This window comes from Choloepus didactylus, chromosome 4, assembly GCF_015220235.1.
Source record: "Choloepus didactylus isolate mChoDid1 chromosome 4, mChoDid1.pri, whole genome shotgun sequence".
NCBI lineage: Eukaryota > Metazoa > Chordata > Mammalia > Pilosa > Megalonychidae > Choloepus > Choloepus didactylus.
In genome coordinates, this window is record NC_051310.1 from 191,183,453 (window position 1) to 191,327,631 (window position 144,179).

At 36.5% G+C, this 144,179-nt stretch overlaps 1 protein-coding gene and 2 pseudogenes across 1 annotated transcript; 2 read left to right on the forward strand and 1 right to left on the reverse strand.

Annotated features, from left to right (window-relative positions):
* Positions 1-4,676: 4,676 nt before the first annotated feature.
* On the forward strand, positions 4,677-12,163 carry LOC119533066 (olfactory receptor 10AG1-like). Its single transcript, XM_037835204.1, has 3 exons — positions 4,677-4,693; positions 10,932-10,971; positions 11,198-12,163. The coding sequence occupies exons 1-3, from the start codon at positions 4,677-4,679 to the stop codon at positions 12,161-12,163; spliced, it is 1,023 nt and encodes a 340-aa protein (XP_037691132.1).
* A 28,543-nt stretch (positions 12,164-40,706) lies between these two features.
* LOC119530827 lies at positions 40,707-112,326 on the forward strand (annotated as a pseudogene).
* On the reverse strand, positions 47,198-48,733 carry LOC119530942 (annotated as a pseudogene).
* Positions 112,327-144,179: the final 31,853 nt, after the last annotated feature.

Sequence of the window (144,179 nt, forward strand, 5' to 3'; positions counted from 1 at the left end):
GCCCTCAGCCTTCTACGGAAGTGATAGCCGTTCGCGCCTAAGATTTGCGCCTAGAGTGCTAGCTTTACTACCTGCCTTCTACCCCAGCAACAGTAGCCACCAATCCTGTGCTAGCCTTACATCTGCCATCCGCCCTAGCAACAGCAGCAGCCAATCCTAGACTGCCACCCGCCTTTGCAGCCACCAATCCTAGGCCGCCACCCGTTCGTACTAGCCACTCCCTCTACCTTAGAGTATATATACCCTGCCTCTTCAATAAAGTTTTGCAGCTTGATCAGAAACCTGTCTTGCTGTCGTTCCTCGCGTCTCTTGTCCCATACCATTCCTCCCTCGCAGGACTCAGAGCTTCCGTTGAACGTCCCACCGGCTGGGACAGTAGTATATGTCTTAGAAGCCAGGAAACTAAAACTAAAAAAAAACAAACTGTATTTTTAACAAATAGTGCTGCAAAAGTGAACATCCATATATAAAAATTTAACCTAAACTTGAATCTCATGCTTTATCCAAAATTAACTCAAATGGATCCTAGATCTAAATATGTGAAAATATATAAATTTAGAAGAAAACATAGGAGAAATATTTGTGGACTTGGGCTAGAAAATGAGTTCTTAGGTAAGCTACCAAAAGCAGAAATTCACAAGAAAATATTGATAAACTCAATTTATCAAAATTAAAATATTTTGCTCTGAAAAACACATTATCCAAAACTCAACAATAGGAAAAGAAACCACCTTTGTAACAAATGAAGAGAAGACTTGAATGGAAACTTTGCCAATGGTGCTCTTCAAAAGACAAATAAGCACATGATAAAATGCTGAACATCAATAGCTATTATTGAATTGAATATTAAATACAAAGTGAAATCATTTTACAAAAGTTTTTTAGTGGCTAAAATTTTTAAAATCACAAAATAGTAGAAATGAAAATTGATGAAAAATAGAACCACTGCATGGTAATAACTTTGAATGCATGATCATTTTGTAGATCAAAGTTTCTAACATATTATCCATCTATCTGTCCATTCAACTTTTTTAAAAACAATTTTATTGTGAAATACAACAGACATACGGAAAAGTAACGTTGCAAAATAAAGTTTAACAGGTAGTGATAGAGAAAATTTCAAAATATAGTATGGGCTACAGTTCCGCAATTTCAGGTCTCTCCTTCTAGCTGTTTTAATACATCAGAAACTAAAAAGGAAATATCTAGATAATGATTCATATACATATTCATTAGGGGCATGCAACTGGTGATGTTCTGGGACAGAAATGTAGCTCCAAGTTTCAGGGATTATCTGGTCTAGGAACAATCTGGAGATTTTAAGTTTCTGGAAAATAAACTTAATAAGTAATACTTTTCTAGAGTCTTAGAGCCCTGGGTTTTCTTTAGGGTTTTCAGGAATAATGTTGGTTGGGGCACTATATACTGTGGCTGTTTGTAATATTTGATTGAAACTTGCATAAAAGTAACCTCTAGAATGACCTCTTTACTCTATTTGGAATCTCTTAGCCACTGAAACCTTATTTCATGTTTCTTTTCCCCCTTTAGCTCAAGAAAGCATTCTTAATCCTGCAATGCCAGGGCTGGGCTCATCCTGGGGAGTCATGTCCCATGTTGCCAGGGAGACTTATATTCCTGAAAGTTATGTCCCATGTAGGTGCAACAGTAATGAGTTTATTTGCAGAGTTTGGATTAGAGAGAGAGTGGCCACATCTGAGCAACAATAAAGGTCTTGGAGGATGACTCTTAGGCATGTTTATAGGTAGGCTTAGTTTCATCCTTACAGAAAAAATAACAGATATACACAGCCACACATAAAAGATAACCCAAAAAACTCCATATCCCTTATCCTCCCCAATTATTTACCCCAGTACTGGTGTGGTACTAGTAACGTATTGCTGTTAAATATAGTCCATAACATGCAATAGGTAATTTTTCCCACATACCATTTTATTATTAACTATTCGTACAAGTGTCATACTTTTGAAGTAGTTCATGCAAGAATTTATTTATATTTGTAGTGTTAATCAGTGAGAAACATAACATTAGACAACCTCTTCCAATCATAGTCACCCTTCAATATGCACTGTTGCTTATGATCCCAGTTAGGAACTACCATCACCTCTATCCATTCCAAAAAACTTAAGATCAAACTCATTAATGAATCAGCACATATTAGGTAACCAGTCCCACTTCTCTAGCTTCTATCTATCTCTCTTCCCCTATATTCTCAATTTTAAGTCTCTAAGATTACATTTCTAGGTTGTTCATAATAGTGAAATTATGCAATATCTATCCTTTTGTTTCTGGCCTATTTCACTCAGCATTATGTTTTTAAAGTTCATCCATATTATGGCATACTTTAGGACCTCTTCCTTCTTACTGCTGAATAATATTCCATTGTGTGTATAGGCCACATTTTGTTTATCCACTTATCTATTGATGGACACTTGGATAGCTTCTGTTTTTTGCAATTTTGAGTAATTCTGCATCATATTCAAGAGTGAAAGACTGAAGGCCTTCCCCCTGAGATTGGGAACAAGACAACGGTGTCCATTTCACCACTTTCATTCAACATTGTGCTAGAAGTTTTAGCTAGAATAATTAGGCAAAAAAAACAAAAAAACAAAAAAAACAAAAACAGAAAAAAGAAAACACATCCAAACTGGAAAGGAAGAAGTAAAACTCTCATTAATTTCAGATGACATGATCTGATACTTGGGAAATCCTGAGAAATCTATGGTAAAGCTACATGAGCTAATAAACAAGTTCAACAACGTAGTGGGATTCAAGATTAATGAGCAAAAATCAGTAATGTTTCTATATACTAGTAATAACAGAGGAGGCAATTAAGAAGAAAAATCCATTCACAACAGCAACTAAAAAAAATCAAATATCTAGGAATAAACTTAACCAAGGATTTGAAGGACCTGTACACAGAAAACTATAAAACATTGCTAAAAGAAACCAAAGAAGACATAAATAGGTGGGAAAACAGTCGTGTTCATGAATAGGATGGCTAGATGTCATTAAGATGTCAAATCTACCCAAAGTCATCTACAGATTCAACAAAAAGTATGTGTATCCTGGTGATTTGGGATGTAATGTCCTGTATATGTCTGTTAAATCTAATTCATTTATCAGATTGTTTAGGTTTTCAGTATCCTTATTGGTCTTCTGTCTGGTTGATCTATCTATAAGAGAGAGTGATGTGTTGAAGTCTCCCACAATTATTGTGGAAACATCAATTGCTTCCGTTAGTTTTGCCAGTGTTTCTCTCATGTATTTTGTGGCACCTTGATTGGGTGCATAGACATTTACGATTGTTATTTCTTCTTGCTGAATTGCCCCTTTTATTAGTATGTAGTGGCCTTCTTTGTCTCTCAAAACATCCCTGCATTTAAAGTCTATTTTATCTGAGATTAATATTGCTACACCTGCTTTCGTTTGGCTGTAGCTTGTATGAAATATTTTTTTCCATCCTTTCACTTTCAGTTTCTTTGTGTCCCTGTGTCTAAGATGAGTCTCTTGTATGCAACATATTGATGGTTCATTTTTTTTGATCCATTCTGCGAATCTATATCTTTTAATTGGGGAGTTTAATCCATTTACATTCAACGTTATAACCGTGAAGGCATTTCTTGAATCAGCCATCTTATCCATTGGTTTATGTTTGTCATATTTTCCCCTCTGTCTATTAATATCCTTTATTGTACCCATACCGAATCTCTTTAGTACTGAACCTTTCTCCAAGTCTCTCTGTCCTTTCTTTGTTTCTCTGTCTGTAGGGCTCCCTTTAGTATCTCCAGTAGGGCAGGTCTCTTGTTAGCAAATTCTCTCAGCATTTGTTTGTCTGTGAAAAATTTAAGCTCTCCCTCTAATTTGAAGGAGAGCTTTGCTGGATAAAATATTCTTGGCTGGAAATTTTTCTCACTCAGAATTTTAAATATATCGTGCCACTGCCTTCCTGCCTCCATGGTGGCTGCTGAGTAGTCACTACTTAGTCTTATGCTGTTTCCTTTGTATGTGGTGAATTGCTTTTCTCTTGCTGCTTTCAGAACTTGCTCCTTCACTTCTGTGTTTGACAGTGTGATCAGTATATGTCTCAGAGTGGGTTTATTTGGATTTATTCTATTTGGGGTTCACTGAGCATTTATGATTTGTGTATTTGTGTTGTTTAGAAGATTTGGGAAGTTTTCCCCAACAATTTCTTTGAATACCCTTCCTAGACCTTTACCCTTTTCTTCCCCTTCTGGGACACCAATGAGTCTTATATTTGGACGTTTCATACTATCTATCATATCCCTGAGGTCCATTTAGATTTTTTCAATTTTTTCCCCATTCTTTCTTTAATGCTTTCATTTTCCATTCTGTCATCTTCGAGGTCACTGATTCATTGTTCAACTTCCTCTATTCTTGTACTATGAGTGTCCAGAATCTTTTTAATTTGGTCAACAGTTTCTTTAATTTGCATAAGAGCATCAATTTTTTTATTTAGTCTTACAATGTCTTCTTTATACTCTTCTAGGGTCTTCTTGATTTCCTTTATCTCCCGTACTATGGTCTCATTGTTCATCTTTAGTTCTTTGAGTAGCTGCTCTAGGTGCTGTGTCTCTTCTGATCTTTTGATTTGGGTGCTTGGGCTTGGGTTATCCATATCGTCTGTTTTTTTTCATATGCTTTATAATTTTCTGTTGTTTTTGGCCTCATGGCATTTGCTGAACTTGATAGGGTTCTTTTAGGATTTGTAGACCAATTGAAGTCCTTATCTCTAATTTATCAGATCTACAGCTTCGTGGAGTACACTTTCTCTAACTAACCAGCAGGTGGCGTCCACGAGCCACCTGTTCTCCACAAGCCAGTTCTCCCCTGCTTAGCCTTTTTGGTGAGTGGGGGAGTGAGTCTTGTGGGGTCCAATTGGTATACCAAGCTTGCGTGTGTATTTGGTGTTGCCTGCCCTGTATATAGGGCGTGTTTCTGGGCAGTCAGGGAGTGGGGGGTGGCCCTAACAATCAAATCTCCCTGGTGATCCTAGAGTTTTAAAGCTGCTGCAATAGTCTAATCCTTCAGTTCAGTCCTGCCACAGTTTGTCTCTGCCACTGACCCACAAGTCCTTGGTATTGGCGTATGGCTCCTGAGACTTGCAAGTGGGCCCCTCTTCCAGGCCGTGCACCCCGGGTCCTCTGTTGAGGGATGACTGTGCTATGTCCCAGGTGAGTGCTGTCCCCCCAGGGCAGTTCTGGACTGCTGGGCTGTGTAGGGAGGCTCCCAGTCTGCTGAAATGATGGCTGAATGGGGCTTTGTTAATTCACACTGCTCCACCTTCCCAACTCTGGGACAATCAGCTGAGGTTGCAGGGAAGGCTAATGTCCATGCCCAGTTTTGTGATGTGTGCCTGTTATTTGAAGCACTTCCGTCACACTGGGTTGTCTGGGGCAGTTCTGGGCTATGGGGCTGGCGATGGGCAGGAGTGTTTCCTGTCCACCAGGATGATGTCTGTGAGCGGACACCCCCCTTTTCTTGGGAAGTTGTGGTGTTTAGTGAATTTTCTCAGCCACTGGATTATTGCGTTTTGTCTCAGAGCTCTCCTAGTTCTGCTCTTGACTTGACCTGCCCAAATTGCAAGTCTTTGAAGCTTTCTGTATTTGGCTTCTTAGAGTAATTGTTTTAGAAAAAGAAAAAAGGATTAAAAAAAAAAAAAAAAAGGGCCCTCCTCAGAGATCTAATGGGTTATTGAAATGCTAAGAGACAAAGCAACCAGGGCCATTAAGGAAAGGTCCACAGGGCAGAGAGATCAGCTTTTCTTTGGGATTTGCATATGCGCCTCAGGGCCTGGGCTCGGGCCTGAGCTCTGCCCTTCCCCTTTCTATGTTCACCAGAACTCCAAAATTCCTCCGCTTTTATTTTGGAGCTTTTTGTGTTGTTTTTTTTCTATGCCTGTCTCCTCTCTGCTGGGCTGGCTGCTCTCAGATTCTCTGGTGTCTGGTCTCCGTCTATCTATGGTTGGAGTTTGGATTAGCAGAATGAGTTTCCGATAAGGGCTGCCACTGCAGTTCTCCCTTCTCCTTTCCGGAGCTGACAGCCCCTCCTCCCACGGGACTGAGCCTGGCAGGGAGGGGCGCAGGTCCCCTGGCCACAAAAACTCACAGATTTCGCTGATCTCAGCAGTTCCACGTTTTCGTGAGTGTTGTATGAAGTATGCCCAAAGTCAGATTGCTCTGTGGTGTCCAGTCCATGCAGTTCCTGGCTTTCTACCTACTTTCCTGGAGGAGTAAGTAAAACATACAGTTCACCAGTCTGCCATCTTGTCCCACCCCCACTGTTTCTTCTTTAGCATTAATTTGATGTGGTCTAGATAACCATCTCACTATTTTGTAAAAATCATAATTAATACATGTAATTATCTATGGACATAGAAAGTTTAAGACACTTCTTAAATTAGTATGAAATAAAAGGAAATACAAAACCTGTTGAAAGAAATAAACAGAATAAGACTTTATATGGCTAAGAGATTTCAAATGGATTTGGGAGTTCATTCTGGGAAATCTATTCTTATGCATGTCTCAGCCAGATATCACAAACTGCCACAGTATTCAAAGCTTCAAAGAGCAGTGTTCCTGAAAACTTTAAGGACATCTGAACACCACTAACCACAAAATAAAGATCTTTATTAACTATCTAAACTGAAGGACAACTGGAGTACCCAAAACCCCACAATAGCATGCAACTTGTGTAATCTTTTCTTTTAAAAACCTTTGCCTGGAAATGCCAAGACAGGACATAATTCAGGTGCTACCTGAATATTTATTCCCTGGATTGCAATTCTAAGACCCTAAATAATTGCCTTATTGCTTGTAGCTTAGTTTATTATATCTTTGCTGACAGAACTCTTGGTTTATGTTTCTCCCCCACCCCTCTGTTTTCAACAGTAGAAATAACCTCAAATAAATGAAAAAGTATGGGCAATTCATTGAAACAAAGAAGAAGCTGAAGAACTAAAAAGAGGAATGACTACAGGACATTGTTAGTACTTGTGTAGAAGTCTAATAGCCTATCTAAACATCAAGTACTTTTGTTTTTATTAGCACACTATTTTTAAGATTCATACTCTTAGGGAAGAATTTCCAACTGACTGAGCCTTGAAAAATTATATACACATTGACTCAGGGAGGAAGTATATCCTTCAAATAAAATGCTACCATGGTTTCCATATTTAGATTTTATTATCAATAGAAGATTCTGAGATCTGAACAAAGGAAATATGCAGATAAACAGTGTAGATGTGGGCAGAACTTCCCTAAAATGTCAATGTCCTTTTTTGTTTTACAAGAGGCAATTTTGGTAGCCTGTGAGTCCCCACATCCTTTGAAAATGGAACTGTTCAATATCATAATAACTGTGTTGAGTGTGTCAATTAATGAAATCAACACACACTCATATTTTATTTGCAAATTTAAAATTTGGTATAATTTTCTTAATTGTTTATCCTTGAATTGACTAAAAGTTTTGTGAGTTCACCACCCTCAAATTATGCAAGTATATCACTATAGTTCAATATGGGGATATTCCCTTTCTCAAATTCTTTTAAAATTAGGACCATCTGCAATTGTAGTGCAATCATTTCTTTATTCTTATAAATACTTGACACATAGAAATTCAACTGGCCATAAAATAAAGGGTAGGAATTTTGAACATGTGGCTTATAAATCTTCCACAGATCATACACTGTTAAAACATAGTTCTCATTTTGCCAGGTCTTATGAGGTATATCTGGAACAATATATCAAAAAAACTACTCTTCAATATGGGGCTGAATCTCTATTGCCAAGAGTCAAAGAGTCAAGTGAAACATATTTGAAGTTGGCATCAAGAGTTATAGGAAGAAAGACTGAGAAAATATATTAGCATTGGTATGGTCAGATATGTTTTTGATTTTTCCAAACTCTTTGAGTGGCAGGGAGAATGGTTTAGTTCAATTAGAAATTAACATGGGAAAGGAGCATGATCCCCAGGGCAGAGACTCCTGCTTAAAGAGAACAATTTGTTGTGACAGCAGAATATATTTTAGAAGATGATAACTCCTGTTTCAATAAAGAAATCATCTAACATTTTAAAAAACCACTTCTTTTCTCATTTTATCTCTGTCTTTAACCTCAATCAATAAAGGAAAGCATGAAATTTCCCTCAATACAAACAGGTAAGCCTGATCTACTTCTGTCTAATACCAAATTTATTTTTGCTTGCATCTGTATTTTTTAAGCACCTGTAAAGAACATTCAATTCTAGAAAATTAAAAACATAAATTATTGATTAAAAAAATTCAAACACTATTTCATATACTTTTTGTAATTCTCTGACTTCCATGATGACAAGATCAAATAAGAACTAAATGAGAAGCAGATTTTATTATAATAGTCCAATGCATCAAATATTTTTACCATTTTCTTCATCATCATAATGGCAAACATTTATAGAGTGACTATATATGTTAATCATGCATTTAAGTGTTCTACATGTATTAAATCTGAGGGGTTTATCTCATTAAATATAAATTATACCTAACTAATGAGCATGAGACAGTTAGCATTATTGAATTGGGTGTATATATTACTGATTTCAAATAAAATCCTTGTATGTTAAGAGTTAAGTCCCATGATAAACAAATCCAAATATATTAGGGAAATAGGACAAGTTTTCATTTTTATCATTAGAGATTTCTCCTCAAGACAAAAAAAGGCTTCACAATTGCATTTGACAACTTATCATTGCCTATTTGCTTTTTATTTCTTGCCTTCAATTTGATTTTATAAACTTGCTTTGAATATAAGCAATATATACATTTCCATGATGATTCAGTAGCTGATAACAAAATCCCTACATCACTGAAAAACATTATTTCAGTGGTGTGACTAGAAAAATAAACATGAAGTGTATGAACAAATAAATGTGTCATCATGTAGCTGAATCACCCAGTGATTTTCTTCTTGAGTTGTATAAATAGCAGTTTCTAAATATTTCCGTAACCCAGTGAATCAGTTCCACATTTTAAGAAGACTTTTCCTTTGACATGATTATGTTCAGAAAGGGAACACAATTTGGATAGGATTAGCATAATTACATTTCTTACTTTATAAGTGTATTATATCAAGAATCTCATTTCATAATCACTTGATTGTTTTATAGATTAAAAAATTGAGGCAGCAAAAACTTGAATGGATTACTGTTTATTCTTGAAAAATTGACTAAAATTCTGTTGCTGTTGCTTTTACTTTCTGTCTTTGACAACACCTAATTTCAGTTTAATTTTTAAATCATAACCCTGCATGGACAGAGGGGAATAATGCAAAGAGGAATCAAAGAATGAGAGAAGAGCTTATGAAAAGAGCAGACACAGTAAAGAGGACAGCAAGTCTGAGGGCAATGGATATATCAAAGGGGGTGTTACATGATAAAAACTAGTAATATGTGGAGTTGATCCAACAAACAATTTTGGTCATCTTCCACATATTAAGCTCTAGATTGAATTATATACGTGAATAAAACATGGTTACAATTTTGGAGGATGTTGTACTGAAAGTTAAGCATGGGTTGTATAGTCTTAGAGACTTGAAATTATATTTTCAATTATATCTTTGAAGTTCTTTGAAGTTCAGGTACAGCATCTTTAACATTCTCTACAATCAAATTTTCATTGGGAGAATTGTATAAGATAATGACTGCAGAAAGTGTATATAACTTATTACTTTAGTATTTAGTCTGAAATATTGTAGATGGTAAATGAAATTATTTGGTTTTATTTTCTCAGTTACAGAAAATCCTCAGGAAGCCCAAAATTTGCATGGAATATCACTCCTGACCCATTTGTGTCTACAGATTTAAACTGATCTCTTGGTCAATATCCACCTTTAACATCCTTAGCAAGTGTTATAGGTCTGTCTCCTCTGTGTAGTGACTCTATTGATTTCAAATTAGTTAACATGTAATATAGAAACAATCTACCATATCCTGGAAAAAGTGATGCAATCTGTTTCTTCTGAAAAGGTGAATGAAAGGACATAACACAAATACATGATTATTACATGCTTTATTCTATTAAGGGATGGAGATTGAGTTTTGGGTTAGAATTGCTTCTCACACATTGAGAATTATTCCAGAAAAGACACAAGTTTGATGCAGTTGTAATTTTCTGAGAAACTGTAAATCAAATTTTATGGAACAAATTTAACATGCATTTCATACAAGATTATATAAAATATTGTAAGTAGCTTATATTTTACATGAAGACATAAGAAAAGTGTATAATAGAGATTGATGGTCACACCCCAACACACTCAAGTTGTGCACATACTCACAAGTTCAAAAATTCTGAATTGAACATATGAGGTCGTCAGAAAAACAGCTACTAATCAGAAAGTGGATGATTTAGGGAAGTCATAGATGAGTTGCATTTGATACTTTTATAGGATAGGTATGTAATTCAGAATGAATATTTACTTATTAAATCTTTAGTTAAAATTGCTTGTTTGAGCATTGATTATAAGTTAACATAATTCTGACCTCTTTAGTTCTCCTGGACAGGAATTATGATGATCTTAGTGTTCTTTTTCCTCTCACTATAAAAGCTGAGTAAAATGTATGACTTCTGACTTTACATATCATCCATTCAAATGCAAACAGTTTATAATGCATACCATGATATTTGGTAGAGTTCTTAGTTATTTTTCATACTAAATTATTCTAATATGCATAAAGATAAAGACTTTGGATATATAAAAGGAAAGCAACCATACCTTTTATTAAAAATATTTGAATGCTTAATCCACAAAACTATCTCCAATGGCTTACAAACTATTTACTTGTGCAATAAAATTAATTTTAATTGATAATATCAGAAATTATATCTGAGTAAAGGGAAGCATGCTAAATGAAAGAATGGTGTACTTTCTACAAATGAACAAAAATTCGTTTCAAGTGTTCAGATAGCAAAAATTAAAATCACATGTCTGTCATCACCAGGAACAAAGAAATATACTAAACCTAAAAGATGAAAAAAAACATTGTTCATTTTCTTATTAACATTTAGAACCACTGACATTTATAGTATTTTGCCTTGTATAGAGTTGGAGCAATAAGAGGGAATTCCATCCTCAGTTTATACATGAGAAAACAAAACCCAAGAAAGCTGAAGTAACTTGTACTTCTGAATGCATCATTCCTGCAGATGAAACATGAAATGAAGAAAGAAGGCAATGTTTCCACAGTGATGCAATTTGTACTCCTGGGATTTTCTGAATTCCCAAATCTCCAAGGGTTTCTCTTTGGTGTGTTCTCCATGGTTTACATAATTATTTTAGTTGGAAATAGTCTCATAATCATAATAATGAGGCTTGACCCTGCATTGCAGAATCCAATGTATTTTTTTCTGGCAAATTTTTCCTCTTTGGAAATCTGTTATGTATCTGTCACTCTACCCAGGATTCTGGTGAACCTCTGGACTCAGGATAGAAGAATTTCTATGTTGAACTGTGCCACCCAAATGTGCTTCCTGCATATGCTGGGATCCACTGAATGTTTTCTCCTGGCTGTGATGGCCTATGACTGTTATGTGGCTATTTGCAACCCTCTGCACTATCCTTTAGTCATGAACCAAAAGATGTGTATACAGCTGGCAATTGGTTCCTGGATCAGTGCAATCCCTCTTGAGATAGGGCAAACCTGTCAAATTTTCTCTCTGCATTTCTGTGATTCTAACCAAATTAACCACTTCTTCTGTGACATCCCCCCCATTCTCATGCTGTCCTGTGGGGACTCTTCTATGCATGAGATATCTGTCTACTTAGAAGCTCTGTTGATTGGTGCAGTCCCTTTTATGTTGATACTTGCCTCCTACAGCAAAATCATATTCACCATTTTGAGGTTACCAACAGCCCAAGGATGGAGCAAAGCCTTCTCTACATGTTCTTCACACCTGATGGTTGTTGTTTTATTTTTTGGAACTGCTACCATCACCTATTTAAGGCCCAAATCCCAGCATTCTGCAGGAGGTGACAAACTGCTCTCTCTTTTCTACACTATTGTGACACCAATGTTTAATCCCATGATATACAGTCTTAGGAACAAGGATGTTATAGCAGTACTAAGAAAATTACTAATTATAAAATAATATTGTTCAGCTTAATTGTTATTTCTTTAACTGATTGTAACACAATTTCAAAGAAATATTTCAAATTTCTACATTATCCCTTTGACAAGATAATCATTTCTGCCTTATGATGTATTTTTAGATATGTAGTCTGAAATATACTGGCTTGAATATATACTCAGCAAATTAATCTACCTTCAATACTACATGTCTAAAAAATAATCTTATCATATATGTAAAATAGCAAGTTGCATCACATTTTTTTTTTCATTAAAATCTATGAAGGGAGCCCAAGATTTTAAGATATTTGACTTAAATGTATTGAGAAGTATATAAGATTAATTCCCCAAATAACTGTTTAAAATTTCACACTTGTTTTCCCTAGCATTCTTTTTTGATTATAAAGCACAGAGTGGCCAGTTTGTGAATAATGAATTTTGTTGAATGAATGATTGAACTACTGAATGGATAAATAAACTGTATACATTTAAATGAATATTACTATGTCTTCTAATTCTTGCAAAAATACAGAGATTTTGGAGCATTGGTAAGTATTGGAAGAATATGTGTTTAGCATACCTTGCCAATATATAAAATTGCTGAAGCCATGTTCCCTAAAGAAGCTTACATGGATTTAGCTCTCACTTATAAGTTCCTGACAGAGCATATCATATAACAGAAAACTCCTGTCCCAACCAATTCATTTTGTACATATTTCCATGTTATTCTTAGCAATTATAGTTCTAAGGTAATACATTTTTGGATTATTTTATCTCTTTCATTACTTCACACCAAACAGATATATCCTCAATCCATATTGGATGAGTGCTACTCTGTATAAAATGTTGACTCTTTTCTTTCCTTCTAAAGTGCCAATTTTACATTATCTCCTTAATAATAGTGATATCTTTGATATAAGGTCTTTAGAAATTCAAAGAAAATGTCCTTGAAAACTCAGAATAATTATCCATGAGATAGTAGTATTAATTGGATATTTCAGAAGCTGTTTTCACCACAGAAGTTTATGGTAACAGAAACAAGATGGATCTTGAGAAGGAAAGATTATCCTGGATTATCTGCATGGGCCTAATCTAATCGCCTGTGTCCTTAAAAGATGAAGTGAAGAGGAAAAAAGAAGTATGTGTCAGAAAGATGCAACAGCAGAAGGAAAAACAAAAGAAAAGAGGTATTTGTTTTTTCCTGTTTCTGATTTAAATATCACTGATTCCTGCTTAATATTGTTCCAATTCTGAAATGCTTGTTTCAGATATATATAGCTCTTATCTAATTTCTCATCTTGGAAACCCAGATTATTGAGAAATCATTTTGAAATATAGTTTTTAATTTTTTCTTTTAAGAAGACCAATTTTTATTGCTCTCCCTTCTTTAATTGAATTTCAAGGATAAGATTTAAAGGGTGGTTTTATGGTACCATCAGGAATACATGCTATGGACTTCGTTCTCTGCTACCTCTGAAAATTACTTCAATCATTAAGTCAATTTATGATTCAAGCTGGTTGTTGGTTCCTCCAAGCAGCAGGAATGAGACAGGTGCCTTTTTCTCTCATGTTTTTTTTTTTTTTTCTTTTTTAACTGGGTTAATTGCAAATTCACCTATATTTGTAAGAGTGTCTTCAAGCATTTTCCTACTTTCTAATGGATTCCTTTACTTACCGTTGAGATTTTACAGTTCTTTACAGAGTCTAGATACTAGTCTTTCATTGTATATGTGGATCAAACATGTTTTCTCCAAGTTAGTAGCTTTTTTTCATCCTCTTTCAAAAATCAAAATGTTTAATCTGTATGAGGTCTGATGTATGAAATTTTCCTTTTAAGAATTGTGTTTTTGGTGTAAAATTTAAATATTGTTTTCCTAATCTCAGATCCTGAAAATGTTTCCTATTCTTTTCTAAAAGTGGATACATTTAAAATTTACATTTAAGAATATAGTGCACTTTGAATAAAGTTTTGTAAAAGGCATGAGATTTAGGTTGATATGGATTTTTTCCTGTAGATTCCTAGCTGCTCCAGCACTGTTTATTGAAATATCTACCGTTTCACTAACAAATTGATTTTTCAGCTCTATCAAAATGAATTGACACATTCTACTATAGTGTCCATGGGTTCATTCTCCAGAACAAATGATATGTTAGGACAGAAAACAAGTGACAATAAATTTAAATACATAAAATAATATAATGAAACTTATCCTACCACAATGGAATGAAACTAGAAACTAATAAAAGAGGGTATAATGGAAAATTGCCCAATATGTGAAAATTAAACAATACATGTTTAAAAACTCAATGGGTCAAATGAGAAATCACAAGATAAATTAAAAAATAACTTAAGGTAAAAGAATATGAAAATACAATATACTAAAATTTATGAGACGCAGCAAAAGTAGTACTGAGAGGGAAACTTATAATTCTAAAGGCTTGCATTGCAAAAGAACAAATACCCCAAATAGAGACCTAATCTCATAACCAGAGGCTCTAGTAAAAGAAAAGTATGATGAACATGAAAGGAGCAGAAGAAATGAAATCATGACTATTACAACAAATATAAATGACAGCAAAAAAGCAATAGAAACAATAAAAGCAAGATTTGGTTCTTTGAAAAGATTAATAAAATTGACAGATATTTAACTCAACTGACCAAAAAAAAAAGATATCAATGACACTAATCAGACATGAAAAGGAAATATCTACCAAACCAACATAAAAAGAAAGGATAATAGGGTTCTCCAGAGACACAGAATACTCAATACACACACACACACACACAAGTGTGTGTGTGTGTGTGTGTGTGTGTATGTAGAGAGGTAGATAGATATAAATTGATTATAAGAATTGGCTCATGCAACCACAGGGATTGCCACATCCAAATTCCATATTGCACTTCTATCTTTGCTGAAGGCAACATCCATTTGTGACTGTAGATGTAATCAACCATATATTCAATCAATTGACTTATTATTTACATCCAAGAAATATTCTGACAGTAACAATCAGGTCAGTGTTTCCTTTAACAAAAATTGGGCACATTACACATGAATTTAATTATCACAGTCCACCTCTTGTCAAATTGGCACCCATACACATCTCCTTAAATCATACTTAATCTCTAAATAAAAATACCAATAGTCATATTTTAGTATATATTTTAGTATATATTTTTATTTAGCATAATCTCTAAACAAAAATACTAATACTGATAATTCAACTGTGTTTTGTACAAACAATGCGCTAACCCTTTCTCCAGAAAAGGATGCAAGTCCTTGGGTAATATATGAACTTAAACATGATATTCTGTAAATATCTTGATACTGTGACACAAAATTAATATTACATGTTATATGATAAGGAGATAAGCTAGGGAGGAAAAAAGGTATATTTTCTATGTATCTATAAAAACACATTCATAAAAAACATGGAGAAATGCTCATAATCATTATATTCCACATTTCTGCAACTAGTGTTCATAGCTCATATTTATAACTACATTCTTCCACTTCCCATTCCATATTCCCTTTACCCTCAGATGGTCATGGTTCTTTGCCTGGTGGGTTGACGCAAACACTCATTCCTGACTAGTCTGGATCATTAGGAGTCCTACATGGATTGAATGCTGTAGTTTTCCACTGACTTTACAGGGCATGGTTGTACTAAGAGATACCCTAGGGGATCTCCTGCATTCCAGGCAAACTCTTCTTTACCTCCATTGTGTAGTTGCAGGGTGATTTCCACTTGATAATCAACATCAATCAAACCCAGCAATTCCCTTCTTTGCCTGTTGATTCAGAGGTAAGAGGAACCCAAAGTGGTTGGGGTGTTAATAATTACCAGTTCAGTGGAATAATTATTGTAACTTCTGGTGGAAGCACTGTTCTTTTTGGAACTAAGACATCTAGAAGAGCTTAAAGTTGTGGGGAAAGGAAACAAAAACTTTTCTAGTGGATCGCTAGGGACAATAGTAAGTGGTGCCACTTCCATTTCCATCCCTTGATTCCTAGATCCATGAATCCTGGCCATTATATTATATACACCACAGGCTAGAAGCCATTTTTGGAGCATACTCAGCCTCCTGAAGAATATTGCTACAGCCCTACAAAGTATTGCTACCCATTAGGTGCTGCAATTGAGTCTTCAAAAGGATATTCCACTGTTCTATCATTCCAGCTGCTCTAGGATCATGGGATGTGGTAACACCAATGAATTTCATGAGCAAGTGCCCATTCCAGCATTTAATTTGCTGTGAAGTGGATCCTGTGATCAGATGCAATGTTGTATTGATTACCTGATGGTGGATAAGGCATTACATAAGTCCACATATCATAGTTCTGTCAGAAACACTGTGTAAAGGAAAGGCAAATCTGAATCATAAGTCTATGTCTGTTTTGGTAAGAATAAAACATTGTCCCTTCCATGATGGAATTGGTACAATGTAATTAACTTTTCACCATGTAGCAGACTGATCAACTTGGGGAATGTTTTCATATCAGGGACTGAGTTTTAGTTTCTGCAGCTGACAGATTGGGCACCCAGCAGTGTCTGTTTTCAGGTTTGCCTTGATGAGTGGAAGTCCTTTTTGCTTAACCCATGCATAACGTCCATCCCTACCAACATGTCCTCTTTGATCATGAGCCCTTGGAGCAAAGACAGTACTTCCAGTGGCCTATAGAGCTTTCCTACCATAATAGCCCTCACTCTATGAGTCCAGGAACAAAAGCAATGTTTTAGTCAGTTGCTGCTTTTGTCTATTGCAATTATGCATTGTAAAACTGGGGAAATAGCTACAGAATGGGTCTTGGAACCACAGTCCATGGTGAGATAGACATAAACTAAAGTTCCATTTTTACTTGTGCCCCATAGGTCCTTACTCTAAGTGATGATCCACAGTGATATTTTGGGTCTACTGGAATTCATGTCAGTTCAGAACCAACATTTAATAATCCCTGAAATTTTAGATAATTTCTTTTTCCTTAATGCACAATCACCCAGGTAAAAGACCATAAATCCCCCTGAGGAAGCCTGGGGGGAAATTAACAGCATAAATATGTGGCAATATAGCAGGGTCTTTCCCCATGTGTACTCAGCTTATTCTGAGTTCTGGGTCTGACAACTGTCTCATGTCTGGGAATTGACTGAAGGCTGTGACTCTCTGTTTTGGTGATTCACATTAAATATTTGTTCACTTGACCTAGAAAATTTCCAGTAAGAGTTTAGTATTTCATCCTACAATCAACTAGCCTATGCCGTAGGTCCCTTCAAGTAAGAATATTCTGATTACTATTATGACTCTGCTGTCCATTACAGTATCCACAAACTCCTTGTCATTGACAATTATGTACTGCCACTTGGCTTCTGCCAGGCCAGGGTATGATCATCACCATTGTGTTTGAGGATGCAAGATCTGTGGCAGTAGTTCCACAGTAACATATGACCTAAAGAGAAAAGTGACCAAGTGTTCTTCAGGCATATTAGAGCTGCTCTCACATAATCCTTACACATTTCTACTGACATTTGTGTCCTCTATATATTCTTGTGGTGTGTGAGTAGGTCTAATGATAAATTCATTCTAATGTTCCAATTTTTCTAAGCCTTTTAGTTTCCCCCATCTGTACCATACCAGGGAAATTCTAGCCCTTCAATAGCAGATGTAACCCATCTTTTGATCCATGCTTCTGCCAATGACCCAAAGAAACTGTTGGGGCCTGTTCCAACCCCTTGAACTGTATCAGTAAATCCAGACTCGCAGCTTAGTGGACCCGTATCAGTAAATTCAGCCTTATTGAACTTTATGTTCCTTCTACCATTATTCCACATCCTTAATATCCATTCACACAAATATTCCCCTAATCTATGTCTATAGAAATTAGATAAATCATTGAGTTCTTTGGAGTGTGGCACACTTCCTCATGGTCACAATTTGACATCACTTTTCAGGGCCTGTTGAAACGTTCAGTCTATTTAAAGTCCTAGAAGAAAAGAAGAGCAGTAGCAGTGCATCATGAGAGGAATTAGTACCTTTTAGGTAAACTGCCTCAGGGTACTCCCTTAAAGTTTCTTCTGGTGAAATAGGGTTAATGTTTTCAAACTCAGGTAAGAAGGCTGTTTTCTCAGGTGAGGAAGTCACAGGTTTATCAGGCACAGCAGGATAAATCTCTTCAGATGGAGACAGAATGTCTTACTCCCCAGGGCACACCATTTCATGTTTACTTGGCAAAGATCCCTCAGCAGAATCTAGGATGTCAAGTCTCCACTCTCACCATTATCAGACATATGCCTCCATTCCAGTACTCAGGAAGTCAATCCTTCCCAATCTTTCTCCTTACATTAGAAACAGAAAATCTGCAAAGTTATGAATTCAATTTATATTTTAATTCAGTGTCTCAATTCCACAGTGAAACTCTGGGTCTGTTTTTCAGAAATCTCAAATATGCAGCTACAAGAAATTATTTTATGGCACATGTAGAAACATTTAGGCCTTCATGGGGCATTTGAGCTGTGAATTTGAAGCTTTGATCTCATCCCTTTCTATAACTACACCCAGGGTATTTAGGAATGAACAGTCAATATCATTATACTTTTAAACTTCACAATACTCTTTTAAAATATCAAATACATCATCTATCAGAGCCTTGCCTCTTACAAATATTTGAGTATGAAAATCCAATGATGATATTTTGCATGTATCTATTGCCAATTCAGGCCACTATCTGTTTCATCTTGATCATTGGAGCCATAGTCATCAGCACATTTTTATTGAATCAAATGAGAAATCTGATCCAAAAACACTCAGAACCAACTCAGAAATCTCATCTAAGATTCTGTTTTTCAGGAACCACAGTACAAAATATATATTAGTCTAGATTCTCTAGAGAAAGGAAACTGACAGTATCTATATCTTTATCTGTATCTATATCTATATATCTATATCTATATATATCTATGTATATAAAGAGATTTATTATAGGTATTGGATTATGACAATGCAGGAATTAGCATGTCCATATTCTGTAGGGCAGACCATAAGGTGGGAAATCCAGTGAAGGTTTCAATGGATTTCCCAGGTGAAGATGGCTGGCTTAAGTAGAGAATTAAATTCTTCTTCTTGACTGCTGAAATCATCAGTTCTCTCTTTAATGCCTTCAACTCATAGGATGAGACTCTCTCATGGCTTAAAGCAACTCTTTTGTTTATCATTGATAAAATCATTCACTGATGCAATCAACTGATTAATGATTTAAATCCATGAAATATCTTCACAGTCACAATCATGACTGCACTTGCTTTATGAACATTTGGACACCATAACCTAGTCAAGTTGACACATGAAATTAGCAATTGCAAGTATATTATAAACAAGTATATTCCAAAAACTTAAATAATCTAGATGAAATGGACAAATACCTAGAAACTCAGAAACTACCTACACTGACTCAAGAAGAAATAAAGAATCTCAACAGTTCTATAATAATTAAAGTGATTGAATCAGTAATCAAAGATCTCCCACCAAAGAAAAACCCAGGACCAGATGGCTCCACTGGCATATATTACCAAATGTTCAAAAAATTATCACCAACCCTGCTCAATTCTCTTTAAAAAATTGAAGAAAAGGAAAATGTTCTCACTTATTCTATGTGCCAACATTACCCTAATACCAAAGACAAAAGAAGCTACTATAAGAAAATCACAGACCAATATCTTTTATGAATATAGATGCAAATATCTTCAACAAAATACAAGCAAGCTGAATAGAACAGTAAATCAAAAGAATCATGGGTCATGATAAAGTGGAATTTATATCAGTTATGCAAGAATGGTTCAATTTAAGGAAGCAATTTAAAGTAATACAACACATTAATAGAATGAAGAAAATTAATATAAGATCATGTCAGTTGGTGTGAAAAAGGCATTTGACAATATCCAGCCCCCTTCTTGATGAAAGAACTTGAAAAATAAGGAATAAAATCAAATTTCCTCAACATGATAGTTGTGTCCCACCCAGCTGTGGGTAATGATCCTGATGAGCTGTTCCCATGGAGGTGTGGCCCCACCCATTCAGGGTGGGCCTTGATCGGTGGAGCTATATAAATGTGCTGACTTGAGGGGAGAAGATGGAGTGCAGCTGTGAGTGATGTTTTGAAGAGGAGCAAGCTTGCTAGAGAGGAGTGTCCTGGGAGAAAGCCGTTTTGAGGCCAGAGCTTTGGAGCAGAAGCCAGCTGCCTTCCTAGCTAACAGAGGTTTTCTGGATGCCATTGGCCATCCTCTGGTGAAAGTACCTGATTGCTGAGGTGTTACCTTGGATGCTTTGTGGCCTTAAGACTGTAACTATGTAGCTAAATAAACCCCCATTTTATAAAAGCCTATCCATCTCTGGTGTTTTGCATTCTGCAGCATTAGCAAACTAGAACAGATTTTGGTACCAGGAGTGGGGTGCTTTTGCTGCTGAGTTTGCAAATACCAAACATGTTGGAACAGCTTTTCAAATGGATAGGGGGAGGATTCTGGAAGAATTGTGAGGAGCTTGATGGACAAGGCCAAAACTGCTTTAAAGAGACTGTTTATGGAAATATGGACTCTAAAGATACTTCTGATGTGGACTTGAGCAGAAATGATGAATGTGTTGTTGCAAACTGGAAGAAAGGTGATCCTTGTTTTAAAGTGGCAGAGAATTTGGCAAAATTGAGTCCTAGTGTCAGACGGAAGGAAGAATTTGAAAGCAACAACCTGGAATATTTAGCTGAGGAGATCTCCAGACTACATGTGGAGGATGTATCCTGGCTTCTCCTTGCAGCTTATAGTAAAATGTGAGCAGAGAGAGATAAACTTAGAACTGAACTCTTGGGTTCAAAGAAACCAGAAGCTGATCACTTGGAAAATTACGAGCTTCCAGGGGGTGGAATCCCTGAAGCTACAGCCCAACGTGAGGATGTAACCAAACATGGAACCCAGCCACCATTTCAGTACAAGCCAAGATTGGAAATGGAATTATCCAGAAAGGATTTATGGAAAGTCCTATTGTCTGATGGCTTTGACCCCTGCATGCTTCATGCAAAGCCAATGGAATTTTTGCAAGATCTTTATAGACAGAACCATTGCCGGTCTGGACTGGAGGAGACAGACAAGGAAAAAATTAAAGGAAAAATCTCTTCAAAGACAGAGCCATGGAGGTTGAGGTCTGGAGTCAGGAGGTCTCGGGCTGGGAGAGCGGAACAGCCCACATGCATGGAAAGGGTGAGTTTGCCCTGGAGGTCGAGGGTGGGCTTTCCGCCTCAATGCTCTGGAAGAGTTTTGCCACCTCAGGTCCCAAAGAGGGTGGAGCACATTTACAGGGAATTGGGGAGAGCCTGGCTGCCACCACACTGTTCTGAAGGGGTTCAGCATGTTCCCCAGAGATGGAAGGGAATCTGGGAGCTGCCCCGATATTTGAGGAGGGTGGGGCCAAGAAGGTGGTCTCCCCAATGTGTGGAAATGTTGGAGCACTCACCTAAGCATTTGGAGAGGAAAGGGCTGCCAGAAAGGCCCTTAGGAAGGGTTAGACTCCCGCTCTCAAGCCCCAAGGATGCAATGTTGTTCTGTAAATGACTCTCAGACTTTGAAATCTAATGGAGTTTGTCCTGTGGGTTTTAGGAACTGTTTTGCTCCTGTTAACCCTGTTTTCCTTACTGTTTCTCCTTATGGCAATGGAAATGTTTATCCTATGAATGTCTCTCCTTTGTATGTTGGGAGCACATAACTTGTTCTAAGTTCACAGATCCACAGCTGAAGAAGGATTATGCCTTGGGACTGGCTGTGCCTATAATTGATTTTGATGGGATTTTGTGCTTGGCTTTTGTTACTGAAATGATTTAAGTTTCTGTGATGTTGTTGTGGGATGGATGTATTTTGTATTAGGAAAGATAATGTCATTTTGGGGTCCAGGGGGTGGAATGTGTCCCACCCAGCTGTGGGTAATGATCCTGATGAGCTGTTCCCATGGAGGTGTGGCCCCACCCATTCAGGGTGGGCCTTGATTGGTGGAGCTATATAAATGTGCTGACTTGAGGGGAGAAGATGGAGTGCAGCTGTGAGTGATGTTTTGAAGAGGAGCAAGCTTGCTAGAGAGGAGTGTCCTGGGAGAAAGCCGTTTTGAGGCCAGAGCTTTGGAGCAGATGCCAGCTGCCTTCCTAGCTAACAGAGGTTTTCCGGACACCATTGGCCATCCTCTGGTGAAGGTACCTGATTGCTGAGGTGTTACCTTGGATGCTTTGTGGCCTTAAGACTGTAACTGTGTAGCTAAATAAACCCCCATTTTATAAAAGCCTATCCATCTCTGGTGTTTTGCATTCTGCAGCATTAGCAAACTAGAACAGTAGTGTATATGAAAAGCTCACAGTTTACATCATCCTCAATGGTGAAAGGTCAAAAGCTTTCACTTTAAGATCAGCAACAGACAAGGATGCCCACTGTGACTACTGTTATTCAGCATTGTACCAGAAATTCTAGACAGAACATTTAGGCAATAAAGGAAATAAAATGTATCCAATTGGAAAGGAAGACGTGAAACTATCCTTGTTTGCAGATTATATGTTCACATATATATACCAAAAAAGCTACTAGAGCTAATGAATAAATTCAGAAAATTTATGGGATATAATGTAAACTTGCAAAAACCATTGGTGATTTTATACAGTACTAACAATCTGAATGGTAAATCAAGAAAAAATTCCCTTTACAACAGTAACTTAAATAATAAAATATCTTGGAATAAATTTAACCAAGAATGGAAAACTACTAGATATTAGTAAAAGAAATCAAAGAAGATCTAAATAAATGGGAAGATACCCCATATTTATAGATTGGAAGCATAAATATTGTTATGATATCAATTCTACCAATGTGATTTACAGATTCAATGCAATACAAATGAAAATTTCAGCAGCTTTCTTTGCAGAAATGTAAAAGCCAATCATCAAATTTATATGGAAGATAAGGAACCCCAAAGAGCTAAAAACATTTTGTAAAAGAACAAATTGAAAGACACACTTCCTTATGTTAAAATTTCTTACAAAACTACAGTGGTCAAAACATCAAGGTACAGGACAAGGGCAGTGAAAGTGAACTGAGATATCAGAAATAAACTTCAACCTACTCAAAGGGAAAGAATAGTTTTCAACAAATGGTGCTGGGAAATCATGAGATACATATTTAAAGGAATGAAATTGACTGCTACCTCACACCATATACAAAAAAATAAAACAACAACAACAAAAAAACTCAAAATTGATTAAAGACCTAAGTATCAGAACCAAAACTATAAAACTCTCAGGTACCCACTCGGGTATGCACACTTTTCCTCGGAAAGCATCATTATGTGGATAACAAATATATCATACCTTCATGGTGTGTACACGGCATCAATCTCTACATGCAATCTATTTTTTTTTGTTCAAAACTACCCTATCCATCACACACACAAAAAAATTCCAAACAAAACAAAGCAAATCAATGAGAAAAACAAATATTCTGGAATAGCTTCACTCCCTCCAATACATTCCCACAAACCAAAAGGAAACCAATGAATGATAGTCACACCTGAGCATTCCCATATCATTAAAATCAGCCTCAGTGTCTTGTCTATTCTTATTGGATTATTGTTCCCCCTTTACTAGCTGCAGGCTCTTTTTAGGTACCCTATATTCTACAACATAAGACACTTATTTTACATTTTCATAGAGTTAACATTAGTGGTAATATACTATACCTCTCCCTTTGTGTCTGGCTTACTTCACTCATCATTGGGTCTTCAAGATTCATCCATGTTGTAATTTGTTTCATGACCTCATTCCTTCTTACTGCTGCATAGTATTCCATTGTGTACGTATACCACATATGTTTATCCACTAATCTGATGAAGGTCATTTAGGTTGTTTCCATCTCTTGGTAATTGTGAACAATGCCACTATGAACATTAGTGTGCAAATATCTGTTTGTGTCACTGCTTTCATATCTTCTGGGTTAATACTGAGAAGCAAAATTTCTAGATTGTAGGGTAACAATATCTTATTTTCTGAGGAACCACCAAACTGTCTTCCAGAGTGGCTGTACCATTATATAGTCCCACAAGCAATGAATAAGAGTTCTAATTTCTCCACATTGACTCCAGCATTTGTAGTTTCCTATTTGTTTAATGGCAGCCATTCTTATTGGTGTGAGATGATACCTCATTTTGATCTTACTTTGCATCTCCCTAATAGCTAGTGAAGATGAAAAATTTTTCATGTGTTGTTTAGCCATCTGTATTTCCTCTTCAGAGAAATGTATTTTCATACCTTTTGCCAATTTTATAATTGGGTTGTTTGTACTCATGTAATTGACTTGTAGGATTTCTATATATATATGTACAAGATATCAGTCTCTTATCAGTAATATGGTTTCCAAATGGTTTTTCCCATTGAGTTGGCTGCCTCTTTACCTTTTTGACAAATTCCTTTGAGGTACAGAAGTTTTAATTCTGAATAGTTTCCATTTATCTATTTTTTCTTTTGTTGCTTGTACTTTAGGTGTAAGTTCTAAAAAGCAACCTCCTAATACTAGGTCTTGAAGATGTTTCCCTACATTATCTTCTAGGAGTTCTATGGTACTGTCTTATGTTGAGATCTTTGATCCATGTTCAGTTAATTTTTGTATAGGGTGTATGTTGGGGTCCTGTTTCATTCTTTTGGATGTTAATATGCATTTCTCCCAGCCCCATATGTTGAAGAGGCTGTTATGTCCCAGTTCAGTGGATTTGGGTACCTTATCAAAAATCAGTCAACCATAGATCTGGGAGTCTATTTTCATATTGTCAATTTGAATCCATTGATTAATAAGTCTATCTTTGTGCCAACATGATGTTTTGACAACTGTGGCTTTATAGAAGTCTTCAAATTCATGCAGTATTTGTCCTCCCACTTCATTTTTCTTTTTTAGAATGTTTTTAGCAATTCAAAGCATTTTTCCTCTCCAAATAAATTGGATGACTAGCTTTTCCAAGTCTGCAATGTAGATTGTAGGAATTTTGATGAGAATTGCATTGAATCTACAGATCAGTTTGAGTAAGATTGACATCTTAATGACATTTGGCCTTCCTATCCATGGAAAGGAATATCTCCCCATCTCTTCAGGACCCCTTTTATTTCTTTTAGTAGAGTTATGTAATTTTCTGTGTAGAGGTCTTTTACATCCTTGGTTAAGTTTATTCCTAGGTACTTAAATGTTTTAGTTGCTATTGAGAATGGAGTATTTTTCTTGAGTGTCCCTTCAGTTATGTCACTTCTACTGTATATGTACATTATTGAATTATGTGCATTAATCTTATATCCTGCCACTTTGTTGAATTTTTTTATTACCTCAAGTAGGCATATCATCAATTTCTCAGGGTTTTCTAAGCATAAGATCATATTATCTGTAAATAATGAGACGTTTGATTCTTCCTGTCCAATTTATGTGCCTTTTATTTCTCAGTCTTACCAAATTGCTCTAGCTAGAACTTCCAGCACAATGTTGAATAATAATAATGGGGACAGTGGGCATCCATGTCTTGGTCCTGATCTTAGAGGGAAGACTTTCAGTCTCTTACCATTGAGTATTATGCTGACTATGGGTTTTTCATACATGCCCTTTATCATATTGCAGAAGTTTCCTTAAATTCCTAGCTTTTGAAGTGTTTTTTAATCAAAAAACAGGTACTGGATTTTGTCAAATGCTTTTTCAGCATCTATTGATATGATCATTTGATTTTTCCCATCTGATTTGTTAATACGTTGTATTACATTGATTGCTTTTCTTATGTTGAACTACCCTTGAATGACTAGGATGAACCCCACTTGGCCAGGGTGTATATTTTTTTAATGTGTCTTTGAATTCAATTTGCAAGTGTTTTGTTGAGAATTTTTGCATCTACAGTCATCGGGTAGATTGGCCTGTAGTTTTCCTACCTTGTAGCATCTTTCTCTGGTTTAGTATTAGAGTGATGTTGGCTTCATAAGATGAGTTATGTAGTGTTCCATTTTCTTCAATTTTTTGAAAGACTTAAAGTGAGAATGGTGTCAGTTCTTTTGGAAAGATTGGTAGAATTCCCTGTGAAGCCATCCAGCCCTGGGGTTTTATTTGTAGGAAGTTTTTAATAATTTATTGGATCTCTTAAATTTTGAATATTTGTTGAGGTCTTCTATTTCTTTTCTATTCAGTCTAGATTGTTTGTGTGTTTCCAGGAAATTATCCATTTCCCCTAAATTATCCAGTTTGTTGGCATTGAGTTGTTCAAAGTATCCTCTTAGGCTTTTTTTTTCCTTAAGACTACATGGTTTTATCTCTCCTGTCATTTATTATTTAATTTATTTGAGTCTTCTCTTTTTTGACTTTGTCAGTATAGCTAAGGGTTTGTTGATCTTGTTGATCTTCTCAAAGAACCAACTTTTGGTTTTATTTATTTTCTCTATTGTTTTTCTCCATATCATTTATTTCTGCTTTAATCCTTGTTACTTCTTTTCTTCTACTTGCTTTATGATTAGTTTGCTGATCATTTTATGGCTTCTTCAGTTGTTCTGTTAGTTCTTTGAATTTATCTCTTTCTTCCTTTTAATGTATGCATTTAGAGCCATAAATTTCCCTCTGAATACCACCTCGGTGTTATCCCACAAGTTTTGATATGTTCTGTTCTCAACCTCATTTTTCTCTAGATATTTAGCAGTTTCTCTCACAATTTGTTCTTTGACCCACTGATTGTTCAGGAGTGTGTTAAGCTCCAGATATTTGTGAGTGTTCTGGATCTTTGCAATTATTAAATTCTAATTGCAGCCCATTGTGACCAGAAAGTGTGTTTTGAATACTTTCAATCTTTTTAAATTTATTGAGGCTTCTTTTATGACCCAGCATGTGATCTATCCTAGATAAAGTTCCATGAGCACTAGAGAAGAATATATATTCTGGTAATTTTGGATGTAATGTTCTATATATGTCTGTTAAATCTAATTTGTTTATCATATTATTTAGGTTCTTAATTTCCATATTGGTCTTCTGTATGGATGATCAATCTATAGGAGACAGTGTCACATTGAAGTCTTCCACAATTATTGTGGAAACAACTATTTCTTCCTTCAGTTTTGCCAATATTTGTCTCATGTACTTTGGAGCACCTTGATTGGGTGCATAAATGTTTAAGATTTTATTTCTTCTTGGTGAATTGTCCCTTTTATTATTATATAGTGTCCTTCTTTGTCTCTTATAACATCCTTGGATTAAAGTATATTTTATCTAAAATTACTATTGCTAACCCTGCTTTCTTTGGCTGTAGCTTGCATAGAATATTTTTTCCACCCTTTCACTTTCAATTTCTTTGTGTCACTAGGTCTTAGATGAGTTTCTTGTAAACAACATATTGATGGTTCATATTTTTAAAACCATTCTACCAATCTGTATCTTTTCACTGGGGAGTTCAATCCATTTACATTCATTGTTATTACTGTGAAAGCAGTTCTTAAATCAGCCATTTTATTGTTTGGTTTTTGTCAGATCTATTTTTCCCTCTCTCTCTTTATTTCCTTTAAGGTAATCTTACTTATTCTCTTCAGTTCTATATCCTTCTCCAGACCTTCTCTCGTTTCTTTTTCTCTCAGGCAGTAGTGCTCCATTTAGTATTTCTTATAGATCTGGTCTCTTGTTAACAAAGTCTCTCAGCATTTGTTTGTGAAAATTTTAATGTCTCCTTAAATTTTGAAGTAGAGCTTTGATGGATAAAGAATTCTTGGCTGGCAATGTTTCTATTTCAGGATTTTAAATATGTCATACAAATTCTCTATGGTGACTGCTGAATAGTCAATACTCTTACTGTTTCTCTTGTATTGATGAATTACTTCTCTCTTGTTTCTTCCAGAACTCTCTCCTCTTCAGCATTCAACAATCTAATCAGAATATTTCTCAGTGTGGGTTTATTTGGATTTATTCTGCTTGGAGTTCATTAGGTATCTTTGATTTGCATATTTACATCATTTAGAAGGGTTGGGAAATTTTCCCCAAGAATGTCTTCAAATACTCTTCCTAGCCCATTTCTCTTTTCTTCCCCTTCTGGGAAACCAATGATTCTTATATTTGTGCACTTCATATTTTCCAGCATTTCCCTGAGTTCCATTTCAATTCTTTTTTCACCATTCATTCTTTTGTGCTTTCACTTTCTGTCACCCTTTCCTTGAGTTTGCTATTTCCTTCCTCTATCTCTTCAAATCTGGTGTTATGTGTCTCAAGAATATTTTTAATTTGATCAAAAATATACTTTATTTCCATATGAGCCACTGTTTTTTATTTACTCATGCAAATTATTCTTTTTGCTCTTCTAGGGTTTTCTTCATGACCTTTATACCCTGAGCCATAATATTGATGTTTGTGAGTACCTCTTTGATTGTTCCAGGTTCTGTGTCTCCTCTGGCTTTTTTCATTTGGGTATTAGGTTATCCATATCTTCTAGTTTCTTCAAATGCTTTGTAATTTTCTGTTGATTTTGACTTTGACATTTGCTTATCTAGATAGGGTTCTTTTAGAATATTCAGGATTGTTAGAACATTTATCTATAATTTTACAGAGCTACAAATTGATGGGGTGCACTTTCCTGACCTACCATCATATGGCAATCCTATGCTCCTTTTACCCTTAAGCCAGTTCTCCTCAACTTCACTTATGCACTGAGTGGGGGTCCAAACCATGTGGAGGTCCAATCAGTTCACCAATTTTCCATGTGCAACGGGGACTGTCAGTCCTGTGGTTGGGGTGTGTGCCCTGTGGAGCCCCATGACCCAGCAATTGGCCACTCCTGGGGCTGCAGGTGGAGCACTCCAGGGCCACAAATCTCCACATCTCATGCTCCAGCTCAAATGCTCCACTGTTCACCAATGCCATGTGCTCATGAGTCCTTGGGCTTGGAGGAGGGCTCCTTGCACTTCTGAAAAGCACCCTGGCCTCTAGGCTGCACACACCATGGGCCTCTGCTGAGAAAGATGCACACCATCACAAGCCCACCAAATCCCAAATCCTCCCAAGGAATTCAGCATCTAATCTAAGCCAAATTTTGGATAGCAGGAAGTCCATCCTGATTCTTTGGTGAGACCTCAATAGGAATGATGACTCAGTGTACCACAAGACCAAAAGCCCAGAAGTTAGCGCTGAGAGTAATGGAAAAGCATTACCAGGATTTGAAATCTGATAATTCCTGCCCAGATTTCAGAATGGTGTGGATCAGAGTATCATTTATACCTTCCACTTTAATATGTTTTAACAGAAGATACTGTCTCTCACTGGCTTTTGTGAATAAGACCATGATTCAGCTCTTTTACTCTTAACAAAAAACCTTTTTCAGCAAAATATGTTTAGATCCCCAGAGAATTGATATCAGAAATACTGATAAAAAATAAATTACCTTTGGGTACAGAACTGATATATGTGCTTTCTCAAATGTTTGGTATAAATCTATGGTTCTTGCTCTTTTATCCTAAAAAGCCAACTTATGTGCCATTAAAGCCAGTCTAACAACCACAGGACCTACTTACTGAGGAAGATGTTCCCAATACCTACATGAATAATTTCACAAATACAACCATGTTCTTTTACATGCATTCTCATGATTTGGGGGAACTAATAATTGAAGGATTCCAAACATGATCATTTCTAAGGACCCCTAGGGAATAATTAGCAACTATTGATATAATGTATGTATTTCCTAAAAAATAATGTGCATTTATAAAAGAAATACTGAAGGTATAATTTGTATAGGAAATTTCAATCTCAGTAAAATTGGGGTCATTTTCATTGACACCTTGATTCCTACAAAAGACCCCACTTATGTGGTGGTTCTTTACAAAAAGTTCAAATATGTAAAAATGTAACTACTAACATTTAAATTATCCCAAAATCATACAGAAGTTAAAAAAATATTACCTATTATCATTGGTACTGGAAATTGGTACATAAATAAATTATTTAGAATTTCACAGAAATGATAAAAATTCCTGTTTCTTTCCCTACTTCTTCCCTTCAGAGAGGGGCTTCATAACCTAACATGCTGATATTTGATTATTCCATTAGAATCTCTGTGCAGAGTCCCAAGCTTCTGAGATTTTTGTTACAAGAAACCATTCTCCTGAGTAACTGCAGCTTCACTCTATAGAAAAATAATTGTTAAATTCCTGGGAACTTGTACCACTCCTAACAGTGACTCTAAATTTCCTTCATAGGGTATCCAAGAGAAAGAGGTGAGGGAAAGATAAAGGGGACCTATCATGTCATTATGCTAAGTAGAAGCCAAACATTCCAGAAAAAGCATAGCTCTTGGGCACATAATTGAGACAATTTTAATGCATCATAGCCAATAGAAAATAATGTGTAATATTTGCATTAATTTTAAGTTTAAGTTTGCAAAGAAGACCATTTTATATGACATTGCTATGCTACATCTGCCTTTAGGTTTCTTGAGATCAACAAACTGCACAAGTTCAGCTTTGGCTTTGCAGACAACTGATTAGGTTTTTGCCCTGTTTGGAGAGGATGGATACACAATTTATATCCCAAGAACCTTTGAGTTCCTTGCCTCAGTAATCATCACCTTGCTATTTCTACCAATCATGGACTGCTGTATCTTGATCCTTACCCAATCTTGATGAAGTGTTTTCTTTGATAGACCCATCTCAACCCACACTCTCCATCTTTAATAAATTCTGACCTTGTCTTCCCTGCTTTAAGATAATTCCAAGGCTCTTTGAGGTGATGTTTTCCCTTAGAAATATGTGGAAACCCATGGCCTGAGCAAAACAGGCCTGCAGATCTTTGGTGCACAGCAGTCTGCATGACTTAGGCAGCTAAATGTTTAACCTATTGTCTTTCTAAGCCAGTAAATAGAAAAAAGGTAAATTGACCTTAAAATGTAACTTTATGCTAGTAGGTGGAAGTGAGAGGCTCTTAGTCTCACCAAAAGAGCAAAATGTAATTTGTTCAAGTGGTATTCTAGTCCTTCCTGTACCACCCCCCAGGTCAAAGTAATCTGTTCCTGCATCTATGTTCCCTCCACCCTTAGGAAGGCCTTTGTCTTAAACCCTTATAAAAGGCTTTCTGCCCTTTTTGCATTGCTCAGTCATCTTTCCTGTGAATGTGATGCCTGCCTGGCCAGAGAGAGCTGTTATGATCTCTCCACAACTTCTCACCCTGTATGTAAGCCCTGAATAAAGGTTCATGTATAAGAAAATGCTCATTGTCTTCTTTGGCCTTTGGACTGGCATGACCCTCTTGGGCTGTGACAAAAAGTAATCAATGAACTCAGAATTGTCTTGTCAACTTTATGTGTTGCTGAACTTGCGGGGTGAGCTATCACAGTATATATTTTAAAATATGAGTTTGATAGAGTAATTCAAGAGAGAATATAATTACTTACAGGTGAGCTGAAGACCTAAAGGTATCCCTGGAGGCATTGACCAACTGTAGCTGTAGGTAAGCACTTGAGAGATGGGTTTCACCAGAGTTTAGGCTGACACTCAGTGCTAGAATGACAAAACTGGAGATATAAGGAGCATCAAATGTCAGATTTCCTTCACAAGACATCTTTTTTCTTTTTAAATTCCAAAGCTTCAGCATGCACTAACCTCATAGCACTAAAAAAAAAAAATTGAAAGGCAAAGTTTAATTGATTCCAATCTTCTGGGCTAAGGATACAATAACATGCTTTTGATTTGAGTTCTGAGAATAAGAGAAGAGTGGAAAATTCAGGAGGGAGTGGTTACTTGTCACAGACAATCTGTAATTACATTTCTTTGAGAATATTTTCTGATCTAAGCACATCTAAAGGCTAAAGGATAAAGATATGGACCCTAGAAGAGGGCTGCAGCTGGGAACAGGAAAAGTAGCACAAGTTTTGGTGATTGTACCAAACTAGAACACCAGTACTGGAGACTTTGTGGGGACTTAATTGCACAGTGATCTTCCTTTCGAAACATTTGCCAAATCCTAATGTAGTTTGGGTGGAAGATTAAATATCTAAGACAAAACTCTATGATGCATGAAGTAAAAATTCTTGCACTCTTTTCATGCTGATGAGACAAAAAGAGACCAAGTTTTAATGTGAGAACTCTGGATGGCCATGTCCTAGGAGTGGGAATGAGCTGTAGGTAAACTTCTTGTTTCCCAAATAAGGGAGAGAGAACACATATGCATCCCTAACTGGGATGAAATTTCTTTTTTAAGAGAAATAATCTGGACAGTCTTTCTTTAAAATTAATATACATCATAAAATAAAAAAAATAAATTATTAACCAATGGAAAACACAGGCCTTATGACCAATAAAAACGTGAAGAAATGTTAGAAGGAAGTGAATGTTTGATTCAGCAAGTGGAGTCAGCAGTGACTTTAAAATTACTATAATATCTAAAGTTCATGATAAAAAAGTATTTGGAACATGACAAAAGGATGAAAATTTCACCCAGGGCTTCAGATACATAGAAATCAATCAAATGGGCATTCTAGAATAAAAACTTTGTTATTCAGAATAAGCAATTTATTGAATGGATTTAACAGCAGATTGATATCAGGGAACAAGGGACTAGTTGGAAAGAGAGGGTCAGAATCATTTAATATTAAGGATCTTGATTTGGAGCTTACAGCTTATGTGTTACATAATGTCATAAGAAAAATCTGTGCTAACATCAGCCAAGTATCTAGAATGCCCACCTTGAACTGGCCTGAAGAAATCAGACATTCCCAGACTCTCATTTTTCATAGTGCAACGGTTTGAGAATGAGTGATCTCAAGGTGCTTTCTTTTTGTCATAGTGTGTATAGAGTTCTTACATCTTCCACACAAAAGATGGCATGAAAATAATTATCTAGCAGCCTTAGAAAGTCTCTGAATCATAAAATTTCCAACTTTCAGTTTTCTTAGAATTTATTGGTGTACTTTGGATCTCCATAATACTGGATAATATTATGGAAAATATTCTGTTTCACATTCTGTAGGTATTTTTTTTCATAATTTTATAATATCTATATTCTGGTTTGCTAATGCTGCTACTAGGCAAAATACAAGAAATGGATTAGCTTTTATAAAGGGGCTATTTTAGTTTAAAAAGCTAAAGTTCTAAGGCCATAGAGGTGTCCAGACTAAGGTATCAAGATGATACTTTAACTGAAGAATGGCTGATGGTGTCCAGAACAACTCTGTCAGCTGGGAAGGCATGTGGCTGGCATCTGCTGGTCATTTGCTCCTGGGTGGTTTTTAAAAATGGCTTTCTCCAAAATATCTCTGGGATTCTGAATTTGATCCTCTCTCTCAGCTCCTGTGCATCATTGTTTATCCTAGGGTGTTTCACTGTAAGCACCTGGGTGTCCTCTCTTAGATTCTCTGGAGAAATTCTGGGCTTCATCTCTTAGCTCAACATCTCCAAACATCAGTCTGTTGGTATCTCCAAACATCAGTCAGTTGGCATATCCAAGCACCCCCAAGCATCAGTATCTGTGTTGGCTCTTGAACTCTCTTAAGTACCCTAGTACTTGATTAGTACTCCAAAACTAATCAAGACCCACCCTGTGTGGGCAGGGTCCACATCACCATGGTAATAAATTAATCAAATATTCACCCACAGTTAATTGAGTCACATCTCTATGGAAACATTTAATCAAATGGTTCCACCCAAATCAAAAGAATAGTAAGTCAGCCCCCACAAGATTGCATTAAAGAACATGGCTTTTGTAGGGGATGTAATAGATTCAAACCAGAATACTCTTTTAAGCCACTGTTCTGTTATTTTGGTAGATTGAAAGCACACTTTTCTGTGCTTATGATACTCCAACACACAGGTCCTGGTAAGCCATCAGCAAGCATAGAGATATGACTTTTGTACTTCTACCTTTCATATCAACATGCCAATAGGTTGAATTGACTTTCAGAGTGACCACTTAAAACACAACTGAAGTAAAATTGAGTTTATGTTTTGGCAAGTATCAAACTGGAAAACACTAAAGGTAACTTCACCATAAATCAGTTTCCACATAAATTAATCCTGTTAAAGAAAGAGAAAACTGGAGTTGCCAGAAACTAGCAAAACATCTTGTAAGAGGAGAGATTCTTCTTTTGGGAATATGGCAGGCTAATGTATTCAAAACTCATAAGGGAAACAAATAAACTTTTTCATAATACCGTTCTAAACCAACTCAAAGGCATCAAAGATATTCTGTCATTGTCAGTTCAAGCACTGAGGAAGGAAATATACTTATCATTTACTATATGTAAACAATACACATAATTGAAATCAGTGTTTAAATGATCATAACTGAAATTGCAACAAATGCCACATCAATAGCATCTACAGACTCAGGCCTGTATCTTAGCATCCAATTAGAAGAAATGTGTATTTTCTGGGGGGAAATACTATCTACTCTTCTTTTACACATGTTTAGCATAAAATTCATTATATATATATATATATTATATATATATATATATATATGAAAGAAAATATGATCCTTAAGAGAAAATAGTACAATAAAATCACAGAAAACTGAGATACTATAATTATCAGACAGGCAGGGAAATAAAACAACTAAAATAAATATGTTTTAAAAATGAGAGAAAAGGTGAATAGAACCCATAAATTAAAGGGAAATTTTAGTGAACAGTTGTAAACTACAAGGAAGAACTGAACATAAATTCCAGAACTGAAAAATATGACACCCAAATTGAAAACTTCTTTGAATAGACTTAATATCATGCTGAATGCAGATGAAGAATAATCAGTAAACTTGTACACCAGTGAATATAAATTATGCAATCCAAAGCACAGGAAAATCAACAATAATATTAAGATTAATAAAACCTTTAAAAAGATTTTATGGTGACTTGGAGTTATATACCCCAGAAAAAAAATGTTCTTAATCTTAATCCATTCCTGTGGATGTGAGCCCAGTGTAAATAGGAACTTTTTATATGGTTACTTCAGTTAATATATGACCCAATTGAGTCAAAATTGTTCTTTATCTTATTACTAAAGGCCTTATAGGGAAGATCATAGAGAGAGAAGAGGGAGGGAGCAACCAGATGCTTGAAGTCAATAGAATCTGGAAGAGAAGGAGAGGGTGCCATGTGCTTTGCCATGTGATGGAAATGTCAAGGGCCAAGCATTGCTGGGAGTCATCCCTAGAATGCCACATTCTTCTGGGAGAAAGCATCACCTTGATGACATCTTGATTTGGGGCTTATGCTAGCCTCAAAACTGTAAGCCAATGAATTTCTGTCATCTAAGTCAACCCTTTTAATGTTATTCATTTTAGCAACCAGAAAATCAAAACAGTTTTCCTAATGAATACCTTGGTTATTATGTGACATATTATATGACATTACAAATGAATAATTTTAACCCTAGAAAGAGAAGAGAACAAGAATGGGCAGAAAATTATTTTAAGAGATAATATATGAGAACAAAATGATAAAATACATCAATACTCAGATTTAAGAATCTGAGTGAGCATAAGGCATAATGATTGCAAAGAAACTCACACCTATGAATATAAGAAAACAAGGAAAGATAAAACACTAAAAAATACAAAAAGAATATGGAAACAAATATAAAAATGACAGTTGATATTTCATCAGAAACAATCAATGCCAAAAGATGTTAGAATGGCCTCTTTAAACAGTAGAAATTAATTTAAATTATCAAGGTGTTATCCTTTATCCAGAAAAAAAGATACATGCTTTATATATTGCAGTATTTTTTATTAATATTTTATTGAGGATTTTGCATTTCTATTTGTAAGATGTCTTAGTATATAGTTTTCTTTTCTTGTGATGCCTGTGTGTGCATTTATTATCGGGGTTATATTGGCTTCATAAAATGAGTTAAGTATTATTCCCTCCAATTCTTTTATTGTTTTGTAAGAGTTTGGGAATTGTTGGTATTAATTCTTATTGAAATGTCTTGTCAAATTTATCAGTGAAGACTTCTGAGTCATGACTTTTCTTTTTGGAGAGTATTTTTTTTTACTAATATATGCCTTAATTTGTACAGTTATATGCAGATTTTCTGATTCTTTTTTATTATGTATTGGTGGTTTATTTCTTCCTAGGAATTTATTCATTTCATCTAGGTTATCAAAGTTGTTGTCATTTATTTGATCATAGTTTCCCCTTAAAATTCCTTCTATTTCTATAAGTTCAGCAGTGATGTCCCCTCTTTTGCTATTATGTTACCATGATGCACCATTTTAACAATTCACTCCATAGCCATGTAATAAAAACCAGAGTTCAATGTCAAGGAGTCTGAAGGATCACAATCAGCAAGCACAAAAACTTTCTACAAACTTCAGGGAAAGTTTTGTTTTGCTGGTGCCTCCATACTGGACTTCTAGCCTCAAAGCTTTGAGCCAATAAATTCCCATTGTTTAAAGCAATACTTTGTGTCAAATGTGTCATAGGTTCCTAGTGAACTTAAACAAAAAGTGAATTTCCTAACTTTCCCTATCTTGATTTCTATTTTATTCCACTGTGGTCAGACAAACTTCCAATGATTTCAATCCCATTTAATCTAGTGTGGTTTGAAGGCTTAGAAGACATCCTGGAAAATGTCCCATGTGTACTTGAGAAGATTATGTATTTTGCTGGTTGGGCAGAGAATTCTAGAGATATATGTTAGGTATAGTTGGTTTATAGTATTGTTTACAACTTATAATTCCTATGATCTTCTGTGTGTTTTCTATCCATTGTTGAAAGTGGTGTATTAAACTCTCAATTAAAATTGCCTTGTTTATTTTATCCTCCAATTATGTTAATTTTTACTTCATGTAATTTTGAGTTCAGTTTCTGCATACATATATATTTGTAAAACCCTGTATCACTATAAAACTTAGTTTTTTGTAATACTGTTTATCAAGTCTGTTTTATCTGACATTTGTATAAATCCATTCAGCTTGTTTCATTATTGTTTGCATAGTATATCTCTCTGCATAATTTTATCTTCATCATTTGTATCTTTGAGTCTAAAATGTTTTTTCCTTGCAGACAAGAGACGGATCATTTATAAAATCCAATCTGATAGTTTCTGCCTGCTGATGGGCTTATTTCATTCATGCAGATTTAATGTTGTTATTGCTACACTTGGATTTACATTGGCTATTTTGTATCTGTCCTCCATATATACCATTTCCCCCCTCTATTCCTCTTTACTATCTCTTTTTGTACTACATTAATATGTTCCAGTGTAACACTTTTTAATATTATAAATATTTTATTATATTTTATTAGTTTTTAAGGGTTATTCTAGGGATTATTCTGCACATACATCTCATAAAAATCTATATTAAATTTATACTAGCTTACTTCCTCTGAATAAAGAAAATTTGTCTCAATATACTGTCATTCCCTTCACCATTTTTGGTACATTTATCGTTACACAGATTATATCTGCTTGTGTTACATTCTAACAAGACATTGCTATAATTCTTATTTTATATAAATTTATGTCCTAAAAATGTTAAAATTAAAAATGAGAGCAAGTATATATTTCTAAAGTTTGCTAAAAATCTGATTAAACATTTATGATTCTCATCAATACTTCTATGGATTCCAGTTAACATCTGGTGTAATCTCTTTTGCTAATACAGCTCTAATGCAAAACACTTCCTTTTTTTTTTCTTTGTGTGAATTCAAATTACTATATGGTGCCACTTGTCTTCAAGCTAAAAAACTCATTTTATAATTTTACGCAAGGCAGATCATCTAGCCAAAATTCCTTTCTTTTTTTCACCTTAAGTGTCACTATATCACCTTCAGTTTTGAAAGATAGGCTTTTGGTTTTGTTTGGGTATTTTTTAGATATAAGTTTCTTGGTTGACAGGGTTTTACTTTGATCATGCCTAACACTGCTTTCTGATCTCCAAGTTTTTTTGTTTGCTTGTTTGTTTGTTTTTTCTTAATGAAAATTCAGTTGTTAATCTCACTAGTCACTGTATTTGTGCATGAGTCTTGCTGTCTTCAACATTTTTATTATTGTATTTTGACATTTTTATTCATTTTATTGAGATATATTCACATACCATGCAGTCATATAAAACAAAGCATACATTCAATTGTTTACAGTACCATTATATAGTGGTTCATTCTTCACCAAAATTAATTTTTGACATTTTGATTAGCACACACACAAAAATAATAAGAATAAAAACTAAAGTGAAAAAGAGCAATTAAAGTAAAAAAGAACACTAGGTGCCTTTTTTGTTTGTTTGTTTTGTTTTGTGTTCTCCTTCCCCCATCTTTGTACTCATCCATCCATAAACTAGACAAAAGGGAGTGTGGTCCATATGGCTTTCCCAATCACATTGTCACCCCTCATAAGCTACATTTTTATTCAATTGTCTTCAAGATTCATGGGTTCTGGGTTGTAGTTTGATAGTTTCAGGTACTTACTGCTAGCTGTTTCCAATTCTTTAGGGGGTACTGTCTTTATTTGATGGAATATAAAATGAAGATAGTTAGTATTTGAATCTGTAAACACACATATTTTACAAAATAATCTCAGTGGTATGTTGTTGACCACATCTGCAAAATGTATATCTTTTGTCTGAGCCATGCAGATAAAAAAAACAAAACTGGAAGTTTAATGATTGCAAATGGGAAATGTGGTTGGGTTTCTTTTAGTTGACACTATTTCCCTAAACTGTGTTTATAAATTTCATGGTGTCTAGCTAGCCCCCAGACGAATCTATGGTTTTGATCATTGCTCTTTTATTGCACTGATATTAAATATTGGTGATTCACATGTGGATTTTGGGTAAAAATGTCACTTCTGTTTTGTAGTAGTTAAATATAGACTTTAATTTGTCATAGAATAAATATTGTCACACTGTAAATCCTTGCTTTTATAGATAACTCAAAAATTAAGTATTGTTTGTCAATCCAACTTTCCCAGACTACATTGATGATGGTTGCAATATGTAAGTGTCATTCAGCTATGTAAAAATCATTAGAGCATTGTTTTGGTGTCTGATGTTGACCAAATGAAGATCTAAAGTCTATTAAATTAGTTATATGACTATTCAGGGTTGATTGCAGGAAATGATATGTGTTTGCTAAATTCTTATCTGTCATAGTAGATAGTCAAAATGTAACATCTGAAATGAAAAATAAATATTTCAGAAATGATTTAGAAACAATTATGTAACCATGAGGAAAACTAAAGGCAGAAGTAGTTAATATGATCTTTTTCCCTTCACATTTGCTCCACGAACATGCAATCTGGGCAAAGGGAATAGGGATGCTGAGAGGTAGAGCTGGGGGCAGTTTCTTTTGATTATAATATATTCCTTACACTTAATTGTTAAACCCCTTGTATGTTTTCCTTTATTAAGGTAGCTTTTAAAAAGGCTATCACTATCTCCTCTGCAGTCCTAATTTATCCCCCCGTGTTTGGCCTTTTCCATGTCTAATTGGGAGGTACAAAAGAAAGGTTATTTTTGTCCATTCAAAGTTATCTGAAAAGAGAAAAGAATTATACAGTAATCTGTCACAGTTTTCTTATTTGTGTTGCTGCTTAACCACTTTTAAGGGTATTACTTGTTTAACCTATTTCTTCTGGATATATATTGGATTTCATATGGCTACATTATGAAATAGGGCTTTCTATATTTTTCTACAAGTTTTTGTGAAAGTAATTATGAATAATTTTAAGCTTGAAAGCAAGTAGGAAGAACAACACAATTGCAATCCATTTACCACCACCCTGAATTCAACAATTATTAAAATCCTCAGTGTGTGTGTCTGACAGAGAGATTATAATGCTAGAACATTTGAAAGGAATTAGCAAACATAATTTAACTTCACTCCCTTAATATTTCAGCACTGATCTCATAAGTCAAAACATTTTGTTAGTAAAACTATATAATTTTCATACCTAAGAAGAAACAAACACAAAATATACTGCCAAAAGTATGAAAGTATAAATGCTTAATTTATTTTTTCTTTATTGTCTCAATTCAAATGAACCATTTTGCCACAAAAGATATTATATTAACATTCACTTTTCTTATCTTCTCTTCTTTCTTCTCTCTCTCTCTCTCTCCCCCATCCTCTCTCTCTCTCCTCTTCAGAATCTAACAAAAACTTCACTCAGATTTATTTAGATAATAAAATCATTTTCAATTATATCATCTTTGGGAAATTTTAAAGATAAGATCTTTTCAAAGATATGGTTATCATTTTGTTACTAACAATGTGTGGGATATATCATTGGCATAGTAAGAATATCATCTTCTAAACAAATTTCCTCAAGTGACAGTAAAACTATTGAGTGTAGCTAACAATAACTGTATCCTACTGATGATGCAAAACACTGGAATAGCTTTTTGGAATATTTGCTCTGTGTATTGATGTCATCAATTTACAAATACAGCAAACACTTTGGAAATGTAGCTATGGATTTATCTTGTTTATTGTATATATATATTCAGTCAAATTTCCCAAAATTTATCAATTCCTGTCATAATTGTTTCCAATATAGGTTTCCTGTTGAGTGGCCTGGATGGACAAAACCAATCAAACAATACTGAATGAGTTCATTCTAATGGGAATCACAGATTACCCTGAGCTGCAGACCCCACTATTTGGGCTTTTCCTCTTTGTTAACATGGCCTCAGTGTTGGGTAAGCTGCACTTGATCATCCTCACCATGTTAGATTCTAGGCTACAAACACCCATGTATGTTTTCCTCAGACATCTGACCTCCACTGATTCTGGCTATTCAACAGCTGTGGGATCACAGTTCTGTTTAATTTTCTAGCAGATCAAAATACAGTCTTATCTAACTAGTATACTACTCAATTCAATTTCTTCTGTAATTTTCTTACTGGTGAAATTTTCATTGTATCAGCAATGACCTATGATATCTATGTGGCCATTTGTAACCTGCTGCTCTACAAAGTCATCATGTCACAAAGAGCATGTTACCCGTTGATGGTGATAATTTATGTCTACAGTGTTTTTGACTCTTTGCTTATCAGAAAAATTCTATCTGCATTTTGTGGCATTTCTGCTGTGATACTCTGCACTTGATATCTTTGCTCTGCTCAAACACACTGAAAACACATATGGAGAATGTTTAAAGTAGGGTCATAAAAAGAAGGTGAGTCACTTACAAGTTCACAGTGTACCAGAGATGACAGGAAACTAGTCTTCCCAGCACCCTGAGTTGCTGATGACTTTCTAGTTTCTCCCCAAGTCCATCAGGTTCCTTATGATTAAACTGATATTACAAGGATAACATGATAAATTATGTTTTTAATCACTAAACCTGACTGAACCCCAGTGCTTTATTCATTATCTCCAAAATATCCATTGTAATTTTATTTTGGCATGCAGAAAGTAATCAATTAAAAGTAGCCTACCATTCTTTCATGATAAGAAGCATTATGGCAGATGAATATTTACCAGAAAATCTGTAGAGAACTGTAAAATAAGTGATAGATAAATACAATGTTATGTTGCTTGGGATGAACCTTTAGAAACCAACTCAGATATTAATAGATGACAACTAACCTTACGAAGATAAGCCTGATCAATTACAGAACCTTACTTTGCAAGTTTAGGACCAGAATTGTTAAGGAAAACAGAGAAGCTTCTGGACCTAATATAGAGTGTGGAAACCCTTTTTCTTTTAGTTTGAAGATAGAATTCTACTGACCTGTCCATTCCAATACACTTATCCTGCCATCCTGCCTGGAAGCAAAAAAAAGCTGAGGAAATAAAAATTCTTTGGAATATTTAAATGTGTGGGAATTGTTTATATGTTTAGGGGCTTAACTTGTGGATGATCATCAGGCTATATAATATCAGATATATATTTTCTACTAGAAAAAAAAGAAAAACAACAAACTTCCACCCTCCTTGCCTGGATGTGTCATAGTAATAGGAGATTGGCCCTGGCATCCTGGGAGCAGAATGAGTGAGGTAAGGGCCCCATAGTTCACTATGTAGATTTTCACTTAGCCTTTGCATATGCAGCTGCATATTTCATCACTGTCCTCCACAGTGATACCAGAAATTACCTAGCACAATTTCTCAAAACAGCAACAACAACCACCCCAATCTTCTGCAGGATAGTGCAGAAGAGGTGTTTCCTAGCTGTGTGGAAAATGACTTGGGGCAATAAAATAATCTGCCTGTAATTCTATGTGTGTTTCACTTCTAAACTCTGTGGAACCTGATGCCCCAAGTTTCTAGCATCTCAGGAACTTTGCTCTTACATCATCTTGTTATTCTCCCTATCCCTCCTCAGATGGTTGTAGCTGTCTCCAGTCTGCTAAGTCATATTCCTAATACTCCTGTCTAAGTTTTGAAAAATGTGTGGAAGTCTTTCATCAACTAGCATTTCCTATCTGTCTTGTTATTTTTGTTGTAGATTAATGCAAAATTTTCTTTTTTTGCACTTATTTTTGTGAATATTTAGAAAAGAAAATAAAAAATTACAAGTATTTCACCATGATTAACTGAAAATTCTAAGAGTGATCATTAAACAGTTAATGGAAAAGAAGTGCTGTGATTATTTCTGGGAGAGTACTGTCCTCAGAGAAGGATGCAACAAGCTGATTTGAATTATGTCATGATTTCTTTATGAAAAGTGATCAAATGTATAAATCAGTAAGATTAATGATGATAATGACAAGCTCTGATAATTGATTATAATGATTAGAAGGAAGCCTTTATGTGATAAATATTCTGAATAGAGAAAATACACAGGAAAACTCTGGAATAACTACCATGACATTTTCAAGGAACTGTTAAAGACCAGCAAGATAGAAAACAATGATCCAGGTAGAGAGTAGCAAGATTGACCTGGCAGAATTACCACATGACCTGGCAATACTACTTATAGGTATTTATCCAAAATAATTGAATGCAGGGACTCAAACAGATATTTGCACATCCTTTTTTTGTAGAAGTATTATTTACAATTTCCAAAATATGAATACAACCCAAGTGTCCATCAGTATATGAATGGAAAAACAAAATGTGCTGTATGCATAAAGTGGAATGTTATTTAGACACAAAAAGAAATGTAGCTCAGAGACATGTGATGACATGGATGAAACTTGAAGACACCATGTTGAATCTGGCCTATTTCCCTCAACAAATAAGCCAGATTCAAAAAGACAACAAATATTGTATGACCTCACTGGTATGAAATGATTAGAATAAGCAAACTTTTAGAGTCAGACTAGTAAACAGTGTATCAGGGGTTGGGGTGGGGTGAGGGGGTGCAGGTAGGGAATGAGAATTAATGTCTAATTGGTCCAGAATTTGTGTTTGGGTGATGGAAAATTTTGGTAAAAGACAGTGGTAATAAGAGCACACAATTACAAATGGAATTATCAGCATTGAGTTACATATTCTAATATGGTTGCAAGAGGAAATTTTAGGTTACAAGAATAAAAATTAATAAAAAATAAAAACATAGTCCTATGCTATGAAGTGAACCTTAATGTGAGCTATAGATTATAGGTAGTAGTAGAATTATCATAATATTGTTCATCAATTTTAACAAAGTTACTATGCTAACGCAATGTTTTCATAATAGGGAAATCTGTGTGTGTTGGGGGGTATATCATACTCTCTCTTTTCCACACAACTTTTCTGTAAACCTATAAATTCTTAAATAAAAAAATTAATATTTAACTTCCCCACCAAAGAAGGAGTAAACTACAGGTACATGCAGCAACTTGGATGCATCCCCAAGACATTTTGCTGAAGGGCAATGGCCAACCAGCAAAGTTAATGTACTGTATGATTCCAATTACATAACAGTTTTGAAATAATAGAAGTATAGAAATGGACACAGATTAGTGGTTGCAGTGGACAGGTAAGTAGGTTTGGTTATAAAAAGAGCAACAGGAGGGATTCTTGTAGTTTGGGGACTGTTCACTACTTGCTGCTGGTGGTGGATTCACAAAACATGTGAATAAATTGTATATAACAAACTGTACTCACATGAGTATGTAAAAGTAAAAGTGAGAAAATATTAGTAAGATTAGTAAGATTGGTAATATTTTATCAATACCAATATCTTGGTTTGATATTATATTATCATTTTGTAAAATATTATCACTGGAGGAAACTAAGTTAAGTGTACATGGGACCTCTCTGAATCTTTACAATTTATTACAACTGCATGTTAGTCCACAATTCTCCAATAAAAATTTCAATGTGAAACAAATATGCACACACTCACATGCACAAAATTCCAAGCACTTGATATTTCTCAGGTTTAGAACATCACCACAAAAATACTAAAAAAAGGCTGATCCTATTTGTAGGAACTTCATCTTAACTATTAGTTTAACAAGTTTTTGGCAGATGATATTGTGCAAAATTTGGAACAATTAGATCTAGATTTCAAAATGTTCACCTAGCTACCTCTCTTTAGATATTTTCTTAACTTAACCTATTCAAAGGACACAGTGAAAGAAATTAGCTAGGATCTTACAGAGGTTAGGAAAGAGGTGTCTTGGAAGCAGGGTATGAAATCTTAAATATATGTATAAATATTTTTCATTTGGTTTCTTAGTGTAATGTTGGACAAGAAAAATACAGTCAAGTAAAAATGTATCTTCTGTTGGGAAAAATGTTTCATTTTATATTCTCTTATTTTTTGGTTATAAAAAATGAGAGAAATGTGAAATTATAAGATCTGAGTGGGATTTGGTATGTTCTAATAGTAAACATTTCCACAGCTACTTGCTTCCCAAAGACTGTTTAAAGATAAAAGATTCTAAAAGACTCAGAATGCTTGGAATTTTCATAGATTTAGCTTCCTCCTACTATAAGCCTTAAAATCATCTCATTATTTGTTAGCCTTTGCTCAGAATTTACCCAATATGATAGTATTGATTAACACACATATATTTTCATCTGTATGTACCTTGTACTTTTCTACTGCAGGCTAAACTGCCGGCTTGGGGAATATTTAGGATATTAGACCAACTATAAAATGGAACTCTAAGACATAAAGTTAGGAAAAGCATGAGTGTTCATTGGGAGAAACATGAAGCAAAAATGCCATCGCTAAATATGGTACTAACAGATCTTGCAAATATCCTCTTTAAGATTTAAATATTTATCATTTCACCAGTTTTCTATACAGTATCTTAATTACTGGGAAATTTTGGAGTGAGGTGATGACATTTTGCCTTCAGTTGACCAAAATATTTCATTTACTTAGGGAGCTCATCTTATTCTCTTCTTATTAGCTAATATCACTGATAGTAATATCAGTGGAATAATAACACAAGCCCTGATATAAAAGGTCATTACTTCATTATGAGGTTATGAGGTGGTGTGCATGGGTGCATATAATATACATAGAGATTAGGTTACCTTTGACATGGAAGTATGCATTTTAAAATTCTCATATAAAACTAAAAAGTCCAAGTTTGAGGAACAGTAGAGAAGTTTCAAATCTTCAGTAATTCCACAAATTCAGAAATGGGGTTAGAATTTCTATTAGGAAGTTTATTTAATCATTCCTGATACCTTAGGTATGTATAAGGTAGGTATCTTGAGTAGAAATATTTTGAAACTTCATTTCTTCCTGCAAACATGATCATAGAAAAAAAAGTGAGACCTTAAATATATGGATGATAAAGCTCCTACTCTACCCTGGAAAAAATTATCACTTAATTTAACATTTTTCTTTTTTCATCACTTATTGTTCTCTAGTTGTCCTTCTGTTTATTCCAGCTGCAAAATCACTCACTTTTCCTTCTTTTTCTTGTGAAGAGCAATGTGGAAATCTCAGGAGGACACTTGAGAGGCTGATGCTGGTTAAGGCCTCCAAATGCAAGGCTCCTCCATCACCATCCACAGGATACTTAGGCTTTTTCAGAGAAAGTCTAGATTGGCAATTAACTGTACAAATTTTATGTAAGCTTGAGGGTCTATCCATATAGAATCCCCAGTGTGGCAGGATCAGATAAAATTTCCAAAGTAATATCTTTTAGGGCCATCTTCTCTACTCCTTGGGTTGGCAAGACATCAATGTGACCCTTTATGTGTCCAGTGCTTATAGACTAGCTCATTTTGATAAATTCTGTAATGGACTAGAAGGAAATCAAGAAAAGGAATTTGGTGGACACATACATATTCACACACAATCATTCATTGTTATTCAAAACACTTGTTTCTGAATAAACTTAGGAACATAAAGTTAAATTACCATGTGACAATGCCTAGATACTGATAGAATTCAGTTGAGTCATCAGAGTGTGTTCAAAGTGATTATGAGGCATGTACAGATTGCTAATTATTTCTTGGTAAGTATATTTTATCTTTCCTGTTTATATAACATAGGCTAAATTGTACAGGAAATATAAAATAGATTCCCCCTATCCCAGTTTGCTAATGCTGTCATTATGCAAAACACCAGAAATGGATTGGCTTTTATAAAGGGGGTTTATTTGGTTTCAAAGTTACAGTCTTAAGCCATAGAAGTGTCCAAGCTAAGGTGTCAACTATAGGATACCTTCATGGAAGAATGGCCAATGGTGTCTGGAAAACCCGTTAGCTGGGAAGGCACAGGCATGTGGCTGACATCTGCTCCAGGGTTCTGATTTCAAGAAGGCTTTCTCCCAGGATGTTTCTCTCTAGGTTTCTGGGAGTATTCTCTTAGTTTCTTCCGGAAAAGCACCAGACTAGCAAAAGTCTACTTTCATTGGCTGTCTCCAAAATGACTGTCTCAGCTGCAGCAGCACTGAGTTACTTCTGTTTGTCAGTTCTTTAATATGGCTCCAATGATTTAATTAACACCCATGGGTGGGGTAATACCTCCATGGAAATTATTCTAATCAAAAATCTTGCCTACACTTGATTGAGTCACATGTCCATGATAACAATCAACAGGTTCCAACCTAATCAACACTAATACATCTGCCCACACAAGATTGCATCAAAGAACATGACATTTTGGAGGACATAATACATCGAAACTGGCACACCCCATAAGTTATTCATCTGCTGAATTTTTCACTTGCTACACCACATTTTCATGACATTTTTCACATCTGCATTCCTCAATGTATAGATCATAGGGCTAAGTAAGGGTGTCCCTATAGAATAAAACACAGTCACCATCTTGTCCACTTGGAATGTGGTTGGTGGTCATGTGTATATGAATATTCATGGCCTAAAACATATGACAACCACAATAAAATGGAATGTACAGGTGGACAGAGCTTTCCACCTTCCTTCTGCACTGTGGTTTCTCAGGCAATATAAAATAACTACATAGGAGATAAGCAATACTATGAAACACACCATGCATATAGCCCCACTATTAGACACAACTAACAATTTCATCACGTAAGTGTCCATGCAGGCAAGTTTCAACAAGGGCTGCAAGTCACAGAAAAAGTGATCAATAGTATTGGAGCCACAGAAGGACAATCTCAAAGCCAGGTAAAGCTGTGCTGAAGAATGGATACAAGATCCCACCCAAGCCACAATCTCCAACACACAACAGACATACGGACTCATGATGTGACAAATGGTCACATAATGATCAAAGGTCATGAGAATGAGCACAAAGATCTCCATGCACCCAGATAAATGGAATGCAAAGACCTGAGTCATGCATTCAATGTAAGAAATTATCTTTTTCTGAACAAGAGAATCCACAATCAACCTGGGGGGGCGGTTGTAGAGTAGCAAGCATCAGCAAAGGACAGATAGAAGAGAAAGAAGTACATGGGACTCCTAAGCCTCTGGCTTGCCTTAATAGTCCAACAATGAGAAAATTTCCCAAAAGAGTTGCAAGATAAAAAATCAAGAAGACCCCAAATATTGCTTTCTGCTTTTCAGCATCCTGTGTCAACCCCAACAGAATAAATTCAGCCACACTTTTATTCATTGCTACTCATAAGCTGTAGATAGAATGCAGTTGACAAAGATTTAATCTGTAAAGAAAAGAATTGACATCTTGGGGAGATCAGTGGGCTAAACTCTGAATTACTTTGTTGTGCTCTACACTCTGTTACTTTTATCTTTGTTGTGTACCAGAATTCCCCAGGAATCTTTGTAAATCTGCAGATGCCCAGGCCTCTTGCATATTTATCTATTAATTCAAGACATCAATGGATTGAACCAAAGCATGTATATTTTGGAACAAAAATAAAATATCTTTCAAAAGTTTTGATTCCTAACAAAATTTTAAAAATGCAGAGCTTGTTCTTTTCTTGCCAAGTGACTTCATGGTTATGAAACTTGGTTGTTATATGAAAAATTGAATGCAAATATCTGCCCTACCCTATTCTCAGTTTCAATAAGAATTTATGACAAAAATTTACACATGCATATATGCCCATACATATACACATGTATAGCAGGTATTATGCAGCTTATCTGCATGCTTTGAAACTTCACACTTTTCCAATCAAATTAAGCACTAATAATGTGAAAAATCTCTCCTGAAGAAAATATTCTTAGTTCAATTTACTCACTTCTGTGCCTAATAGAAAACACTATTTTTTCATCTTGGATGGAATATGTTTTACAAATAACCATTTTGACAACTTTTTACCTATGTTTCAAGATGGCAGTTTCATCAGTGGTCATGATATAACAAATGGCTGGGTAACACATTGACACTGACATCACGGAGGAAATCAAAACTTCTCTTTACTTTGGTTTGGAACCTATCCCATGACTCAACTTAGAGAATACTGAGTCATTCTGCCTTTGAATTTGAACTGGTCCTCAATTTCTAATATTTCTATAATCAAGTTGTGTTTTACTCATACTTATCCCTCTTCACCCTATTTTCTTATAAAATATTGTTTGAAACAAATCTCATTTTTCCACCATATAATTTTGAATATTCTATTTCAAGACTTTGTTCATATACATCATATAATTTTTGCAAATGAAATTATAAAATAATATCATTTTGTATTCTGATTTTCACTTAGAATGATTATAAGCACTCCTTTCATGTTGCTTTAGATATCATGTCTCATTATCAATTTAATGGTATGAAAATGCATATAATTTTATAATCAATAATAGCTGTTCATTGAGACATTTATGTTTTTCTAATTTTCACTCTCATAAATAGCAATTCTACACATAACTTTGGAATTATTGTTGCCTGAATTGCCTGTTTGCATTGTTGTTGAAATATTTTAGGAACTACTTTACATGTTATTGTATCCTTTTATAAACTATATTTTATTAAACAATATTGCATGATTATGATGAAATATTCAAATATGAGATGGGTGTTAAGAAAAATGGAAAGCTCTCTCTCAATTTTTTGAATTGATAATCCTATGTTCTAGATATAACTATTTGTTTCTTGTATAATCTCTATAAATTTTCTATAAGCATTCTGTATATGTGTATATCTTTCTATATTTTTACCTACAAAAATAAGTCCAATGTTTCAATATTGATGTTATGCACAAAACCTGATAGACATGCAAAAAACAGGCTGCTTGTGATGTTATCCTATTGTCTTGTATACATTATGTATGTATATTTATTTCACAAAAATTATTACAGATTTTATACTTTCATACTTTTATTTTTGGAAATATTTCCATTCTGAGAATGATTTATCGTATCAACTCATGTTTGTGAATCCTGTAATTCTACCTAAGATGTATATTAATCCAGCAATATAGTTAAGCATTCAGTTATAGGAGCCAGATTACCTGAGTTCAAATCTGAGCTCCACTATTTATTGACTTGTTATTGGTCAAGTCACATTAGCTAAAATCAGTGTTACTGTGCAGATTAAATGGGAAAAAGAACACCTGGCTCATAAAAACAGTTTGCATGTGTCAGTCTTTGCTTTTTCCATTAGTATGGTATTGCTTTTTCTTTCCACATTTTTATTTCTCTTTACTGTCATTGTTTTTATGTTTTCTACAGTCCCATCTGTCAATTTTCTCATTATTATGTAGTCTACTGTATCATACTATGCAAAATTGTCATATTTGTTTTTTTTTTCATATAACCATGATTGTCTTTTGTTTCATATGTTGAATCAAAATTAGGTGGAGTTATTAGGAATGGGAAAAATGCTCCCCTCTTCTTAGCATCCTAATATGAGTTTCATAATACATTTAGAGAGGATCATTAATTCTGTGAGTCACGGAGTGAGAGGAATTAGAAGAGTAGAAACCATCTGCAAAAGGTATTAAAATTATGTAAGACATAGCCTATAACTTCAGTGGGACAGAGTTAGCTTCCAAACCAGGTTCTCTGAGATGTAAACATTCAAAACTTTGATGAGCATTTGTGAACACAGTGATGGGTGCCTTGAGTCTGAAGTGACACCACCTAAAGTCAACCCACCCCACTGTGATATTTAACAGTGATGTGACATTTAACATGTCTCTTGACACCTTTGTGCTTTATTGTATTCACATGCAAAGCAAGAATAATAAAACATTGTACATTTGAAGGTTAAATAATTTAAAATGTGTGAATCATATGGAAGATGCAGGTACCTAGTTCCTGCAATAAGAGTGGTTACTAGTGAGTTTCCAAGAGCTATTTTAAACTTTTGAAAACATGAATTCAAATTGCCCATGTACCCATAATAAAGCTGCAGAACTATATTAGAAACTAATTTCCTTTGCTGAGTGACTGAAATCACATCAGCACTCTTTATAGCACTAGTCATCTTATGACAGTTAGGAGCTAGGAAGGACTTTTCTGAATGTCTTAAATGAAGAAAAAAGAAAAAAAAAAAGAATAAAAATTGCAGAGCAGTGTGAATACCAAGGGTCAATGATTAGAGGAAAGCAGAAATTTCTTTGTTGTGAAATTCTTGAGGAACAGATATGCAAAAAGCAGAAGAATGAGTGCACTTGACTGAGAAAACTGAATTCAAAAGTTTAATGGAAATAGTACAGGACATGCCATTATCAGGAAGACCAAAATGAAACCTCCAGTTTTGCCAGACTATAGAGTTGTGGTAGAAAAGCTTGGGAAAACAAGTTGTCTTAATAGGCAAAGTCTGTAAAACCAGGTTATGAAGGTTTGATGTTTTTCTATTGACAATGCAGAAAATTTAGAGGCACAGAAATGGGATAACATCTTTTATTAAGATTTCATTGAAACCTAAAAAATAAAAAACAGGCAGAGTGGTTTAATGGAATTTAGCTACCATTTTACTTCATGGAATTTAGTAAAATTTCTCCTTTGAAATTATCTGTAATAAAATGTCTACCTCCACTGTATATCAGACCCCAGTGAGGACATGTTTTTGTTTCCTTGATTTAGAAAGTAAGTGGTTTCTTTGTGGTTTCAACAAAATAAAGAGCAGTACTGCAGTCATTCCAAGTGAGACTCATCAGTTTCTTCAGACTTCACACTCCTTTCCTAAAGCAGGATGAGAAGTGCTCACTCTCAGTCTCCATGAGGTGTCATAACAATATAAGAAGCCCAAGATTTGGATGATGGTTTTATCTCCACCTAATATGACTCTTGAACTTAGTCAAATTAGTTTATAGCTAAGTCTGAATGCATTATTTGAAAAATGAATGGACTCATGAAAAAAATTACTTTTTCCTTCAGCTTCAAGAGTATCATTTTGTTATTCCTAAAACACAGGACATAATAATTCATTTCACACAATTTTTAGTACTTACTAAATTTTAAGTAAAATGTGTCAACTTAGTGGAAGAAAAATAAAACTTTGGGTGAGATACCTATGTTTGTTTTATTGTGAGAATTTTTAACTCATGCATACCAGCAATTTAGGCTGAAATTTCATGGATCTCATTTTCACAAATGACCACTCTGGGTCTTATTTTAGTGGATCTCCACAAGCCTTTTTTGAGATGTCTATTCTAAGTATCTAGAAACAGGAAAGAACAATAGAAATTCGGTGATTCTCTCTTTTCACTCTTTGGCTCCTCTGTTTCCTGCCATCCCTTGAAAACTAAAAGTACAAGAGAATTTAAAATTCAGTGTCTGGGATACTGACCATGACTATCAAATCCTTAATTCCTTGCCATCGACTTCTTTCCACTTTTCCTCCAAATGCTTTTGCTTAAGCATTTACTAGCCAGGACTTAAACTTGTACTCAAGTACACCCATTCTCAATCCCTGAATTTTTCCCACAGTTCAAAGCAGATGAATTCCCTTTCCTATGCTACAGATTCAAATCTTCATTTCTACCTGTAGAAAGAGTACCCAGTTAATACTGTAAATACTCAGAGAAACTTTCCTAGATTTCCCCAAATAACTCTCTTACTACCAGTCAACCACTGTTCAATAACAACAAAAAAAGTTTAATTAAATAATATAATCTCTAATCATATCGTCTCATTTTTGCTTTAGTATCTTTTGTTCATTTGATAGTACAATATATCCTGATGTAACTAAAGCAAGTCAACATTTTTCTCTTTTGTGCACTCCAGGTCATGGTGAGACACAGAGTTTGGCAGAGGGCCATCATAGTGGTTCCAGACCACAGCTCAAGCCCTAAGGCTCCATGGCAATTTCCTTCGAACACCCATGCACACTTCCATGCAAGACATACCATCCAGGGAGAACAAGCTCAAAACCAAAAACCATAAACAGGTAAAGAAGGAAGCCATGGTTGTATTCAGTACCTGGATAAAAATCAACATATTATATGTACATTTGTAAAGTAACAGTGAGGGATAGTCATTAGAGAACTTACTAATAATTCCATTTCCAATAATCAAGATATCATTGAGAGTTCATGGTATGAGATGGCAATGGTGATAGGCAAAATATCACATTTTGATTCTCCTAATCATACTCTTGTATAAGGCAAAGCTCTGAGTGACAGTGTTTTTGACAACTTAACAGAGGCTTGTGGAATTAAGAGGTATGATGATGTTGGTTGGTTGTTCATGGATACGCTGGATAAAGTTATAAGAGAAAGTTATGAATTAAAGGCTTCAAATTTGAAACTTAAATGCTGTATGACAGATGTAAAAATTTCTATGTGTTCCTTGAGAGAAAATATTACTTTCTGTGGCTACAGACTTGAGATCTCTGAAAACCAGACACAGAGTCTCATTGTGCAAGTAGCAGACTTAAAACGAAAACTAAAATCTCAACCTTGAAGCATGTCTGCTTTAAAGTAAGGCATTTGTTGTAAAGAAAGGGATCCTGAAATTTGGGATGGGGACATCTGGGTTCATAATAATACCAGTGGGAACATTGGAATCATGTATTCTGCAGAGTCTTTGCTAGATATACCTGTAATCATCTTCCCTGAGGAAACAGCACCCCCCCACCTCCAGTCAGCCCTGAGGAGACAGCTACCCCACCTCAAGCCTGCCTTGAGAAAACAACATCCTGACCTCCAGTCTGTCCTCAGGAGGCTGCCATTCAACTCCCACCCAAAGGGATTAATGCTCCAGTGCCTGTTAACCTGTAATCACCTCCCCTGAGGAAACAGCCATCACTCCTCTGCCTGGAGAGATTAGTCCTGTTTCACCAGATGAATTTACAATGGAATGTCCTGAGACAATGGGCTTGAAGTATACATCTAATTCTTTTTGTGACCCACCACACCACCACTCTTTTCTTCAAGACCTGTAATAAGAGTAAAGTCCCAACAGGCCCTGTTCTAGTTTGCTAATGCTGCAGAATGCAAAACACCAGAGATGGATAGGCTTTTATAAAATTGGGTTTTTTTTCACTACACAGTTAAAGTCTTAAGGCCACAAAGCATCCAAGGTAACACATCAGCAATCAGGTACCTTCACCAGAGGATGGCCAATGGTGTCCGGAAAATCTCTGCTAGCTAGGAAGGCAGCCAGCATCTGCTCCAAAGCTCTGGCCTCAAAATGGCTTTCACCCAGGATGTTCCTCTCCAGCAAGCTTGCTCCTCCTCAAAACATCACTCACAGCTGCACTCAGTTCCCTCTCTTTGAGTCGGCTCATTTATATAGCTCCACTGATCAAGGCCCACCCTGAATGGGCAGGGCCATGCCTCCATGGGAACATCTCATCAAAATCATCACCCACAGCTGGGTGGGGCACATTCCAAGCAAATCTAACCAGCACCAAAATGTCTGCCCCACAACACTACAAAGACAATGGCATTTGGGGGACACGATACATTCAAACCGGCACAGACCCCAAAGGGTGAGGTTAAAAGTGTGACCCATGAGGAAGTACAGTATACTTGAGAAGAACTGTATGATTTTTTCAACTAATAGAGACAGAAACCAGGGGAATATGTATGGGAATGGATGTTAAGGGTGTGGGATAATGATGGAAGGAATATAAAGTTGAATCAGGCTGAATTTATTGATTTGGGTCCACTAAGCAGAGATTCAATGTTGTAGCTTGAAGTGTTGGAAAGGGTGTTAATAGTTTGGATTTTTGGCTGAAACATAGATCAAAATGTGGCTGACATTACCTGAGGCCAATATGCCAGAACTCACATGGTGTAATGCAGGGGGGGACATCCAAAGGCTTAGAGAGATTGGAATGTTAGAGTGAATTTATCATGGAAGACCTGCTCAACCAACCCAGGAATATCCAACAGACTTGCCTTTCACAAGGACTGTGAGGAATAAATTTTTGAGACTAGTTCCTTCATCCCTGAAGAGCTCTGTAGTTGCCCTTCTCTGTAGGGCAGATATTACAGTGAGATCAGCTGTCACTGATCTGGAATCCTTAAACACAATGGGGATAATTGGATCCTGAGTTTGCAGAAGGCACATGGAAGCAGTTAATCACAAAAGACAAGGTGGACATGCCTACCATAATGGACAGCAGGCTCAAGGCAGCAGTCAAAATAATCTGACTCACAGACACTTATGACATTGGCAAGTAGATCATGCAGTACCTAGAAGTAAAATAGATTGGAAATCTGCTAAATCCTCATTTTATCTGTATAAGCAAAATTATTTGAGGTCAAGTGAGCAAAAGTCTAACTTTAATTGTAAAATCAGAGAGTCATGGCCCCTTAATTCCTGCATTGAGACTATTTTCAGACCCAGAGCCCCTTGAATGAGGGGAAGGGTGGGTACATTTGGGGAAGGACCCTATTACACTGCCAAAAATCTATACTATTTTTGTTCCTCCCAGCCTTCTCCAAAGTGACCTATGGTCTTTTACCAGGGCAACTACATTAGGGAAAAGAAAATGATCAGATATTTTGTGGATTATTAAACACTGGCCCAGAAGTGACATTAATTACAGGAGACACAAAACAGCACTCTGGTACATCAGTCAGAGTAATTGCTTGTGGAGATCAGTTTACTGATGGAATTTTAGCTCAGGCCCTTCTCACAGTGAGTCCAGTTGATCCCCAGACACACTCTGTGGTTATTTCCTGAGTTTCAGAATGCATAATTGGAGTAGACATACTCAGCAACTGGCAGAATTCCCACTTGGTTCACTGACTCATGGATTGAGGGCTACTGTGGTAGGAAATGCCAAGTGGAAGCCACTAGAACTGCTCCTACCTAGCAAAATATTATGCTAGAAGCAATACTGGATTCCTGGAGGGATTGCAGAAATTAATGCCACTCTTAAGGACTTGAAGTATGCAGGGGTGGTAACTCACATCATATCCCCATTCAACTCTCTTATTTGGCCTGTGCAGAAAACAGTTGAGTCTTGGAAGATTACAGGGGAATATCATAAGCTTAACCAGGTGGTAACACCAATTGCAGCTGCTCTTCTAGATGTGGTATTGCTTCACCAATTCAATGTATCCCCTGGTACCTTGTGAGCAGCTATTGATCTAGGAAATCTTTTTTTTTCTCAATAGCTGTTAGTAGGGACCACCAGAAGTAATTTACATTCTGCTAACAAGTCCAGCCATTTACCTTCACTGTCCAAAGTCAGCGGTGTATCAACTCTCAATCCCTATGTCATGATATTGTCTACAGTGAAATTGATTTTTTTCTCCCTCGCACAAGACATCACATTGTTCCATTATATTGATGATGTCATGTAGATTGGACCAAGTGAGCAAGAAGTAGCAACTACTCAGATTTGTTGGTAAGGCATTTGCATGTCAGAGGATGGGACATAAATCCAACAAAAATAGAGTCCTTCCACCTTAGTAAAATTTTTAGGTGTCCAGTGATCTGGGGCATGTTGAGATATCCCTTCTAAAGTGAAGGATAAGATGGCCCATCCTATGAGCAGAAAAGGTGCATAATGCATAGTTCACCTCTTTAGATTTTGGAGGACAACATATTCCTCATTTGGTGTGCTACTCTGACTCATTTACCAAGTTACCAGAAAAATTTCTAGTTTTGAATGGGGACCAGAAAAAAAGGAGGCTCTGTGACAGGTCCAGGATGCTGTGCAAGATGCTCTACCACTTAGACAATATGATCCAACTGATGCAATATTTCTGGCACTGTCAGTGGCAAATAAAGATGTTATTTGGAGACTTTGGCAGGTTCCTGTGGAAGAATCACAATGCAGGCCCGTAGGATTTTGGAGCAAAGATTTACCATCCTCTGCAGGTAACTAATCTCCTTTTGAGAAACAACTTTTGTCTTGCTATTGGGCCTTAGTAGAGAAGAACACTTAACCATGGGTCACCAAGTTACCATGAGACCTATGTTACCTATCATAAGCTGGTTGTTTTCTGACCCAAAAAGCCATAAAGTTGTATGTTCACAGCAGCAATCCATCATAAATGGAAATGGTGTATATGAGACAGGGCTTGAGAGTGTCATGAAGGCACAGGTAAGTTAAATGAAAAAGTGGCCCAAATTCCCATGGCCTCTTCTCCTGCCACACTACCTTTTCTTTGTCAGCCCACAGCTATGTTCTCTTGGGAAGTTCCTTACAATCAGTTGACTGAGGAAGAGAAAACTTGGGCCAGGTTTTACAGATGGTCTGCACAATATGCAGATACCACTTGAAAGTGGACAGCTGCAGCACTGAATCCCCCTCCTGGGATGTTGCTAAAGGATAGCAGTGAGGGGAAATCCTCCCAGTGGGCAGAAATTTGAGCAGTGCAATTGGTTATTCATTTATCTTAGAAGGAAAACTGGCCAGAGGTGCATTCATATACTGATTCATGGGCTATTGCTAATCATTTGGTAAGATGATCAGGGACTTGGAAGGAACATGATTGGAAAATTGGTGAGAAAAAAATCTGAGGTAGAGTTATGTGGCTAGACCTTTCTGAGTGGGCAAAAACCATGAAGATGTTTGTGTCCTATGTGAATTCTCACCACAGGGTGAATTCAGCAGAGGAAGATTTTAATAATCAACAGGGTAATATGACCCATTCTGTGGATACCAGTCAGCCTCTTTCCTCAGCCACTCCTATCACTACCCAATGGGCAGATAAATAATGTGGTCATCATGGTAGGGATGGAGGTTATGCATGGGCTCAGCAACATGGACTTCCACTCACCAAGGCTGATCTGGCCACCACCCCTGCTGAGTGCCAAATCTGAGAGCAACAGAGACCCACACTCAGTCCCTGATGTGGCAAAATTTCCTGAGGTCTTCAGCCTCCTACCTGGTGCCAGGTTGATTGCATTGTACCACTTCCATCATGGAAGAGGCAGCAATTTGTTCTCACTGGAATAGACACTTACTCCAGATATGGATTTGACTTCCCTGCACACATTGGTTCTGCCAAAACTTCCATCTGGACTTATGGAATGCCTTTTCCACTGTCATGGTATTCCACACATTGTTTCTGCTTAAGGATCACACTTCATAACAAATGAAGTGAGGGAATAGGCACATGCCCAAGGAATACTCTAACAATGTTCCCCATCATCCAAATGCAGCTGGGTAGATAGAATGGTGAGATGGCCTTTTGAAGACTCAATTACAGTGCTAACTAGGCTGCAATACCTTGCAGGGCTAGGAGAGTGTTCTCTAAGAGGCTGTGTATGCTTTGAACCAGCATCCACTCTATGGTGCTGTTTATCCCATATCCATAATTAATGGGCCCTGCAATCAAGGGAAGGAAATTGAAGTGGCACCATTCACCATTACTTCTGGTAATCCACTAGGAACATTTTTGCTTCCTGTACCTGCAACACTAAGCTCTGCTTGTCTACAAATCTTAGTTTCAAAAGGAGGATTGCTCCCAACAGGAGACACAACAGTAATTCCATTGAAGTGGAAGATTGCCTCTTGGTTAGTTTGGGCTTCTCATGACTTAGAATCATCAAGCAAAGAAGGGGCTTACTGTAATGGCTGGGATGATTCATTCTGAATATCAGGCAGAAATAGGACTGTAACTACACAATGGAGGTAAAGAAGAGATTTCCTGGAATACAAGAGATTGGGTACAGTGTCTCTTAATACTACCATGCCCTGTGAGTAAAGTCAATGAAAAACTGCCACAACCCAATTCAGGCAGGACTAACAGTGGCCCAAAGACTTCAGGAATGAAGATTTTGGTCCTCCACCAGGCAAAGATCCACAGCCAGCTAAAGTGTTTGCTGAGGGTAAAGGGAACATGAAATGGATAGTGATGAAGTTATTGATAAATATGAACTATGACCACATGACATATTACAGAAATGAGGACTATGATGGCATGAGTATTCTCTCCTTGTTTTGTTATGATATGTTTTTATTTACCCATAAAGCAAATACCTATTTTTCTTCTCTATCTTATCCCTTTATCATATGAAATAAGCTGTATTGTTCATTTCATAGTATTTAAATTACAGGAAATCAAGCTTAAGAGTCAATGTTACCCAAGGACTTGCACCTTATTCTGGAGAGATTTAGTGTGTTTCTGGTTGTACACAGGACAGCTGAGTATTGTTTAATACATATGCCTGTTATTGTTTTCTATTTAGAGATTAATTATAGTTTAAGGTGATCTGCATTGTTTCCAAGTTGACAAGGGGTGAACTGCAATGGTTAGGCTTATGTATTGTCCGGCGCTGCCCCGCTCGGTCCCCGGTTCCCGGCCGGCGAGGGGAAACAGGGAAGGAGAGAGAGAGATGCAGACTGCGCGAACTAACCTGGTCATGAATCACGACTCGAACCACACGGCAGTTGTGAAAGCAAGCCCTTTACTACAGCTAGATGAACATTCTGTGTTACTGGTTCCCACACGGGGCACGGCGCCTCGTGGGAGAGCAGCCTCGATGTGGCCGTCAGGCACGGCTCCTTGTGGGCTGTCTCACCCTACCCCGTCCGGGTAAGACCTTTTATACACAATTAACAACCAATAAGCTTCTAGGCTAGTATCGCGTATACAGGATTTCGATTGGTAGGAGCGGGTGGCGGATACATGCGTCACTATGCGGAAACAGGATGCAGGCGCCATCTTGGCTCACTCGATGGGCGGGGGGTAACTCTAGAGCAGGCTGCAGCGCATACGCTAGGCCCGATTCGGGAGGCGGCTTTCCACATCTCCCCCTTTCTTATTTATTTTTGACCCAGTGTCTCCAGTGATGAGCGTGCTCCCGTGAACCCAAATGGTTCACAACCTCTTTGGTGCTTTGGGGAGTCTGGACTAGGCCTCAGCCATCCAGCGGCGGAGCCTCTAGCACCAACCAGAATGCTCACGTCATATGGAGACCGGAGAGTCCGTAAGCTGGAAGCAACGTGACTCTCCCTGCAGTGCTTTGCCTGGCAACTGGGGAACAACGACGGGGGCAGGAACAGCAGTAACCAGAGTTGGGGGTGTCACTAGGTGTCTCTGTGCAATGGCTAGGGTCCAGTCTGGCCACAACTAGGACTCTGCCCTAGAGACCCACCTGAGACAAAATTATGACTACTGGTGTCGCCTTTTACACCCGAGAAACAGCCATGCGATTCGCTACAAATTTTGCTCCAAAGCGCCCCACCTGAGGCGACCAGGAAGGGGTATGGTTAATAAATCGGTCACTATCGGGGGTAACAGAGGTGGGAGTCATAGCCATCATAGTGGTAACACGCAATTGCTGCTGCGCTTGAAACAGGCGTTCTAGCAAACATTTAACAACGACTAATCCCACCAATAATCCCACTGCAATGAGGATCCAATTAGTTAAATTGGGCCAAGAGAACCAGGAAGAAACACTGTGCAATAGTTTCTGTAGAACCTCGCCTAACCCGGAGAGATCGACTTTAACGGGTTTTAACTTGATCCCCCCAATTGTGTCTAAACTAGATTCCACCTGTTGGGAGAGATTAACAAATTCAGGAAAATATGACCTTTTCAGCCAATCAGAGACTCTGGAAATGCTTCCGGTCACGTTGGCCCTGACAGGAGTGACACAGAGTTTAACCGTAAGCCACCGGGTGTCACATGTTTGCTGAAGCACTCTCCAGAGTCCATCTATTTCCAGTCCAAGTTCATCTATCTCCGCTTGGAGTTTCTGAATGGCCTGGAAATTTAAGTTCAGCATCTGATTGTGGCGGCGTAGCACGTCTCGGGTAAGGTTGACCAAGCCATTTACCGTTTCCATCGTTATGGCGAGCTGCCGATCTGTCCATGCTTGTAGCACAGCCTGCCCGATCGTTGGGACAAACAAAGAGGAAGCTACACTGGCAGCATTCGATAGCCATTCTTTTATGCCTCTTGGACGCCTAGACTTAGAGAAGGGGATATTGTTAAGTGAAACAACTTGAGAAACAGGGCCAACCCAGTCGGTTGCCTTGATGGGGAGCCAGACATTGCAGACTGTAGGAGCAAGCCCTGGAAGGAAAAGGCACCTTTGAGTCTCCTTTTTACTCAAGATCCCTTCACAAGACTGGCGGCTCTTCCCTGTAACGTTAAGAAATTCAAGCAAGACTCCCTTACTTAACTCGCCATTACCAGTTTCACAAGTAGCATTCGCCGCAACTGTGGTGTTGACAACCTTGACAGAGAGGTTAGCAAAAGAGAGGATCAGTGTGTCATTGGTGAGGGGGAAGGACTCGTTGAAGCTTGTGGAGGAAATATAGTTCCACTAAAAAGAAAAAGGCAGATTAGAAGGATTGCTATAGGAGAGCAAAGAACAGAGTCACCGATCCTCTTTTTGGGCAACCGCGGGGTGGTCAGTCCTACTATTATCGTCTTGTCGGTCGTCGCCATCATCAGCAGGGTCGGAGGCTTGGTCTAATGGTTCAGGTTGTATATTCGTTGGCGTTTCTGACAGCTGTTCCTTGGCTTCTTCAGGTGATGTCACGGTTCTCACCAGTCTTTCCGGAACCCACACTGGTTGACGTCCTGGTTCCTGGGGAAAAACACAAACAGAGCCTCTGGCCCAGCTGAGCACCGGGTCAGGGCCTTTATACTCGGGCGGGGGGTACGGCAAAGGTTGCCCCTCCCCTGACCGACCCATCGGGGTTTCCGGGTCTGGCAGCAAAGGATAATTACATTTACTGGGCATGGCCACTAGAGGGAGCTCTCAGCGAGGTCCTTTGGTGGGACCGCCCAAGGCGTCAGTTGGGAGCTGGGGTGTCCCTGGGGGTGCAGCGGTAGACATTGGCAGGGCGGAAGGCCGCACGGGTGTGGCGGGAGGCTCCTCCCACTCAATTAGCGGGGATGCTTCCGCCTTCTCGTCAGTATCGCTATCTGACTCTGAGTCAGAGTCACTGGACTCCGGCGGTTTGCCCTTACAGGAGCCGTCCGCTGACGAAACTGACTGGGTTTCTTGGAGCGCGCACCGTGCTTCTTGCAAGACAGAGGACGGGCTTAGGCCGGTAGCCGATTCTAGTTCAAGGACCGCACGGACGGTCTCCCATATGGGTACTAGAATCGGGTCCATACACACGCCCGTCTGGCGCGCTCGGTCTATGTCGCGACCGAGCTTCATCCAAGAGGGTAGGCTAAGGCTGCCGGTGCAGGCAAACCAAGGGGCAAAAGTATCAACATCATCAAGAAAACGCTGAAGGGAGCTTTTCCTGACCGAGATACCCCGTTGTTTCAAAAGGTTCTTTAAGGGAGCTAAGAGAGGTGAACTTCCGGACTGCCCCATGATTGCAGTCGGCACTATACTTCAGTCACTCGGAGAGCTCTTCCGAGTCCCCCGGGGTCACCTGAAAACCCACGGGCCCTAACTATCATGTAATAAGACGCACTCACCTTCTCGCGTTGATCAGGCGCAGGAAGTCCGCCGTAAGCTCGACGCGCAGCGCTGCTCTCCTCACAGAGGGACCGTCGAGAGCGAGGCAGGAGGAGGAGCTTCCCCGTACGGGCCACCACTTGTCCGGCGCTGCCCCGCTCGGTCCCCGGTTCCCGGCCGGCGAGGGGAAACAGGGAAGGAGAGAGAGAGATGCAGACTGCGCGAACTAACCTGGTCATGAATCACGACTCGAACCACACGGCAGTTGTGAAAGCAAGCCCTTTACTACAGCTAGATGAACATTCTGTGTTACTGGTTCCCACACGGGGCACGGCGCCTCGTGGGAGAGCAGCCTCGATGTGGCCGTCAGGCACGGCTCCTTGTGGGCTGTCTCACCCTACCCCGTCCGGGTAAGACCTTTTATACACAATTAACAACCAATAAGCTTCTAGGCTAGTATCGCGTATACAGGATTTCGATTGGTAGGAGCGGGTGGCGGATACATGCGTCACTATGCGGAAACAGGATGCAGGCGCCATCTTGGCTCACTCGATGGGCGGGGGTAACTCTAGAGCAGGCTGCAGCGCATACGCTAGGCCCGATTCGGGAGGCGGCTTTCCACAATGTATCAACTTGTTCAGGTGGTGATGCTCAGGTGTCTAGTGAAGCAAACACTGGTGTAATCATTACTGAAAGGATATTTATGACTGGCTAATAAACCTGAGGACTGGTTTATTAAATCATTAGTCAATTGACTGCTCCTGTGGCTGATTACATTAATGAAGGATGTGTCTTCTGCAATGAGAATTCAATCAGTTATATTTAGTCGAATCAGTTGAAGATATTTAATGAAGAAGAGAGAGAACCTTCATTTCTTCAGCTAGCAAGTTTCTCCTGGGGATGTCATTGAACTCCATTGTTGTTGCCAGTTCACTGCCTGCTCTACAGAATTTGAACTTATGCATCTTGCTCTATGGAATTTGGACTCATGCATCCTACCCTACAGTATATGGACTTATGCATACCCACAGTTTCATGAGACACTTTTATAAAATCTTGTAATTGCAGATATCTCTTGTTGGTTCTCTTTCCATAACATACACGTACTAATACAGATGCCCAGTCATAGAGTTGCTCCTGATTTCTAACAGCATCCATTTGAATAGCAAAACTTGTCTTCCTTTTGCCATCTCATTAATTACCAACCAGAGCCTAATTCCTATAATAGACTCTTTCTAAAACTGTCTTACATAAAACTGCACATTTTCCCATGTTTGTGTTCTTCCTCACTGAAATAAGAAAGAAAATGCCATCATTCATCCACAACTGTTTCTGGATGGCTATGACTAATGAGCATTTACAATGACTAGGTTAAAATAGAGCAGAGGCTAGACAATATTCATGAATACATGAGGAATTGTGTCATACTGTAAGTGTCACTAGTAGAATGGAATTTATTAGTGGCCAATGAGATTCTAGAAATAGACCTTTTACAAAGTGAACACACACAACCTGAGAAATAAAAAAATTTCCATTAACAGTAGCATCAGTAGTGTCAATAAAGATGAGGAATGAATTAGTGAACTTTATCATAATCCAGCAGGAATTAACCAAACAGGAAAAATAAGTAAAAGAAAAAAATAGTTTGGAAAGTGTTTCCAAGAGCTGTGGTACAATTTCAAACAGTATATTATACATATAGTTAGAGTATTCCAACAGGAACAGAAAGGGACTTCATAAGAAGAAATATTTAAGGTGATTATGCCAGTTTGAATGTATTATGTCCCCCAGAAAAAGCCATATTCCTTGATGCAATCTTGTGGGGCAGACAGAATAGTGGGGATTAAGTTGGAATGTTTGAATTAGGTTGTTTGCATCGAGATGTGCCCCACACAACTGTAGATGATAACTGATGGGATATTTCCATGGAGGCGTGGCCCCACCAATTCGGAGTGGGCCTTGATCAGTGGAGCCATATAAATGAGCTGGCTCAAGGAGAGGAAAGGGAGTGCAGCTGTGAGTGATGTTTTGAAGTGGAGCAAGCTTGCTAGAGAGGAACGTCCTGGGAGAAAGCCATTTTGAAACCAGAACTTTGGAGCAGACGCCAGCCACGTGCCTTCCCAGCTAACAGAAATTTTCCAGACACCATTTGCCATCCTCCAGTGAAGGTACCTGATTACTGATGTGTTACCTTGGACACTTTATGGTCTTAAGACTGTAACTGTATAGCCAAATAAACCCCTCTTTTATAAAAGCCAATCCATCTCTGGTGTTTTGCATTCCTCAGCATTAGCAAACTAGAACAGTGATAATGACCAAAAAATTCTGAAAATGAGGACAGACCTCATAACTAATGTCATAAATACTAAAGGACACCAGGAACAGTAAATGCAAATAGGAAATAAACTTAACAAATAAAACAGTTCTGGAGTCTTTGGTCTCATACCTGGAAAACAAAGATAAGTAGTAAATTATGAAGGCAGTCCGAGGATAGTATATATCATGCGCAGAGAATTGTACCAGATATAATAAAAAATGATCCAAGCCAGAATAAAGTGGAGAGAAATATTTAAAATACTGGACAATAATAACTGTCTTTTTAGTATTCAGTACCCACTGAAACAGCTTTCAAATATGAAAACAGATTAAAGCCTTTCTCTGAAAAATTAACAGACACATATATGGAAATAATTTATAGCCAGCAGACTTGTGTCTCAAAAATGTTCCAGGCTGAAAAGGTATTATAATGAAGCTTGGGTCTACTCAAAGATATAATAGTGGAAGAATATAAAACTGAAGGTAAATATATAAAGTATTGGATTTTTAAATGTTTTAATTGCTTTAAAACTCACTGACTAAGGGAAAATAGTGTTTATGCATTATAGGGCTTCAGTCATCTATAAAATCAAATCTTATGAAAAAATATTGCAAAGATTGGGAAAGATAAACTGGATCTCTACTACACAAAGGCAAATAATCCCTAGAGAAATGACTGAAAATCAAAAAGGCAAAATTGACAAATTGGAATGAAAGAAGTTATAACACTATATAGTTACCCACAAATATTAAACAGATAGCAATAAAATGTTATAAATATTCTTCTCATCTTAAATTTCCTAATTTAGATGAAATGTACAGTTCCTCAAAGATGCTCACACATCAAAAATGGGCAACCTGGACAGATCTATATCTGTATATTAAATTGAATTTTTCCATAAAAATCTTCCACATGTCCACTTATTTGTGCCTTTAGGACCTGCTCAAGCCCTATCTCATATTTACAAATTCTGTTATGACAGAGTGCTGCTGTGCACAACCAACTTTATGACTTGGCAGATCAGACAACACCCAGCTCATGAAAGGCAACTCAGATCTCATGGTAACTTGGCGGCTCATAGTTAAATGTTCAGTCTCAAATAACTTCCAGTAGCAGGCCAGAATCTGTTTCTCAAAAAGAGAGTAGCTATCTGCACAACATGGCAATGTTTTACTCCAAAATCCTAAGATCTTGCATTGTGATTCTCTTATAGTGGCTTGCCAAAGGCTCCAGACAGCATGTGTATTTGCCACTGAAACTACCACCATTTTTGATTCTGCTGGATCACGTAGGCCAAGTGGCACAGCATCTTGCACAGCAGCCTGGACCTGTCACAGAGCCTCCACTTCTGGTCCCCACTCAAAATTAGCAGTTTTTCTGTTCACTAGGTAAATGGGTTGGAATAATAATCACACAACCATTAAGTGTTTTTGGCTCTGTAATTGTACCAGGATTATTTGAATCCAGAGATCATGCTCGTAACACTATTCCTATCTAAAGTTAATTTTGAAAAAACACAGAAAAAATTAGATTTGTAATTGACAATGATATAGAATTTTATGCTTTACTGTTCTTTTGAATCCAATATTATTTAATAGAAATGACAGATCAGAAATTTAAAATATAAGTGACATTACTGAGAGTGTTTATATTATAGAACAGAAATTACTATTAATTTTCAGAAAAGGTTTATTTAAATTGGAATTTCCTCCAAAAATTATATTTAAATATATGCACCTTGTTTGATAACTCTGATTCCGTCAATTCTTTGTTTCTATTTCTATAAAACCTGGCATTACTCAGGTAAGGCCTGCATGTTATGTATGTGCATATGCATAATTTTCTAATAATACCCCAATCTTCTATTAGATAAACTAAAATATTCTAACTTTAAGAATAATACTTACTATGAGCCATAGTTGGTGAAAAACTACTTCTAGCATTATCTGTCTAGAAATCTGCCAAACTCAAGTTTTCTCAGAAGTAAAATATGAAATCTGTTTAAGCACCCTGAAATTTCAGGGATATAAAAATTGGTCATCCATCAGCATAACTTATGTTAAAATTTTTGTGCATGAATTTCTGTTTTATTTTGAGAAAAAAAATATATCAGTCTAAATATTTTGTTCAGGTCCTGGCCAAATAGAAATATACTAAAAGTATACCAGGGAGCTACTGTGCACACAAGCAGAGCAGAATATAACTTGCCTTTTACCCTGATAATGCCACAACACCTCTTATATTGAGTATTGCTGAAATTGCAATATTTGATCATCTCTCTGCCCAATTTCCAATGTAGATTACTTGGCATGATTCCTAGTATAATTTTAAGGACTAATGCAACCATGTTAGGTTTGTAATATAGAGGTGCCTTTCCAACAGAAACCACATAAAGTTGAGCAACATATTTTGTTTTTTGTTTTTTTTCTGATGAGCTAATTTATGATTGGTTCAAACATAAGGTATTTCTGAGATATACTGAATTAATCTGTGGCTGAAAGGCTATGTCCTTAACTATCAGGGATAACATAGGACATTTTTATATTTAAACTGTGACACTGTCATGGTAGTAAACATTGTTTATTGTACAAAAAATAGAATAAAACAAAATTCAAATAAGAAAATGAAATGTTGTTAATCTTTGGATGTATTTTTTTCCAAACATTTTCCTTTGTGCATATGATCTATGTTTTTAGGGATACTTATATATTACATAATTATTATCACACTGTATTTTCAACATTCTAATTTTATTAATAAATACTTATAATACCATTTCCTTTATGTTACATGAGAGTTTTAAAACCAGAATTTCATACATTTTGGATTGGCTGGTGCAGTATAACTAACTTCATTCTAGGAATGTACCACAGCTGATGAATTTTGTGACACCAGAAGGGAAAGTTATGAAATGGAGTTCCATCATTTGGTTTTGGCAGTGTCACCCAATTCATCTATACAGCAGATGTGCTGTTGTAGTAACCAAAATAATGTTTGTGCAACTTGTCTCATAATTTTAGTGTACAGTCTTCATTGTAATTAAAGAAACATGAGGGGAGAAAGTAAAAATCAACACTGAGGTGAGTAAGCATTTTATAATTGGCTTAATTGCAAAAACCTCACTTCCTCTCTATGTAACCAGGTGAACTGTCATGAATCTTACATTAATGATTGATAAAAAGTCTGTAGCTTTATAAGAAACTTGTACAAGAGAAACTATTTATACTCCAGAATTTTAGGAGAGAATTTAATGGGATGGATCAAAGTTTTAAAAATATTGTATAATTGATGAATTTTGGAATTATAATTATTTTCTTCATCAAAAATTCAGTAATAGTGAAAAAAATTTCCATGGAGATGAAAAACTGCATCAATTTATTTCACAATAGGTGTCCTTAGGGTTTAAACCAAAGTAGAAAGTGATGGAGACTTTCTTTGTCTATTTCACCTCAAGAAGTCATGCCTAACCCCTTGCAAAATCACCATGTGGGAGTTTTCTGTCATAGTATTGAAATAAAATTTTATATTTATTAGTTGCTCATTCAAATAATGTTAATAAAAGTTGACAAAAGGATAGATCTTAAAACTAAACTTATGACTAATTTGTTTTGCTGAATCTTTATTGGTGAGATTTCACTATGTCATTTCTAACATAGAATAATTTGGGGAGGATTAAGAGGAAGAAAAAGAAAGGAAATGTAGACTTTGTCTTATATTTCAAGAAAATTAAAACTTTATCCCTTGCAATCATTTAATGTCATTATTTTTTTAAAAAATATGTCCATATAGTTGATTTTATTTTTTTATGTTTTGAAACTGCAGAGGATTGTATAATTTTCTGAAAAATTAGCTCCACTGTTATTTTATGCTCTCCTTCTTATCTCTGGAATACACAAGTCTACTTTTTCTGTTAGTACTATTTTGTACAGAAGTATTTATGTGCTTATATTTATAGGTATGTATTTGTACAGCCTTTTACTATTCTCCTATTTCTTACAGACATATATTTGGATCTTATGATTTAATAGATTCAATTATTGTCCATATTAATTGGAGTGTTTTGTTTCCCTACATTGAAAATAAATATTTATGTGTTACTTTCAATTTATTTTGTATATTTTTGAAACTTTGAATCTATTTCCTGGTTTCTTTTTGATTAGTTGAACATTTAACATTAAATTTTATTGTTTCTGTTGGAATTTTTTAATCATATCTCATTCCATTATTTTGCTAGTATTTTTGTGAGGAATAAAATTCACATACTTAAAATACTTTATTTTGCATTATCATGATTGCTTCCAGACAATCAAGAATTCAGCTAAAGACACTCAAGTTTCTGTATGTCCACAGAATCTTTTATGACTAGCAAAAACTGGCAGTGACACCTTTTTCAAATTCCAAAAACAGACAAAAAGTTTCCAGTAACTGAATGAGTGTTGAATAAAAAATAAAAAAGTGCAACTTAAAACTGATATCAAAAGCTGGCCCATTTCCCACCCCTCCCCTGTGCTCTCATTGTGAGTTCCTGGCTCTGTTTTATAGTGAACAAAGAGTTAACTTATGTTGTCCAGTGGGGTGCATGGAGGCTTCAATCTATCCAAGGACAGCTAGAAACCCAGGTCCAGGACACTTATCTCTTTCCCTCCCCAAGCACTTGCCCTTCAGAGAGAAAGAGCTTGAAGACAGTAAAAGCAGTGTAATAAATAATCAAAAAAGCAGCCTCAGGCAAAAGATTCCTGTATTTAAGACATACAATAGAGCACCCTGAAGGGGAGAAAATCTTTTTCATAGGAATGGTTTCAACATTAAATTATACCAAATATTTCAAAATATCAACACAGCCCAAATTTCTCCAAAAAATTATATCAGAGTGGACACTTCTCAAATCATTCTATGAGGTGATCATCAGTCTAAATATTAAAATTAGCTAAGGATACTACATTATAATTATTGACAAATAGGCCTTATGAGTATAAAAACAAAAAAACTCAGTGGAATATTACGAATAAAATCCACCAACATTCTTAAAATTATACACTATGATCAAGTGAGAATTATCTCAGGTAGGAAATTGTGGTTCAATGGTCAAGAATCATTGGCAACCAGACAAACCAGATAAACTTGATGTGGCATATGTATAAGGTGGAATATTTTCAATCCTGAAATGGAATGAACTTCTGATACGTGCTTCAGAGTACAATAACTTGAACACATCTTATTGTGTGAAATCAGCCAGGCCCAAAAAAGGACAAAGATTTTATGATTTCACTAATATGAAATAAATAAGATAAGCAAATTTATAGAGTCAGAAACTGGAATGCTGGTAACCAAAGCTGAAGTGGGGGTAGGTAATGGAAAATTAACACTTAAGTGGTAGAGTTTCTCTTAGGGATAAAAGAAAACTTTGGTAATGAATGATAAGGTAATACAACATTGTCTATATAATTCTCACAATGGATTTATTTGTATTATAGTGGTTAAAATTGAAAAATCTAGGTAGTATATATTTCACAGAAAAAAACATTAAAAAGTTTGGAACTGTACAATACAAAGAATGAACCCTATGTTATCTATGGATGACAATTAACATCATATTTATAGTAACACTTCAACAATGTAACACAAAGATGACACTGATGCAAAGGTTAAAAATAGTGTTTGGGAGGGGGTATATGGGATGTCTGTAAATTCTCCATGATTTTTTATTTTAAATCTACATCTCTAATAAAAAAGAAAAAAATTGTCATACCTCTTCATACAAAATATAAGGACCCTATACATTTCTAATTTCATTTGCTCCTAGTAATTCAGCCATTGTTTCTATATATTTCATTGTATATATGCAAGAATTACACACCTGAAAATACATTATTATTTTTATTGTGCACAGTTGACTTTTACAGAAATTTCATGTATTTCCCATTACTTTCATGCATCATTTCTTTTTGTAGATTCAATTTTTCCTCTGATATAATTTTCCTCATGCTGGACAACTCTCTTAGTTGTTTCAACTGAAAATCTTTTGGCAACAAATGTCCTGAGATTTTATTTATCTTCAATATCTCTATATCACACTTGGGTTTCATAAACATTTTCATTAGATATAGAATTCTTTTCCATTTTGCCTTTTCACACCTTGTAGCTTTTTTTCCTTCTAGACTTAATGCTTCTTATGAGAATCCATTTATAATTGATATATTCCACAGTCCCCACAACCCCGAGTCCCCCCATTCTTCCTCAATCCTGTCATGTTTCATGTTCACCCTGACCCACTCTGGCTACTTTGAAATGTTTCTTTCTATCTTTCATTTTAGGTAGCCTGAGTGTTATATATTTCTGTGAAGGAGGAAGAAAGTGGTGTGTTTATGTATTGGATTTAGCTTTTATGGGATGTTCAGAATTTCTTAGATCTGTAAGTTAATATTTTTCTACAAAATTAATAAAATTTCAATGACTTTTATACAATATTTTTGACCCATGTAGGTTCTATTCTTGTTTGTTTAAACAGTGTTGTTAATTTTTTTGTTTCTCCCTTAGCTTCTCAGTTTTAAAGACTTATTGATCTGGTTTCAAGATTACTGATGCATTATTTGATATCCTCTGAACTGCTGTTGCATCCAACTGTCAAATTTTTTGTTATCATATAGCTTGCTACAAATTTTATCTATTTCATGATTATTTTAGTCTGCTTTTTTTTCAGCTGTGATTTCATATATATATACTCATTAGGATCATCTATTCCCTAAGTTGTTAAAGATGCTTAAAACTGCTTTAAATTCCTCAGCAGCAAATTAAAACTTTAAGTTCACTTTATAATCTTTTCCATAATTTTTTTTCATTCATATTGTTCATGTCATTAATATGGTGCTATGATGATATGCCATGTTAGAATCTGAAAAGCAATATTTAGAAAAAATGTAAGAAAGACTAGAGATTGAGACGTTTGGGGGAAAGAGCATAACCAAGTAACAGGAAATACTGTGGTCGGGGGGGGGCTCAAAATAAAGTTTACATTTGATCAAAGACTTGAAGGGGGAAGAGTAAGTCATATTTATTCATGATAGCAAAGGGATCCAAGAAGGGTCACACTAGTACAAAGCCCATGTGCAGATGGTGAGCTGCATACTTTGAGGAACAATGAGGAGACCCATCTTACTAAAGTGATAGTCTATGTTGTGAGGTGGGAGTAGAATCAACCAAGTCCATATACACAGATGGTGATAACTGATATGAAGGAAAATTAAGTGGAGGGTGGCCATGGAGATAGTTGGCTTGTTCCCCTAAATAATAATTGATAGAAAATTCTAGAAGTATGAGGCCACATTTGAGCAAACTGAAAAACTGAAGTAGACAGTCATGCAAATATCTATTCAAAACATGGTAGCAAAAGACTACTGCCTTAAGACATAGAATAGAGAACATGAATGGAATAAATTCTAATTTATAGAGATATAGGAGGTATTCTGATTCCAGGGAAGTTTCTAAGACTCCAAAATAATCCCAGTATAAAACATAGATTCAGAAAAGAAGAGAACCCACACTTTGGCTTCAGGCTGATTTTCATGGTAACAGAGCTAAACAATGAAGGAGAGCACGTACCAACACAGGGCATCTTTTAAAGGCAGAAAAAGTTGTTTTATATATCAATACTTTTTAAAAATTGTTAGCTCCTTACACTCAATGACAAATTTATCAAGAAACTAGCTGGATGTAAATCTAAGAAACAGACAGCTCAGCAACCAACTCCCACAGTTAAAACATTAAAATATTTAAAAAGGCAGAAAGAAGCAAGAGGACTATTCAAGGGAATAGTGCAGAAAACTTTTCTAATTTAATGAAAGACATGAATGTATATTCAAAATGATAAGGAACATCAAATAGGATAAACTTGAAGACAACCATGCTCAGGCAGTAGTCAAAACTGTAGAAGGCATAAATGAAAGCAAATTGAAACTTACAAAAGAAAAGCAGTATGTTATATAAAAGGCAGTCCCACTAAATTAATTGCTGATTTCTTAGCAAAAAAATGCAGGCATGAAGGCAGTGGGAAGAAATATTGAACAGTTGAAGGGTTGAAAGAAAACAATTTAAATGTGAATTTCCATCCAGTAAGACTGTATTAAAAATGAAAGAGAGATTAAGATAAATAAAATAAATACATACAATAAATAAAACAAATAAAAGCTGAGGGAGATGATTACTGATAGACCTTTCCTGCAAACAATGCTAGAGGGAGTTCTCCAGACTGAAAGGAAAGGACAGTTGACAGTGTATTGAGCATCATAAAGGAATAAAGATTTCTGTAAAGGAAACCACATAGATAAATATAAACACTGGCAATATATTGTTCTGTATTTTGTTATATAACTCCAATTTTTATTTGTACAGATTCTAAGAATCATGTGCTTAAAAATTACAATTCTTTGGTTTAATGCATTTAATTTGTTTAGATGTAATTTGTAACAATTACAACAACTAAGCAGAGGGACGGTGTGGTAAAGGAACACTATTGGTATATGTTATTAAAGTTAAAATGCTATCAAATTATATGAGATTGTTATAGATTTAGGATGTTGTATTTAAGCCCAAGAGTAAACACAAATAATGTATGTGAAATATAAACAGAAAGAACTGCAAAGGGATTCAAAAAAAAAAATGACAACACACACACAAAAAAATCATACAGATGTAAAAATAGACTACGAATTGAGGAAAAAAGGTATAAAACTGACAAAGTGCAATAGCAAAAATGGCAGAAGTAAGTTCTGCATTATCAGTAACTACTTTAAAGGGAAATGGACTAAACTCTCCATCAAAAGGCAGACAGTGGACAATGGTTAAAATTATATGCTTTTAACAGTTGATTCAATGTAAATTTAAAGACACAAGTTGGTTGCAAATTAAAGGATAGAAAAAAATTCTATGCAAATAGTAATCCAACTAGAGCAGAAAAAGCTACACTAATGTGAGACAAAATACTCTTCACATCCAAAACTCTTAAAAGGGTCAAATAAGTACACTATAATAATGATGAACTGGTCCATTCACCAAGAAGATATAACAGTTATAAATATATATGCAATGAAAGAGCAGAAACCCACAATAATGAACCACATATTGAAACTTTTTAAATGAGCACTAGATCATTCTATGAACTAGTAATAAACTTCAATTCACAACATTGAAGAATGGGTAGAACATCTAGATAGAAGATTGATAAGGAATTGGAAGACTTGAGTGATTCTAAAACCAATTAGACCTAACAGACCTATGTAGAACACTTCACACACAAGAGCTGAATATACATTCTTCTCTAGTACACAAGGGTCAATCTTCAAAATAAACAATATGCTAGTTCAGAAAACAAGAAAATAAATTTTACAAGATTGAAATCATACAATGAAACTTCTCTGACAACACTGAAATTATTCTAGGAATCTGTAACAGATGTATAACTGGAAAATTCATTACGTGGAAATTGAAAATTATATTTTTTAACAGCCAGTTGGTCAAAGAAGAAATCACAAAGTAATTGAGAAATATTTTGAGGAGAATGAAGAAAAGTAAACTTATCCAAAATTATTGATACAGCAAAGACAGTGGTGAGAGAGCAATTTATAGACCTGAATTCTTACAACAAGAAAAGGAGGAAAATCTCTAATATTAGACCTAACCTCACAACTTGAGGTACTCCAAGTAGAAGTGCATGATAAATCCAAATAGAGAAGTTGTAAGGAAAAAAACAAAAATTATGCTGGAGATAAATGAAATCAAGAATAAAAACACAATAGAGAGGATCAAAGAAATCAAAAGTTGTTTCTTTGTAAAATCAGTAAAATCCACATTAGTTTAGCTAGTCTAACAAAGACTAAAAGATACAGGACAGAAATAACTAAAATCAGAAATAAAAACTGTGATATTACCATAAACCAAATAATAATAAAAGGGTGTATAAGAGGATACTATGAACAATTTTATTCCAGAAAAATAGATAAACTGGATGAAATGGACAAATTCCTAGAAACATGCAAAGTAACTACATTGACTCAAGAATAAACAGAAGTTCTCAACAGACCTATAAAAACTAAAGATATCAAAAAAAACAATCAAACTCCAAACAAGAAAATAACAGGATCAGATGGGTTCACTTATCTTTACCAAACATTCCCAAAACACCAATGTGGCTCATATTCCTCCTAAAAATTGAATCAGTGGGAATACTTCCTAATTTATTCTATGTGATGAGCAACACCCTAATACCAAAAGAAGAAAAAGATAACCAATAATTTTAAGGACAAATATCCCTTATGAATTTCAAAGAAAAAACTTCAACAAAGCACTAATAATACAACAGTGTATTAAAAGAATTATAAATCATCATCAATTCAGACTTACCCCAATTATGCTATGGAGGTTTAACATAAGAAAATCAATTAATTTAATAAACCACATAAGTAAAATGAAGCAAAAAGAAACAAACAAATATCCAAAAATGGCCATGCAAGTTGATGCAGAAGAGTCATTTTGCAAATCCAGCATGTTTCTTGTAAAAACAATCATAAAACTACTAAGAGTAGGAAATTAATTCAAAATGATAAAACTCATATATGCAGAATCCCCAGCTAACATCATAATCAGGAACAAGACAAGGATGCCCACTATCACCAACTTTATGGTGCCAGTACTTGACAGAGTATTTAGGCAAAAAAGAGCAATAAATGCATCCAGATGGCAAAGGAAAAATAAAAAACTTTCCCTGTTTGCTGATGATAATCATTTATATAGAAAATTCACAACAAAGCTAAGAGCTAATAACTAATTTGAAAAAATGGAGGGTACATTACAAACACAAAAATTGCTGCTGTAATGAAGATTTTTTATAGAAATTGGGAATAAAATTCCATCTATTATGATTAAATTTATCCAAGGTTATAAAGGATTTATGTACAGAAAATTGCAAAACTTTGCTTAAACTACTCAAAAAAGAAGAAAAAAGACCAAAATAAATATAAGGACATTCCATGTACAGGGATTTGAACACTAATATTCTTAAGTTGCCAATTCTACCAAAAACAATTACCAATTCAATGCAATCCTAATCAAATTCCAAGAGACAATTCTGAAGAAATGGAAAAGCCAATCAAAAAATTTGTATGTGAGGGTAAAAACCCAAATAGCCAAAACCATCTCAAAAAATGAGAAGGATGATGGAGCACTAACACTTCCCAATTTTAAAATTTATTGCACATCCACAGTAGTCAAAATATCATGAGACTGGGACAAGGGCAGACATAGAGAACAATGGAATTGAACTGGGAGCTCAGAAATGAACTTTCATGTCTATGGCCAATTGATTATTGAAAAGGGTGCCAAGTCCACTCAATGGATAAAGAATTGTCTCCAAAACAAATGGTGTTGGGAAAACTGGATAGCTTTATGAAAAAAAAATGAATGTAAATGCTTACTCTCACCATATACAAATCAATATGGATAAAATACCAAAATATAAGAATCAAAACAACAAAATCTGTTGATGGTTGAATTATGCACCCCATAAAGCATTTTCTTAACATTTAATCCATTCCTTTGAATGTGTGTCAATTTTAAATAGAACCTTTTGATATTATATTTAGTTAAAGTGTGGCCAACTGAGTAAATTTAAGCTGTAATCTTGATTACTCTAGTTTTCATAAGTACAAAGAAATTCAAATGCAGAGAGAAAGGCACAGAAGAAGATGGAAATCAGTGTGAAAGGAGAATAACATCATAATGCACATTGCCATATGACAGAAAAGCCAAGGATGAAGGATTACTGAAATCCTGACCCAGAAACCAGAGCCACTGGGAGAAAGAATCAACTTTCTGTCAACTTGGTTTTGGACCTCTATTAGCCTTAAAACTGTGAACTATTTAATTACCATTGCTTAAGCCAAGCCATTGCATACTATTTGCTTTATGAGTCAGGAAATTTAAACAAACTCCCAGAGGGAAAATTAGGGAAGGATCTGTAGGATATTGTATTAGGGCATATTTCTTTAGCATTTTCACCAAAAGCCAAGAACAGAAGAAAATAAACAGATAAATGGGACTTCATCACAATTAAAAACTTTTTTGCATTAAATTACTTTAACAGAAAAATGTAAAGAAAAACTGCACAATAGTAGACAACTTTTGGAAATTATATATCACATAAATGTTCATTTTCCAGAATATATAAAGAAATCCTACAATTTGACAACAAAAATAAAAACCCAATTAAAAATGGGAAAAAATTGAATAGATATTTCTCCAAAGAAAATACAAAATTGTCCATAAGCACGTGAATAGATGCAAAACATCAATACCAGCAGGGAAGTGCAAATTTAAAGTTCAAGATACCATTTCATACCCACTAGAATGCCTATATAAAAAGCAGAAAATAGCAAGTGTTGGTGATGATGTGGAGTAATGGGAAAACTTATTCATTGTGAGAATGTAAAATGATGCTGGTGGAGTTGTGGAAAAGAGATTATATGTTCCTCAGAAGGTTTGGTATGGAATTGCCATATCACCTGGCAATCACACATCTAGGTATAGAACCTAAATAATTGAAATCAGGGACTCAAACACATATTTGCAAAGCAATGTTCATAGTGGCAGTATTCACAATTGCCAAAAGATGGAAGCAACTTAAATGCCCATCAGCAGATAAGCAAAATGTGGTATATACATAAAAAGAATATTATTCCAATTAAGTTCTCATTTTGAGTGAAATAAGCAAGATGAAAAAGGACAACTGTTGTATGATGTCACAGATGATAAATAGAATGCGCAGTCATAGAATACAGGTTTCCAAGGTCATGGGTGGGGGTAGAAAATGGGGAGTTAATACTTAATTGAAATAGTGTTTCTGTTTAAGGTAATGGGAAAGTGTTACCAATGAATGATGGTGATGGTAGCACAGAAAGGTGAATATTAACATCACTGAATTCATATTTGCAAGTGTTTAAAACATAAAATTTGGTATATGTATGTTACAAATTATTTTTTTAAAACCATCAGACTTTAAAACACCACAGTATACTGTAATATAATTTATGGACAACAGATAAAACACTTAACAGTTTATAATGAAATTATTTCAACACTTGTAATAAAAGTATCACACTGATGAAAGATAAGAATGGGGTAATTGTGGGGAGTATATGAGATCTCCATACTTTCTGCATGACTTTTAATGTAAAAATGCAAGTTCTCTAATAAAAAAGTAGCAGATATTATTATAGCTATTCATAAAAATCCAAGAACCCTAAAAATTTCTAATGTTATTTGCTCCTTGTCATTTCAGTCATTGTTTCCATACATTTTATTTCTATCTGTATTACAATCCTGGAAATAAACTTTTACTTTTGGTGTACATAGTTGTCTTTTACAAAAATTTCACATATTTCCCACTGCTTGCTCTCTTCATTTCTTTTTGTAGATTCAGTTTTTCCTCTGATACCATTTTCTTTAGGCTGGGTAACTTCTGTTAGCTTTTCTGGTACTACAGAACTTTTGGCAAGAAATGTTCTGAACTTTCCTTTATCTTGAATGTCTGCACATCACACTTGAGTTTCATGACTATTTTCACTAGAGAATTATTTTTCTTTTTACCTTCTCACATTTTTCTTCCAGTATTATTGTTTCTTTTGGGAAGACAGCCACCCCACCCCTTCCCCCTCCCTCATCTTGGCAAGATACGTTTTCTCCCAGTCCCATCCTGGCTGCTTTGAAGTATTTCTCTGAATGTTTCATTTTCTGTAGCTTGATTATTATATGCTTCTATGTGTTTCTGTGTGGGTGAGTGTCATATATAATTTATCTTATTTGGGACGTTCAGAAATTTTTAGATCTAAAAGTTGATGTTTTTCTCCAAATTTTATAAAATTTGGGTCCCCAAATTAACTTCCCAAAATTAACTTCTTTCATAAGAGATGGGAAATTTTCCTTGATTATTTCCTCTGTTATTGCTTCTGCCCTTTTTCCCTTCTTTTCTACTTCTGGGACACCAATGACATGTACATTCTTACATGTCATTCTGTCCTTAAGTTCCCAGAGATGGTGCTCATATTTTTCCATTCTTTTCACTATCTCTTCTTTTGTGTGCAGGCTTTCAGGTGCCTTGTTCTCCAGTTTCTGAGTGTTTTCTTCTGCCTCTTGAGATCTGCTATTGTGTGTTTCCATTGTGTCTTTCAACTCTTGCAGTTTACCCTTCATTTCCATACATTCTGCCAGTTGGTTTTTTGAACTTTCAATTCCTACCTTATGTATGCCCAAGTACCAGAAGTGGATGCACATCACGCTGGCCCTGGACAATGAGATAGCACCTATCACAAGCTGCTGGAGGATGAGGAGAGCCAGCTGGAATCTGGGATGCAGAATGTGAGTATTCATAGGAAGACTTCCAGTGGCTACTAATGTCCACTGAGACCTGTCTTCAGGGGCCTCTCAGGCTCCAGCAACAACTACTCCTTCAGCTCTAGCAGGAGCCACACCAGCTCCATCAAGGCCATGGTTGTGAGTGAGACCCATGATGGGAAGCTGGTGTCTTAGCTGTCCAATGTCCTGCCCAAGTGAACTGCCAGTGCAGCCCCTCCCAGGCCACCAAACTGCCATGCTGCCCCAGAGCCTGGGGACAAGGAGCTGTACAGGAGGGCATAGGGAACAGGAGACCTGGGGTACCCTGTCTTGCCCATGTCCCCAACTAGAAGCCAGTTTTGTCTTTTCCAAAATAAAGCCTCTGCCAACTGACCTTGAAAATAAATAAATAAATAAAAACTGTTATCATTCTGGTTTAAATGTACTGATGCTGTGTTCAATAGCCTCCAATCTGCTATTGAGTCCTTCTGGCAGATTTGTCCTTATATATTTTTAGTTTCCCTTTCTGGAATTTCTATGTAGTTCATTTTTATTTTAGTCTCCTTTTTTTTCTGCTGTGATTTTTCATATATTTCTCTTTTGGATCATCTTTTCAAGTCACTAAATATATGTTTAAAACTCTTTTACAGTCCTTGGCTGCTAATTCAACTTTGGTTTTATGTTGTAACCTGTTTCTATTAACATCTGATTCATTAATATTTTTCACATTTTCTTGTTTTATGTTTGGTAATTAAAAAATATAAGCTGTACTTTGAAAGTGATGCATTGTAGAGAGCCTGGATTACAATGCCTTTTGATGAAGGGTACTGAGTTTTGCTCTGGCTGGCAATCAATAACAATGATTTTTCAACTTCTCATGCTCTATATTATTCTTTGTTATATGTGATCTATTTCATTTCCCCCTCTGTCTTAGGGGATGGTATTTGTTTCAGGTTATTATCCTTATTTGAATGCCAATAGTTTTTATGTTATTTTTTCTTGTCTTAACTTCATGCCTGGGTTAATGAAATATATCCATCATACTGGCTGGACCATAAATCCAGCTTCTCCCAACACTCTGTGAAGTCTGGTTTGAATGTTCTGGTATCAGTACTGTCACAACCTCTCTTGGACTATTGATTCTCCACCTGCACCTATACAGCTCAGCCTTCAGCTAAGGACCTACAGCAAATCTCATTACTGATATTTGGGGCATTTACATACATATACATACATACATACATATATATATATATATATACATATATACATACACACACACACACACACACACACACACATATATATATATAATTGAGATTGTTCACATACCATACAACTACCCAAAGATCCAAAGTATACTATCAATTGCCCATGGTACCATCATACAGTTGGGATCCATCAACACAATTATTTTTTTCAATTTTTTGAACATTTTCATTACTCCAGAAAACAAATAAAGACAATAAAAGGAAACTCAAATCCTCCCATATCCCTAACCATGCTCCCCTCCATTATTGATTCATAGTTTTGGTATAGTACATTTGTTACTGCTGATGAAAAAATGTTAACATACTACTACCTGTAGTATGTGGTTTGCAATAGGGACATATTTTTTCCTATATGCCTCTCTATCATTAACTTCTAGTTATAATGTCATACATTTGTTCTAGTTCATGAGAGACTTCTAATATTTGGATAGTTAATTACAGAGACTGTCCACCACAAGATTTACTGTTTTATACATTCCCATCTTTTAATCTCCAACTTTCCTTCTGGTGACATATGCAACTCTGAGCTTACCCCTTCCACCACTTTCACAACTTTCAGCACTGTTAGTTGTTTGCATAACATACTACCATCACCCCTGTTCATTTCCAAAACATTTAAGTTCACCATAGTTGAACTTTCTGCTCATACTAAGCAACTACTCCCCATTCTTTAGCCTCATTCTATATCTTGGTAACTTATACTTCATGCCTATGAGTTTATATATGATAATTAGTTCATATCAGTGATACCCTGCAATATTTGTCTCTATATGTCTGTCTTATTTCATACAATATAGTGCCCTCAGGTTTTCTTCATCAACCCATATCTTTTAAGATGGTTTTGTTTGCACACCATACATTCTGTCCTAAGTAAACAATCATTGGTTCCCTATGTAGTCTTGTATTTATGTATTCACCACCATCACCACTATCTATGTATGGATATCTCCATTTTTTTCCACAAAGAAGGAGGAGGAGTCAAAGAAGGCATACAGACAAAAGAAAAAGAGAGAGAGAAAAAAAAAAAAAAAACACAAAACTTGACAGATATAAAGCAACAAAAGGAAAGATAGCATTAACCTAAAGTTGAATAAAGAGTCAGCCATCACCGATGCTGGGAATCCCATACCCTTCCTCTATTCCTTACCCCCCGTATGCATTTAGCTTTGGAAAATTGCCTTTGTCATATTAAAGGAAGCATAATACAATGTTTCCATAAATTATAGTCTCTAGTTGGCATTGATTGTATTTTCCGCCAATCCCACTCTATTTTTAACACCTTGCAATGTTGACATTTATTTGTTCTACCTCATGTAAAAACATATTTGTACATTTTATTACAGTTGTTATGCACCCTAGGTTTCCCTGAGTTACACAGTCCCAGTCTTTATCCTTCATATTTTGTTCTTGTGTCCCACATGATCCCAACCTTCCTCTTTCAACCATACTCACAGTCATCTTTGTTCAGTGTACTTACATTGCTCTGGTACTATCTCCCAAAATTGTTTTCCCAACCTCTCTCTCCTATCTTTTCCTTTCTGTCTGCAGTGCTTCCTTTAATGTCTCCAGTAGAGCAGGTATCTTGTTCACAAAATCTTTCATTGTCTGTTTGTCAGAGAATATTTTAAGCTCTCTCTCATATTTGCAGGATAGTTTTGCTGCATGTAGTATTCTTGGTTGGTGGTTTTCCTCTGTCAGTATCTTAAATATATCACCCCACTTCCTCCTTGCATCCATGGTTTCTATTGAGAAATCTGTACATAGTCTTATCAAGTTTCCTCTGTATGTGATGGCTCACTTTTCTCTTGCTGCTTTCAGGATTCTCTTTTTACTTTGACATTTGGTAATCTGATTATGGAGTGTCTTGGCGTGGGCCTATTCAGATCTATTCTGTTTGGGGTACACTGCACTTCTTGCATCAGTAATTTCATGTCTTTCATAAGAGATGGGAAATTTTCTTTGATTATTTCCTCTATTATTGCTTCTGCCCTTTTTCCCTTCTCTTCTACTTCTGGGAAACCAATGACATGTACATTCTTACATTTCATTCTGTCCTTAAGTTCCCAGAGATGGTGCTCATACTTTTCCATTCTTTTCACTATCTCTTCTTTTGTGTGTAGGCTTTCAGGTGCCTTGTTCTCCAGTTTCTGAGTGTTTTCTTCTGCCTCTTGAGATCTGCTATTGTGTGTTTCCATTGTGTCTTTCAACTCTTGCAGTTTGCCCTTCATTTCCTTACATTCTGCCAGTTGGTTTTTTGAACTTTCAATTTCTACCTTATGTATGCCCATTGTTTTCATTATACAATTCATCTCTTTCACCTTATCTTCCCTAAACTTTTTGAATTGACTTATTGTTAGTTGTTTTAATTTCTGTATCTCAGTTGAAGTGTAAGTTTGTTTCTCTGACTGGGCCGTAATTTTATTTTTCTTAGTTTAGGTTGTAGTTTTCTGTTGTCTAGGCATGGTTTCCCTTTTTACCCCAATCAGGTTTTCCTAGACCAGAATGGGCTCATGTCCCAAAAGGAAGAATTATTCAGTATCTGGTTTCCCTGAGGGTGTGTCTTAGAAAATTGATACACCCCATGATGCCTCAGGTCACTCTGTTTTTCTGCCACCATGTGGTTCCTGTCAGCCTGTAACTCCAGCATGGTGTAAGGAGGTGTGCTCCATGACTATTTTCTCCCAGGCTCAGGGGTCTGCTTCTGAATAGAAGGCAGATAGTAGAGCTTGGCCCCACCCCTTTCCTCTTAGGGAAGATAAACCCCTTTGGAAAAGGTCATTAGCATTTGAATAGACTCTGTGCAATCTCCACCTTGACTGGGTCAAAGCACTGAGGACAGAAAATGGCTGAGGTTTTCTCCACTGAGCCAAAACAGGGGCAGAATGCCCCCTTCAGTCCATGGCCACCTTCTGGTTCTCCAAGGACAGTTATCACCTAAAGCTTCTGTCTGCTTGTTGGGGATTTGTAGCTCAGAGCAAGCAGTCCACATTTGTTAATTAAAATGCCAGTTGGAGTTCAGCTAAGGTATATTTGCTTGCTGTGAGAGTGCTGCTCTCTAGTACCACAAGGTTTGCAGCTCAGGCTGTTGGGAGAGGTGGCTCCTGGTTCAGATCTGAAGTTTTTACATATAGATTTTATGTAGCAATCTTGGGCATTCCTCCCAAGTCAGGTTGGTGTATGATGAATGGATAGTCACATTTGTTCCCCCACTGTTATTCCAGATTATTTACTAGTTGTTCCTTTTTGCTTATTAGTTGTTCTAGGGGAACTAGCTAGCTTTCACTTCTCTCTATGCTGCCATCTTAGATTGCCCTGAGGCACTTACTTTTGATACATGTTTTCTCTATTCCAACTTCATCAATGGTAGAAATGTCAGTCTCTGCCCCTTCAGCTATGCAAGCCTTTGTGCTGTTTTTCACTCTGTAAATCCCCAAATCTACAGGCCATATAGAAAGGGAGGGTAAATATGAGTTCTTTCTCATTTATTTCCTTTATCTCATGGATAATTGATCTCTTCTGTCTGTATCCAAAGTCTGAAAATGGTTTTCATTTGCAATTTTATTTTTAGGCAGGGTAATTCTGGTACCATTTACACTTTCATGGCAGAAGCCAAATTCTGTTGAAAGATTTTAAATACCTTCTGATATAAATACTGATACAGTTTGAAACACTGTCTCATTATTTTTTATTCCCTATACTTTAATCATTCTCATTTTTACTTTCATGGATTATTCTCACTTTTTTGGCTTATTAAAGAGTGGCTTCTTATCTTTTCTTTTTGATAAATGTTATTCAATTTTATTTGCTTTTAATTCATTGATATTCTGGTTTTATCATTTTTATTTCTCCCACTTTTTTAGGTTAAATTCATTGGTTATATCCTGCCATGCAGAGATTATTGTAATTATTTTTACCAATTCAAAAATACAGGAAGTTAATATTTACATTATTCATCTAATTACCATTTTATCTTTTATGCAGTACTATGCATTATTCATAGTTTATAAAAATATATAAAATATTCTAGAGGTAAATATTTTAATTGCTATTGGATCAAAATAACTTAATTTTGCATTTTTATTTTTATTTATTTATAATTTTCAAATTGACATTTCTTTCAGTTTTCATATTTTGAATATTAATATAAAATATACAATATTTTTGTCAGAGAATGTAGCACTTTTGGTTTAAACTTTGAAAATTTATTGAAATTTATGGAGTAATTATAAAAAATTTTGGTAAACTAATCATAGATGTAGTTGCAAGAAGTAAGTTGCAAGTGTCCTGCAAATTTAAGAGTTTGAATATTATTCATAGTTACTACATTTATTGGTGGTGGTTTACTGCTGGATTAAACAGTGCATGTGTTTTGTTCATTATGCCACTTTATTTAATTCATTTACTCAGTAAGTATTTCATACTGAATACCTACAATGTACCATATACTGTGTTCAGAGTAAAATAAACAATAAAATTTCTTTCTTCACTTGGGCCCTACACTCTGGGAGTTACAAAGAAATATACAGAAGGAAGTTGTGCTGCTTTGTATATTTTATGTTCCACAAAAAGGCCACATTTTTTAATCCAATCTTGTGAGGACAGACCTATTAGTTCTGTTGATTCAAGAGGAAACATTTGATTAAATTAGTTCCATGGGGGTGTGGAACCCACCCATTCATGGTGAGTCTTAAATCACTGGAGTCCTATGAGAGAGCTCACAGATAAAAGGTACTCAGAGCTACTAAGGGAGACATTTTGGAGAAAGTCATTTTGAAACACAACCTGGGAGCAAAGGACCAGCTGACCAGACACATGCCTCCCATCTGCCGGAGATGTTCCAGACATTATCAGCCGTTCTTCAGGGAAGGTATCCTCTTGTTGATATCTTAGTTTGGGCACTATTATGACCTTAGAACTGTATATATGTAACTTAATAAATTCCCTTTAGGAAAGCTGATTCATTTCTGGTATTTTTCATAACAGCATCATTAGCAAGCCAGAACAGATTTTGGTACCAGGAGTTGGTTGCTGCTGATTTTGCAAGTACTGAACAGGTTGGAATGGCTTTTTAGTTGGACACAGAGAGGATTTTGGAATAATTGTGAAGAGCTTGAGAGAAATGACCTAGATTGCTGTGCTGGTTTGGATGTATTACAACCCCCAAAATGCCATTATCTTTGATGCAGTCTTGTGTGGGCAGGAAATATATTGGTGTTGATTGGGTTGGAAACTTTTGATTAGATGTTTCCATGGAGATGTGATCACTCAAATTTGGGTGAGATATTTCATTGGATAATTTCCATGGAGGTGTAGACCTGCCTATTCAGCATGGGCCTTGATTAGTTTACTGGAGCACTATATAACCTCAGAGAGAATCAACAAGCTTGCTACAGCTAAGAGGGACACTTTGAAGAATGCATAGGAGCTGAGAGAGGAGCTGCAGATGAGAGACAGTGGGAAGATGGCTGTTGAAAGCAGACATTTTTTCCAGAAAAGCTAAAAGAGGAAAAATGCCCCAAGAGCAACTAAGAGTGACATTTTTGAGGAACTGCAGCCTAGAGAGGAACATCCTGGGAGAAAGTCATTTTGAAACCAGAACTCTGGAGCAGACACCAGCCATGTGCCTTCCCAGCTAGCAGGTTTTCTGGATGCCAACAGCCTTTCTCCAGTGAAGGTACACTTTGTTGATGGACAATTTATGGCCTTAAGACTATAACTGTGTAACCAAATAAACACCCTTTTATAAAAGCCAATGCATTTCTGGTGTTTTGCATTCCAGCAGCATTAGCAAACTAGAAAAGATTTTGGTACCAGAGAAGTGGGCTGCTGGTGCTGCTGAGCTTGCAAATACCAAACATGTTAGAATGGCTTTCTAAAGGATAAGGGGAAGATTCTGGAAGAGTTGTGAAGAGCTTCGTAGAAAAGGCTTAAACTGACTTGAAGAGACCGTTTGTGGAAATGTGCACCCTAAGATAATTTTGATGATTCCTTGAGCAGAAATGATGAATGTGTTGTTGTGAACTGGAAGAAAGGCAGTCCTTGTTTTAAAGTGGCAGAGAATTGGGCAAAGCTGTGTCCTGGTGTCAGATGGCAGGAAGAATTTGAATGTGACAAGCTGGGATGCTTAGCTGATGAGATTTCAAAACTAAAATTGTGGCTATAGCATGGCTTCTCTATGCTTACATTTTATAGTAAAATGTAAGCAGAGAGAGATAAACTTAGAACTGAACTCTTAGGTTCAAGGAAACCAGAAGCTGATTGTTTGGAAAATTCTGGGCTTCCAGGGAGTGGAACACCAGAAACTACAGCCCAAAGTGAGGATTTAACCAAACATGGAACCCAGGCACCATTTCAGTAAAAGCCAGGATTAGAGATGGAGTTATCCAGAAAGGATTTGTGGAAAATCCTATTTTCTGATGGCTTTGACACCTGTGTGCTTCCTGTGAAGCCAACAGAATTTTGCGAGATCTTTATAGATAGAGATGCTGTTGATCTGGACTGGATGGGACAAACAAGGAACAATTTGAAGGAAAAATTTCTCCAAAGACAGAGTGATGAAGGTTGAAATCTAGAGACAAGAGGTCTCAAGCTGGGAGAGTGGAGCAGCCCACATGCATGGAAAGGGTGAGTTTGTGCCAGAGGTCGAGTGGGCCTTCTGCCTCAATGCTCAGGAAAAGTCCTGCCACCCCAAGCCCCAAAGAGGGTGGAGAACATCTCCAGAGAACTGGGGAGAGCCTGGCTTCCAACCCACTGTTCTGAAGAGGTTGAGCCTGTGTCCTACAGATGGATGGGAATCTGGTTGCTGCCCTGATGTTTGAGGAGGGTAGGGCCAAGAAAGTGGTCTCCCCGATGTGTGGATATGTTGGAGCACTCATCCCAGCATTTGAAGAGAAAAGAGCTGTTGCAAAAGATTTGATGAACGATTAGACTCTTGGTCTCTCAAGCCCCAAGGATAAAATGTCACTCTATAAATGACTCTCAGACTCTGAAATATAATAGTTTGCCCTGAAGGTTTTAGGAATTGTTTTGGTCCCTAAACCCTGTTTTACTTTCAGTTTCTCTTTATGGCAATGTGGATGTTTACCCTATGAATGTCCCTCCTTTGCATATTGGAAGCAGACAACTTGTTCTAAGTTTCCCACATCCCGAGCTAGAGGGGAATTATGCCTTAGGACAAACCATGCCTGTAACTGATTAAATGGGATCTTGTACTTAACTCTTGTTACTGAAATGATTTAAGATTTTATGATATTGTGACATGATGAATGTATTTTGTATATGGACAAGATCATGTTATTTTGGGGTCCAGGGGGAATGTGCCTGTTTGGATATATCATGTTCCCCAAAATGCCATTATCTTTCATGCAGTCTTGTGGGGGCAGCAAATATATTGGTGTTGATTGGGTTGAAGACTTTTGATTTGTTGTTTCCATGGAGATGTGATCAATCAGCTGTGGATGAGATCTTTTATTGGATAATTTCCACAGAAGTGTGGCCCTTCTCATTCATCATGGGCCTTGATTAGTTTACTAGAGCACTTTATAAGCTCAGAGAGAAGGAACAAGCTTTCTAGAGCCAAGACAGACACTTTGAATAATGCACAGGAGCTGAGAGAGGAAATGTAGATGAGACAGTTTGAAGATGGTTGTTGACAGCACACTCTTGCTCTGAGAAGCTAAGAGAGGACAAATGCCCCAAGAACAACTGATAGTGACATTTTGAAGAAGAGCTGTGGCCTAGAGAGGAACATCCTGGGAGAAAGCCATTTTGAAACCAGAGCTTGGAGCAGATGCCAGCCACATGCCTTCCCAGCTAACAGAGGTTTTCTGGTTGCTATTGGCTATCCTCCAGTGAAGGTATCTGATTGTTGATGCCTTACCTTGGACACTTTATGGCCTAAAGATTGTAACTGTGCAACCAAGTAAACTCTCTTTATAAAAGTGAATCCATTTCTGGTATTTTACATTCTTGCAGCCTTGAGAAACCAGAAAAATTGCTTTGAAGACAATGTTGGTAGAAATATGGACTTTAAGTTTACTTCTGATGATGTCTTAAACAGAAATGATTAATGTGTAATTGCCAACTGGAAGAAAGGCAATTCTTGTTTTAAAGTGGTGGAGAATTTGGCAAAATTGTGTCCTGGAATTGGATGGGACATTTGAAAGTGATAAGCTGGGATATGTAGCTGAAAAGATTTTGAAACTAAATGTGAAAAATGTGGCCTGGCATCTCCTTGCAGCTTATAGTAAAATGTGAAAGAAAAGAGTTAAGCTGAGAAGTGAACACTTGGATGCAAATTAACTAGGAATTGATGTTCTGGAAAACTTCCAAAAAGTGAAACACCAGGGGCTACAGCCCCATGTGAGGATTTAATGAAACCTGGAACAAGACAGCCATTTCAGTACAAGCCAAGGATTGGAGATGGGGTTATCCAGAAAGTATTTGTGGAAAATCCTATTGTCTGACAGTTTTGAAACCTGTATACTGCATTCCAAACAAATTTTGCAAGAACTGTATAAACAGGGCCATTGCCTCTCTGAACTAAAAAGGGATAAAAATTGGAAAGATTGAAAAAAAATTCTTCAGAGGAGGCAGGACCATGGAAGCCAAGGTCTGAAGCAAAGAAATCTCAGGCAAAGAGAGCAGGGAAACCAATGCACTTGGAAAGGGTGAGTTTGCCCTGGAGACAGAGAGCAGGCCTTGCACATCAATATTCAAGAAGAGTGCTGCAACCACTCAGAGAAGGTGGAGCACATTCCACAGGGATTCTGGAGGGCCTGACCACCACCCCAATTTTCAGAAGGGAGGGAATTTGTCCCAGAGATGCAGAGTCTGAGTGGCATCCCGGTGCTTGGGGAGGGTGGGACCAGAAGAAGGTGGCCTTCCCAATGCATGGATATGTTGGAGCATGCACCTCAGCTTTTGGAGAGGAAAGGTCTGCCACAAAGGCCCTTGGAAAGGGTTGGACTCTTTGTCTTTTAGGCCTCAAGGATAAAACATCATTCTATAAATGACTCTCAGACTTTGAAATCTAATGAAGTTTTACCTGTGCTTTTTAGGAATTGTTTTTGTACTGTGAATCCTGTTTTCCTTTCAATTTCTCCCTTTGGCAATAGGAATGTTTATCTTATCACTGTACCTCCTTTGTACATTGGCAGCAGATAAGTTGTTCTCAGTTTCATATGTCCACAGCCAGAGGAGAATGTTGCCTTAGGACAAACCTTTGATGTAACTGATTTTGATAAGACTTGGTACTTAGCTGTTGTTACTGAAATGATTTAAGTTTTTGTGGTATTGTGATCAAATGACTGCATTTTGCATTTGGAAAGAACATGTCTTTTTGGGCTTTAGGTGTTGGAATGTACCAGTTTGGATATATTATGTTCCCCAGAAAAGCCACATTCTTTAATGCAATCTTGTAGGAGCAGAACTTTAGTCTGTTGATTCAGGTGGAAACATTTGATTGAATTTGTTTCATAGAGATGTGGACCCCACCCATTCATGGTGAGTTGTAGTTAAAACACTGGAGTCTTATAAGAGAGCTCACAAGCAGAAGGAATTCAGAGCAGCTGAAAGAGACATTTTGAAGAAATCCATTTTGAAACACACCCCAAGAGCAAAGTGTCAGTGGATGCCAGCTACATGTCTTCCAAGCTGACAGAGGTAATCTGGACACCATCAGCTATTATTCAGGGAAGATATCCTCTTGTTGATGCCTTAGTTTGGACACACTTATGGCCTCAGAACTGTAAATTTGTAACTTAATAAAACCCCTTTATATGAGTCAAACAATTTCTGATATTTTTCATAACAGCAACATTAGCAAATCAGAACAGAACTGATATGCCATGTTGGAATGTGAAAAGTAATATTTTAAAAACTGAAATCTAATACAAAATATGGGGTGAGAAATTTGAGGTCAAATGCATGGCAAAGCAACTGGAAATAATGTGTTCATTGCAGGTCTCAGTAAAAAGTTTACATTTGAACAAGACTTGAAAGGGAAAGAATGTCACACATATTCATGTAAAAGGAGTGCAACAAGGGAACACCAGTGACAAGGCCCTGTAAATATGGTAGGCCATGCAGTTTGTGAAACTTGGAGGAATCCACCTCTCAAGAATGACATTCTTTTGCATGGTAATAATCAACCAAGTCTATGTATAGGATGGTGATAACTGCTACGGAGGAAAAACAAAGCTGAGATTGTCCATAGAAACAGTCAGTGTTCTGGTTTGCTATTGCTCCTGTTATGCAAAATACCAGAAATGGATTGATTTTTATGAACAGGACTTATTGGGTTACAAAAATCACAGTTCTAAGGTCATAGAAGTGTCCAGATTAAGGCATGAACTAGAGAATATCCACTGAAGAAGAGCTGATGGTGCCCAGAACACCTCTGTCAGCTGGGAAGGCATATAGCTGGCATCTACAGGCCCTTGGCTCCTGGGTTCTGGTTTCAAAATGGCTTTCTCTAATATGTCTATGGGCTTGGGTCTCTTATATTCAGCTCTGGTGCATTTAAGCATCTTGGGGCCCTATCTTAGCTTGTGCAGAGCAAAATCTAGGCTAACATCTCTTTGCTTAGCATCTCCAATCATCCTTCTGTCTGTATCTCCAAGCATCTCCAAGTGTCTGAAAGCATCAGCATGCAACTGGAACTGTGTTGGCTCTTAGTTTCTCTCTTAAATACTCCAATGAACTAATCAGGACCCAATCTGAATGGGTGGGGCCATACCTCCATGTAAATAATATAACTAAATGTATCACCCACAGTTCAGTGAGTCACATCTCCATGGAAACAATCAAAATTTTCCACCCAAAAAGACAGGGTTAAAAGATCATGGCTTTTGTCAGGGACATAATCTATCCAAACCAGCACAGCAGGTATTGCTCTTTTAAAAACAATTTATACAAAATTCTTCAAGGGTAATGTCACATTAGAACAACCCTATAGAAGTGAAATAGAGAGTTATACAAATACCTGGAGGAAGTGAGTCTCAGATAAATGGTATCATAAAAACAACCTTCTATAATATTATTTTCTTTGTGCTTTTATCTCAATGTATTCATTGCATTATTTTCTCTTAATAAAAATGTGCAATAATATAATATATTGGAGTTTGTGTTTTGACTTGATCTGATAGTTTTCCTTTTTAGAGAATTTTATTTTATATAATAAATATAAAATGAAAATTTTCTTACTACATGAAATTGTATTATATTAATATTTCTAGTTTCCTTTTCAACATGTATTGTTCTTCCTCATTTCCTCTCTTATTTTTATCACTAGCTATTTTAAGAGAGTTGCTCTATTTCCCTCCCACACCCTTCTATATTTTGAAGGACAAGTATCCTATGATACTTAATTTTATAACTGCACTATTATTAAAAGACTGTGATTTCACTGATTTCATTTAGGGTTCAATGTTTATGTAGTGTGTGTTACCATATTTCAATCTATTTCCCCTTGTAATCATAAATATATATGTGTTTGTGTGTGGGTCAGTGTTGTTAATGGTATTCAGAATTTTGTTATGTCATCACCACAAACCATTACAAAAACCTTCCATAATTCCTAATAAGAAGTCTGTATATATTGTCTTAGCTTTCAATTTCCTAGCCCCACCCAGTCCCTGATTATGTATATATAGTTTCTGACTCTATTCTTCTCCTTATCATAATTAGTTTGTATTAGTGAGATCATACAATATTTGCCCTTTTGCGTCTGACATATTTCACTCAGCAAAATGTTCTCAAGGTTCCCCCATGTTGCTTGCATCAGGACTTCATTTCTTTTTTAAAAACTGAATAATATTCCATTGTATGTAATATGCAATATTTTGTTTATCCATTCATCACTTGATGGGCATTTGGGTTACTTCTTTCTTTTGGCAATTGTGAATAAAGCCACTACGAACTTCAGTGTACAAGTATCTGTTTGAGTCTTTCCTTTCATTTTTTTTGCATATATATCTAGTAATGGGATTACAGGATCCTATGCTAATTCTTTTCTCAGCTTCCTGAGGAAGGAACAAATTATCTTCCACAGGAGCTGAAAAATTTTACACTCCCACCAGCAAAGAATGAGTGTTCCTATTTCTCCACATCTTCCCCAACAATTTTAGTTTTCTATTTATTTAATAGTAGCCATTCTAAGACCCAGCATTGTGGGATGGAGAGCATCATGACAAAAAGGGAGCTGTGAAAGCAAATGAAATAAGCTTCAGTGGCAAAGAGATTCCAAAAGGAGCCAAGAGATCACTCTGGTGGGCAGTCTTATGCACAATATAGACAACCCTTTTTAGGTTCTAATGAATTGGAATACCTAGCAGTAAATACCTGAAACTAAAACTAAAACCCAGAACTCATGAAACTTGAAGATGATTGTATAAAAATGTAGCTTATGAGGGGTGACAATAGGATTGGAAAATCCATAAGGACCACACTCCCCTTTGTCTAGTTTATGGATGGATGAGTAGAAAAATCGGGGCAAAAAAAAATGGCACTCAGTGTTCTTTTTTACTTTAATTGTTCTTTTTCACTTTAATTTTTATTATTATTTTTGTGTGTGTTGTAATGAAAATGTTCAATAATTAATTTTGGTGATGAACACACAACTATATAATGGTACTGTGAACAATTGAATGTATACTTTGTATGACAGCATGGTATGTGAATATATCTCAATAAAATTAATTAAAAATAGTAGACATTCTAGTGGGGGTGAAATGATATCTTGCAGTTTTAATTTGAATTTACCTAATAGCTATTGATGTTGAACATCTTTGTATGTCCTTTGGCCATATGTGTACCTTATTTGGAGAGATATTGGTTCAAGAATTTTGCCCATTCTTAATTTGATTGTTTGTCTTTTAGTTATTAAGTTGAATAATTACTTTATATATTATGGATATTAATCTTTTATCAGATATGTGATTTCCAAATATTTCCCCCATTGTGTAGGCTGTTGTTTTATTTTCATAACACAGCCCTTTGAGAAACAATAGATTTTAATTTTGATGATATTATATTAATCTATTTTTTCTTTTGTTGCTTATACTTTGGGTGTAACTTATAAGAAACCACTGTCTAACACTAGGTCCTGAAGATGCTTCTCTGTTTTCTTCCAGGAGTTTTGTGGCACTAATATTTTATTATATTAATGAAACTGATACATTGTATTAGTATCAATGATGCATTTTGAATTTTTTTTGCATATGGTGTGTTAGAGATACTCCTTTTTTTACTTTTTGTAAATGGAGTTTCAGTTTTTCCAGCACCATTTTTGAGTGCTATTCTTTCCCAATTGAGTAGTCTTGACACATTGTCAAAAATCAGTATATCATAAATGTGAGGGTTGACTTCTGAGCTCTCAATTCAATTCCATTGGACTATCTGTCCTTGTGCCTATACCATTCTGTTTTTATTAGTGTGGCTTTGTAATAAGTTTTAAGTTCAGGAACTGTGTGTCATCCAACTTTATTCTTTTTTCAAGAATATTTTTGCTATTTGGGGCCTTTTACCCTTCCAAATAAATTTTTAATTCACTTTTACCTTTCTGCAAAGCAGGCTGTTTGGAATTTTGATTGGGATTCCATTGAGTCTGTAAACCACTTTGAGTAGAATTGACATCATAATAATAAAAATTTGAAGAACTCCATGGCCATGGAATGTCCTATCATTTTTTTGGTTCTTTTTTTATTGTTGTAGCAATACTTTACAGTTCTCTGTGAACAAGTCTTGTACATTGATGGCTAAATTTATTCCTGGATGTTTGTTACATTTATATTGCTATTGCAAATGAAACATCTTTCTTGATTCCTACCTCAGATCTCTCATTATTATTATATAGAAACACTGCTGATTTTTTTCATGTTTTGCTTATTCCCCACCATTTTGCTGAATCATTTATTAGATATAGGAGATTTGTTGTGGATTTGTCAGCATTTTCTGTATATAGTATCATAACATCTGCAAATAGGGAAATTTGCATTTCTTCCTTTCCAATTTAGATTATTTTTTTCTTTCTACTGTCTAATTGTTGCTAGAAATTCCAGTACAATATTGAATAAGAGTGGTGACAGGGGGATCCTTGTCTTTCTCCTGATCTTAGATGGAAGTCTTTCAGTCTTTCACAATTAAGTGGGATGTAAGCTGTGGGGTTTTCATATAAACCCTTTATCACATTGACAAAGTTTCCCTTTATTAATACATACATTTGTATTAGTTTCCTAGAACTTTGGAGTAGGCTTGCTAGTATATTATTGAGGATTTTTTCCATCTGTATTCATATGAGATATTTTTCTATATTTTTTTTCTGTTGTTCTATCCTTATCCAGCTTTGGAATGAAGGTTATCTTGGCCTTGAAGAATGAGATAGGGAGTGTTCCCTCCTCTTCAAATTGTGGAAGAGTTTGAGCTGAATTGGTATTATATCTTCTGGAAAGTTTGGTAGAATTCCCCTGTGAAGTCAACTGGCTTTGTGATTTTATTTGTTGGGAGGTTTTAATTACTGATTCAATCACTTTGCTAGTAATTGGTTTGCTGAGAACATCTATTTCTTCTTGAGTCTGTGAAGGTAGTTTGTGTGTTTCTAATAGTTTGTCCATTTCATCTAGGTTACCTAATTTATTGTCATATAGTTGTTCATAGTATCCTCTTGCATCCTTTTTATTTTAGTAGGTTCAGCATTAATGCCCCTTTTTCATTTGTATTTTTCAATATATGTACCTTCTCTCTTTTTTGTTGCTAGCCTAGCCAGTTATGTCAATTTTATTGATCTTTTCACAAAACCAACTTTGGATTTTATTTGTCCCATTTGCTGTTTTCTGTTTGTTTATTCTTTATTTCATCTATCTCCATTCTAATCTTTGTTATTTCTTTTTTCTTTCTTTTCACCTTGGGTTAAGTTTGCTCTTCTTTTTCTAGTTCTTCCAATTTTGAGGTTAGCTCTCTGACTTGAAGTATTTCTTCATTTTTAATGTAAATTAGAGCTATAAATATCCCTCTTAACACTGCTTTTACTATATCCTATAATTATTGGTTTGTTGTATTTTGATTTTCACTTGCATCAATATATTTCCTAATTTTAGTGATTATTTCCTCTTTAGTGCATTTGTTGTTTAAAGCATGTTTTTAAATTTCCACATATTTGTAAATATTCCATTTCTTCATTTGTTATTGATTATTAGCTTCATACAGTTGTGGGCAGGGAATAAACACTGTATGATTTCAATATTTTTCAATTAATTGAGACTTAATTTGTAACCCAACATGAATTGGAGCTGTTCCATGTGCACTCAAGAGAAATGTGTATTCTGTTTACATTGGGTTCAGCACTAGATAGATGATATAGATATAGATATAGATATAGATATAGATATAGATATAGATAGATATATAGCTTTAGTTGGTTTAGTATGTCATTCAAGTCCTGTACATCTTTACTAATCTTCTGACCAGAAGTTGTATCCATTATTAAGGGGGATGTGTTAAATTCTGCTATTTTAAATGAAGAACCATAATTTTTTCCCTTCAACTCTGTTGGTATTTGCCTCATGTATTTTGGGGCTCTACTGTTTGGTATGTATATATTTATAGTTGTCACATCTTCCCACTGCATTTTCCCCTTTGTCAGTATTTAATGACCATCTTTGTCTCCTTTAACTGCTTTTCACTTGTAGTCAATTTTATCTGATATTGGTATAATGACCCCAACTTTGTTCTGGTTGCTCCTTGTATGGCATAATTATTTTTTCATCTTTTCACCATCAATCTAGTTTGTTTCTCTGATTTTAAAGTTAGTGTCTTGCAGGCAGCATAACATTGGGTTGTGCATTTTGATCCATTCTGCCAATCTCTGCCTTATGACTAGAGTTTACTCCCCTTAAATTTAAAATAACTGCTGATAATGTAAGATTTCTTCTGCTGTTTGCTGTTTTTGCCTTTTTAAGTCTTATACTATTTTTGTCCCTCATTTCTGTTATAGCCATTTTAAAATTTATTTGCTTTTGTGTTTTATCATTTTGAGTGCCTTCTCACTTCTACCTTGATATATTTTTCATCTGTTACACCTTTTTTACCATGGGTTAAAATTTACTATACTAAATACATAACAATTTTATTTTTTGATATCAACTTAATTCAATAGTATGCATCTATACTTTTCCTATACCCTTCTGTGTCCCCTCCATATTTTTGCACTTGCAACCTCTTATATCTTTGGATTTTGTGTATCCAAAGACATAGATTTATCATTACTTTTTGTGAATTTGCATTTAAGTACCTGTAGGAATTAAGAATTGCAGTTACAAACCAAACAATATAATGCAATAATACTGAGATTTATAATTACCCAAATGATTTTCCTTATTGCAGGTCTTTTTTTATTCATGCCACTTTGAACCACTGTGCAGTGCCCTTTTCTTTCACTCTGAAGAACTCTCTTTAGCATTTCCAATGGGACCAGTCTAGTGGTGATGAACTCTCAGCTTTTGTTTATCTAAGAATGTATTAAATTTCCTCTCATTTTTTGCAGAAGAGACTTATTGGATATAAAATTATTGGCTGTTGGTTATTTTCCTAAAGAAGTTTAAATATTTAAATTCACTGTCTTCTTGACTCCATGATTTCTGTTGAGAAATCAGGACTCAGTCTAATTGGGATTCCCTTGTACATAACCCATTGTCTCTTGCAGCTTTCAAACACTACAGTATAAAGAGCAATAAGATAGAAAAATAATCAATAATGTCAGTGTACCAATAAAAAAAGTGTGAGCTAAGAGGAAAAGGAGTCTATAAGCCTTAACTTTTGGATATCATTTACAGAATTTTGTAAATGTGTTAAGTACTGGTGACATATGTATGTTCTTAGGAGGCTATGTTCAGAAACTATCTGGTTGAGCTCTCTCAAACAGGTGTCACAGACTGCAAGTCTTGTTTAGATGTTTTCTAACAATATAAATAACATGTTGAACAGAGAATAGTTATAGGGATTATTAGAATTAGGCTGTTGCCACTTTGGGGGATGTTGTGGCCCATGAGGGCTTTGTCAGTTCAGAGGACAAAGAAGATGCCAGGCATTGTCCGATACATGAACTTTTATTCAGGGCTTACCAATGGAGTGAGAAGTTGTGGAGAGATCATGACAACTTCTCAGGCCTGGTAGGCACCACATTCACAGGGGAGTTGACTGTGTGATTAAAACAGATGGCAAGGCAGTTATAAGGGCTTGAGATAAAGACATTCCTAAGGGTGAAAGTGTGGAACAGAGTCTTGATGGGGGTGAGGGGGTGGTGATCAATAGATAATCACAACATTTGGGAGCCAGGAAGCAGGTAAGACAAGATTAACATTGGAAGGCTGGAGGTCTGGGGTACATTTATATCTTGCCCTTTAGTGAGACCAAGAGCTTCTCACCTTCTGCTTACTTTCTGTTTCATGTTTTAAAGTTACACTTTAAGGTTAATTTACCCTTTTTCTCTTTACAGACTTACAAAGATGATAAGTTAAACATTAGCTGCCTAGGTCATGCAGAGTGCTGTGCACCAAGATCTACAGGCCTGTTTTGCTCAGGTCTTGGGTTGCCACAATCCACCCCTACACAACAGTTTGCATTGACCATAGGACAGACTTTACATTCATAATTCACAAGAACAATACAATAAACAACATAATATTAACATATTGGTACAGAGAGGTAATCAGCTTATTAGCAAGTGGCACTATGGCCAAGTTAATGAGTTCTACCAAAGACAAGAGGATCATTAGATAAATTATTGCTACTTTTTAGGTAATTTTGCATGTGATCAAGATGTGAGTTACATTTTGTGAATCACCAGATACATACATAAAACATTTAATATGAATTAGAGTATAAGTATTGCCTGGGGTTAAAACAGCTAAAGGATGAAACTACCAGGCAGTCTGCTTTATTCTTTACCTAGTTTTTACCGTTTTTCAACCTTGACAACAGTAATAAATTTCCCTTTCCACCAACTTTCTGCAACTCTCTAAATTCATTCAGGTTTTGTTCCATGACTTTTCTTTTTCTTCATTCTGAAGCAACCAATCATTTAGAGCAAAACTACTTTCTTTTTCCTTCAATAAAACTCTCTCATAACCTCTACATTCAAGTCACAAAAACAATTCTGGAAATTGTTCTTAAGCAAACATTTCACAACTTATTATTACCATTAAAATTAAATTTGTTAGAATAATGTTAAATACTCAAAACATTTTAGTTAATGCATTATTGAAATAGTAATGCACATTTTGTTAAATAAGAATTAGCAACACATGTAAGCATTAAATTGTACAGCTGAGTGATTTAACATTATATAAGCCAAGTCTTCATTAGTAGATAGAAGAGTTCCAGGTGTGGAGGTTTTAAATACCATATTTTCTCCCCTGTAGGGATCCCTTCAGGATCAGACTCACAGTTAGTTTCCTATGTAATCTAATACCCCATGGGCTTAGGATTCTCAACCAGCATGGCTGCATGGGCCAGAACCAGAGCTGATTGAACTTACTTTCCCCAATTTCTTGTGTTTGTGGCACAGGCAAGAGAAATTTATTATCACTGCCCCATTTTGATTTGAAGGCAGCCAGCCCCTTTATCTGAGGCCCTTTTGTCTGAATTCACAAGACCTGCATGGGTCCAGCAGTTACCATGTCCACAGGGGTGGGAGCTGGAGTTAATGCAGATACAGTTGTCAAATAACCTTTAAGTGTTCCTTTAAAAGACTATTTATTCTTTCAAGTAACCCAGCTGCTGTGGGATTACAGGACAAGTGAAAAGTCCAAATGATATCACATTCTGTAGCTCATGCTGGGGTTAATTGCCTGGTGAATGTGGTCCCCCATCACTGTCCACATGTGTGGGGACCCTGAAAAAGGCACTTAACTTTTCTAAGCTATGTATGGTAGCTTGTTGGTTGGCCTTCCCACTGGGAAGGCCAGCAGCAGTCCTGTAGCCATATAAATGGTGGTGAAGGCATATTTTGCCCCTTTGGACATAGGAAGGGAGCCAATATAGTCTACTTGACAACAGGAGACAGGGATCTGGTGTTCTCAGTGCCTGGTTTTCTGGTGCAGCTATTCAGCCACCATATGCATCATCAGTGGTAGGCTGTGGAATTTTGCTAGGGCATCTGCTTCTATGTTACTTATTAATGATTTGGTGTTGTGGGCAGAGACATGAAAAATGATTACCTTATATTTGTGGCAGACAGTCCAGATGTCTTCCCACCAGATGGTGTCAGTACTGGGTTGGACAATAACATCTGTCCAGGTAGCAGGCTGCCCATGTGCCAATCTATGCAGTGTCAGGTGTATTTATTTGTCCATCAATGGTGGGTGTGGAAGGAGCCACCTTAGGTGGATAGACAGGAAGCAGGGCATGCCTTGTCCACAAAGGAGACTAGTCCTAAAATTTCATGCATCTCTATACACAAAGAGTCATTAAAAATGCCACATAATAGGAGATAGACTTTCCATTTTGTTAGGATGCTCACCTGAGAACTCTCCAAATGGGGCTCATTCATATTGTCCTGTATCCACATACCTGTATGGGTATGGTCTTCTGTAAGGTCACTGGGCAACTGAGTTAGACCTTCAACACTTGCAACAGGGGATTACAAACTGCACAATTGCTCTTTTAAAGGGCTATATCTGAGTCCTGTGTCCTTCTACAGTTGGGACCAGAATCTAGTAGGTATACATTTAGCTTGTTGCCTTTGCCACAAATCCAACCCAAAGCCAATATTGGCACTGCCACATCCAAATCCCAGGGTATATCTTGGCATACAGCCTCGTAACAATGGCCAGCCCACCACAGCTGCAGTTTGGATACTAATCCCACTGAAGAGGTGCAAGCACATTCATACTCCCTTGGCAGGTCCCATCCATCCAGAAGGATAGCTACTCCTCCCCACAATGAAGTTCTAGGCCACCCCACTATTCCTCCTGGGTCCAATGCTCCTGAGCCTGCTGCAGGATGGCTGTTAGCCCAGCCAGAGAGTTTTAAACATTTCCATACTCCCTTGGCAGGTTCCACTGATCTAGGAGGCTGACCACCCCTTCCCACATAGACATCCATGTCTCTTGGAAGGTGGGCACCCACTCCCCACATAGACATTGCAGGCCACCCCAGTATCCTGCTCAGGGACTTCTCCTTTCCCTTCTCCAAGTTCATGTCATCAGTGCCTGCTATTTCTTTAGTCTCCAGGCTGGCAGCTATCTGATTCTCCTGACTGTGTTCACCAATTTTCATGGCCCATGAGGGATTTGCCTGTTCAGAGGTCAAAGGAGACACCAGGCATTTTCTTACATGAATTTTATTCAGGGCTTACCAACAGGGTGAGAAGTGGAGAGATCATGTTTCCTCTCTCAGGCCAGGTGAGCACTGCATTCACAGGGGGAGTTGACCATGTGATTAAAACTGATGGTGGGTGGGGCAAGATGATGGATTGGTGAGGTGTATGTTTTAGTTACTCCTCCAGGGAAGTAAGTAGAAAGCAAGGAACTGCATGGACTGGGCACCGCAGAGCAATCTGACTTTGGGCATACTTCATACAACACTCATGAAAATGTGGAACTGCTGAGATCAGCAAAATCTGTAAGTTTTTATGGCCAGGGGACCCACACCCCTCCCTGCCAGGCTCAGTCCCATGGGAGGAGGGGCTGTCAGTGCCAGGAAGGAGAAGGAAGAACTGCAGTGGCATGTCTTATTGGAAACTCATTCTACTGATCCAAACTCCAACCATAGATAGACTGAGACCAGACACCAGAGAATCTGAGAGCAGCCAGCCCAGCAGAGAGGAGATAGGCATAGCAAAAAAACAGCAAGACAAACTCAAAAATAAAAGCGGATGCTTTTTGGAGTTCTGGTGAACATAGAAAGGGGAAGGGCAGAGCTCTGGCCTGCAGGTTCATTTGCAAAACCCAAAGAAAAACTGATCTCCCTGCCCCCTGGATCTTTCCTTAATAGCCCTAATTGCTTTGTCTCTTAGCATTTCAATAATGCATTAGATCTGACAGGAGGGCCCTTTTTCTTTCTTTTTTTTTTCTTTTTTCATTTTCTAAAACAATTACTCTAAGAAGTCCAATACAGAAAGCCTCAAAGACATGCAATTTGGGCAGGTCAAGATAAGAGCAGAACTGAGAGCTCTGAGACAAAAGGCAATAATCCAGTGGCTGAGAAAATTCAATAAACACTACAGCTTCCCAAGAAAAGGGGGGCATCTTTTCACAGCCTTCATCCTGGTGGACAGGAAACACTCCTGCCCATCACCAGCCCAATAGCCCAGAGCTGCCCCAGACAACCAAATATGACAGAAGTGCTTACAATAACATGCATACACTACAAAATTGGGTGTGGACATTAGCCTTCCCTGCAACCTCAGCTGGTTGTCCCAGACTTGGGAAGGTGGAGCAGTGGGAATTAACAAGCTCCATTCAGACATCATTTCAGCAGACTGGGAGCCTCCCTACACAGATCAGCAGCCCAGAACCACCCTGGGGGAATGGCACTTACTTGTGACAAAGCACAGTCATCCCTCAACAGAGGACCAGGGGGTGCAAGGCCTGGAAAAGGGACCCACTCACAAGTCTCAGGGGTCACATGCCAATACCAAGGACTTGTGGGTCAGTGGCAGAGACAAACTGTGGCAGGACTCAACTGAAGGATTAGACTACTGCAGCAGCTTTAAAACTCCAGGAACATCAGGGAGATTTGGTTGTTAGAGCCGCCCTTCTCTGTGACCACCCAGACACATGTCCCTTATACAGGGCAGGCAACACCAACTACACATGCAAGCTTGGTACACCAACTGGACCCCACAAGCTTACTCCCCCACTCACCACAGAGGCAAAGCGGGGGAGAACTGGCTTGAGGAGAACAGGTGGCTCGCGCATGCCACCTGCTGGTTAGTCACAGAAAGTGTACTCCACAAAGCTGTAGACCTGACAAATTAGAGATAAGGATTTCAATTGGTCTACAAATCCTTAAAGAACTCTACCAAGTTAAGCAAATGCCAAGAGGCCAAAAACAACAGAAAATTTTAAAGCACATAAAAAAACCAGACGATATGGATAACCCAAGCCCAAGCACCCAAATCAAAAGATCAGAAGAAATACAGTACTTAGAACAATGAATAAAAGAACTAAAGATAAATGATGAGACCATGGCATGGGATATAAGGGACATCAAGAAGAGCATGGAACAGGATATAAAGGACATCAAGAAGTCCCTAGAAGAGCATAAAGAAGACATTGAAAGACTAAATAAAAAAATAGATGATCTTATGGAAATTAAAGAAACTGTTGACCAAATTAAAAAGATTCTGGATACTCATAGTACAAGACTAGAGGAAGTTGAACAATGAATCAGTGACCTGGAAGATGACAGAATGGAAAATGAAAGCACAAAAGAAAGAATGGGGGAAAAATAAAAAAAATCAAAGTGGACCTCAGGGATATGATAGATAACATAAAATGTCCAAATATAAGACTCATTGGTGTTCCAGAAGGAAAAGAAAAGGGTAAAGGTCTAGGAAGAGTATTCAAATAAATAGCTAGGGAAAACTTCCCAAATCTTCTCAACACCATAAATACACAAATCATAAATGCCCAGTGAACTCCAAATAGAAAAAATCCAAATAAACTGACTCTGAGATATATTCTGATCACACTGTCAAATATGGAAGAGAAGGAGCAAGTTCTGAAAGCAGCAAGAGAAAAGCAATTCACCACATACAAAGGAAACAGAATAAGACTAAGTAGTGACTACTCAGCAGCCACCATGGAGGAGAGAAGGCAATGGCATGACATATTTAAAATACTGAGTGAGAAAAATTTCCAACTAAGAATACTTTATCCAGCAAAGCTCTCCTTCAAATTTGAGGGAGAGCTTACATTTTTCACAGACAAACAAATGCTGAGAAAATTTGCTAACAAGAGACCTGCCCTACTGGAGATACTAAAGGGAGCCCTAGAGACAGAGAAACAAAGAAAGAAGAGAGAGACATGGAGACAGGTTCAGTAATAAAGAGATTTAGTATGGGTACATTAAAGGATATTAATAGAGAGAGGGAAAAATATATACAACAAACAAACCAAAGGATAAGATGGCTGATTCAAGAAATGCATCCATGGTTATAATGTTGAATGTAAATGGATTAAACTCAACAATTAAAAGGTATGGATTTGCAGAATGGATCAAAAAAATGAACCATCAATATGCTGCATACAAGAGACTCATCTTAGATACAAGGACACAAAGAAATTGAAAGTGAATGGATGGAAAAAAATATTTCATGCCAGCTACAGCCAAAAGAAAGCAGATGTAGCAGTATTAATCTCAGATAAAATAGAATTTAAAGGCAGAGATCTTTTGAGAGACAAAGAAGGCCACTACATACTAATAAAAGAGGCAATTCAACAAGAAGAAATAACAATCATAAATGTTTATGCATCCAATCAAGGTGCCACAAAATACATGAGAGAAACACTGGCAAAACTAAAGGAAGCAATTGATGTTTCCACAATAATTGTGGGAGACTTCAACACATCACTCTCTCCTATAGATAGATCAACCAGACAGAAGACCAATAAGGAAATTGAAAACATAAACAATCTGATAAATGAATTGGATTTAACAGACATATATAGAACATTACATCCCAAATCACCAGGATACACATACTTTTCTAGTGCTCACAGGACTTTTCCCAGAATAGATCATATGCTGGGACATAAAACAAGGCTCAATAAATTTAAAAAGATTGAAATTATTCAAAGCACATTCTCTGACCACAATGGAATACAATTAGAAGTCAATAACCATCAGAGACTTAGAAAATTCACAAAAACCTGGAGGTTAAACAACACACTCCTAAACAATCAGTGGGTTAAAGAAGAAATAGCAAGAGAAATTGGAAAATATATAGGGACTAATGAAAATGAGAACACAACATACCAAAACCTATGGGATGCAGCAAAAGGGGTACTGAGGGGGAAATTTATAGCACTTAATGCATATATTAAAAAGGAAGAAAGAGCCAAAATCAAAGAACTAATGGATCAATTGAAAAAGCCAGAAAATGAACAGCAAACCAATCCTAAACCAAGTAGAAGAAAAGAAATAACAAGGATTAAAGCAGAAATAAATGACATAGAGAACAAAAAAAAAAACAATAGAGTGGATAAATAACACCAAAAGTTGGTTCTTTGAGAAGATCAACAAGATTCACAAGCTCCTTGCTAGACTGACAAAATCAAAAAGAGAGAAGACCCATATAAACAAAATAATGAATGAGAAAGGTGACATTACTGCAGACCCTGAGGAAATTAAAAAAATTATAAGAGGGTACTATAAACAACTGTATGGCAACAAACTAGATAATGTAGAGGAAATGGACAATTTCTTGGAAACATACGAACAACCTAGACTGACCAGAGAAGAAACAGAAGACCTCAAACAACCAATCACAATCAAAGAGATCCAATCAGTCATTAAAAAAGCTTCCCACAAATAAATGCCCAGGGTCAGATGGCTTCACAGGAGAATTTTACCAAACTTTCCAAAAACAATTGACATCAATCTTACTTAAACTCTTTCAAAACATTGAAGAAAATGGAACACTACCTAAACTCATTTTATGAAGCTAAAATCAATCTAATACCAAAACCAGGCAAAGATGTTACAAAAAAGGAAAACTACCAGCCAATCTTCCTAATGAATATAGATGGAAAAATCCTCAACAAAATACTTGCAAATCGAATCCAAAGACACATTAAAAAAATCATGCACCATGACCAAGTGCGGTTCATTCCAGGCATGCAAGGATGGTTCAACATAAGAAAATCAATCAATGTGTTACAACACATTAACCAATCAGAAGGGAAAAATCAAGTGATCATCTCAATAGATGCTGAAAAAGCATTTGACAAAATCCAACATCCATTTTTGATAAAAACACTTCAAAAGGTAGGAATTGAAAGAAACTTCCTCAATATGATAAAGAGCATGTATGAAAAACCCACGGCCAGCATACTACTCAGTGGTGAGAGACTGAAAGCCTTCCCCCTAAGGTCAGGAACAAGACAAGGATGCCCGCTATCACCACTGTTATTCAGCATTGTGCTAGAAGTGCTAGCCAGGGCAATCCGGCAAGACAAAGAAATAAAAGGCATCCAAATTGGAAAGGAAGAAGTAAAACTGTCATTGTTTGCAGATGATATAATCTTATATCTGGAAAACCCTGAGAAATCGATGATACAGCTACTAGAGCCAAAAAACAAATTTAGCAAACTAGCAGGATACAAGATTAATGCACATAACTCAGTAATGTTTCTATATGCTAGAAATGAACAAACTGAAGAGACACTCAAGGTAAAGATACCATTTTCAATAGAAACTAAAAAAACCAAGTACCTAGGAATAAAGTTAATCAAAGATGCAAATGATCTATACAAAGAAAACTACCTAACTCTATTAAAAGAAATAGAAGGGGACCTTAAAAGATGGAAAATTATTCCATGTTCATGGATAGGAAGGCTAAATGTCATTAAGATGTCAATTCTACCCAAACTCATCTACAGATTCAATGCAATCCCAATCAAAATTCCAACAACCTACTTTGCAGACTTGGAAAAGCTAGTTATCAAATTTATTTGGAAAGGGAAGATGCCTTGAATTGCTAAAGTCACTCTAAAAAAGAAAAACATAGTGGGAGGACTTACACTCCCTGACTTTGAAGCTTATTATAAAGCCACAGTTGTCAAAACAGCATGGTACTCACACAAAGATAGACATATAGATCAATGGAATCAAATTGAGAATTCAGAGATAGACCCCCAGATCTATGGCCCACTGATCTTTGATAAGGCCCCCAAAGTCACTGAACTGGTTCATAATGGTCTTTTCAACAAATGGGGCTGGGAGAGTTGGATATCCATATCCAAAAGAATGAAAGAGGAACCCTACTTCACACCCTACACAAAAATTAACTCAAAATGGACCAAAGAACTCAATATAAAAGAAAGCACCATAAAACTCCTAGAAGATAATGTTGGAAAACATCTTCAACACCCTGTATTAGGTGGCCACTTCCTAGACTTTACACCCAAAGCACAAGCAACAGAAGAAAAAATAGATAAATGGTAACTCCTCAAGCTTAGAAGTTTCTGTACCTCAAAGGGATTTCTTAGAAAGGTAAGGAGGCAGCCAACTCAATGGGAAAAAATTTTTGGAAACGATGTATCTAACAAAAGACTGATATCTTGCATATATAAAGAAATCCTACAACTCAATGAGGATAGTCAAGACAGGCCAATTATCAAATGGGCAAAAGATATGAAAAGACAGTTCTCTGGAGAGGAAATACAAATGGCCAAGAAACACATGAAAAAATGTTCAGCTTCACTAGCTATTAGAGAGATGCAAATTAAGACCACAATGACATGCCATCTCACACCAATTAGAATGGCTGCCATTAAACAGACAGGAAACTACAAATGCTGGAGGGGATGTGGAGAAATTGGAACTTTATTCATTGTTGGTGGGACTGCATAATGGTTCAGCCACTCTGGAAGTCAGTCTGGCAGTTCCTTAGAAAACTAGATATAGAGATACCCTTCGATCCATCAATTGCACTTCTCGGTATATACCTAGAAGATTGGAGACAGTGACACGAACAGATATCTGCACACCAATGTTCATAGCAGCATTATTCACAATTGCCAAGAGATGGAAACAACCCAAATGTCCTTCAACAGATGAGTGGATAAATAAAATGTGGTATATACACACAATGGAATACTACACGGCAATAAGAAGGAAGGATGTTGTGAAACATTACAACATGGATGAACCTTGAAGACATAATGCTGAGAGAAATAAGCCAGGCACAGAAAGAGAAATATTATGTGCTACCACTAATGTGAACTTTGAAAAATGTAAAACAAATGGTTTATAATGTAGAATGTAGGGGAACTAGTGATAGAGAGCAATTAAGGAAGCTGGAACATTAATCCAAGAGGAACAGAAAGGTTGTCATAGGTAAATTTAATGTTCTGGGAATGCCCAGGAATGACTATGGTCTGTTAATTTCTGATGGGTATAGTAGGACCAAGTTCACAGAAATGTTGCTATATTAGGTTACTTTCTTGGGGTAGAGTATGGACACATTGGAAGTAAAGTAGTTATCTTATTTTAGTTGTACTTTTCTTACTCCCTTGTTATTGTCTCTTTGAAATGTTCTTCTATTGTATGTTTTTTTTTATTTTTTTATTTTTTTATTTTTCATACAGTTGATTTAGAAAAAAAAAGTTTAAAAAAAAAACAAGGAAAAAATATGCAGAGTCCCCTTGAGGAGCTGGTAGAGAATCCAGGGGTATTGGCCTGCCCTACCTCGTTGGTTGCTAATGTTCCCACAGACATAGGGGACTGGTGGTTTGATGGATTGAGCCCTCTACCATGGAATTTGCCCTTGGGATGACTGTTGCTGCAAAGGAGAGGCTAGGCTTGCCTATAATTGTGCCTAAGAGCCTCCTCCCAAATGCCTCTTTGTTGCTCAGGTGTGGCCCTGTCTCTCTAGCTAAGCCAACTTGAAAGGTGAAATCACTGCCCTCCCCCCTACATGGGATCAGACACCCAGGGGAGTGAATCTCACTGGCAACGTGGAATATGACTCCCGGGGAGAAATGTAGACCCAGCATCGTGGGATGGAGAACATCTTGACCAAAAGGGGTATGTGAAAGGAAATGAAATAAGCTTCAGTGGCAGAGAGATTCCAAAAGGAGCTGAGAGGTCACTCTTGTGGGCACTCTTACATGCAATATAGACAACCCTTTTTAGGTTCTAATGAACTGGGGTATCTGGTGGTGGATACCTGAAACTATCAAACTACAACCCAGAACCCATGGATCTTAAAGACAATTGTATAAAAATGTGGCTTATAAGGGGGGACAGTGGGACTGAGGGAGGCATAGGGATCACACTCCCATTTGTCTAGTTTGTGGATGGGTGAGTGGAAAGGTGGGGGAAGGAAACAAACAAACAAACAGACAAGGGTGCCCACTGTTCTTTTTTACTTTAGTTTCTCTTTTTCACTTTAATTATTATTCTGGTTATTTCTGTGTGTGTGGTAATGAGGGTGTCGGGGATTGATTTTGGTAATGAATGTACAACTATGTAATGGTACTGTGAACAATCAAATGTACGATTTGTTTTGTATGACTGTGTGGTATGTGAATATATCTCAACAAAATGAATAAAAATAAATAAATAAACTGATGGCAAGGTAGTTATAAGGATTTGAGACAAAGACATTCCTAAAGGTGAAAGCATGGGATAACAGTCTTGATGAGGGGGAAGAGGTGGTGATCAATAGACAACCACAACATTTTGGAGCCAAGAAGCAGGTAAGACTAGATTAACATTTGATGGTTGGAAGTTTGGGGTATATTTACATCTTGCTCTTTAGTAAGACCAAGAGTTTCTCACCTTCCACTTACTTTCTGTTTTTACTTCCACATGGTTAAAATATACAAACTAAACTCTTATACTGAATGTCAATTTGTGATGGTGTATGTGAATGGTTTCTGAGGTGTTTATTAATGTGTATGTTCTGGGTATGGGGATATTTTTATTTCAGAAAATGTACTTGATATGTACTTAATATATGACTATTTTTTAAAAGGTTTCCAAAAATAGAGACTATTCAGTATCATATTGCAAAGCAAATTTTTTACTTAATTATTTTTCAATCCCTAGTAGTTTCTTATATACAATGAGTATTCAAATATGTTACTAAATTTAATGTAGGAAACAACTTTCATAGAATATATCAATCAATAATTATGCTTTGTGTTACTGAAAAAGTGCTGATTCTCTTACAGAACAAAAATGTCTTTATCAACACAGGGACACTTCTAGGTGTTTATCATCAGCAGGGAGACAATGTACTTTGTATCTAATATCATACCATGAATATTGTTTCACAATAGTCCAAGCCTCAGGGCCAGGCAGCAATCTTCTGAGAAGGTGCATTTGTTTGTTGATATGTAGAAAATCATTGAAGAATTGCCATTTCTAAAAGGGAATGTGAAGAAGCCTGTTTCAGAAATGGGAGAAGGAGGATGTACCATGAAAAGGAGATTAACATCATCAAATAGATACCCCCATGGACTGGAGGAGGAGGGTATAGACTCAGGCTAGCTGGGGACCATAACATTAAAATCAGTTCTGTTCCCTTCCTGATGTTGATTAATATGGTGACAAGAGTAAAGAATTAAAAGTGGAGTCTTTGCTAAAATGGTTGCAGCATTCACAGGGGAAAATACAGAAGAAGAAATCTAATTAATCTCATGTTTACATAACAGTACAGGAAAGGCAGAGGCTTTAGGGACTTAAATCCCAACAGACATTTAGATAAAAATAAAAGGTGTTCTGTCTATTGTTCACCTACCAGAGCAATGGCCACAAAGACTTGCCCATCTAAGGTAGGTTTCTGAGTTGTCAAATTTAAAGAATAGAGAAAAAGAAGCTATTTTCTTTTTAGAAAAATGAGGAATCATGTACTGAGGAATTTTTAAGTGAATCATTGTATGCCAACTTACTCTATTAAATTAATTCTGAAATCTAATTTTACTGACCTAATTTGTATTAAGGATTGATTTTACATATTTATATTTTAACCATGATTTGTAAGTAAGCCATTATCTTTACCACTGTGTAATTATAAATTAATTGTTAGTAGTTGTTTAATTTATTCTAGTTTTATGCCAATAAGAATTAAGGTATACCTTTATGGAAACAATATGTATAAATATGTGTAATGTCAAGCCCTTATGGACCATATATCATAACAATTCTATAAAAAATTAAAATCAGACCAAAACTTAAATTGAAACACACACATGCAAACACACCAAACATACATGTAAAGACAAACATATATACAGGAGTAAGAGACATATATATACAAAATATTTATTGTTACTCTTCCCATTCTCATGGAAAAGTCAATTTAAATACAAATACATGCAAATGTATGTGCTAAATTCTGTGGTTCCCACTTCTTTGTAGCACATCTGTTTGGTTTCTCAAAGGAATGTGTCAGGTAAGTAATACAATTGGGTTATAAATTTGGAAAAGCAGTGATGATGTGTGATTGAAAAGTTCAATAAGATATGTCTCATGTTTCTGGAAGCACAAAAGACACCATAATACAAAACAGTAAAATCACTATTTTATTTATTAACTTACATGCAATAGCATTAATTCAGTGATATACTCTTTATTACTGAAACTTTAAAATCCATCATGTTTCTTGAAGTATAACATAAATGTGATTGCTATTTTATCCATTTGGATATTTATTTTCAAATATATGAGATGTTTTGTGTGATTTCTGGTGTTGTCTATTCAAATTTCATATTTCCTTGATATCATTTTGGTCTGGAAAAAGTTTTCAGTTCCGTCAAATGTACTACCTGTGAAGCCAAGACATCATATATCTCATGAATGACATCAAATTTAGAGTCAAACTTTCTCAATTTTTGTCACAGATATTTTGATTTTTCAACCAGAAAACTATGCATTTTTAATAACAGCAATCTTGGTATTTTTTGAGGATAAAAAGAAAATTTAGAGAAACAAATCACTTCCTTTTTTACAGATAATAAACAGATTGTGGATGACCAGAGTTTTAAAGTTGGATCTACTAATGTGCCGGTTAGAGTGTACTGTGTCCCCCAAATGCCATTATCTTTGTAGTCTTGTGTGGGGCAGAAGTTTTGGTGTAGGTTAGATTTGCTTGGAGTGTGCCCCACCCAGCTGTGGGAGATAATTTTGATGAGATGTTCCCATGGAGGCGTGGCCCCACCCATTCGGGGTGGGCCTTGATTGGTGGAGCTATATAAATGAGCTGACTCAGAGAGAGGGAACTAAGTGAGTGCAGCTGGGAGTGATGTTTTGAAGAGAAGCAAGCTTGCTGGAAAGGAACGTCCTGGGAGAAAGCCGTTTTGAGGCCGGAGCTTTGGAGCAGACGTCAGCTGCCTTTCCAGCTAACAGAGGTTTTCCAGACGCCATTGGCCATCCTCCGGTGAAGGTACCCGATTGCTGAGGTGTTACCTTGGATGCTTTGTGGCCTTAAGACTGTAACTGTGTAGTGAAATAAGCCCTCGTTTTATGAAAGCCTGTCCATCTCTGGTGTTTTGCATTCTGCAGCATTAACAAACTAGGACAACTAATTTCTTGATCATTTTTGGAATTGTTTAGAAAAAGAACAAGGAATAATGGACAGGGAAAATTTTCTTCCTTAACTGAATTCCTTTTCCTGGGAATAACTACTCAGTATACTTCTAGTTGTTTATCTCATTAATATTCTGGCAAATCCTGGAATGATCATTTTAATTAGAATGGATTCCCAGCCTTACACACAAATATACTTTGTCCTCAGCCACCTCTCCTTCTGTGATCTCTGCTGTTCCACAGCAGTTGGACCCAAGATGCTGGTGGACTTCTTTGCCAAGAACAAATCAATCCTCTTTGTTGGTTGTGCTCTGCAATTCTTCATCCTCTGTATCTTTACAGATTCTGAGTGTCTGCTGCTGGCAGTGATGGCCTTTGATAGGTACAAGGCCATTAGTAACACTTTGCTCTATATGGTCAACATGTCCAGCAGGATGTGCTCCATGCTTGTGGCTGGGGTTTACTGGTGGGAATGATGGATGCTCTGACACATACAACATTAATATTCTGCTTATGTTTCTGTGGGTCAAAGGAGATTAATCATTTCTTCTGTGATATCCCTCCTCTTCTGTTGCTGTCTTGCTCAAATACACAAGTCAATGAGTTAGTGATATTCATGATTTTTGGCTTTATTGAACTGAATACAATTTCAGGAGTTTTGTGTCTTATTGTTTTATCATCCTCTTAGCTTTAAATATCCACTCTGTTGATGGGAGATTCAAAGCTCTCTCTACCTGCTCTTTCCCCTTGAATTCTTTTGCAATTTTCAGGGAGCTGTGTTATTCTTGTATTTCCAGCCACGTTATTCCTACTCCTTAGATCAAGACAAAATGATCTCATTGTTCTACACTCTTGTGATTCCCATGTTAAACCCCTGATTTAGCCTATGGAACAAAGATGTGAAAGAGGCCCTGGAAAGACTGAAAGTAAAAGGTGGTTTTAAATATTTATATTAAATAATATGTATGCATATGCATGGTATGTGTATATATATATAGCTGTGGTTTCTTCTTTTCATAAAACCAAATGTTAACTGGGAAATAGCTATCACAAAGTCTCATTTTGAAAAAGAGTTTGTACAAGTTTACAATCATATCAAAATTTTGCACTTTCCTAAATGGATATGTTACATTACAGATCCTGAATTTTTTTATATTCTACTTTATCTTTGTGGAATATTATCCAATGCCTCTTGTCATGTCTAATTTTTATTTCTTCTATTTTCATGAGTATACTGTTTCAATTATTTTGTGATGCATTGCCTGATTACTAAGCATCTGTTATACATTCAGATGCTTATTATTTCATAGTGAATCCAGGAGTTTTACAGAAAGGAATGTTATAATCTGGTGGAATCAACAAAAAATTAAATAAACATTCAAATAATTTGCAAGTCATCATGAAATTATAAGACTTATTATGTCTCAGAAACAAAATATCTGAATTTGGTATGCTGAGAAGGAAGGCTTCCCTGAATAGAGAAATTTTCCTTCATATCTTAAGAATGAGTAAAGATGCAACTTGGGGAGAGGAAAGGATAATAGTCAGAGGGACTGACAATTAGAGAAGAATTGAGGAAGACAACATCTTGCCCCTTTAGATGAAATGAAGTCCAACATAATTAGGTTATAAAGAACAAAAGGAAGGGTCTCAGGAAAGTATATCCTTAATTGGTAATTCTTAATTCCTCCACCACTTCCTCCAGAAAGTTTTCCTTCCCTTCTTCCCCATTCTCAGCCAATGAGAAATATTTCTTTTGGAATAAACAACCCCTTCTTCAGGGCATTTTAAAAGTATTATTCTGTTTATTGTTATTTTCCATACAATATTGGATTGTTCGCATTTTGTGCTCAAGTTCTGAGTGTTTCATTCCCATTATCCAATGAGTCTGCCCCATATCTAGGACACAAAATGGGAAACAAACAAATAAGTGATAAAATCAAAACCTCAGTAATATGTTAATTACTTACCAGATGCTAGTGAAAACAAAATTCATTGAGGACATATTATGTGCTCTGAATGTTTTTAAAAATTTTTAGAAAGTACATATATTGGCTGTGGTTACTGGAGGTTATTGATTTATACAGAAATGCAAATTAAATATATTGTGCAAGTAGAGGCTGAACAACCAATCATTGGGAATATTTTTAGGAGGCTCATTACTCAAATAAGCACTTGATAACATGGTATGTAGTGTGACCTATCCACCTTGAAATTCTGCAGACCTAATAGGAACGTAAAACCAAAAGGCTTTGATCTAATTTAGATGTCATTCCTCACTAGTCCCTTTCATTCTTTTTGTCTACCTCACACTTTTTTCATTCATCTACCAAAAAGTAATGGGATTTTATTTTCTGAATGAAATTAACAGCATATGTTTATAGTATGTTAATGTTGCAAGCATGATTTTGTATCTATAATCCTTTCTTAAGCCTTGTCACTGAAATCCCTAAAAACAGGAATGGAACAATGAGGGTCAATATGGGCATGTATATAAAACAATAGATAGACAGATACATGATGGTGATTCCCTGCTTAACCACATTTGTGAGAATAGAGCAGTAAAAAAATTACTGGGAGGTAGACAGTAAAGCTTGAAGCAGAAACTTTACCTTCCTTGACAAAATCCCCTTTATGAACATGTGATGAACCAGGTGCCCAACCCACTCAAATAACTGTTTCCCTTTAACAAGTTCTTCTTCCTTGCCAGATTTCAGTTCTCTGCCTGTGAAAAGGGAGCTCAATTTCAGTATCACTAAGGTCCTGTCCAGCAGTCCCCTTTGATCTCTATGTATACCTGCGATTTTAGTGCTCTTTAAACCCATCCCTCTGTTTAACTGATTTTTTTAAAGAAGTTGCTTCACCTGTATTAAAAAGGAAGGCATAGCTTATCAAGGCTGATTTGACCTGATATGACAGTGGTAAGAGATCAGTGAAACAGTGGTATTATATCAAGGCCAAATACATTTAAACACATTCTGATTTTCATACACATTTCATATAAGTAGATAATCAACTCCATTATTGCTAAAGTAAATAAAAATTAAAACCTCAATGAAGTACCATAACTCAAATACAGAATGGCTGAAATGACAATAATCAGAACTAATAAGTATCATTGGGTATATGGAACAGCCATAACAATGACACACAGCAAGGACAAGAGAGAATTGTCATCTGTATTTGGAAAGATGTATGGAATTATCAACTGTAGCTGGAGACGAATATGGCATGGAACCCAAAAATTGGAAATCCAAGAGAGATGAGTGACTATCCTTCCAGTGTTATATACAAAAATTTTTGCACTAGAATTATTTACAAGACTATAAAACTGAAAGCAAGTCAAATTTCTGTCAACACATTAATTCAGAATTGATGATTTTTAAAGGATCAGTTAGAAAATATTTTAGGCTTTACAGTCTATATAGTTTGTGTTGTAAGCACTCAAGTCTGTCCTTGCATCATGACAAAACACAATATGTAAAATAATTGGGCTGTGTTTCTTAAAATTTTATGGGCTGTACTTTGCTGATCCCTGCTCCTCACTGTATAAATATTGTATGCTGTACAACACACTACTACACAGCAATGAGAATGAATAAACTAACCCAACAAACAAAAACATGGAGGAATCTAACAAACATAAACTTTAGTGAATAAACAAGCAAAATTGTATACACACAGTATAATTTCACTTCCAAATAGTTCAAAAAACCTACAAACTAATATATTATATTGGATGTTCATTTTTGAAGGTTTTTTTTGGTGATATCTGGGCTTCTTATTATAGTACTGTTTTGTGGTCTGGGTTCTGGGTATATGGATGCTTTCATTTCTGAAAATTAACTTCATATATAATAATTGTATAATAATTTCCTAAAAGGTTTCCAAAAACAAAGTTCATTGACTATCATATTGGAAGCAACTACAGGAATTCAAGATGAGTGTTTTCAATCTCTAGTAGTTTTTTAAATACATTAAGTATTGAAATATATTTGTAAATTTAATGAAAAACAAATTGCATGGAATAAATCAATAATTATGCTTTATGTTACTCAAAATGTACTGCCTGGATTGTAGAATAAAAATGTCTTTATCAACACATGGTCCTTTCTGTTCATTCGCTCATCAGCAGGGAGACTTAATATACATTCATACTAGCATCATGCAATGAACTCTGTGTCATAACAGTTCATGCCTTGGGTCAGGTAATGACTTTTGAAGAAGGTGGCCTTGTTCAGGATAGTTGTCTACATAGTATTATTTTAGTGACAGGTAGTTCACTAGAAAAGCTTTAAACATAGAATTATATTTCTCATTTGCTTTCCTGTGCTGCCTACATTCCTTTAAAAGACATTGATTTCAGTTATAAGACTGACATTATGAAGTAAAACACAAATTCCTTTGAAAGGCCAATTAGGCTATCAAATTTGTAATAATGATGTAGCTATACAAGCTCTGGTTCTAAGGGGGAGTTTTGGAGGGAAGTAATACCATGTGATCTGTAAGGACAGTCATGTATAGGAAGCTTAGTCTGGGTCCTGCCTAAACAGCAGATTTTCCTGAAGGGATTTAACATCCCTGGACACAGAGAAGCACCTAAAGGGAAAATGAGTTTGGGAAGGAATAAGAAGATGAACAAGGATGACTCAGTCTCCTCCCAGTTTTCACTAGATAATGGTAGTAAAGCTCTTGGGTAACACAAATGCAGTGTGTTCTTGTGGTTACCTGATGGACAATTATTAGCAACTACTCAGGTGGTTTGAGATTCACCTATCTCTCACAGGAATACATTTGCTAATTTAGTATGGGAGTCATCACAGAAATAATGGCAATAAAATGTGAAAAGGCATTAAAATTGTCACCTAAATTACTTTTTTCAAAATTAAAAATATACTAGTTTTAGTCTTATGAGTCTCCTAGCCTTTTAGAAAGCAAGATAAACAATAACAACAACAAAGCCATATTCCTCTTCACTCCTGAGTGGGGTTTTAAAAGAAACAGGAAAAGATCTTCAGTGCTGGAGAGCATAAAATGGTATATAAATAATAAATCTTATTACTTTTAAATTCAAATTCTGCATTGACTAGTTTAGTGGTGATTAAATCAACCATATTAAGATAGATTTTACAGGGTGTGTGCGTGACTTTTGTGCATTATCTTGATATATAAATCTAGAGTAGATTTATTGAACACATAGTAATCTGTACTTGATATATGGAAAAGATTCACACATTATAAAATATCAATCCCAACCTGAAAAATACAGAGAGCATACTCATAGGCTGCTACTTTGTACACATTCAGGGGACACCTTTTTCCTTATTTTCTATTTGTACTCTAGAATTGTGAAATATAGTGGCCCTCCATGGCACTTACTTTTCATAACAATTTTAATAATGTTTCAGTGTTCAATGGAAAGAAATAAAGCAGTCTACCTTCAATAAAACATCCTTTCATTTATGGTTCTCTCTGCCCTCAGTCACCTAAGTTGGAATTCTGCCTTGGTGTAGACAGGGTATTTGGATGACTTCTTTGTTCACTTAGAAATCTAAAAATCTATAACACACTAATTTTGAATTTCCACACAAATACTTTAATGTAAACACACATTCATCTTCCTTTAGCATAACCAAGATAATTTGTATTCAGGAACTTACTGAGAGGGGGCTTTGCAGTCCAGAAAACTCAATGTCTGTGAGACAGTAGATGTTGCTAACTATATCTGTAAAATGAGGTTGTTAATGAAAACTTTGAATTTATGAGAATATATATGAAATATAGGATAGTCTCTGGTGATATCTTAGATATTATATGAAAACACCAAGCATTTGTTTAGAACTCCAAAATGGTCTCTATTTAAAACCAAATAATTTTGTCCCTCAAGTCCATTTTTAAAGACTTATTTTACAGAAACAACTGGAAATGATAAACTATGTATGCATAATTTTATGCATCAGAATTTTTGCAATATAAATAATTATATAAAAATCATAGGATTGATGAAATAGATTAATATACAACTGTAGAAAAGATACAATGCCTCTATCCATAGTATTTTATACATAATTGTGTTTTTATGCCCCCATATTGGTTAAAAATTAAAGATCTGATAGTAGGGACAAGAAAACAAGTTTATTTTTAGGCAGTATGACCATAGTTAGATTTTTCTATCTTTATAAACAATTTCTGGTGTTTTCTCAAGTTTTTTAAATGGGGTTGTGTGTGTATGTACATGTGTGTTTGCAATATGGAATTTTAAAGTGCCAATACTGAGATTGGTGAAGCAGAAATAATAAATGTTGGTTGACTAAAGCTTATGTAGTTATTGTTTATGAGCTATAATATTAGACATTTATATAGACAGAAATGAAAGAATAATGGTGACTCTGTATTTCTTTCTCATTAACATAACTGTATGGGATATCAAATTATAAATCATATGCTTATAACTTTCACTTGTCCTGAGAATCAAGAGTTGAACACCAAGTCACCAGACAGATATATTTATATGATCTAAATCGGTAAAGGAACAATGCTGAAACAAATGTGAATACAGCTGCATCAAAGACACATCATTAGTTCCGGAACAGGTAGTAATACATTTGTGGTAGTGGTATTTTATACTTTAGAGTTCTTTAGACCTTTTTCCCCTCTTTTCAGTAGAATCATTTTTTCAAAAAACAAATAAGAATATGAAATTTTATATAAACTTTCATTTTCATAACATATATCAGCATACTGACATCCTTTTGTGGGTAGAGACCATGTGAGTTCTAGTAAACTAGAAAAGAGAGAAACACACAATAAACAACATCCCTTTCTTGCCTCCCTGCCACCTATACTAACAGCCCCTGTGATTAGGTTTAAATCCTCTTCATAATCTCACCTGAACAATACCAATTTTCTAAGAGCCCTGACATATTTTTGTCACTTCATTCATTGTTCTTGGAGATCTTCCATCCTCTTCTCCAGCAATTCTGAGAGTTCCTGCATCAGTAGGTTCCAAATCAGAGACTATGTCCATCCTTGTACCACTGACCCACAGGGTTATTCATCAAAGCTGGATAGGACTTGAGGGTAAATGAGGAAACAGGGAGTATTATATCCAGTAACCTTCAATAGCACTGCCTTCTCTACTATTTTGATGATCTGAAGAAAGAATGAAGGGTTATATTTACTACCTTTACTTATCTTTTAAATAAAGTTCTCTATTACAGGGTGTACTTATAAAATTGATAAAAAAATTCATGTCAGAGACTTGTATCATCTGGAAAAACTAATTCTAACAACCATGATTTCCAAATCTTATCATGTTAATTTCTTTATCTACACAACAGAAATAGTAAATATTACCATGAGGAGTATATAGATTGGATGAAATTATGCTGCAAACTGTACACTGTTACACAAATATAAGAGATATTATCAATTTTATTTCACAGACTTGCATTAAAATGTATATTTAGTAGTCAGTTTACTTTTAGCAATCCTAGCATAATATATAATATATATATTTATTATATATAAATGTGTGTGTTTGTGCTGAGAGCAGCTGGGGTGCTGTGGTGCTGGGGGTCTTTAAGATACCCAAGGGGACACGCTTATACCTGAGGCCTGCAGCACCATTTGTGTGGTGGCCAGCCACAGCCTGGTGGTGGTCTCAGAGGAGGGTTGGGCCTGAGCAGGGTTGCCCAACCCAAAGCCTCCACCTCCTGTCTGCCCTTCTGCTCTTGTTCCCTCCTACCCCAGCCCCACCCTCTTCCATCATGTCTTCCCTGCCTCCTGGGGATGCCCTGAAGGAAACCCCCACACCTCTGGCTTCTGGCCAGCCAGTAGCCTTCCATGTCACTGCCTTGTGGCCCATCACTCTGTGCAGGCACTTAGGATCCCTGAAGGTAGACATCACTGGTCTGACAGCCATGCATTGCATCACTGTGTTCTGCTTGGGTGCTTGATCTGATGGCCCTGCTGGCCCTGGGGGCCACCTCAGCCAAGTTTGTAGCCAAGGTGCAGGTATAAGTGGCACCTGTGGCCATGGATCTCATGTGACTGGGCTTACTGTTCAGCCATGAGAGCCTCAAGCTCAGTGTAGGTAACTGCAGTGGTATGTCCATAGAAACCTCCTACTGCATCACAGCCCTGAGTCAGGGTCCACCTCAGGTTGTGCACCATCTCTACCCTTCTGACATGGAGGTCTTCCCTAGCAACAGGCACTGCCACTGACTGGTGGCAGAGAAGACATCCTAGCTACAGGTGCAGGAACATTGCCAGGCCTGAGACAAGGGTGCTTTCACCATGGTGGACAGCCCTGCTGTCCAGCACTTCCTCATCTCCTGGGTTACCAGGAGCCTGAATGTGTGGATCATCTTTTCTACCTGGTGGGGCTAGAGTTGGGCATGACCTTCAGCCTGGAGAGCTGCCAGAATTGGCTGCCCAGGAAGTCATATCCTGCCACCACCCAACACTGCATGTCTCTGTGGTTCACCAGGGAGTGTAACACAGATGTGTGCTTGGCACCACCCAGTTACATCTGAGAGCTGTGGCCCAGAGGCCCCATGTGGAATACTGAGAACTTCCTTTTGGGACACCCAGTGGGGAACTGCAGAGAGCCACCCTCCCCCCAGAACTACAGGAGGCCCTCTCTGCCCTCAGAGAGTGGGTGGAGGGGTGGTGCTCCCAGGCCTGACCCTGCAGCATGATTTCATACTTGCAGCAGCTGATTTCCTGACCCAAGAGCTCAGGCAGGCTGGCCCACCCAGTTATGACTGCAGATGTAACCACACACAGGAGGAGTAAAGATCCTAGAAGACAATGAGCCTGAGAGTGGGTCCACAGAAATCAGAACAGGGTGCCCCTGAGTGTACACTGCAGATGCCTCATAGCCAATGTCTCCATGCCACTGGATGCCCCCTGCAACTCTCAGGTCAGGGCCAATGGATCCCAGCCATGTCCAGGATTCCTGAGGCAGCCTATGCCCTGTGGAGGGAGTACCTCTTCTTGCCTGCAAGACCCCCCATGCAGTATTCAGGGTATGCTCTTGCTTGGGTACAGGGTGTTTCCCACCCAGCCCTCAAAGTCTGCCTTTAGGTCTGGGTCTCACTAGGAAACACAGAAAAAATCCAGATTCTTCTTTGCAGCCTGCTTGCTCCATTCTGAGCAGTGTCCTTTGGCAGATTTCCTCAGTTCCTTGACAAATGGACAGGTCCACAATGTTTAAAAATTTTGAATTAGAATTTTGCATGCAATTATACCCAAGTGAGATCTATATTACAATTTTATTTGATTATTTTTCAAAATTTAAATGGAAGATCCTATTATTCTCAGATTGTAAAAGTATAATACAAACACATTAAAGAGCAAAGCTAATAATCTTTTTCTTACCCATCTGCATTCCCAGTCATTAGCAGTTGTTTAGTATCCTTTCAGATGATTTCTTTCAATACAAAAACATAAAATCACTCATCCACATATAAAGATGTTACAACCATAGCCTCCTGCAAATTTTTCCACTTTGGTATAAAGAATGCTAATGATTACATAATATGCCACATTATGGAACTGTCTTAATCCAGTCACCTATTCCCCTATCGATGGGAATTCCTTTTTTCCAGTTTTTTTTTCAAAATGAACTATGCTACAATAAATGTCTATGTACATATATCTTCTTGAAGGCTAATAACAGAACTGACATGGAGTTAATTCTGCTACACTTTTTATCAAAGCAGTCAGGGACCAGGCCAAATACAAAAGAAGTGGAGAAAGGCAGTATGTCTCCATGGTAGAAGTGACAAATAATTTGTAACTGTAATTTGGGTTCTGTTGTTAGATGTATATATGCTTATAATTCTTATATCTTATAGATGGATTGACATCAATATTATCAATATGTAATGTCATTTTATGTCTCTTTTAACAATTTTTAACTTAAGTATTTTGTCTCTTATCTGTATAGCCACCACAGCCTTGTTTAGTTAACTATTTTTTCTTTTGTTTACTATCTTTAGCCATCATTTCTTTTCTACCTATTTCTGACTTTGGAATTAAAATGAGTGTCACATAGACAGCATATAGTTGTATCTCTTTTTTATATCTATGCAAGACTCTGGGCTGATCTCTCAGGTAACTATTAGATAGATCAAGACACACTATTAGAGACAGGATCAATATTTTTCCTGGAACAATCAAGAAGCCCCAGGAGTGTGAGCCAACATCACTTTGGCTGGCTTGGAAGTGGAGAATGGAGGAATGTAGGCCAGTAAGTTGAAATGCCACCACATTCTCTAACCAAAATTTAACAGTTTCTTACTTTATTAAGCATTTACATGGACACTGGATTTCCTTTTTTATTAGATTTTTGAGGTTCCAAAATCCTGATTCCCTAAGACAATTTTTGACAGTTTAATCCCTTCTTTAGTGGAAAGATTGGGTTTTGGAGTTCCCTGCTCTGCCACTTTCATTAACATCTATCTGTGAAAGGTATTTCTTAATTAATGATATTTATATCTCACAATATTGTCAATTCAATTGTAATTCAGCCATAAATTCAATTGCATTTCAAGGAGCAATGTCTTTATTTGATGGAATTTAAAATAAAAATAGAAAGATAGTATTTGAATCTATGAACATATAGATTCTACAAAATAGTCTAAGTGGCATGTTGTTGACTACAACTGTGTAAAAAATATATTTTGTCTGAGCCATGCAGATTAAAAGAAAATAAAGCTGGAAGTTTAATGTTTGCAAATGGGGCATGTACTTTTTTTACTCTTTGTCAACATTATTCACTACAATAGGTTATTTGATATATTCCATGTTGTCTTTCTGGCTCCCAAGGAAATCTAAGGGTTGATCATTGCTCTTTTATAACACTGTGACTTTAACATTGTAGATTCATATGAGGATTTTAGGTAAATAGCTCACATTCATGTTTTTAAATAGTTATTTATCTAACTTAATACAAAGTAAAATAAATATCACACTTTAAATCCTTGCTTTTATAAATAAGTCAAAATAATTAAGTATTTTCTGTCAGTTCACCTTTTTTCAGACTCCCCTGATGATTGCAATATGTAAGTGACACTCAGTTATAGAAAACTCATAAAAGTGTCATTTTGGTGATTATTGATGAATAAATGACAGCTTAAAGGAAATTAAATTAGTTATTTGACTCTATTTAGGGCTGATTGAAGGAGATTATACATGTTTGATAAATTCTTATCTGTTTTAGTAACTATTCAAAATGTAACATCTGAAATGATAGATAATTGAAGAAATTATTTTGAAACAATGATTGTCATGGTCCAAGAGGACTTTTGTAGCTAAAGGACTGAAGAAAGCACTGGACACATTCTGAGACATGAGCCTTTATTATGGGGCTTACCTACAAGGTGTGGCAGTCAAGTCATATTTCCCTGAAATCAGCAGATTCTCTGAATGGATTCAGAAGCTGCTCTGAATGGCAGCAAGTTCAGAACACAAAGTGGAAATAGTCTGCAACATGGAGAGCTGAATAAGCTGGTTATAAGGGCCTGACATTCCAATGGGTATGAGAGCATAAAGCTGGGAGTGGGTCATGCAACACAGGGAGAGATTGATTGTAATCAATAGGGAGGAGGGGAGGATTTTAGATTATCTTATGGATAACAGTATCTCAGGGAATCTCAAGGAGAAGGTAGTTTTGGGTATAGACTACTTTTAACACCTGATATTACAAGGAGAATAGGTCAAACCCTAACACTCCTAGGTTGTGTGTGCAGTCTTCAAGACACTTGGGGGTCCAGGGCACCCACAGTCCACCCCCATGCAGTGATTTGCCTTGATCATAGGGCAGACATTGCATCCATAATTCACAACAATACAGTGAACAGCACAGCACAAGTAAACCAGTACATATGGACAGTAATCCTGTTAACAACTGGCACCATGGACAATTTAGAGAATTAAACCATTTGAACAAAGGATTATCAAATGTTCAATATTTTGTATATGATTTGGCATGTGATCAATAGCTTTTGTTGCATTTTGTGTTATTGGGTACATATACACAACTCTGAATGTTAATTAAAGCACAGGTATACCTGGGGCTAAAATAGCTAAAGTGTAAAACTACCAGGCATTCTGCTGTATTCTATATCTAGTGGCTTTTTTTTGTTTTGTTTTGTTTTTTGTTTTTTGTGTGTTTTTTACCATTTCCTAGCTTTGTCTGCAGAAATAAATAAATTTCCCTTTCTGCAAACTTTCTGCAACTTTCTATATCCATCCAGATTTTTGTCATACATTTTCTCTTTTCCATTCTTAAACAGCCAGTCATTTAGGACAAAACTACTTTCATTTTCCTTTTCATACAAAATATTCTTTATACCTCTTATACTTAAGTTATCAAATAATTTTGGAAACAATTTTCAAGCAGACATTCTACAGCATACAATTATGACTAAAATTAAAACTTGTTAGAAAAATGCTAACTATAACACTTTAGTTAATGCATTATTGAAACAGTAATATATAATTTTTAACAAGAATTAATAGCACATATAGAAAGAGTATATAAGTTGAGTTTTCATTAGTGGATAGAAGAATTCCAGGTGAGTTTTTTCTTAATGCCATAATTTATCACACTGCAAGGAGCCCTTTGGGGTGAGATCTAGTTAGTTTTGGATTGCAAAGTTATATATACAGTCCCTTGGGGGATGGGGGGTCTCAAATGGGGAATGTAAATAACCTTTGGCACAATACCCTATGGACTTAGGATTCTCAACCAGTTTGGCTGCATTGGCCAGAACCAGAGACAACTGACCTTATTTTCCCCAGTTTCTAGTGTTCATGGCACAGGCAAGAGCAGATTATTATCACTGCCTCACTGTGGCTTGAGGGCAGCTGGTTCCCCTTATTTGAATTCATAAGGCTTGCATGGGCCCTGTGGTTATCATTTCCACAGGAGCCACTGCTTTGGGTCTGGAGTTAATGCTGATTCAGTCCTTGAGTCCATTGTTGTAAGGAGTATCTACCATCCATTAAGTGTTCCTTTAAAAGGTTATTCATTCTTTCAATTAACCCAGCTGCTGTGGGATTATAGGGCAAGTGAAACATCCACAGGACATTGTGTTCTGTGGCCCAGGCCTGGTTTAATTGCCTAGTGAAGGGAGTCTCTCTATCACTGTCCACATGTGTGAGAACCCTGAAAAAGATACTTAATTTTTCTAAGCTATGTATGGTAGCTCATTAGTTGGCCTTGCCCCCTGGAAAGGCCAGCAGCTGTCCCATAGCTCTATCTACAGTGGTGAAGGAATATTTTGTCCCTTTGAATAGAGGATGAGGTCCAATATAGTCTACTTGCCACCAGGTTAGAGGAATCTGGTCTCAGCTGATGGGTCCAAGTCAGTGAGGAAGCATTCTAGGACATCATAGTGAGCAGGAGGGGCTAGCATCCTGTACTCCTTTTAACTCTTTCTGGGTGATAGGCAGCTGAAACTGCTGTACCAGCTTCCACAGGTTCTGGTACCCTTGGTGCCTGGTTTTCTGATATAGTCATTCAGACACCTCATGCATTGTTGGTGTTAGGCTGCAGAATTTTGCTAGGGCATCTGCTACTTCATTACCTGGAAATGAGTTAACATTATGGGCAGGCATATGGAAAGCAGTTACCTTATATTTCTGGTAGGCCATCCAGATATCTTCCCACATTTCCTTCCCCCACAGGGCAGGGTTCACCATGGTCTGTTGCTCCTGCTTCCATGTGGCCATCTGTACTGTTAAGCCTTAATATACAGCCCAATTATCTGGGCAGTTAGTCAAAGTTTCTCCTGGCTCATGGACAATTACCATCCATACATCCCACAGCTTGGCACACTGCCTGCTTGGCAAAGTTCTGGTCTCCCAGCAGATGATGTCAGATGAGTCATGGTTATCCAGGTAGCATGTTAACCAAGTGCCAATCCATCAGTATTCCATGCAGATTCAGGTATATGCACTTGTCCATCAACAGTGGGCATGGGAGGAGCCACCTTGGGAGGATCAACAGGAGACAGTATATGCTGCTTTACCACATGGGAGACTGGTCCTAAAATTTTATGCATCTCTGTACTCACAGAGCTATTAAAAATTCAGCTTTGTAGGATGTAATATTTCCATTTTGTCAGTGTGCTTATCTGAGCACTCCATAAATAGAACTTATTTATAGTCTCCTGTGTCCACCCCTGTATGATTGAGACCACTGGACACCTTTGGGTTAAACCTTTGACTTGTAACAGAACATTATAAGCTGTGCACAATTGTTTTCCAAAGGGCTATATCTGAGTTTTGTGCCTTTCCAAAATTGGGACCAGAATCTAATAGTTACACATTTAGCCTGTTGCCTTTGCCACAAACCTCACCCAAAGCTGATATTGGCACTGGCCACCTCCAAATCATAAGATATTTTGAGTTCTACTCCTCTTAAAGCCTGTACTTGTGTGATAGTTTGCTCAGCTTTTATAAATACAGCCTGCCACAGAAAATTCCATTCCAATACTTTTCCTTTCCTAATTAGGGTGTACAAGTTTTTAAAATTTTTAAATAGAGTATAACCACTTTCCAGTAACCTAATAAACCAAGAAAAGCTATTAGTTGTTTAGGAGTTAGCAGTATAAGATAATTTTGTATTTTAACAACAGCTAAATGAATAGCTTTAGTTTTACTCAACCAGACAATACCCAATAACTTGATAGAATGTCCAGGCTCTTGTCATTCACTTTGATTTATTGCCCATCCTTGACTTTCAAGGTGGGTCACCACTGTGCTAGCAGTAATTTCTAGTTCAGGAAAAGAATTACTGGTTAGCATGGTATCATTTTTGTAGTGCCTTTTCTTTAAATCTTGTGCTACCATTCCATGATAGCTAGTGGGACTGTGGCAGTATCCTTGTGGAAGCACAGCAAAAGTCCATTGTTGCTTTTCCCACATGAAGGTTGATGTAGTCTGGCTGGAGCAATCTAAAATACTAAAATAAGCTTTAACATGGTTTAACACAAAGTTAAATTGGCTTGAGTACTCATATCCTGCAACGTTAGCTATATTCAACACAGCTGCAAACAAAGAAGTTATTAAATTAAGTTTCATATAATTAATAGTCATTTGCCACATACCAGTAGTTTTTTTCATTGGCCAGACAGGGCTATTAAAGGACCCTGACAATTTATACTGATATAATGCCACAGTATATCTGGGGGATGGCACTTTTTGTTGGACCAGAGAACATGCATGCTTACTTTCCTCAGTTTTAATTTCCCAGTCAGACAGAGGCTCATCATCATTTGATGAGGAATCAATAGGGTCCCACACCTTAGGGTCCCAGTCAGGGGAAGCTAGGTTATGCCTAAATTGTCCTTTGGGCAGCTTATGCCCTCTTACTCTAGTGTACTGGCTTGCCAGTATTTCTAAACTTTTATCCAGAGCATCTTTCAATTAAGCTTGGGTCAATTGCATATCCCTTTCTAACTTCAATTCTAAGCAGCAGACTGCCACATCAGCCATTCAGGCCTTTTCTGTAGCTGCACATACAGCCTCCAAGAATGGTCAGGTTACTGCTGCAGGAGCCTGGTGGCTTTCCTGTTTTTCATGAAATCCTACTAGTACTGCAGCCTGTTGCAGGAGGGCTATTAGTCCAGTTGGAGAGTTATGCACATCTCCATACTCCCTCAGTAGACCCCATTCATCTAGGAGGGTAGCCACACCTCCCCATATAGGTGTCACAGTCCATGCCAGTATCCCACCCAGGGACTTCCTTTTTCCCTTCAACAAGTTCATGTTATCAGTGGATGGGATTTCTTTAGTGTCCAGGCTGGCATGCCAAATGTCATAACCCAAGAGGGCTTTTGTAGCCAAAGGACTAAAGAAAGCAACAGACACATTCTGAGACATGAGACTTTATGATGGGGCTTACATACATGGTGGGGAAGTTGAGTCACTGTGCCCTGAATTCAGGAGCTTCCCTGGATTCAGGAGATGTTCTGAATGGCAGTGAGTTCAGAACACCACAGGCAAATAGCCTGTACTTTGGGGGGCTGAATAAGCTGGTTATAAGAGCTCAACATTCCAACAGGTATGAGAACATAAGGCAGGGAGTGGATCCTGCAACTTAGGGAGGGACTGATTGTAGTAAACAGGGAGGAGGGGAGGATTATAGATTATCTTGTAGATAACAGTATATCAGGGAGTCACAGGGAGGAGGTAGTATCAGGTATAGATTGTATTTACCACATGATATTACAAGGAGAATGGGTCAAACCTTAACTATCCTGCTTTGTGCAGTCTTCAAGACACTTGTAGGCCCAGGGCTCCCACAATGATGTAACCATGAGGAAAAAATGCAGAAACAATTAATATTACCTCCATTTTCCATTCACATTTGCTTCATGAACACACAATCTGGGCAATGGGAATGGGATGCTGAGATACAGAGCTGGGGTAGTTTATTTTCATTATAATATAATCTTTACACTAATTGTTAAATGCCTTGTATGTTTTCTCTTATTAAGAAAGATTTAAAAAAAGCTACCACAATTTCCTCTGTCCTACTTTATTCCCTTGTGTTCAGTTTTTTCCTGTCTAATTGGGAGGTACACTAGAATAATTATATTTGTCATTGAAATTACCTTAAAGGAGAAAAAATATATAAAGTAATCTGTCACCATTTTCTTGATTGTGTTGCCTCCCAAACACTTTCAAGGACATTATTTCTTTTAACCTTTCTCATTTTGATGTATAATAGATTCCATACCTTATGAAATAGGGCTTTCTAAATATTTCTACATGTTTTAGTCAAATTTTATTATGAATATTTTTATGCATTAGAGAAAATAGAAATGGCAACACAACTGTAATACATTTACCACCATCAATTCAACAATTATTAAAACCCAATGTATGTTTCTGTGTGTGTCTGGGGAGAGAGAGAGAGAAGGGAGAGAGAGAGGGAGAGAGAGAGAGAGAGATTTGAGAGATATTAATATGCTGAGGCATTGAAAAGTAATTAGCAAACTCCCTTCACTTTCACTCCCTTAATATTTCAGCATTGATCTCCTAAATCAAAACACTCTCTTTATAAAACTTCCCATAATTTTCATACTTAAGAAGAAACATACGCAAAAGATACTGTCAAAAGTAGAAATACCTAATTTATTGCCTCAACTAAAATGGACCATTTACCAAAAAGATGTATTTTGTATATGTTGTTATTCACATTTCTTCCCTCCCTCCCTCCCTCCTTCCTTCCCTCCTTCTCTCCCTCCTTCCATCCTTCCTTCCTTCCTTCCTTCCTTTCCATCTCTCTCTTTCCTTCCACCAGGATCCAATCAAGAAATCCATTCAGGCTTTCTTTTGCAGATTTCCATAATATTAATAACATTAATAATAATTTCTTTTTTACTGATATAAACTTTTGGAAGACATCAGATATATTATCTCCTCAAATGTCTTCACATTATTTCTAGTGAAATTTACATGGTTCTTGTTACGGTGCCTGCAAGTTAAAGTACGAGACAGCCAAACAGAATTTAAATAGCCCCTATTAACTGGCCAGCGACTGCTCAGCTTGACCCCCTCTGCACGGGAATTCAGTGAGCAGTCCCGACCTGTGTGCACTTGTGTCTTATATAGATAGAAACTGTATCCTAGAAATGCAAGCAAGCTGTTTTAACAGAGGCAGAGTTGGCAGTTAGCTTTTGATCACAAAAAACAATTTTACAAAGAGTTTCACTTTACACAGAGTTTCACTTGGAACTGGAGCAGTTATTGATTATTAAAGGGTTACAAAGAGTTTTCACTTGGACCTGGAGCAGTTATTGTTAAAAGGGTTATGCTTGGCTGATGTGTACAACCGCAGCTTCACCTCCCCTAAATGGTAAAGTTTTGCTTCCTTTAACTGGTACAGGTACAGTCTCACTCCCCCTCCACATGGCCTAATGCCCTTTACACAACACTTTTGTTTTGCAGATGTTATAGGATTAAGGGAAAGGGGCCCCACTTCAGTTCTTCCACCCGCTGTGTAGCCTACAAACTGGAAGTAAAGTCTGAATTGTGATTATATTTACAATAAAATTTTGTCATTAATATTTCATAGTCATGCTGCTTAGTCCATACTTTATATCCTTATTAGGCACAGAATGCTATGTTGTTGCATTATTATTAGTGCTAAATTAATTCATTGGTTAAGGTTTTAATTGTAAGATCTCTTCAATGGTATGTTTATCATTTTCAACTAAAAATGTGTGGGATAAAAGTTTGGTACAGTATGAATATCCCCTTCTAAACAATTTTCCCCCAAATAACAGTAAAATTACTCAGCAAAAGTTACAATAAATTTATCTTACTCATGATGTACACCACTCAACCATTTTTTTGGGGGGATAACTTATCTGTGTAATGATACTGTCAGCATACAAAAAGAGAGTTCTTTTGGCCATCAACATTTGAAGAAGGATTTTTGTGGACACTGAAGTTATGGATTGATTAATGCAAGATATATAATCTTGTATTAATACATATATATATATATATTTCAATAATATTTCTCTAAAGTTATTGGTTCTTTTTATAATTATTTTTAGGATTTTTCCTATTGAGTGTCCTGGATGAACAAAACCAATCAAACAATTCAATGAATTCTTTCTATTGGGGATCACAGATCACTCTCAGACTACAAATTCCACCATTTGGTCTCTTCACCATTATTTACATGGTCTCAGTGGTGGGTAACCTGGGCCTTATTATCCTCACCATGATAGACTCTAGGTTACTGTGCCAGTTTGGATGTATTATGTCCCCCCAAATGCCATTACCTTTGATGCAATCTTGTGGGGACAGACATATTGTTGATTATGTTGGAAACTTGTGATTGAGTGTTTCCATGGAGATGTGAGCCACCCAACTGTGAGTGACATGTTTGATTAGGGTGTGACCTCTTGATTGAATATTTCCATGGAGGTGTGGCTCCACACATTCAGCCTGGATAATTATTGGATCACTGGAGTACTTTGAAAAGAGCCACACAGGCCCAGATGCTGCTGCAGCCTAGAGAGGAACATTCTGGGAGAAAGCCATTTTGAAATGCAACCTGAGAGCAAACAGGCACCAGCCATGTGCCTTTTCAGCTAACAGAGGCTTTCTGTATGCCATTGGCTATCCTCCAGTGAATGTACCCAATTCCTTATGCATTACCTTAGATACTTTATGGCCTTAGGACTGAAATGGTGTAACCAAAAAAAATCCCTTTATAAAAGCCAATCCACTTCTGGTATTTTGCATAACAGCAGAATTAGCAAAATGGAACAGTTACAAACATGTACTTTTTCCTCTGACATCTGACCTCCACTGATCTTGGTTATCCAACAGCTGTGGGACCCCAAATTTTATTCAATTTTCTTGCAGATCAACATACAATCTCATTTAATTGGTGTGTTACCCAATTCACTTTCTTCTTTACTTTTCTCACTAGTGAAATTTTACTTTTGTCAGAATGGCCTATGACCATTATGTGGGCATCTGTAACCCTCTGCTCTACACAGTCATCATATCACAAAGAGCATAATTTATCTCTACAGTAGTGATAATTTCTTTCTACAGGGTTTTTGAGTCTTTGCTGATCATAAAAATTTTATTGTCTTCATTTATTGGCTATAATGTCATCAGGCATTACTACTGTGATACTCTGTCCCTTATATATTTGCTCTGCTCAAATACACATGAAATTAAATTGATAGTACTGATATACTCAACTTTTAATTTGGTTTCTTTTCTTCTGAAAGTTCTCATGCCCTAAGTGCTGATCCTCTTTAAGATCTTCAGGATGAACTTTGCAGAGGGCAGGCAAAAGACCTTCTCCACAGGTGACTCTCACCTGACAGCTTTGATGGCTTTGCTCAATGGAGCTCTATTCTTTAAGTACATGGAGTCCACATCAAGTAATTCCTTTGATACTGATAACATGGCCTCTGTATTTTATAGATGGGTGATAAACATGCTGAAACTCATAATCTACAGTTTGAGGAAAAAGGAAGTGAAAAAGGCCCTAGGAGAACTTGGAAATTATGTGCAAATTTTCTATTTAAAATTCACTGTGGGGGATTCGGGCAAGATGTCAGCATAGGGAGGTGTGGAATTTAGATAGTCCTCTAGAGCAGCTAGTAAACAACCAGGAAAAGCTAGTAAATAGTTGAGAACAACTATTTGGGGAACATCCATAACCAGACACACATTGTACAACTGTCTGGAATGGGTGCAAAGTCCAAGATCACAACATTGAACTATAAGTAAAGCCCCCTAAATGGCAAAGGTTGGTGTCCCTCCTCCACTGGCATGACAGGCTGAGTTGAAGCACTCCTTTGTGTGAAAAATAAGTGGTCTCTGCTGGGAGCAAGGGAAGGTAGCTCAACCATGCTCCAATTGAGGTTTTAGTTAATAAATTTGGACTACTGAATACAAGTTACCAGCACAGATAAACCTGAAGCAACCAGGAAAGTAACACTAAGTTGTCTCACAGCAAAGGGGGGGGGGTGGTGGCTGCTGAAAATAAATAAATAAGTAAATAAATAAATAAATAAATAAATAAATAAAGTCTTTTGGAGTCAGCTGAACTCAGATTATAGGAAAAGGGTTGTGTCTCAAGAAAAGTGGCACATTGAACCAGGTACCAACTCTGGTTCTTGACTGACAAAACTGGATGGCTAAGAATGTATCTGAAAGGGAATTTCTTCTATTTCTTTTTAATCATTCATTCTAAGTAGCACATTAGAGAAAGTCTTAGACATTTTCAATTGTCACCACTGGCCCAGGCAATGGTTGAGTCAAGACAGAGAAACAAAAGAAGTCAAGTGAAGGAGATAATTCCCTAAAGTGCATATATTCCCTAAGAAAATGGGGGTGGAGACCAGCTAAGGTGGTGCCCCAACCTCAGAGAATTCAGACCCAAGTGCTTGGGAAAAAAAAGTAAAAGGTTAAGTTTGGCTTCAGACTCACCCTCAGACCCCAGCAGGGATAGGGTCTGCAGAGCATGAAAGACACCACACCTCTTTACACTGGTGAGGACCTGCCAACAGATAAACACCACTTGCTGGACACGACAGGAAAAGCACACAATCTAGTAACCTCACAGGAAAGTCTGACAATCTGCTGGGTCTCATACTCAGGAAAATGATAGGGATTACATCTTTTACTGATAACTAGGCCCATCTACTCTAGGAAATTGGGGAAATCAAGAAAAACAGATGCATAGGCAAGAGAAAATTATGAGTTACACTAAGAAAACAAAGATATGGTCCAGTCAAAGGAATAAACTTACACTTCAGATGACACACAGGAGTTGAAACAACTATTTAAAGATGTTCAGATAAATGTGCTAAATCAATTCAAAAACCAAATCAATGAGTTGAGTGAAGATAAGGCAGAAGAGTAGAAGGATATAAAGAAGATATTGGGAGAGCAGAAGGAAGAACTCAAAAGTTTGAAAAAGCAACTGGCAGAACTTATGAAATGAATAAAATAGAAAGAAAGACACAATAGAAGAGATGAAAATGCAATGGAGACACACAACAGCCGATGTGAAGAGGTAGAAGAAAGGATAAATGAACCAGAGGACAGGGCAACTGTAATCCTATAAACAATAAACAGACAGGAAAAGAATAGAAAAATATGAGCAGGGTCTCAGGAAATTGAATGACAATACGAAGCACATGAATGCACATGTCTTGGGTATCTCAAAAGGAGAAGAGAAGGGAAAGGGGGCAGAAAGAATCATGGAGGAAATAATCACTGAAAATTTTCCATCTCTTATGAAAGACATAAAATTACAGATCCAAAAAGCACAGTGTACCCCAAACAGAATGGATCCAAATAAACCTACAACAAGATATTTACTAATCAGATTATCAAAAGTCAAAGACAAAGAGAGAATTCTGAATGCAGTGCAAGAGAAAAGCAATCCATCACATAAAGGGAAGCTTCATAAGATTTTGTGTGGATTTCTCAATAGAAGATACTGAAAGAGATAAACAGCCAACCAAGAATTCTATATCCCACAAAATTGTCCTTCAAAAATAAGAGTTTGACATATTTTCAGACAAACAGACACTGAGAGATTTGTGAACAAGATACCTACTCTACAAGAGATAATAAAGGGAGCCCTACAGGCAGGTATGTAAAGACTATAGAGAGAGGTTTGCAGAAGAGTGTAGAAATGAAGGCTACTGGTAAGGGCAAAAACAGAGAGAGGGAGAAAAGATAAAAATAAAATGATATATGATATATAAAATCCAAAAGAAAAAATGGTGAACAGTAAACATTAAGTGGAGTGAAATTAGCCTGAAGCAGAAAGATACATACTGTATGGTCTCACTAATATAAACTAACATTAACAAAATAAGTTTCAGAATTAAAGTTTAGAGCTCAGGTTATAGGAGATAGAAAGAGGGTATAAATCAGGCATTTAATGCAGAAGGAGTATAGAATGTTCAACAGGATTGATTGCATATATCCAGAAATGAATAGCACAATACAGTATGATGGTAACACAAAATTGTAAGTGCTCTGAACAAAGATGAGTGACAATACAGTTGAAAGAGGAAGGTTAGAGGCATGTATGACAGCAGAAGGAAAGATAGGAAATATAGACTGGGATTGAATAATTTAGAAAAACCTAGATTGGTCAGATGGTCAAACATTTGATCAATTAACAAAACCTAGATTGGTCAATTGGTGAAACACTTACAAATCAGAATATCAAATGTCAAAGACAGAGAATTTCAAAAGCAGCAAGAGAAAAGTGATCCATCACATAAAAAAGAAGCTTGATAAAACTATGTGCATATTTTTCACAGAAGCCATGGGGCAAGAAGGCAGTGGTATGACATCTAAGATAGTGAAAGAAAAAATTGTCAACCAAGAAATCTATATTTGCCTTCACAAATGAGGGAGAGTTAAAAATGTATTCAGACAAACAGACACTGAGATAGATTTTAAACAAGACACCCATTGCTGAAGGAAATACTATAGGAAGATAAAAAATGACAGGAAAAGTAGGGTTGGAGAAGAGTACAGAAATGAAGACTATCAGTAAGGGTGGAGAGAGAGAGAGAGAGAGAGAGAGAGAGAGAGAGAGAGAGAGAGACAGAGACAGAGACAGAGAGACAGAGAGAGAGAAATATAGGATGTATAAAATCTGAAAGACAAAATAGTAGATTGTAGCACAATATTTTAAGTAAAATGAACAAAGCTAAGTGTGAATATGGTTGTAATAGGAAACCTAGGGGCATGTAAGACACCAGAAGGAAAGACAAAAGATAAGGAGTAGGACTGTATAACTCAGTGAAATCAAGCATGGACAATGATGGTGATTAAATGCACAAATATAAGAATGCTTTTACATGAAGGAGAACAAATTAATAAAAACATTGCAAGCTGTTAAAAATGGGATGATATAAGGAAAAATACAATCAGTGCAAATTATTCTATAGTTAACAGTAATATTGTAATATACTTCCATGAAATGTAACAAAGCCAATATACAAAAGCTAAATGTCAAAATCAATCAATGTATTACAACACATTAACAAGTCAAAAGAGAAAAATGAATTGATCATCTCAATAGATGCTGAAAAAGCATTTGACAAAATCCAGCATCCCCTTTTGATAAAAACACTTCAAAAGGTAGGAATTGAAGGAAACTTCCTCAACTGATAAAGAGCATATATGAAAAACCCACAGCCAGCATAGTACTCAATGGTGAGAGACTGAAAGCCTTCCCTCTAAGATCAGGAACAAGACAAGAATGCCCGCTATCACCACTGTTATTCAACATTGTGCTGGAAGTGCTAGCCAGGGCAATCCGGCAAGACAAAGAAATAAAAGGCATCCAAATTGGAAAAGAAGAAGTAAAACTGTCATTGTTTGCAGATGATATGATCTTATATCTAGAAAACCCTGAGAAATCGACGATACAGCTACTAGAGCTAATCAACAAATTTAGCAAAGTAGCGGGATACAAGATTAATGCACATAAGTCAGTAATGTTTCTATATGCTAGAAATGAACAAACTGAAGAGACGCTCAAGAAAAAGATACCATTTTCAATAGCAACTAAAAAAATCAAGTACTTAGAAATAAACTTAACCAAAGATGTAAAAGACCTATACAAAGAAAACTACATAACTCTACTAAAAGAAATAGAAGGGGACCTTAAAAGATGGAAAAATATTCCATGTTCATGGTTAGGAAGACTAAACGTCATTAAGATGTCACTTCTACCTAAACTCATCTACAGATTCAATGCAATCCCGATCAAAATTCCAACAACCTACTTTGCAGACTTGGAAAAGCTAGTTATCAAATTTATTTGGATAGGGAAGATGCCTCGAATTGCTAAAGACACTCTAAAAAAGAAAAACAAAGTGGGAGGACTTACACTCCCTGACTTTGAAGCTTATTATAAATCCACAGTTGCCAAAACAGCATGGTACTGGCACAAAGATAGACATACAGATCAATGGAATTGAATTGAGAATTCAGAGATAGACCCTCAGATCTATGGCCGACTGATCTTTGATAAGGCCTCCAAAGTCACTGAACTGAGTCATAATGGTCTCTTCAACAAATGGGGCTGGGAGAGTTGGATATCCATATCCAAAAGAATGAAGGAGGACCCCTACCTCACCCCCTACACAAAAATTAACTCAAAATGGTCCAAAGATCTCAATATAAAAGAAAGTACCATAAAATTCCTAGAAGATAATGTAGGAAAACATCTTCAAGACCTTGTATTAGGCGGCCACTTCCTAGACTTTACACCCAAAGCACAAGCAACAAAAGAGAGAATAGATCAATGGGAACTCCTCAAGCTTAGAAGTTTCTGCACCTCAAAGGAATTTCTCAAAAAGGTAAAGAGGCAGCCAACTCAATGGGAAAAAATTTTTGGAAACCATGTATCTGACAAAAGACTGATATCTTGCATATATAAAAAAATCCTACAACTCAATGACAATAGTACAGACAGCCCAATTATAAAATGGGCAAAAGATATGAAAAGACAGTTCTCTGAAGAGGAAATACAAATGGCCAAGAAACACATGAAAAAATGTTCAGCTTCACTAGCTATTAGAGAGATGCAAATTAAGACCACAATGAGATACCATCTCACACCGATTAGAATGGCTGCCATTAAACACACAGGAAACTACAAATGCTGGAGGGGATGTGGAGAAATTGGAACTCTTATTCGTTGTTGGTGGGACTGTATAATGGTTCAGCCACTCTGGAAGTCAGTCTGGCAGTTCCTTAGAAAACTAGATATAGAGTTACCATTCGATCCAGCGATTGCACTTCTCGGTATATACCCGGAAGATCGGAAAGCAGTGACACGAACAGATATCTGCACGCCAATATTCATAGCAGCATTATTCACAATTGCCAAGTGATGGAAACAACCCAAATGTCCTTCAACAGATGAGTGGATAAATAAAATGTGGTATATACACACGATGGAATACTACGCGGCAGTAAGAAGGAACGATCTCGTGAAACATATGACAACATGGATGAACCTTGAAGACATAATGCTGAGCGAAATAAGCCAGGCACAAAAATAGAAATATCATATGCTACCACTAATGTGAACTTTGAAAAATGTAAAACAAATGGCTTATAATGTAGAATGTAGGGGAACTAGCAATAGAGAGCAATTAAGGAAGGGGAAACAATAATCCAAGAAGAACAGATAAGCTATTTAACGTTCTGGGGATGCCCAGGAATGACTATGGTCTGTTAATTTCTGATGGATATAGTAGGAGCAAGTTCACAGAAATGTTGCTATATTAGGTAACTTTCTTGGGGTAAAGTAGGAACATGTTGGAAGTTAAGCAGTTATCTTAGGTTAGTTGTCTTTTTCTTACTCCCTTGTTATGGTCTCTTTGAAATGTTCTTTTATTGTATGTCTGTATTCTTTTTAACTTTTTTTTCATACAGTTGATTTAAAAAAGAAGGGAAAGTTAAAAAAAAGAAAAACAAGGAAAAAAAAAAAGATGTAGTGCCCCCTTGAGGAGCCTGTGGAGAATGCAGGGGTATTCACCTACCCCACCTCCATGGTTGCTAACATGACCACAGACATAGGGGACTGGTGGTTTGATGGGTTGAGCCCTCTACCACAGGTTTTACCCTTGGGAAGACGGTTGCTGCAAAGGAGAGGCTAGGCCTCCCTATGGTTGTGCCTAAGAGCCTCCTCCCGAATGCCTCTTTGTTGCTCAGATGTGGCCCTGTCTCTCTAGCTAAGCCAACTTGAAAGGTGAAATCACTGCCCTCCCCTCTACGTGGGATCAGACACCCAGGGAAGTGAATCTCCCTGGCAACGTGGAATATGACTCCCGGGGAGGAATGTAGACCTGGCATCGTGGGATGGAGAACATCTTCTTGACCAAAAGGGGGATGTGAAAGGAAATGAAATAAGCTTCAGTGGCAGAGAGAATCCAAAAGGAGCCGAGAAGTCACTCTGGTGGGCACTCTTACGCACACTTTAGACAACCCTTTTTAGGTTCTAAAGAATTGGGGTAGCTGGTGGTGGATACCTGAAACTATCAAACTACAACCCAGAACCCATGAATCTCGAAGACAGTTGTATAAAAATGTAGCTTATGAGGGGTGACAAGGGGATTGGGAAAGCCATAAGGACCACACTCCACTTTGTCTAGTTTATGGATGGATGAGTAGAAAAATAGGGGAAGGAAACAAACAGACAAAGGTACCCAGTGTTCTTTTTTACTTCAATTGCTCTTTTTCACTCTAATTATTATTCTTGTTATTCTTGTGTGTGTGCTAATGAAGGTGTCAGGGATTGATTTAGGTGATGAATGTACAACTATGTAATGGTACTGTGAACAATCGAAAGTTTGATTTGTTTTGTATGACTGCGTGGTATATGAATATATCTCAATAAAATGAAGATTAAAAAAAAAAAAAAAAAGACATAATGCTGAGCAAAATAAGCCAGGCACAAAAAGAGAGATATTGTATGTTACCACTAATGTGAATTCTGTGAAAAATGTACAATGTTTTATACTGTAGAATGTAGGGGACCTAGAGATACCAATTAGTGGAGGGGGAATGATAATCTAATAAGAACAGATAAACTATGGAGGGTAATCTCAATGTTATGGGAATGCTCAGGAATGATTATGGTTTGTAAACTTTCTTGGATGTAGTAAGATCATGTTGGAAGCAATAGAGTTATTTTAGGTTTTTTTTCTCTCTTATTCCTTTGTTTTCTTAGGGGTTGTTAATTTTCTTGGGGTATGGTAGGAACATGTTGGAAGCAATGTAGTTATTTTAGATTATTTGTTTTTCTTACTCCTCTGTTTGGACATGGTTTATTAATTTTCTTGGGGTATGGTAGGAACATATTGGAAGCATAGTAGTTATTTTAGGTTATTTGTTTTCCTTAATCCATTGCTTTGTTTGAAATGTTGTGGGGTTTTTTTTTTTTTGGTTGTTGTTTGCCTGTTTGTTTTTAATTTTTTGATAAACAAAGTTAAAAAATTGAAAAAAAATCAGTAGAAAAATGGGAGTAAAAACTAAATGACAAATAGGGTGGGATGGGGGGATGGTTTGGGTATTCTCTTTTCACTTTTATTTTTTATTCTTATTCTGATTCTTTCTGATGTAAGGAAAATGTTCAGAAATAGATTGTGGTGATGAACGCATAACTATATGATCATACTGTGAACAGTTGATTGTGTACCATGGATGACTGTATGGTTTGTGAATATATTTCAATAAAACTGAATTTTAAAAAAAATAAATAAATAAATAAATAAAGCTAAATGTTAATAAGAGGGTAATAAAAGGAAAGGTATGGGAATCTTGGTGTCCTTGTAGATGTTTCTTCTTTTAATTTTATTTAATTTGTTTTTTATTTTCTATTTTTTCTGTTTTTTGTTTTTCATTTTATTTTCCTCTTCTATCTTTGTGGAAGAAATGGAAATGTTCTTATATAGGTTGTGCTGGTGAATAAACACCTATGTGATTATACCAGAAACCATGTTTTGTTTACTTAGGATGGGTTGTATAGTGTGTTAATAAAACTGTTTAAAAATAAACAGAAAGATACCAGTTCTGGAGAAAATATGGACAGAGGGATGTCTCTATTTACTATTGGTAAGGAAGTAGAAGAGTGCAGCCCATCTGGAGGACAGTGTGGTGGTTTCACTGGAGGCTAAGTATAGGGTTTCCATATGATCCTGTGTGCCGGTTTGCATGTATTATGTCCCCCAGAAAAAGCCTTATTCTTTGATGCAATCTTGTGGGGCAGACAGAATAGTGGGGATTAAGTTGGAATGTTTGGATTAGGTTGTTTGCATGGAGATGTGCCCCACCCAGCTGTGGGAGGTGACTCTGGTGGGATACTCCCATGGAGGTGTGGCCCCACCCATTCAGGGTGGGCCTTGATCAGTGGAGCCATATAAATGAGCTGGCTCAAGGAGAGGAAACGGAGTGCAGCTGTCAGTGACATTTTGAAGAGGAGCAAGCTTGCTAGAGAGGAACGTCCTGGGAGAAAGCCATTTTGAAACCGGAACTTTGGAGCAGACGCCAGCCACGTGCCTTCCCAGCTAACAGAGGTTTTCTGGACACCCTTTGCCATCCTCCAGTGAAGGTACCTGATTACTGATGTGTTACCTTGGACACTTTATGGCCTTAAGACTGTAACTGTGTAGCCAAATAAACCCCCTTTTTATAAAAGCCAATCCATCTCTGGTGTTTTGTATTCTGCAGCATTAGCAAACTAGAACATCCTGCATTCTTGTTATTACACATACACTTGGAAGAAGAAAGCAGGAGACAAATGGACATTTGCACACTGATGTTTGTGGCAGCAGTATTCACAAGTTGCAATGGATGGAGATGGGCTAAGGGTACATTGATGAATGGAAGGAATAACTGTGGTGTATGCAAACAATAGAATATTGAGCAGCTGTAAGAAGGAATGACATTATGAGGCATGCAACTAGATGAATGAACCTTGAGGACAGTATGTTGAGTGAAATAAATACAAAAGCAAACATTATAATGCTTCACTAATATGGACTAATTATGTGCAAACTCTGAGAATTGAATTCAAGATTATAGGTTGTCAGGAAAAGGCTTATTATAAACTTTACTAGATTGAGCTCTTATAGCAGTCATGCCTGTTCCTCAGTTGTTATGTTTCTTTCTATCTTCTGAGATGCTAGGGTCCTTGTGTATTACCTGGTTGTTCCCTGGAACTCTGACATCTGAGACTCAGAGCTAGAGATCTGCAGCTATGAAAGTGAGTATTATTACATATAGCAACTGTTAAAAAAAGCTGAAAAAAGTGATGAAACTTCTATTAGAGATATGAATGAAGCTGCTCTGGTTAGGACTGAGGCAAATCAGACTAGAGGGTAAAGCACAATATTGACAGTGTTTTAGAATTTCAACTTCTGTGTAAGACCAAAGGCAGACATGCTTACTATTTACTTACCATGATTACACAGAACCTTGAATAGGGAGTGAGATCTGGTTGATTTTTACAGGTTAGTGTTTAGCCCCAAAACATTCCAGAGTAATTTAGGCAGAGAATAAAAAGTATGTGCAAAGCCCCCTTGAGTGACTGGGGTAAAATGTGGAAATATTATATTTCCCCACCTGGGGAATTCTTGTTATTCTTGTAAGCACTGGGGACTACCAATTCAATAGGTCAAGCCCTTGATCTTGCAGTTTGCCCTTATGAAACATATTCCTATAAAGAAGAAGTTAGCTTGAAATCAATAACTTATGGACAACTGGAAAATTCACTAATGTGAAAATTTAAAAATTTAACTCTCAAATAACCAGTGGGTCAAAGAAGAAATAATAAAGGCAATTAGGAAGTGTCTTGAGGTGAATGAAGAAAAACAAAATGTACCAAAAACCTACAGAATCAATCAAAGGCAGTGGGGAGAGGAAAATTAAAGTTCTGAATTCTTACAACAAAAAAGAAGAAATAGCTCAAATATGAGACTTAACCTCTCTCCTTGAGGTTCTGGAAATAGAAGAGCAAGATAAACCCAATGCAAGCAGTAGGAAGGAAATAACATAGATTATAATAGAGATAAATGGAATAGAGAATAAAAATTCAAAAGAGGGGATCAACAAAACCAAAAAGTTACTTTTTGTAAAAATAAATAAAATTGACAAGAATTTAGCTAGACTGACAAAGAAAAAAAGAGGAAATATACAAATAACAGAAATTAGAAATGAAAGGATGTTCATTAACATCAACCCCACAAACATAGAAAGGATTGCAAGAGGACTCTATAAACAACTATAGCCCCCCAAATTAGGTAACCTAGATGAAATGAACAAATTACTAGACACACGCAAAGTATTTACAGTGTCTCAAGAAGAAATAGATGTTCTCAGCAGAAAAATAAGAAAGAAGGAGTTCAATTGAGTAATCAAAAATGCTCCAAAAAACAAAATCACAGGATAAGATGGGTTCAATGTTATATTATACCAAGAGTTACAAAATATCAATCCACTTCAAATTTCTCCAAAAAAAAAAAAAAAAATTGAATCAGAAGGAATACTTCCTAATTCATTCTATGAGTTGAGCATCACTCAAGATACCAAAGCCAGATAAAGATATTGCATTATAATCATCGACAAATATACACTTTGAGTATACAAGAAAAAATACTCAACAGAATACTTGGGAACATAATCCACAAGCACTGTTAAAGAATTATACACCATGATAAAGTGGGAATTATCCCAGGTAGGAAATGTTGGCTCAAGGATCAAAGATCAAAGATTAGGACTCCAGATTCTTGAGGAGGAAGGGTCATTTCCTCACTCCTGAATTTTGGACTTCTGTCAACTTCAAAATAGATTATATTTTTAATCCAACAAAAATATGGCATATGCTTTAGCAGCTAGGAAACTAAGACAATCCCCTAGAAACAAATATAAGGAAACCTCTTCAGGATTTTGTTTTGTAATAGTTCCTTATCACTCCCATCAAAAGCAAATGAGAAAAAGAGAAAATAAAAAAATAAATAGAAATTCATAAAAGATTACAAACTGTCATGTAGCAAAGAACATCATGAAAGAAATAAAGAGCTGTGTAATGGAGAAAATATTTTGAAATCATGTATTAGATAATTGTTTATTTTCCATAATATATAAAGATATACTGTAACTTGACAACAAAAAGATAAATAACCCTTTTAGGAATGGACAAACCTTGAATAGATTTTTATCCATAGAAAATTACATAAATGGTCAAAAAGCACATTAAAATATGCATAGCATCATTTCCATTGGGGAAATAAAAATCAAAAGTAAAATGAGATACCAGTTTGCACCCACTAGAATGCTTACTATTAAAATCAGAAAAATATAAAGTTTTGGAGGTGATGTAGAGTAGTGGGAACACTTGTTCATTGTTTTTGGAAACATAAAATTGTGATGGTGAAGTTGCTGTGGATAACAACTAGGTGAGTCCTCAGAAGTTTTAGACTAGAATTACTGTGTCACCCCTAATATACACTTCTTGTTATACACACTAAAGTGTTGAATTCAGGGTATCAAACAGATATTTGGACAATAATGTTCATAGCAGCATTATTCACAATTTCCAAAAGATAGAAGAACCCAAATTGTCCATCATCAGATGCATGGATAAACAAGATGTGGCACACACATACAATGACATATTTTCAAACATAAAGGAGTGAAGTTCTGATATGTGCTACAGTATGAAATAACTTGAACACAACATTTCATATAACATTTGTCCCAAAAGGACAAATATTTTATGGTTTCACAGATATGAAATAATCAGAATGTGCAAATGTATGGAGTCAGAAACTGGAATACCAGTAAACAAAGCCTGGAGTGGGAGCAGGGAATGGGAGTTAATACTTAAGTCATACAGAGTTTCTGTTTGGGGTGATAGAGAACTTTCATAATGAATAGTGTTAATGGTAACACAACATTGTGTATAATATTAACACCACTGATTTTTATATATGAAAGTGGTTAAAATGGAAAATTTTAGGATCTATGTGTGTGTATACATGTATATATATATACATATACATTAAATTCAGTTTTATTGAGATATATTCACATATCATACAACCATCCATGGGGTACAATCAACTGTTCACAGTACCATCATATAGCTGTGCATTCATCACCCCAATCTATTTTTGAACATTTCCCTTACATCAGAAATAATCAGAATAAGAATAAAAAATAAAATAAAATAAAGAACACCCAAATCCCCCATCCCACCCTATTTTTCATTTAGGTTTTGTTCCCATTTTTCTACTCAACCATTCATACACTGGATAAAGGGAGAATGATCCACCAGGTTTTCACAATCATAGTGTCACCCCTTGTAAGCTACACTGTTTTACAATTGTCTTCAAGAGTCATGGCTACTGGGTTGGAGTTTGGTAGTTTCAGACATTTACTTCTAGCTATTCCAATATATTAAAACCTAAAACTTTTATCTATACAGTGCATAAGAATGTCCATGAGAATGACCTCTCAACTCCATTTGAAATCTCTCAGCCACTGAAGCTTTATTTTGTTTCATTTTGCATCCCCCTTTTGGTCAATAAAGTATTCTCTATCCCATGGTGCTGGGTCTAGATTCATCCCCAGGAATCATATCTGTGTTGCCAGGGAGACTTACACCCCTTGGAATCATGTCTAACATATGGGGGAGGGCAGTGAGATCACCTGCCAAGGTGACTTAGAGACAGAG

What these genes read in the sequence shown, in the direction of transcription:
- LOC119533066 (XM_037835204.1), top strand. An exon ending in TGAACAAAAATTCGTTTCAA is followed by an intron (nt 10,972 to 11,197) that starts GTGTTCAGATAG and finishes AAGTAACTTGTA; the next exon opens with CTTCTGAATGCATCATTCCT.